The sequence below is a fragment of the Anthonomus grandis genome, chromosome 14 (genome assembly GCF_022605725.1).
Source record: "Anthonomus grandis grandis chromosome 14, icAntGran1.3, whole genome shotgun sequence".
In the NCBI taxonomy this organism is placed as follows: Eukaryota; Metazoa; Arthropoda; class Insecta; order Coleoptera; family Curculionidae; genus Anthonomus; species Anthonomus grandis.
In genome coordinates, this window is record NC_065559.1 from 14,693,073 (window position 1) to 14,837,251 (window position 144,179).

Below are 144,179 nucleotides of genomic sequence, written 5' to 3' on the forward strand. Positions count from 1 at the left end.
TGTTTTTAAGGTTTGAACACAACCAGAGTTAAGAAAATGTAATAACTAATAGCGTTGGCGATTGTTTCGATTTAATTTTAATTCCATTTTTAGATATAATTTGATTAACCCTAAATGATTTTTAAAAATAGTTTTATGTATTGTGTTTTAAAAAAATAGTCATATCTCACTCAATTACGGTTATCTATTATTCAAATTTATTTTAAAATTAATATTTAGGTTATACAAGATGACCTAAATGATCTTTTTTAAGTTTTGGACATAACCAGGGTTAAGAAAATAGAATAATTTATCATTACAGCATTGTCCGATTTGATTCCAATTTAATTTTTGAAGTTCATTTAATGTACTGTAAATTATTTTTAAAATTATTCTTATAAATTGTTTTTAAAAAAAATAATTATATTTCACTATATTACTGTTATCTATTATTTGAATATAATTTAAATTTACTATTTTGCATATACAAGATAGTTAAATGATGTTTTTTACGGTTTGAACACAACCATAATTAAGAAAATATAATAACTAATAGCACCGTCTATAGATTACAACAAGCCAGACCACTTCCTATACCGCCCGTGTTAAAGCAAAATTGACCTTGAATCCCGCTGTTTGCTGCGTACGAGCGTTTACCAGGGTTTATCGTAAATATCGATGAAAGCAAATTCTGAGGCGCGCTGATTATTTTTATAGGAGGAGTATTCATAAGAAGTATTTTAAGTCATAAAATAAGAACTTTTTTTATAGGACTGGAATAGAATGTGTTTATATGACAGTGTTTCTTAATTATTAACGTTTTTACACATTTTTTATATTAGCTTCACTTCTTTGCCTTTATGTAGCAATGTTTGTATGTATGTATATAACAAATCTAAGAATTCTATTTAAACTATAACTTCTACTTGTCAGATTGTTTTCAAACTTTGTAGGTCCTTGACTTTCGATAACAAGGACAGTTTTTAAAATGTTTTTGAGTTTCCCTTTTCTAAAATTGGTGTATCTAGAAGTTTTGATCAGTTCAATGAATTTGAACTTTTAAATAAATTGGAAGCGTTTAATATGGCGGATTCAAAATGGCTGCCTTTTAAGTCAAATATAATATATAAAAAGTGAATTTGAAAAAAACCTTACTTGTTGAATTGTTTAAATTTGCTACATTTTTAGGAGTCTTATCAAAAAATACAAGTTTTTACTTAATATTTGTTGAAATTTTAGAGATGAATATTCAAGAAATAAATCTAAAGTTAAAATAAATAAACAATTAAAAAACACATTTAAACGCACTAAAAAATATAAAATAATTTTAATACGGTATGGGTTATTTTAATGTTTGAAATAGGTCGTTTTAAAAATTCAAAAGCGCAGAAGAATAGCAAACAATTATCATAATAAGCGCTAAATAAGTAGTTTTGTACATTATATACTTTGTATTCATTTGTGGATATAGTAAATATATATAAAATATGTTAAAATATCAAAATTTACCGGGTCTTAAACGCCGATATTGGTGGCCGACAAAAAAAAGTGGGGTGTGTTTTTTTGGGATAATAGGTTGTATAATCGGCTAAATTTATTCCAGTGACATTAGGGGGAGAAAATAAATAATAAACTATTTTTTAAGATTGTAATGCTTTTATGTAAAACACAAAATACAGAACAAAATATTTAACATATAGGGATGAAATACATACTACTTTATTATTGGGTAATTATATTTATACAAGTAGTATGTAACCAAATTATTGTCTAAAACGCTACAAGCAAAAACTCTCTCGCGAAACGGATGCACACAAATTAACGTACTTGCGAAAACTAAACCTGGGTTCTACCCAGCCGATGCATGGCGAGGTGAGGAACGGGGGGTGGAGCAATCGATTTCAGGGCCGCTCGAGTGGTCTGACTTTTTGTAATCTATAGACGATGCTAATAGCGTGAACAATTGTTCCGATTTAATTTTTAGATATAATTTGATTAACCCTAAATGATTTTTAAAAATATTTTGATGTATTGTGTTTTAAAAGAAATAGTCATAGCTTACTCAATTACGGTTATCTATTATTTAAATTTATTTTAAAATGAATATTTAGGTTATACAAGATGACCCAAATGATCCTTTTTAAGTTGTGGACATTACTAGGGTTAAGAAAATAGAACGGTAAATCATTATAGCATTGTCCGATTTGATTCCAATTTAATTTTTGAAAGTCATTTGATTTATTGTAAATTATTTTAAAAATTTTTCTTTGAATTGTTTTTTAAAAAAATTGTTATATCTCACTCTATTACTGTTATTTACTATTCGAATGTGATTTAAATTCACCATTTCACATGTACAAGATAGCCAAATGATGTTCTTTACGGTTTGAACACAACCAGAATTAGGAAAATATAATAACTAATAGCGCTAACGATGGTTCAGATTTAATTTTAATTTAATTTTTAGATATAATTTGATTAACCCTAAATGATTTTTAAAAATATTTTGATGAATTATATTCAAAAAAAATAGTCATATCTCACTCAATTACCGTTACCTATTATTCAAATTTATTTTTAAATTCATATTTATGTTATACAAGATGACCCAAATGATCCTTTTTAAGTTTTGGACATAACCAGGGTTAAGAAAATGGAATAATTAATCATTATAGCATTGTCCGATTTCATTCCAATTTAATTTTTGAAGTTCATTTGGTGTACTGTAAATTATTTTTAAAATTTTTCTGATTAATTGTTTTTAAGAAAAATAATCATATTTCACACTATTAATGTTATCTATTATTCAAAAATAATTTAAATTTACTATTTCGCATATACGAGATAGCCAAATGATGTTTTTTACGGTTTGAACATAACCAGAGTTAAGAAAATATAATAACTAATAGCGTTGGCGATTGTTCCGATTTAATTTTAATTCAATTTTTAGATATAATTTGATTAACCCTAAATGATTTTTAAAAATAGTTTTATGTATTGTGTTTTAAAAAAATAGTCATATCTCACTTAATTACGGTTATCTATTATTCAAATTTATTTTAAAATTAATATTTAGGTTATACAAGATGACCCAAATGATCCTTTTTAAGTTTTGGACATAACCTGGGTTAAGAAAATAGAACAATTAATCATTATAGCATTGTCCGATTTGATTCCAATTTAATTTTTGAAGTTCATTTGATGTACTGTAAATTATTTTTAAAATTTTTCTTATGAATTGTTTTTTAAAAAAATAATTATATCTCACTCTAATACTGTTATCTATTATTCAAATATAACTTAAATTTACTATTTTGCATATACAAGATAGACAAATGATGTTTTTTATGGTTTGAGCACAACCAGAGTTAAGAAAATGTAATAAATAATAGCGTTAACGATTGTTCCGATTTAATTTTTAGATATAATTTGATTAACCCTAAAAGATTTTAAAAAAAATTTAATGTATTGTGTTTAAAAAAAATAGTCATATCTCACTCAATTTCGGTTATCTATTATTCAAATTTATTTAAAAATTTATATTTGGGTTATACAAGATGACCCAAACGATCCTTTTTAAGTTTTGGACATAACAAGGGTTAAGAAAATAAAACAATTAATCATTATAGCATTGTCCGATTTCATTCCAATTTAAATTTTGAAGTTCATTTGATGTACTGTAAATTATTTTAAATTTCTTTGGTGTATTGTTTTTAAAAAAAATAATCATATTTCACACTAATACTGTTATCTATTATTCGAATGTAATTTAAATTTACTATTTCGCATATACAAGATAGCCAAATCATGTTTTTTACTGTTTGAACACAACCAGAACTAAGAAAATATAATAACTAATAGCGTTAGCGATTGTTCCGATTTAATTTTTAGATATAATTTGATTAAACCTAAATAATTTTTTAAAATGTTTTAATGTATTGTGTTGAAAAAAAATAGTCATATCTCACTCAATTACGGTTATCTATTATCCAAATTTATTTTAAAATTAATATTTAGGTTAAACAAGATTACCCAAATGATCTTTTTTAAGTTTTGGACATAACCAGGGTTAAGAAAATAGAACAATTAATCATTACAGCATTGTCCGATTTGACTCCAATTTCATTTTTGAAGTTCATTTGATGTACTGTAAATTATTTTTAAAATTTTTCTTATGAATTGTTTTTAAAAAAAATAATCATATTTTACACTAATACTGTTATCTATTATTCGAATGTAATTTAAATTTACTATTTCGCATATACAAGATAGCCAAATGATGTTTTTTACTGCTTGAACACAACCAGAGTTAAGAAAATATAATAACTAATAGCGTTGGCGATTATTCCGATTTAATTTTTAGATATAATTTGTTTAAACCTAAATAATTTTTTAAAATGTTTTAATGTATTGTGTTGAAAAAAAATAGTCATATCTCACTCAATTACGGTTATCTATTATTCAAATTTATTTTAAAATTAATATTTAGGTTAAACAAGATGACCCAAATGATCTTTTTTAAGTTTTGGACATAACCAGGGTTAAGAAAATAGAACAATTAATCATTACAGCATTGTCCGTTTTGACTCCAATTTAATTTTTAAAGTTCATTTAATGTACTGTAAATTATTTTTAAAATTTTTCCTATGAATTGTTTTTTAAAAAAATAATTATATCTTACTCTATTACTGTTATCTATTATTCGAATATAATTTAAATTTACTATTTTGCATATACAAGATAGCCAAATGATGTTTTTTACGGTTTGAACACAACCAGAATTAAGAAAATATATTAACTAATAGCGTTAACGATTGTTCCGATTTAATTTTTAGATATAATTTGATTAACCCTAAATGATTTTTAAAAATATTTTAATTTATTCTGTTAAAAAAAATAGTCATATCTTACTTAATTACGGTTATCTATTATTCAAATTTATTTTAAAATGAATATTTAGGTTATACAAGATGACCCAAATGATCCTTTTTGAGTTTTGGACATAACCTGAGTTAAGAAAATAGAACAATTAATCATTATAACTTTGTCCGATTTGATTCCAATTTAATTTTTGAAGTTCATTTAATGTACTGTAAATTATTTTTTAAATGTTTCTCAAGGATTGTTTTTTTAAAAAATAATTATATCTCACTCTATTACTGTTATCTATTATTCAAATATAATTTAAATTTACTATTTCGCATATACAAGATAGCAAAATGTTTTTTTTTTACGGTTTGAACACAACTAAAATTAAGAAAATATAATAAGTAATAGCGTTAACGTTGTTCCGATTTAATTTTAATTTAATTTTTAGATATAATTTGATTAACCCTACATGATTTTTAAAAATATTTTAATGTATTGTGTTTAAAAAAAATAATCATATCTCACTCAATTACGGTTACCTATTCTTCAAATTTATTTTAAAATTCATATTTAGGTTATACAAGATGACCCAAATGATCCTTTATAAGTTTTGGACATAACAAGGGTTAAGAAAAAAAAATTATTCATTATAGCATTGTCCGATTTCATTCCAATTTAAATTTTGAAGTTCATTTGATGTACTGTAAATTATTTTTAAAATTTTTCTTATGAATTGTTTTTTAAAAATATAATCATATCTCACTCTATTACTGTTATCTATTATTCGAATATAATTTAAATTTACTATTTCGCATATACGAGATAGCCAAATGATGTTTTTTACGGTTTGAAGCAACCAGAGTTAAGAAAATATAATAACTAATAGCGTTGGCGATTGTTTCGATTTAATTTTTAGATATAGTTTGATTAACCCTAAATGATTTTTAAAAATAGTTTTATGTATTGTGTTTTAAAAAAATAGTCATATCTCACTCAATTACGGTTATCTATTATTCAAATTTATTTTAAAATTAATATATCGGTTATACAAGATGACCCAAATGATCCTTTTTAAGTTTTGGACATAACCAGGGTTAAGAAAATAGAACAATTAATCATTATAGCATTGTCCGGTTTCATTCCAATTTAATTTTTAAACTTCATTTGATGTACTGTAAATTATTTTTAAAATTTTTCTGATGTATTGTTTTTAAAACAATTATCATATTTCACACTAATAATGTTATCTATTATTCGAAAATAAATTAAATATTCTATTTCGCATATACAAGATAGCCAAATGATGTTTTTTACGGTTTAAACACATACAGAGTTAAGAAAATATAATAACTAATAGCGTTGGCGATTGTTTCGATTTAATTTTTAGATATAATTTGATTAACCCTAAATGATTTTTAAAAATAGTTTTATGTATTGTGTTTTATAAAAATAGTCATATCTCACTGAATTACGGTTATCTTTTAGTCAAATTTATTTTAAAATTAATATATAGGTAATACAAGATGACCCCAAGATTTGAAGTTCATTTGATGTACAGTAAATTATTTTAAAAATTTTTCTGATATATTGTTTTAAAAAAAAATAATCATATTTCACACTATTAATGTTATCTATTATTCGAATATAATTTAAATTTACTATTTCGCATATACGAGATAGCCAAATGATGCTTTTTACGGTTTGAACACAACCAGAGTTAAGAAAATGTAATAACTAATAGCGCTAACGATTGTTCCGGTTTAATTTTTAGATATAATCAAAAACCCTAAATGATTTTTAAAAATATTTTGATGTATTGTGTTTAAAAAAAATAGTCATATCTCACTCAACTACGGTTATCTATTATTCAAATTTATTTTAAAATTAATATTTAGGTTATACAAGATGACCCAAATGACCTTTTTTAAGTTTTGAACATAACTAGGGTTAAGAAAATAGAACAATTAATCATTACAGCATTGTCCGGTTTGATTCCAATTTAATTTTTGAAGTTCATTTAATGTACTGTAAATTATTTTTAAAATTTTTCTTATAAATTGTTTTTTAAGAACATAACTATATCTCACTCTATTACTGTTATCTATTATTTGAATATAATTTATATTTACTATTTCGCATATACAAGATAGCCAAATGATGTTTTTTACGGTTTGAACTCAACCAGAATTAAGAAAATATAATAACTAATAGCGTTAACGATTGTTCCGATTTAATTTTTAGATATAATTTGATTAACCCTAAATGATTTTTAAAAATATTTTGATGTATTGTGTTTTAAAAAAATAGTCATATCTCACTCAATTATGGTTATCTATTATTCAAATTTATTTAAAATTAATATTTAGGTTATACAAGATGACCCAAATAATCCTTTTTAAGTTTTGGACATAACCAGGGTTAAGAAAATAGAACAATTAATCATCATACCATTGTCTGATTTGACTCCAATTTAATTTTTGAGGTTCAATTAATGTACTGTAAATTACTTTTAAAATCTTCCTTATGAATTTAAAAAAAAAAATAATTATATTTCACTCTATTACTGTTATCTATTATTCGAATATAATTTAAATTTACTATTTTGCATTTACAAGATAGCCAATTGATGTTTTTTACGGTTTAAACACATACAGAGTTAAGAAAATATAATAACTAATAGCGTTGGCGATTGTTTCGATATAATTTTTAGATATAATTTGATTAACCCTAAATGATTTTTAAAAATAGTTTTATGTATTGTGTTTTATAAAAATAGTCATATCTTACTCAATTACGGTTATCTTTTAGTCAAATTTATTTTAAAATTAATATATAGGTAATACAAGATGACCCCAAGATTTGAAGTTCATTTGATGTACAGTAAATTATTTTAAAAATTTTTCTGATATATTGTTTTAAAAAAAAAATAATCATATTTCACACTATTAATGTTATCTATTATTCGAATATAATTTAAATTTACTATTTCGCATATACGAGATAGCCAAATGATGCTTTTTACGGTTTGAACACAACCAGAGTTAAGAAAATGTAATAACTAATAGCGCTAACGATTGTTCCGGTTTAATTTTTAGATATAATCAAAAACCCTAAATGATTTTTAAAAATATTTTGATGTATTGTGTTTAAAAAAAATAGTCATATCTCACTCAACTACGGTTATCTATTATTTAAATTTATTTTAAAATTAATATTTAGGTTATACAAGATGACCCAAATGACCTTTTTTAAGTTTTGAACATAACCAGGGTTAAGAAAATAGAACAATTAATCATTACAGCATTGTCCGGTTTGATTCCAATTTAATTTTTGAAGTTCATTTGATGTACTGTAAATTATTTTTAAAATTTTTCTTATAAATTGTTTTTTAAGAACATAACTATATCTCACTCTATTACTGTTATCTATTATTTGAATATAATTTATATTTACTATTTCGCATATACAAGATAGCCAAATGATGTTTTTTACGGTTTGAACTCAACCAGAATTAAGAAAATATAATAACTAATAGCGTTAACGATTGTTCCGATTTAATTTTTAGATATAATTTGATTAACCCTAAATGATTTTTAAAAATATTTTGATGTATTGTGTTTTAAAAAAATAGTCATATCTCACTCAATTATGGTTATCTATTATTCAAATTTATTTAAAATTAATATTTAGGTTATACAAGATGACCCAAATAATCCTTTTTAAGTTTTGGACATAACCAGGGTTAAGAAAATAGAACAATTAATCATCATACCATTGTCTGATTTGACTCCAATTTAATTTTTGAGGTTCAATTAATGTACTGTAAATTATTTTTAAAATCTTCCTTATGAATTTAAAAAAAAAAAAATAATTATATTTCACTCTATTACTGTTATCTATTATTCGAATATAATTTAAATTTACTATTTTGCATTTACAAGATAGCCAAATGATGTTTTTTACGGTTTGAACACAACCATAATTAGGAAAATATAATAACTAATAGCGTTACCAATTGTTCCGATTTAATTTTTAGATATAATTTGATTAACCCTAAATGATTTTTAAAAATATTTTAATTTATTGTGTCAAAAAAAAATTTCTCACTCAATTACGGTTATCTATTAATCAAATTTATTTTAAAATTAATATTTAGGTTATACAAGATGACCCAATTGATCTTTTTTAAGTTTTGGACATAACCAGGGTTAAGAAAATAGAACAATTAATCATTACAGCATTGTCCGATTTGATTCCAATTTAATTTTTGAAGTTCATTTAATGTACTGTTAATTATTTTTAAAATTTTTCTTATAAATTGTTTTTTAAAAAAATAATTATATCTCACTCTATTACTGTTATCTTTTATTCGAATATAATTTAAATTTACTATTTCGCATATACAAGATAGCCAAATGATGTTTTTTACGGTTTGAACACAACCAGAATTAAGCAAATATAATAACTAATAGCGTTAACGATTGTTCCGATTTAATTTTAATTTAATTTTTAGATATAATTTGATTAACCCTAAATGATTATTAAAAAATTTTTAATGTATTGTGTTTAAAAAAAATAGTCATATCTGACTCAATTACGGTTACCTATTATTCAAATTTATTTTAAAATTCATATTTAGGTTATTCAAGATGACTCAAATGATCCTTTTTAAGTTTTGGACATAACCAGGGTTAAAAAAATAGAACAATTAATCATTATAGAATTTTCCGATTTGACTTCAGTTTCATTTTTGAAGTTCATTTGATGTACTGTAAATTATTTTTAAAATTTTTCTTTTGAATTGTTTTTTTTAATAATAATTATATTTCACTCTATTACTGTTATCTTTTATTCGAATATAATTTAAATTTACTATTTCGCATATACGAGATAGCCAAATGATGTTTTTTACGGTTTGAACACAACCAGAGTTAAGAAAATATAATAACTAATAGCGTTGGCGATTGTTTCGATTTAATTTTAATTCCATTTTTAGATATAATTTGATTAACCCTAAATGATTTTTAAAAATAGTTTTATGTATTGTGTTTTAAAAAAATAGTCATATCTCACTCAATTACGGTTATATATTATTCGAATTTATTTTAAAATTAATATTTAGGTTATACAAGATGACCCAAATGATCATTTTTAAGTTTTGGACATAACCAGGGTTAAGAAAATAGAAAAATTAATCATTATAGAATTCTCCGATTTGATTCCAATTTCATTTTTGAAGTTCATTTGATGTACTGTAAATTATTTTTAAATTTTTTTTTATGAATTGTTTTAAAAAAAAATAATTATATCTCACTATATTACTGTTATCTATTATTCGAATATAATTTAAATTTACTATTTTGCATATACAAGATAGTCAAATCATGTTTTTTACGGTTTGAACACAACCATAATTAAGAAAAAATAATAACTAATAGGGTTAACAATTGTTCCGATTTAATTTTTAGATATAATTTGATTAACCCTAAATGATTTTTAAAAATATTTTGATGTATTGTGTTTTAAAAAAATAGTCATATCTCACTCAATTACGGTTATATATTATTCGAATTTATTTTAAAATTAATAATTAGGTTATACAAGATGACCCAAATGATCCTTTTTAAGTTTTGGACATAACCAGAGTTAAGAAAATAGAACAATTAATCATTATAGCATTGTCCGATTTGACTCCAATTTGATTTTTGAAGTTCATAATGTAATGTATATTATTTTTGAAATTTTCCTGATGTATTGTTTAAAAAAAAAATAATTATATTTCACTCTATTACTGTTATCAATTATCCGAATATAATTTAAATTTACTATTTTACATATACAAGATAGCCAAATGATGTTTTTTACGGTTTGAATACAACCAGAGTTAAGAAAATGTAATAACTAATAGCGGTAACGATTGTTCCGATTTAATTTTTAGACATAATTTGATTAACCCTAAATGATTTTTAAAAATATTTTGATGTATTGTGTTTAAAAAAAAATAGTCATATCTCACTCAATTACGGTTACCTATTATTCAAATTTGTTTTAAAATGCATATTATTCATAATCATATGGTTATACAAGATGACCCAAAAGATCCTATTTAAGTTTTGGACATAACCAGGGTTAAGAAAATAGAACAATTAATCATCATACCATTGTCCGATTTGATTCCAATTTCAATTTTGAAGTTCATTTGATGTACTATAAATAATTTTTAACATTTTTCTTATGAATTGTTTTTTAAAAAAATAATTATATATCTCACTCTATTACTGTTATCTATTATTCGAATATAATTTAAATTTACTATTTCGCATATACAAGATAGCCAAATGATGTTTTTTACGGTTTGAACACAACCAGAGTTAAGAAAATGTAATAACTAATAGCGGTAACGATTGTTCCGATTTAATTTTTAGATATAATTTGATTAACCTTAAATGATTTTTAAAAATATTTTAATTTATTGTGTTAAAAAAAATATATCTCACTCAATTACGGTTATCTATTATTCAAATTTATTTTAAAATTAATATTTAGGTTATACAAGATGACCCAAATGATCCTTTATAAGTTTTGGACATAACAAGGGTTAAGAAAATAGAACAATTAATCATCATACCATTGTCCGATTTGACTCCAATTTAATTTTTGAAGTTCAATTAATGTACTGTACATTATTTTTAAAATTTTTCTTATGAATTGTTTTTTTTTTTAAATAATTTTATCTCACTCTATTACTGTTATCTATTATTTTAATATAATTTAAATTTACTATTTCGCATATACGATATAGCCAAATGATGTTTTTTACGGTTTGAACACAACCAGAGTTAAGAAAATATAATAACTAATAGCGTTGGCGATTGTTTCGATTTAATTTTAATTCTATTTTTAGATATAATTTGATTAACCCTAAATAATTTTTAAGAATAGTTTTATGTATTGTGTTTTAAAAAAATAGTCATATCTCACTCAATTACGGTTATCTATTATTCGAATTTATTTTAAAATTAATATTTAGATTATACAAGATGACCCAAATGATCTTTTTTAAGTTTTGGACATAACCCTAGTTCAGAAAATAGAACAATTGATCATTACACCATTGTCCGATTTGATTCCAATTTAATTTTTGAAGTTCATTTAATGTACTGTAAATTATTTTTAAAATTTTTCTTATGAATTGTTTTTTAAAAAAATAATTATATCTCACTCTATTACCGTTATCTATTATTCGAATATAATTTAAATTTACTATTTCGCATATAAAAGATAGACAAATGATGTTTTTTATGGTTTGAACACAACCAGAGTTAAGAAAATATAATAACTAATAGCGTTAACGTTTGTTCCGATTTAATTTTTAGATATAATTTGATTAACTCTAAATGATTTTAAAAAATATTTTGATGTATTGTTTAAAAAAAAAATTGTCATATCTCACTCAATTACGGTTATCTATTATTCAAATTTATTTTAAAATTAATATATAGGTTATACAAGATGACCCAAATGATCCTTTTTAAGTTTTGGACATAACAAGGCTGAAGATAATAGAACAATTAATCATTATAGAATTCTCCGATTTGATTCCAATTTTCTTTTGATGTACTGTATAATAACTAATAGCGTTAACAATTGTTTCGATTTAATTTTTAGATAAAATTTGATTAACCCTAAATGATTTTTAAAAATATTTTGATGTATTGTGTTTAAAAAAAATAGTCATCTCTCTCAATTACGGTTATCTATTATTCAAATTTATTTTAAAATTAATATTTAGGTTATACAAGATGACCCAAATGATCCTTTATAAGTTTTGGACAAAACAAGGGTTAAGAAAATAGAAAAATTTAATCATTATAGCATTGTCCGATTTGACTTCAGTTTCATTTTTGAAGTTCATTTGATGTACTGTAAATTATTTTTAAAATTTTTCTTGTGAATTGTTTTTTTAAAAAATAATTATATCTTACTCTATTACTGTTATCTATTATTTGAATATAATTTAAATTTACTATTTCGCATATACGAGATAGCCAAATGATGTTTTTTACGGTTTGAACACAACCAGAGTTAAGAAAATATAATAACTAATAGCGTTGGCGATTGTTTCGATTTAATTTTAATTCTATTTTTAGATATAATTTGATTAACCCTAAATGATTTTTAAGAATAGTTTTATGTATTGTGTTTTAAAAAAATAGTCATATCTCACTCAATTACGGTTATCTATTATTCGAATTTACTTTAAAATTAATATTTAGGTTATACAAGATGACCCAAATGATCTTTTTTAAGTTTTGGACATAACCCTAGTTAAGAAAATAGAAAAATTTAACATTACAGCATTGTCCGATTTGATTCCAATTTAATTTTTGAAGTTCATTTAATGTACTGTAAATTATTTTTAAAATTTTTCTTATGAATTGTTTTTAAAAAAAATAATTATATCTCACTCTATTACCGTTATCTATTATTCGAACATAATTTAAATTTACTATTTTACATATACAAGATAGCTAAATGATATTTTTTACGGTTTGAACACAACCAGAATTAAGAAAATATAATAACTAATAGCGTTAACGATTGTTCGGATTTAATTTTAATTTAATTTTTAGATATAATTTAATTAACCCTAAATGATTTTTAAAAATATTTTAATGTATTGTGTTTAAAAAAAAGTCATATCTGACTTAATTACGGTTACCTATTTTTCAAATTTATTTTAAAATTCATATTTAGGTTATACAAGATGACCTAAATGATCCTTTTTAAGTTTTAAACAAAACCAGGGTTAAGAAAATAGAAAAATTAATCATTATAGAATTCTCCGATTTGATTCCAATTTCATTTTTGAAGTTCATTTGATGTACTGTAAATTATTTTTAAAATTTTTCTTATGAATTGTTTTTTAAAAAAATAATTATATCTCACTCTATTACTGTTATCTATTATTCGAATATAATTTAAATTTACTATTTCGCATATACAAGATAGCCAAATGATGTTTTTTACGGTTTGAACACAACCAGAGTTAAGAAAATGTAATAACTAATAGCGGTAACGATTGTTCCGATTTAATTTTTAGATATAATTTGATTAACCCTAAATGATTTTTAAAAATATTTTGATGTATTGTGTTTAAAAAAAAAATAGTCATATCTCACTCAATTACGGTTATCTATTATTCAAATTTGTTTTAAAATGCATATTATTCATAATCATATGGTTATACAAGATGACCCAAAAGATCCTATTTAAGTTTTGGACATAACCAGGGTTAAGAAAATAGAACAATTAATCATCATACCATTGTCCGATTTGATTCCAATTTCATTTTTGAAGTTCATTTGATGTACTGTAAATTATTTTTAAAATTTTTCTTATAAATTGTTTTTTAAAAAAATAATTATATCTCACTCTATTACTGTTATCTATTATTCGAATATAATTTAAATTTACTATTTCGCATATACGATATAGCCAAATGATGTTTTTTACGGTTTGAACACAACCAGAGTTAAGAAAATATAATAACTAATAGCGTTGGCGATTGTTTCGATTTAATTTTAATTCTATTTATAGATATAATTTGATTAACCCTAAATGATTTTTAAGAATAGTTTTATGTATTATGTTTTAAAAAAATAGTCATATCTCACTCAATTACGGTTATCTATTATTCGAATTTATTTTAAAATTAATATTTAGATTATACAAGATGACCCAAATGATCTTTTTTAAGTTTTGGACAAAACCCTAGTTCAGAAAATAGAACAATTGATCATTACAGCATTGTCCGATTTGATTCCAATTTAATTTTTGAAGTTCATTTAATGTACTGTAAATTATTTTTAAAATTTTTCTTATGAATTGTTTTTTTAAAAAAATAATTTTATCTCACTCTATTACCGTTATATATTATTCGAATATAATTTAAATTTACTATTTCGCATATACAAGATAGACAAATGATGTTTTTTATGGTTTGAACACAACCAGAGTTAAGAAAATATAATAACTAATAGCGTTAACGTTTGTTCCGATTTAATTTTTAGATATAATTTGATTAACTCTAAATGATTTTTAAAAATATTTTGATGTATTGTGTAAAAAAAAAATTGTCATATCTCACTCAATTACGTTTATCTATTATTCAAATTTATTTTAAAATTAATATATAGGTTATACAAGATGAGCCAAATGATCCTTTTTAAGTTTTGGACATAGCAAGGCTGAAGATAATAGAACAATTAATCATTATAGAATTCTCCGATTTGATTCCAATTTTCTTTTGATGTACTGTATAATAACTAATAGCGTTAACAATTGTTTCGATTTAATTTTTAGATAAAATTTGATTAACCCTAAATAATTTTTAAAAATATTTTGATGTATTGTGTTTAAAAAAAAGTCATATCTGACTTAATTACGGTTACCTATTTTTCAAATTTATTTTAAAATTCATATTTAGGTTATACAAGATGACCCAAATGATCCTTTTTAAGTTTTAAACAAAACCAGGGTTAAGAAAATAGAAAAATTAATCATTATAGAATTCTCCGATTTGATTCCAATTTCATTTTTGAAGTTCATTTGATGTACTGTAAATAATTTTTAAAATTTTTCTTATGAATTGTTTTTAAAAAAAATAATTATATCTCACTCTATTACTGTTATCTATTATTCGAATATAATTTAAATTTACTATTTCGCATATACAAGATAGCCAAATGATGTTTTTTACGGTTTGAACACAACCAGAGTTAAGAAAATGTAATAACTAATAGCGGTAACGATTGTTCCGATTTAATTTTTAGATATAATTTGCTTAACCTTAAATGATTTTTAAAAATATTTTAATTTATTGTGTTAAAAAAAAATATATCTCACTCAATTACGGTTATCTATTATTCAAATTTATTTTAAAATTAATATTTAGGTTATACAAGATGACCCAAATGATCCTTTATAAGTTTTGGACATAACAAGGGTTAAGAAAATAGAACAATTAATCATCATACCATTGTCCGATTTGACTCCAATTTAATTTTTGAAGTTCAATTAATGTACTGTACATTATTTTTAAAATTTTTCTTATGAATTGTTTTTTTAAAAAATAATTATATCTCACTCTATTACTGTTATCTATTATTTTAATATAATTTAAATTTACTATTTCGCATATACGATATAGCCAAATGACGTTTTTTACGGTTTGAACACAACCAGAGTTAAGAAAATATAATAACTAATAGCGTTGGCGATTGTTTCGATTTAATTTTAATTCTATTTATAGATATAATTTGATTAACCCTAAATGATTTTTAAGAATAGTTTTATGTATTGTGTTTTAAAAAAATAGTCATATCTCACTCAATTACGGTTATCTATTATTCGAATTTATTTTAAAATTAATATTTAGATTATACAAGATGACCCAAATGATCTTTTTTAAGTTTTGGACATAACCCTAGTTCAGAAAATAGAACAATTGATCATTACAGCATTGTCCGATTTGATTCCAATTTAATTTTTGAAGTTCATTTAATGTACTGTAAATTATTTTTAAAATTTTTCTTATGAATTGTTTTTTTAAAAAAATAATTATATCTCACTCTATTACCGTTATATATTATTCGAATATAATTTAAATTTACTATTTCGCATATACAAGATAGACAAATGATGTTTTTTATGGTTTGAACACAACCAGAGTTAAGAAAATATAATAACTAATAGCGTTAACGTTTGTTCCGATTTAATTTTTAGATATAATTTGATTAACTCTAAATGATTTTTAAAAATATTTTGATGTATTGTGTAAAAAAAAAATTGTCATATCTCACTCAATTACGTTTATCTATTATTTAAATTTATTTTAAAATTAATATATAGGTTATACAAGATGACCCAAATGATCCTTTTTAAGTTTTGGACATAACAAGGCTGAAGATAATAGAACAATTAATCATTATAGAATTCTCCGATTTGATTCCAATTTTCTTTTGATGTACTGTATAATAACTAATAGCGTTAACAATTGTTTTGATTTAATTTTTAGATAAAATTTGATTAACCCTAAATAATTTTTAAAAATATTTTGATGTATTGTGTTTAAAAAAGGGTCATATCTGACTTAATTACGGTTACCTATTTTTCAAATTTATTTTAAAATTCATATTTAGGTTATAAAAGATGACCCAAATGATCCTTTTTAAGTTTTAAACAAAACCAGGGTTAAGAAAATAGAAAAATTAATCATTATAGAATTCTCCGATTTGATTCCAATTTCATTTTTGAAGTTCATTTGATGTACTGTAAATTATTTTTAAAATTTTTCTTATGAATTGTTTTTTAAAAAAATAATTATATCTCACTCTATTACTGTTATCTATTATTCGAATATAATTTTAATTTACTATTTCGCATATACAAGATAGCCAAATGATGTTTTTTACGGTTTGAACACAACCAGAGTTAAGAAAATGTAATAACTAATAGCGGTAACGATTATTCCGATTTAATTTTTAGATATAATTTGATTAACCTTAAATGATTTTTAAAAATATTTTGATGTATTGTGTTTAAAAAAAAAATAGTCATATCTCACTCAATTACGGTTATCTATTATTCAAATTTGTTTTAAAATGCATATTATTCATAATCATATGGTTATACAAGATGACCCAAAAGATCCTATTTAAGTTTTGGACATAACCAGGGTTAAGAAAATAGAACAATTAATCATCATACCATTGTCCGATTTGATTCCAATTTCATTTTTGAAGTTCATTTGATGTACTGTAAATTATTTTTAAAATTTTTCTTATAAATTGTTTTTTAAAAAAATAATTATATCTCACTCTATTACTGTTATCTATTATTCGAATATAATTTAAATTTACTATTTCGCATATACGATATAGCCAAATGATGTTTTTTACGGTTTGAACACAACCAGAGTTAAGAAAATATAATAACTAATAGCGTTGGCGATTGTTTCGATTTAATTTTAATTCTATTTATAGATATAATTTGATTAACCCTAAATGAATTTTAAGAATAGTTTTATGTATTGTGTTTTAAAAAAATAGTCATATCTCACTCAATTACGGTTATCTATTATTCGAATTTATTTTAAAATTAATATTTAGATTATACAAGATGACCCAAATGATCTTTTTTAAGTTTTGGACAAAACCCTAGTTCAGAAAATAGAACAATTGATCATTACAGCATTGTCCGATTTGATTCCAATTTAATTTTTGAAGTTCATTTAATGTACTGTAAATTATTTTTAAAATTTTTCTTATGAATTGTTTTTTTAAAAAAATAATTATATCTCACTCTATTACCGTTATATATTATTCGAATATAATTTAAATTTACTATTTCGCATATACAAGATAGACAAATGATGTTTTTTATGGTTTGAACACAACCAGAGTTAAGAAAATATAATAACTAATAGCGTTAACGTTTGTTCCGATTTAATTTTTAGATATAATTTGATTAACTCTAAATGATTTTTAAAAATATTTTGATGTATTGTGTAAAAAAAAAATTGTCATATCTCACTCAATTACGTTTATCTATTATTCAAATTTATTTTAAAATTAATATATAGGTTATACAAGATGAGCCAAATGATCCTTTTTAAGTTTTGGACATAGCAAGGCTGAAGATAATAGAACAATTAATCATTATAGAATTCTCCGATTTGATTCCAATTTTCTTTTGATGTACTGTATAATAACTAATAGCGTTAACAATTGTTTCGATTTAATTTTTAGATAAAATTTGATTAACCCTAAATAATTTTTAAAAATATTTTGATGTATTGTGTTTAAAAAAAAGTCATATCTGACTTAATTACGGTTACCTATTTTTCAAATTTATTTTAAAATTCATATTTAGGTTATACAAGATGACCCAAATGATCCTTTTTAAGTTTTAAACAAAACCAGGGTTAAGAAAATAGAAAAATTAATCATTATAGAATTCTCCGATTTGATTCCAATTTCATTTTTGAAGTTCATTTGATGTACTGTAAATTATTTTTAAAATTTTTCTTATGAATTGTTTTTTAAAAAAATAATTATATCTCACTCTATTACTGTTATCTATTATTCGAATATAATTTAAATTTACTATTTCGCATATACAAGATAGCCAAATGATGTTTTTTACGGTTTGAACACAACCAGAGTTAAGAAAATGTAATAACTAATAGCGGTAACGATTGTTCCGATTTAATATTTAGATATAATTTGATTAACCCTAAATGATTTTTAAAAATATTTTGATGTATTGTGTTAAAAAAAAAAATAGTCATATCTCACTCAATTACGGTTATCTATTATTCAAATTTGTTTTAAAATGCATATTATTCATAATCATATGGTTATACAAGATGACCCAAAAGATCCTATTTAAGTTTTGGAAATAACCAGGGTTAAGAAAATAGAACAATTAATCATCATACCATTGTCCGATTTGATTCCAATTTCATTTTTGAAGTTCATTTGATGTACTGTAAATAATTTTTAAAATTTTTCTTATGAATTGTTTTTAAAAAAAATAATTATATCTCACTCTATTACTGTTATCTATTATTCGAATATAATTTAAATTTACTATTTCGCATATACAAGATAGCCAAATGATGTTTTTTACGGTTTGAACACAACCAGAGTTAAGAAAATGTAATAACTAATAGCGGTAACGATTGTTCCGATTTAATTTTTAGATATAATTTGCTTAACCTTAAATGATTTTTAAAAATATTTTAATTTATTGTGTTAAAAAAAAAATATATCTCACTCAATTACGGTTATCTATTATTCAAATTTATTTTAAAATTAATATTTAGGTTATACAAGATGACCCAAATGATCCTTTATAAGTTTTGGACATAACAAGGGTTAAGAAAATAGAACAATTAATCATCATACCATTGTCCGATTTGACTCCAATTTAATTTTTGAAGTTCAATTAATGTACTGTACATTATTTTTAAAATTTTTCTTATGAATTGTTTTTTTAAAAAATAATTATATCTCACTCTATTACTGTTATCTATTATTTTAATATAATTTAAATTTACTATTTCGCATATACGATATAGCCAAATGACGTTTTTTACGGTTTGAACACAACCAGAGTTAAGAAAATATAATAACTAATAGCGTTGGCGATTGTTTCGATTTAATTTTAATTCTATTTATAGATATAATTTGATTAACCCTAAATGATTTTTAAGAATAGTTTTATGTATTGTGTTTTAAAAAAATAGTCATATCTCACTCAATTACGGTTATCTATTATTCGAATTTATTTTAAAATTAGTATTTAGATTATACAAGATGACCCAAATGATCTTTTTTAAGTTTTGGACATAACCCTAGTTCAGAAAATAGAACAATTGATCATTACAGCATTGTCCGATTTGATTCCAATTTAATTTTTGAAGTTCATTTAATGTACTGTAAATTATTTTTAAAATTTTTCTTATGAATTGTTTTTTTAAAAAAATAATTATATCTCACTCTATTACCGTTATATATTATTCGAATATAATTTAAATTTACTATTTCGCATATACAAGATAGACAAATGATGTTTTTTATGGTTTGAACACAACCAGAGTTAAGAAAATATAATAACTAATAGCGTTAACGTTTGTTCCGATTTAATTTTTAAATATAATTTGATTAACTCTAAATGATTTTTAAAAATATTTTGATGTATTGTGTAAAAAAAAAATTGTCATATCTCACTCAATTACGTTTATCTATTATTCAAATTCATTTTAAAATTAATATATAGGTTATACAAGATGACCCAAATGATCCTTTTTAAGTTTTGGACATAACAAGGCTGAAGATAATAGAACAATTAATCATTATAGAATTCTCCGATTTGATTCCAATTTTCTTTTGATGTACTGTATAATAACTAATAGCGTTAACAATTGTTTTGATTTAATTTTTAGATAAAATTTGATTAACCCTAAATAATTTTTAAAAATATTTTGATGTATTGTGTTTAAAAAAAAGTCATATCTGACTTAATTACGGTTACCTATTTTTCAAATTTATTTTAAAATTCATATTTAGGTTATAAAAGATGACCCAAATGATCCTTTTTAAGTTTTAAACAAAACCAGGGTTAAGAAAATAGAAAAATTAATCATTATAGAATTCTCCGATTTGATTCCAATTTCATTTTTGAAGTTCATTTGATGTACTGTAAATTATTTTTAAAATTTTTCTTATAAATTGTTTTTTAAGAACATAACTATATCTCACTCTATTACTGTTATCTATTATTTGAATATAATTTATATTTACTATTTCGCATATACAAGATAGCCAAATGATGTTTTTTACGGTTTGAACTCAATCAGAATTAAGAAAATATAATAACTAATAGCGTTAACGATTGTTCCGATTTAATTTTTAGATATAATTTGATTAACCCTAAATGATTTTTAAAAATATTTTGATGTATTGTGTTTTAAAAAAATAGTCATATCTCACTCAATTATGGTTATCTATTATTCAAATTTATTTAAAATTAATATTTAGGTTATACAAGATGACCCAAATAATCCTTTTTAAGTTTTGGACATAACCAGGGTTAAGAAAATAGAACAATTAATCATCATACCATTGTCTGATTTGACTCCAATTTAATTTTTGAGGTTCAATTAATGTACTGTAAATTATTTTTAAAATCTTCCTTATGAATTTAAAAAAAAAAAAATAATTATATTTCACTCTATTACTGTTATCTATTATTCGAATATAATTTAAATTTACTATTTTGCATTTACAAGATAGCCAAATGATGTTTTTTACGGTTTGAACACAACCATAATTAGGAAAATATAATAACTAATAGCGTTACCAATTGTTCCGATTTAATTTTTAGATATAATTTGATTAACCCTAAATGATTTTTAAAAATATTTTAATTTATTGTGTCAAAAAAAAATTTCTCACTCAATTACGGTTATCTATTAATCAAATTTATTTTAAAATTAATATTTAGGTTATACAAGATGACCCAATTGATCTTTTTTAAGTTTTGGACATAACCAGGGTTAAGAAAATAGAACAATTAATCATTACAGCATTGTCCGATTAGATTCCAATTTAATTTTTGAAGTTCATTTAATGTACTGTTAATTATTTTTAAAATTTTTCTTATAAATTGTTTTTTAAAAAAATAATTATATCTCACTCTATTACTGTTATCTTTTATTCGAATATAATTTAAATTTACTATTTCGCATATACAAGATAGCCAAATGATGTTTTTTACGGTTTGAACACAACCAGAATTAAGCAAATATAATAACTAATAGCGTTAACGATTGTTCCGATTTAATTTTAATTTAATTTTTAGATATAATTTGATTAACCCTAAATGATTATTAAAAAATTTTTAATGTATTGTGTTTAAAAAAAATAGTCATATCTGACTCAATTACGGTTACCTATTATTCAAATTTATTTTAAAATTCATATTTAGGTTATTCAAGATGACTCAAATGATCCTTTTTAAGTTTTGGACATAACCAGGGTTAAAAAAATAGAACAATTAATCATTATAGAATTTTCCGATTTGACTTCAGTTTCATTTTTGAAGTTCATTTGATGTACTGTAAATTATTTTTAAAATTTTTCTTTTGAATTGTTTTTTTAATAATAATTATATTTCACTCTATTACTGTTATCTTTTATTCGAATATAATTTAAATTTACTATTTCGCATATACGAGATAGCCAAATGATGTTTTTTACGGTTTGAACACAACCAGAGTTAAGAAAATATAATAACTAATAGCGTTGGCGATGGTTTCGATTTAATTTTAATTCCATTTTTAGATATAATTTGATTAACCCTAAATGATTTTTAAAAATAGTTTTATGTATTGTGTTTTAAAAAAATAGTCATATCTCACTCAATTACGGTTATATATTATTCGAATTTATTTTAAAATTAATATTTAGGTTATACAAGATGACCCAAATGATCATTTTTAAGTTTTGGACATAACCAGGGTTAAGAAAATAGAAAAATTAATCATTATAGAATTCTCCGATTTGATTCCAATTTCATTTTTGAAGTTCATTTGATGTACTGTAAATTATTTTTAAAATTTTTTTTATGAATTGTTTTAAAAAAAAATAATTATATCTCACTATATTACTGTTATCTATTATTCGAATATAATTTAAATTTACTATTTTGCATATACAAGATAGTCAAATCATGTTTTTTACGGTTTGAACACAACCATAATTAAGAAAAAATAATAACTAATAGGGTTAACAATTGTTCCGATTTAATTTTTAGATATAATTTGATTAACCCTAAATGATTTTTAAAAATATTTTGATGTATTGTGTTTTAAAAAAATAGTCATATCTCACTCAATTACGGTTATATATTATTCGAATTTATTTTAAAATTAATATTTAGGTTATACAAGATGACCCAAATGATCCTTTTTAAGTTTTGGACATAACCAGAGTTAAGAAAATAGAACAATTAATCATTATAGCATTGTCCGATTTGACTCCAATTTGATTTTTGAAGTTCATAATGTAATGTATATTATTTTTGAAATTTTCCTGATGTATTGTTTAAAAAAAAAAATAATTATATTTCACTCTATTACTGTTATCAATTATCCGAATATAATTTAAATTCACTATTTTACATATACAAGATAGCCAAATGATGTTTTTTACGGTTTGAACACAACCAGAGTTAAGAAAATGTAATAACTAATAGCGGTAACGATTGTTCCGATTTAATTTTTAGACATAATTTGATTAACCCTAAATGATTTTTAAAAATATTTTGATGTATTGTGTTTAAAAAAAAATAGTCATATCTCACTCAATTACGGTTACCTATTATTCAAATTTGTTTTAAAATGCATATTATTCATAATCATATGGTTATACAAGATGACCCAAAAGATCCTATTTAAGTTTTGGACATAACCAGGGTTAAGAAAATAGAACAATTAATCATCATACCATTGTCCGATTTGATTCCAATTTCAATTTTGAAGTTCATTTGATGTACTATAAATAATTTTTAACATTTTTCTTATGAATTGTTTTTTAAAAAAATAATTATATCTCACTCTATTACTGTTATCTATTATTCGAATATAATTTAAATTTACTATTTCGCATATACAAGATAGCCAAATGATGTTTTTTACGGTTTGAACACAACCAGAGTTAAGAAAATGTAATAATTAATAGCGGTAACGATTGTTCCGATTTAATTTTTAGATATAATTTGATTAACCTTAAATGATTTTTAAAAATATTTTAATTTATTGTGTTAAAAAAAATATATCTCACTCAATTACGGTTATCTATTATTCAAATTTATTTTAAAATTAATATTTAGGTTATACAAGATGACCCAAATGATCCTTTATAAGTTTTGGACATAACAAGGGTTAAGAAAATAGAACAATTAATCATCATACCATTGTCCGATTTGACTCCAATTTAATTTTTGAAGTTCAATTAATGTACTGTACATTATTTTTAAAATTTTTCTTATGAATTGTTTTTTTTTTTAAATAATTTTATCTCACTCTATTACTGTTATCTATTATTTTAATATAATTTAAATTTACTATTTCGCATATACGATATAGCCAAATGATGTTTTTTACGGTTTGAACACAACCAGAGTTAAGAAAATATAATAACTAATAGCGTTGGCGATTGTTTCGATTTAATTTTAATTCTATTTTTAGATATAATTTGATTAACCCTAAATAATTTTTAAGAATAGTTTTATGTATTGTGTTTTAAAAAAATAGTCATATCTCACTCAATTACGGTTATCTATTATTCGAATTTATTTTAAAATTAATATTTAGATTATACAAGATGACCCAAATGATCTTTTTTAAGTTTTGGACATAACCCTAGTTCAGAAAATAGAACAATTGATCATTACACCATTGTCCGATTTGATTCCAATTTAATTTTTGAAGTTCATTTAATGTACTGTAAATTATTTTTAAAATTTTTCTTATGAATTGTTTTTTAAAAAAATAATTATATCTCACTCTATTACCGTTATCTATTATTCGAATATAATTTAAATTTACTATTTCGCATATAAAAGATAGACAAATGATGTTTTTTATGGTTTGAACACAACCAGAGTTAAGAAAATATAATAACTAATAGCGTTAACGTTTGTTCCGATTTAATTTTTAGATATAATTTGATTAACTCTAAATGATTTTAAAAAATATTTTGATGTATTGTTTAAAAAAAAAAATTGTCATATCTCACTCAATTACGGTTATCTATTATTCAAATTTATTTTAAAATTAATATATAGGTTATACAAGATGACCCAAATGATCCTTTTTAAGTTTTGGACATAACAAGGCTGGGTGTTTAAAAAAAATAGTCATCTCTCTCAATTACGGTTATCTATTATTCAAATTTATTTTAAAATTAATATTTAGGTTATACAAGATGACCCAAATGATCCTTTATAAGTTTTGGACAAAACAAGGGTTAAGAAAATAGAAAAATTTAATCATTATAGCATTGTCCGATTTGACTTCAGTTTCATTTTTGAAGTTCATTTGATGTACTGTAAATTATTTTTTAAATTTTTCTTGTGAATTGTTTTTTTAAAAAATAATTATATCTTACTCTATTACTGTTATCTATTATTTGAATATAATTTAAATTTACTATTTCGCATATACGAGATAGCCAAATGATGTTTTTTACGGTTTGAACACAACCAGAGTTAAGAAAATATAATAACTAATAGCGTTGGCGATTGTTTCGATTTAATTTTAATTCTATTTTTAGATATAATTTGATTAACCCTAAATGATTTTTAAGAATAGTTTTATGTATTGTGTTTTAAAAAAATAGTCATATCTCACTCAATTACGGTTATCTATTATTCGAATTTACTTTAAAATTAATATTTAGGTTATACAAGATGACCCAAATGATCTTTTTTAAGTTTTGGACATAACCCTAGTTAAGAAAATAGAAAAATTTAACATTACAGCATTGTCCGATTTGATTCCAATTTAATTTTTGAAGTTCATTTAATGTACTGTAAATTATTTTTAAAATTTTTCTTATGAATTGTTTTTAAAAAAAATAATTATTTCTCACTCTATTACCGTTATCTATTATTCGAACATAATTTAAATTTACTATTTTACATATACAAGATAGCTAAATGATATTTTTTACGGTTTGAACACAACCAGAATTAAGAAAATATAATAACTAATAGCGTTAACGATTGTTCGGATTTAATTTTAATTTAATTTTTAGATATAATTTAATTAACCCTAAATGATTTTTAAAAATATTTTAATGTATTGTGTTTAAAAAAAAGTCATATCTGACTTAATTACGGTTACCTATTTTTCAAATTTATTTTAAAATTCATATTTAGGTTATACAAGATGACCTAAATGATCCTTTTTAAGTTTTAAACAAAACCAGGGTTAAGAAAATAGAAAAATTAATCATTATAGAATTCTCCGATTTGATTCCAATTTCATTTTTGAAGTTCATTTGATGTACTGTAAATTATTTTTAAAATTTTTCTTATGAATTGTTTTTTAAAAAAATAATTATATCTCACTCTATTACTGTTATCTATTATTCGAATATAATTTAAATTTACTATTTCGCATATACAAGATAGCCAAATGATGTTTTTTACGGTTTGAACACAACCAGAGTTAAGAAAATGTAATAACTAATAGCGGTAACGATTGTTCCGATTTAATTTTTAGATATAATTTGATTAACCCTAAATGATTTTTAAAAATATTTTGATGTATTGTGTTTAAAAAAAAATAGTCATATCTCACTCAATTACGGTTATCTATTATTCAAATTTGTTTTAAAATGCATATTATTCATAATCATATGGTTATACAAGATGACCCAAAAGATCCTATTTAAGTTTTGGACATAACCAGGGTTAAGAAAATAGAACAATTAATCATCATACCATTGTCCGATTTGATTCCAATTTCATTTTTGAAGTTCATTTGATGTACTGTAAATTATTTTTAAAATTTTTCTTATAAATTGTTTTTTAAAAAAATAATTATATCTCACTCTATTACTGTTATCTATTATTCGAATATAATTTAAATTTACTATTTCGCATATACGATATAGCCAAATGATGTTTTTTACGGTTTGAACACAACCAGAGTTAAGAAAATATAATAACTAATAGCGTTGGCGATTGTTTCGATTTAATTTTAATTCTATTTATAGATATAATTTGATTAACCCTAAATGATTTTTAAGAATAGTTTTATGTATTGTGTTTTAAAAAAATAGTCATATCTCACTCAATTACGGTTATCTATTATTCGAATTTATTTTAAAATTAATATTTAGATTATACAAGATGACCCAAATGATCTTTTTTAAGTTTTGGACAAAACCCTAGTTCAGAAAATAGAACAATTGATCATTACAGCATTGTCCGATTTGATTCCAATTTAATTTTTGAAGTTCATTTAATGTACTGTAAATTATTTTTAAAATTTTTCTTATGAATTGTTTTTTTAAAAAAATAATTATATCTCACTCTATTACCGTTATATATTATTCGAATATAATTTAAATTTACTATTTCGCATATACAAGATAGACAAATGATGTTTTTTATGGTTTGAACACAACCAGAGTTAAGAAAATATAATAACTAATAGCGTTAACGTTTGTTCCGATTTAATTTTTAGATATAATTTGATTAACTCTAAATGATTTTTAAAAATATTTTGATGTATTGTGTAAAAAAAAAATTGTCATATCTCACTCAATTACGTTTATCTATTATTCAAATTTATTTTAAAATTAATATATAGGTTATACAAGATGACCCAAATGATCCTTTTTAAGTTTTGGACATAACAAGGCTGAAGATAATAGAACAATTAATCATTATAGAATTCTCCGATTTGATTCCAATTTTCTTTTGATGTACTGTATAATAACTAATAGCGTTAACAATTGTTTTGATTTAATTTTTAGATAAAATTTGATTAACCCTAAATAATTTTTAAAAATATTTTGATGTATTGTGTTTAAAAAAAAGTCATATCTGACTTAATTACGGTTACCTATTTTTCAAATTTATTTCAAAATTCATATTTAGGTTATAAAAGATGACCCAAATGATCCTTTTTAAGTTTTAAACAAAACCAGGGTTAAGAAAATAGAAAAATTAATCATTATAGAATTCTCCGATTTGATTCCAATTTCATTTTTGAAGTTCATTTGATGTACTGTAAATTATTTTTAAAATTTTTCTTATGAATTGTTTTTTAAAAAAATAATTATATCTCACTCTATTACTGTTATCTATTATTCGAATATAATTTAAATTTACTATTTCGCATATACAAGATAGCCAAATGATGTTTTTTACGGTTTGAACACAACCAGAGTTAAGAAAATGTAATAACTAATAGCGGTAACGATTATTCCGATTTAATTTTTAGATATAATTTGATTAACCTTAAATGATTTTTAAAAATATTTTGATGTATTGTGTTTAAAAAAAAATAGTCATATCTCACTCAATTACGGTTATCTATTATTCAAATTTGTTTTAAAATGCATATTATTCATAATCATATGGTTATACAAGATGACCCAAAAGATCCTATTTAAGTTTTGGACATAACCAGGGTTAAGAAAATAGAACAATTAATCATCATACCATTGTCCGATTTGATTCCAATTTCATTTTTGAAGTTCATTTGATGTACTGTAAATTATTTTTAAAATTTTTCTTATAAATTGTTTTTTAAAAAAATAATTATATCTCACTCTATTACTGTTATCTATTATTCGAATATAATTTAAATTTACTATTTCGCATATACGATATAGCCAAATGATGTTTTTTACGGTTTGAACACAACCAGAGTTAAGAAAATATAATAACTAATAGCGTTGGCGATTGTTTCGATTTAATTTTAATTCTATTTATAGATATAATTTGATTAACCCTAAATGATTTTTAAGAATAGTTTTATGTATTGTGTTTTAAAAAAATAGTCATATCTCACTCAATTACGGTTATCTATTATTCGAATTTATTTTAAAATTAATATTTAGATTATACAAGATGACCCAAATGATCTTTTTTAAGTTTTGGACAAAACCCTAGTTCAGAAAATAGAACAATTGATCATTACAGCATTGTCCGATTTGATTCCAATTTAATTTTTGAAGTTCATTTAATGTACTGTAAATTATTTTTAAAATTTTTCTTATGAATTGTTTTTTTAAAAAAATAATTATATCTCACTCTATTACCGTTATATATTATTCGAATATAATTTAAATTTACTATTTCGCATATACAAGATAGACAAATGATGTTTTTTATGGTTTGAACACAACCAGAGTTAAGAAAATATAATAACTAATAGCGTTAACGTTTGTTCCGATTTAATTTTTAGATATAATTTGATTAACTCTAAATGATTTTTAAAAATATTTTGATGTATTGTGTAAAAAAAAAATTGTCATATCTCACTCAATTACGTTTATCTATTATTCAAATTTATTTTAAAATTAATATATAGGTTATACAAGATGACCCAAATGATCCTTTTTAAGTTTTGGACATAACAAGGCTGAAGATAATAGAACAATTAATCATTATAGAATTCTCCGATTTGATTCCAATTTTCTTTTGATGTACTGTATAATAACTAATAGCGTTAACAATTGTTTTGATTTAATTTTTAGATAAAATTTGATTAACCCTAAATAATTTTTAAAAATATTTTGATGTATTGTGTTTAAAAAAAAGTCATATCTGACTTAATTACGGTTACCTATTTTTCAAATTTATTTTAAAATTCATATTTAGGTTATAAAAGATGACCCAAATGATCCTTTTTAAGTTTTAAACAAAACCAGGGTTAAGAAAATAGAAAAATTAATCATTATAGAATTCTCCGATTTGATTCCAATTTCATTTTTGAAGTTCATTTGATGTACTGTAAATTATTTTTAAAATTTTTCTTATGAATTGTTTTTTAAAAAAATAATTATATCTCACTCTATTACTGTTATCTAATATTCGAATATAATTTAAATTTACTATTTCGCATATACAAGATAGCCAAATGATGTTTTTTACGGTTTGAACACAACCAGAGTTAAGAAAATGTAATAACTAATAGCGGTAACGATTATTCCGATTTAATTTTTAGATATAATTTGATTAACCTTAAATGATTTTTAAAAATATTTTGATGTATTGTGTTTAAAAAAAAAATAGTCATATCTCACTCAATTACGGTTATCTATTATTCAAATTTGTTTTAAAATGCATATTATTCATAATCATATGGTTATACAAGATGACCCAAAAGATCCTATTTAAGTTTTGGACATAACCAGGGTTAAGAAAATAGAACAATTAATCATCATACCATTGTCCGATTTGATTCCAATTTCATTTTTGAAGTTCATTTGATGTACTGTAAATTATTTTTAAAATTTTTCTTATAAATTGTTTTTAAAAAAAATAATTATATCTCACTCTATTACTGTTATCTATTATTCGAATATAATTTAAATTTACTATTTCGCATATACGATATAGCCAAATGATGTTTTTTACGGTTTGAACACAACCAGAGTTAAGAAAATATAATAACTAATAGCGTTGGCGATTGTTTCGATTTAATTTTAATTCTATTTATAGATATAATTTGATTAACCCTAAATGATTTTTAAGAATAGTTTTATGTATTGTGTTTTAAAAAAATAGTCATATCTCACTCAATTACGGTTATCTATTATTCGAATTTATTTTAAAATTAATATTTAGATTATACAAGATGACCCAAATGATCTTTTTTAAGTTTTGGACAAAACCCTAGTTCAGAAAATAGAACAATTGATCATTACAGCATTGTCCGATTTGATTCCAATTTAATTTTTGAAGTTCATTTAATGTACTGTAAATTATTTTTAAAATTTTTCTTATGAATTGTTTTTTTAAAAAAATAATTATATCTCACTCTATTACCGTTATATATTATTCGAATATAATTTAAATTTACTATTTCGCATATACAAGATAGACAAATGATGTTTTTTATGGTTTGAACACAACCAGAGTTAAGAAAATATAATAACTAATAGCGTTGGCGATTGTTTCGATTTAATTTTAATTCTATTTATAGATATAATTTGATTAACCCTAAATGATTTTTAAGAATAGTTTTATGTATTGTGTTTTAAAAAAATAGTCATATCTCACTCAATTACGGTTATCTATTATTCGAATTTATTTTAAAATTAGTATTTAGATTATACAAGATGACCCAAATGATCTTTTTTAAGTTTTGGACATAACCCTAGTTCAGAAAATAGAACAATTGATCATTACAGCATTGTCCGATTTGATTCCAATTTAATTTTTGAAGTTCATTTAATGTACTGTAAATTATTTTTAAAATTTTTCTTATGAATTGTTTTTTTAAAAAAATAATTATATCTCACTCTATTACCGTTATATATTATTCGAATATAATTTAAATTTACTATTTCGCATATACAAGATAGACAAATGATGTTTTTTATGGTTTGAACACAACCAGAGTTAAGAAAATATAATAACTAATAGCGTTAACGTTTGTTCCGATTTAATTTTTAGATATAATTTGATTAACTCTAAATGATTTTTAAAAATATTTTGATGTATTGTGTAAAAAAAAAATTGTCATATCTCACTCAATTACGTTTATCTATTATTCAAATTTATTTTAAAATTAATATATAGGTTATACAAGATGACCCAAATGATCCTTTTTAAGTTTTGGACATAACAAGGCTGAAGATAATAGAACAATTAATCATTATAGAATTCTCCGATTTGATTCCAATTTTCTTTTGATGTACTGTATAATAACTAATAGCGTTAACAATTGTTTTGATTTAATTTTTAGATAAAATTTGATTAACCCTAAATAATTTTTAAAAATATTTTGATGTATTGTGTTTAAAAAAAAGTCATATCTGACTTAATTACGGTTACCTATTTTTCAAATTTATTTTAAAATTCATATTTAGGTTATAAAAGATGACCCAAATGATCCTTTTTAAGTTTTAAACAAAACCAGGGTTAAGAAAATAGAAAAATTAATCATTATAGAATTCTCCGATTTGATTCCAATTTCATTTTTGAAGTTCATTTGATGTACTGTAAATTATTTTTAAAATTTTTCTTATGAATTGTTTTTTAAAAAAATAATTATATCTCACTCTATTACTGTTATCTATTATTCGAATATAATTTAAATTTACTATTTCGCATATACAAGATAGCCAAATGATGTTTTTTACGGTTTGAACACAACCAGAGTTAAGAAAATGTAATAACTAATAGCGGTAACGATTATTCCGATTTAATTTTTAGATATAATTTGATTAACCTTAAATGATTTTTAAAAATATTTTAATTTATTGTGTTAAAAAAAAATATCTCACTCAATTACGGTTATCTATTATTCAAATTTATTTTAAAATTAATATTTAGGTTATACAAGATGACCCAAATGATCCTTTATAAGTTTTGGACATAACAAGGGTTAAGATAATAGAACAATTAATCATTATAGAGTTCTCCGATTTGATTCCAATTTCACTTGATGTACTGTAAATTATTTTTAAAATTTTTCTTCTGAATTGTTTTTTAAAAAAATAATTATATCTCACTCTATTACTGTTATCTATTATTCAAATATAATTTAAATTTACTCTTTTGCATATACAAGATAGTTAAATGATGTTTATTACGGTTTGAACACAACCATAATTAAGAAAATATAATAACTAATAGCGTTAACATTTGTTTCGATTTAATTTTTAGATATAATTTGATTAACCCTAAATGATTTTTAAAAATATTTTGATGTACTGTGTTTAAAAAAAAAATAGTCATATCTCACTCAATTACGGTTATCTATTATTCAAATTTATTTTAAAATGCATATTATTCATAATCATATGGTTATACAAGATGACCCAAATGATCCTTTTTAAGTTTTGGACTTAAGCAGGGTTAAGAAAATAGAACAATTAATCATCATACCATTGTCCGATTTGACTCCACTTTCATTTTTGAAGTTCAATTAATGTACTGTAAATTATTTTTTTAATTTTTCTTATGAATTGTTTTTTAAAAAAATAATTATATTTCACTCTATTACTGCTATCTATTATTCGAATATAATTTAAATTTACTATTTTGCATATACAAGATAGCCAAATGATGTTTTTATCGGTTTGAACTTTACCAGAATTAAGAAAATATAATAACTAATAGCATTAACGATTGTTCCGATTTAATTTTTAGATATAATTTGATTAACCCTAAATGATTTTTAAAAATAGTTTTATGTATTGTGTTTTAAAATAATAGTCATATCTCACTCAATTACTGTTATCTATTATTCAAATTTATTATAAAATTAATATTTGGTTATACAAGATGACCCAAATGATCCTTTTTAAGTTTTGGACATAACCAGAGTTAAGAAAATAGAACAATTAATCATTATAGCATTGTCTGATTTGACTCTAATTTAATTTTTGAAGTTCATTTAATGTACTGTAAATTATTTTTGAAATTTTCCTGATGTATTGTTTTTAAAAAAAATAATCATATTTCACTCTATTACTGTTATCTATTATTCGAATATAATTTATTATTACTATTTCGCATATACAAGATAGCAAAATGATGTTGTTTACGGTTTAAACACAACCAGAATTAAGAAAATATAATAACTAATAGCGTTAACGTTGTTCCGATTTAATTTTAATTTAATTTTTAGATATAATTTGATTAACCCTAAATGATTTTTAAAAATATTTTAATGTATTGTGTTTAAAAAAATAATCATATCTCACTCAATTACCGTTACCTATTATTCAAATTTATTTTAATATTAATATTTAAGTTATACAAGATGACCCAAATGATCTTTTTTAAGTTTTGGACATAACCAGGGTTAAGAAAATAGAACAATTAATCATTATAGCATTGTCCGATTTCATTCCAATTTAATTTTTGAAGTTCATTTGATGTACTGTAAATTATTTTTAAAATTTTTTTGATGTACTGTTTTTAAAAAAAATAATTATATTTCACACTATTAATGTTATCTATTATTCGAAAATAATTTAAATTTACTATTTCGCATATACGAGATAGCCAAATGATGTTTTTTACATTTTGAACACAACCAGAGTTAAGAAAATATAATAACTAATAGCGTTGGCGATTGTTCCGATTTAATTTTAATTCAATTTTTAGATATAATTTGATAAGCCCAAAATGATTTTTAAAAATATTTTGATGTATTGTGTTTAAAAAAATAATCATATCTCACTCAATTACCGTTACCTATTATTCAAATTTATTTTAATATTAATATTTAGGTTATACAAGATGACCCAAATGATCTTTTTTAAGCTTTGGACATAACCAGGGTTAAGAAAATAGAATAATTTATCATTACAGCATTGTCCGATTTGATTCCAATTTAATTTTTGAAGTTCATTTAAGGTACTGTAAATTATTTTAAAAATTTTTTTTATGAAATGTTTTTAAAAAAAATAATTATATCTCACTATATTACTGTTATCTATTATTCGAATATAATTTAAATTTACTATTTTGCATATACAAGATAGTCAAATCATGTTTTTTACGGTTTGAACACAACCATAATTAAGAAAATATAATAACCAATAGCGTTAACAATTGTTCCGATTTAATTTTTACATATAATTTGATTAACCCTAAATGATTTTAAAAATATTTTGATGTATTGTGTTTTTAAAAAAAAGTAGTCATATCTCACTTAATTACGGTTATCTATTATTCAAATTTATTTTAAAATGAATATTTAGGTTATACAAGATGACCCAAATGATCTTTTTTAAGCTTTGGTCATAACCAGGGTTAAGAAAATAGAATAATTTATCATTACAGCATTGTCCGATTTGACTCCAATTTAATTTTTGAAGTTCATTTAATGTACTGTAAATTATTTTTAAAATTTTCCTGATGTATTGTTTTAAAAAAAAAATATATTTCACTCTATTACTGTTATCTATTATTCGAATATAATTCAATATTACTATTTTGCATATACAAGATAGCAAAATGATGTTTTTTACGGTTTAAACACAACCAGAATTAAGAAAATATAATAACTAATAGCGTTAACGTTGTTCCGATTTAATTTTAATTTAATTTTTAGATATAATTTGATTAACCCTAAATGATTTTTAAAAATATTTTAATGTATTGTGTTTAAAAAAATAATCATATCTCACTCAATTACCGTTACCTATTATTCAAATTTATTTTAATATTAATATTTAGGTTAAACAAGATGACCCAAATGATCTTTTTTAAGTTTTGGACATAACCAGGGTTAAGAAAATAGAACAATTAATCATCATTCCATTGTCCCATTTGACCCCAATTTAATTTTTGAAGTTCAATTAATGTACTGTAAATTATTTTTAAAATTTTTCTTATGAATTGTTTAAAAAAAAAATATATATATCTCACTCTATTAATGTTATCTAATATTGGAATACAATTTAAATTTACTATTTTGCATATACAAGATAGTCAAATCATGTTTTTGACGGTTTGAACACAACCATAATTAAGAAAATATAATAACCAATAGCGTTAACAATTGTTCCGATTTAATTTTTAGATATAATTTGATTAACCCTAAATGACTTTTAAAAATATTTTAATTTATTCTGTTAAAAAAAAATATATCTCACTCAATTACGGTTATCTATTATTCAAATTTATTTTAAAATTAATATTTAGGTTATACAAGATGACCCAAATGATCTTTTTTAAGTTTTGGACATAACCAGGGTTAAGAAAATAGAACAATTAATCATCATACCATTGTCCCATTTGACCCCAATTTAATTTTTGAAGTTCAATTAATGTACTGTAAACTATTTTTAAAATTTTTCTTATGAATTGTTTTTTAAAAAAATATATATATCTCACTCTATTAATGTTATCTATTATTCGAATACAATTTAAATTTACTATTTTGCATATACAAGATAGTCAAATCATGTTTTTTACGGTTTGAACACAACCATAATTAAGAAAATTTAATAACTAATAGCGTTAACAATTGTTTCAATTTAATTTTTAGATATAATTTGATTAAGCCTAAATGATTTTTAAAAATATTTTGATGTATTGTATTTAAAAAAAAATGTCATATTTCACTCAATTACGGTTATCTATTATTCAAATTTATTTTAAAATTAATATATAGGTTATACAAGATGACCCAAATGATCCTTTTTAAGTTTTGGATATAACAAGGGTTAAGATAATAGAACAATTAATCATTATAGAATTCTCCGATTTGATTTCAATTTCACTTGATGTACTGTAAATTATTTTTTAAATATTTCTTATGAATTGTTTTTTAAAAAAATAATTATATTTCACTCTATTACTGTTATCTATTATTCGAATATAATTTAAATTTACTATTTCGCATATACAAGATAGCCAAATGATGTTTTTTACGGTTTGAACACAACCAGAGTTAAGAAAATGTAATAACTAATAGCGGTAACGATTGTTCCGATTTAATTTTTAGATATAATTTGATTAACCTTGAATGATTTTTAAAAATATTTTAATTTATTGTGTTAAAAAAAATATATATCTCACTCAATTACGGTTATCTATTATTCAAATTTATTTTAAAATTAATATTTAGGTTATACAAGATGACCCAAATGATCCTTTATAAGTTTTGGACATAACAAGGGTTAAGATAATAGAACAATTAATCATTATAGAATTCTCCGATCTGATTCCAATTTCACTTGATGTACTGTAAATTATTTTTTAAATTTTTCTTATGAATTGTTTTTTAAAAAAATAATTATATCTCACTCTATTACTGTTATCTATTATTTGAATATAATTTAAATTTACTATTTCGCATATACAAGATAGCCAAATGAAGTTTTTTACGGTTTGAACACAACCAGAGTTAAGAAAATGTAATAACTAATATCGTTAACGATTGTTCCGATTTAATTTTTAGATATAATTTGATTAACCCTAATTGATTTTTAAAAATATTTTGATGTATTGTATTTAAAAAAAAATGTCATATCTCACTCAATTACGGTTATCTATTATTCAAATTTATTTTAAAATTAATATTTAGGTAATACAAGATGACCCAAATGATCCTTTATAAGTTTTGGACATAACAAGGGTTAAGAAAATAGAAAAATTTAATCATTATAGCATTGTCCGATTTTACTTCAGTTCATTTTTGAAGTTCATTTGATGTACTGTAAATTATTTTTAAAATTTTTCTTGTGAATTGTTTTTAAAAAAAATAATTATATTTCACTCTATTACTGTTATCTATTATTCAAATATAATTTAAATTTACTATTTCGCATATACAAGTAAGCCAAATGATGTTTTTTATGGTTTGAACACAACGAGGGTTAAGAAAATGTAATAACTAATAGCGTTAACGATGGTTCCGATTTAATTTTTGGATATAATTTGATTAACCCTAAATGATTTTTAAAAATATTTTGTTGTATTGTGTTTAAAAAAAATAGTCAATTTCATTTTTGATCTTTATTTGATGTACTGTAAATTATTTTTAAAATTTTTCTTATAAATTGTTTTTTAAAAAAATAATTATATCTCACTCTATTACTGTTATCTATTATTCGAATATAATTTAAATTTACTATTCCGCATATACAAGATAGCCAAATGATGTTTTTTACGGTTTGAACACAACCAGAGTTAAGAAAATGTAATAACTAATAGCGTTAACAATTGTTCCGATTCAATTTTTAGATATAATTTTATTAAACCTAAATGATTTATAAAAATATTTTGATGTATTGTGTTTTAAAAAAAATAGTCATATCTCGCTCAATTACGGTTATCTTTTATTCAAATTTATTTTAAAATTAATATTTAGGTTATACAAGATGACCCAAATGATCTTTTTAAATTTTGGACATAACCAGGGTTAAGAAAATAGAACAATTAATCCTTACAGCATTGTCCGATTTGATTCCAATTTAATTTTTGAAGTTCATTTGATGTACTGTAAATTATTTTTAAAATTTTTCTTATGAATTGTTTTTTAAAAAAATAATTATATCTCACTCTATTACTGTTATTTATTATTTGAATATAATTTAAATTTACTATTTCGCATATACAAGATAGCCAAATGAAGTTTTTTACGGTTTGAACACAACCAGAGTTAAGAAAATGTAATAACTAATATCGTTAACGATTGTTCCGATTTAATTTTTAGATATAATTTGATTAACCCTAATTGATTTTTAAAAATATTTTGATGTATTGTATTTAAAAAAAATTGTCATATCTCACTCAATTACGGTTATCTATTATTCAAATTTATTTTAAAATTAATATTTAGGTTATACAAGATGACCCAAATGATCCTTTATAAGTTTTGGACATAACAAGGGTTAAGAAAATAGAAAAATTTAATCATTATAGCATTGTCCGATTTGACTTCAGTTTCATTTTTGAGGTTCATTTGATGTACTGTAAATTATTTTTAAATTTTTTCTTGTGAATTGTTTTTTTAAAAAATAATTATATATCACTCTATTACTGTTATCTATTATTTGAATATAATTTAAATTTACTATTTCGCATATACGAGATAGCCAAATGATGTTTTTTACGGTTTGAACACAACCAGAGTTAAGAAAATATAATAACTAATAGCGTTGGCGATTGTTTTGAATTAATTTTAATTCTATTTTTAGATATAATTTAATTACCCCTAAATGATTTTTAAGAATAGTTTTATGTATTGTGTTTTAAAAAAATAGTCATATCTCACTCAATTACGGTTATCTATTATTCGAATTTATTTTAAAATTAATATTTAGGTTATACAAGGTGACCCAAATGATCTTTTTTAAGTTTTGGACATAACCCTAGTTAAGAAAATAGAACAATTTATCTTTACAGCATTGTCCGATTTGATTCCAATTTAATTTTTGAAGTTCATTTAATGTACTGTAAATTATTTTTAAAACTTTTCTTATTAATTGTTTTTTAAAAAAATAATTATATCTCACTCTATTACTGTTATCTATTATTCGAATATAATTTAAATTTACTATTTCGCATATACAAGATAGACAAATGATGTTTTTTATGGTTTGAGCATAACCAGAGTTAAGAAAATGTAATAACTAATAGAGTTAACGTTTGTTCCGATTTAATTTTTAGATATAATTTGATTAACCCTAATTGATTTTTAAAAATATTTTGATGTATTGTATTTAAAAAAAAATGTCATATCTCACTCAATTACGGTTATCTATTATTCAAATTTATTTTAAAATTAATATATAGGTTATACAAGATGACCCAAATGATCCTTTTTAAGTTTTGGATATAACAAGGGTTAAGGTAATAGAACAATTAATCATTATAGAATTCTCCGATTTGATTTCAATTTCACTTGATGTACTGTAAATTATTTTTAAAATTTTTCTTATGAATTGTTTTTTAAAAAAATAATTATATCTCACTATTTTACTGTTATCTATTATTCGAATATAATTTAAATTTACTATTTTGCATATACAAGATAGTCAAATGATGTTTTTTACGGTTTGAACACAACCATAATTAAGAAAATTTAATAACTAATAGCGTTAACAATTGTTTCGATTTAATTTTTAGATATAATTTGATTAACCCTAAATGATTTTTAAAAATATTTTGATGTATTGTGTTTAAAAAAAATAGTTATCTCTCTCAATTACGGTTATCTATTATTCAAATTTATTTTAAAATTAATATTTAGGTTATACAAGATGACCCAAATGATCCGTTATAAGTTTTGGACATAACAAGGGTTAAGAAAATAGAAAAATTTAATCATTATAGCATTGTCCGATTTGACTTCAGTTTCATTTTTGAAGTTCATTTGATGTACTGTAAATTATTTTTAAAATTTTTCTTGTGAATTGTTTTTTTAAAAAATAATTATATCTCACTCTATTACTGTTATCTATTATTTGAATATAATTTAAATTTACTATTTCGCATATACGAGATAGCCAAATGATGTTTTTTACGGTTTGAACACAACCAGAGTTAAGAAAATATAATAACTAATAGCGTTGGCGATTGTTTCGAATTAATTTTAATTCTATTTTTAGATATAATTTAATTACCCCTAAATGATTTTTAAGAATAGTTTTATGTATTGTGTTTTAAAAAAATAGTCATATCTCACTCAATTACGGTTATCTATTATTCGAATTTATTTTAAAATTAATATTTAGGTTATACAAGATGACCCAAATGATCTTTTTTAAGTTTTGGACATAACCCTAGTTAAGAAAATAGAACAATTTATCTTTACAGCATTGTCCGATTTGATTCCAATTTAATTTTTGAAGTTCATTTAATGTACTGTAAATTATTTTTAAAATTTTTCTTATGAATTGTTTTTTAAAAAAATAATTATATCTCACTCTATTACTGTTATCTATTATTCGAATATAATTTAAATTTACTATTTCGCATATACAAGATAGTCAAATGATGTTTTTTACGGTTTGAACACAACCAGAGTTAAGAAAATGTAATAACTAATAGCGTTTACAATTGTTCCGATTCAATTTTTAGATATAATTTGATTAAACCTAAATGATTTTTAAAAATATTTTGATGTATTGTATTTAAAAAAAAATGTCATATCTCACTCAATTACGGTTATCTATTATTCAAATTTATTTTAAAATTATATATAGGTTATACAAGATGACCTAAATGATCCTTTTTAAGTTTTGGATATAACAAGGGTTATGATAATAGAACAATTAATCATTATAGAATTCTCCAATTTGATTTCAATTTCACTTGATGTACTGTAAATTATTTTTAAAATTTTTCTTCTGAATTGTTTTTTAAAAAAATAATTATATCTCACTCTATTACTGTTATCTATTATTCGAATATAATTTAAATTTACTATTTCGCATATACAAGTAAGCCAAATGATGTTTTTTATGGTTTGAACACAACCAGGGTTAAGAAAATGTAATAACTAATAGCCTTAACGATTGTTCCGATTTAATTTTTTGGATATAATTTGATTAACCCTAAATGATTTTTAAAAATATTTTGTTGTATTGTGTTTAAAAAAAAATAGTCAATTTCATTTTTGATCTGCATTTGATGTACTGTAAATTATTTTTAAAATTTTTCTAAAAGTTTTGGATATAACAAGAGTTAAGATAATAGAACAATTAATCATTATAGAATTCTCCAATTTGATTTCAATTTCACTTGATGTACTGTAAATTATTTTTAAAATTTTTCTTCTGAATTGTTTTTTAAAAAAATAAATATATCTCACTCTATTACTGTTATCTATTATTTGAATATAATTTAAATTTACTATTTCGCATATACAAGATAGCCAAATGATGTTTTTTACGGTTTGAACACAACCAGAGTTAAGAAAATGTAATAACTAATATCGTTCGTAGTAGTTCAAGCAGTTAACACGTATGATAGGCGATCCATAGTTTTTCGCGTGTTTCAAAGGGTTAAAGTACAGTTTTTGATTAATAATTTATATCAAAATAAGTCTTTTAAAATTTTGCATCTTTCAAGCTAAGTATTGACTTATTTTAGAATCACGGTTGCCATAAATCAGTAAAATTCAATTTTTATTTCTCTAATTTGTGTAATAAGTATAATATAAATATAGTGCACGTACGTGATAATTACAGTGTTTACATTAACGGGTGTTCTATTGTAAACAGTATTTGTCTAAATTAACTTATATTTAATTCATATACGGGGTGATTTTGAAATTGTGATTAACTAATGAAATAATGGCTGGAGGAAGTACTACGGATGACGGTGATCCAGAAAGTAATTGTGCTAAATGTAATTTAGTATTTGATGACATTAAGTCGATAATACAATGTACCAGGTGTGCTAAGTATTTTCATGGAAAGTGTGTTAATGTTGACATGCGCGGTTTTCATTTGAGAAAATCAACATGGAAATGAGAATCGTGTGATCCCTCTGCATCTAGTGATAGTGCATACAAAACAGAGCGCGCTAGGAAAAGAAGCCGCACAGATGATATTGTTATTGATTTAGATAATGTAGGAGATATTATGGCCACCTTGCAGCTCTTAGTCAGTAGAACTAACGAGTTAAATCGAAAAGTCGATCTCCTGTTAAACGAAAACCAGAATTTGAAACGTGAAATTGCCAGCCTGAAGGAATGTAAGCCGTCAACAGCCCCATCAAGTGTGAACTCCAAGTTGTCATATGCTGCAGCAATAGGCACCAAAAATGATAGCAAAGTTCTGGTTGTAAAGCAAAAGTGTCCGGAGAAAGATGTAAAGCAAGTGAAGGAGGATTTGATAAAGAAAGTCAATCCTTCTGTTATTGGAGCCGGTTTATCTCTAGGAAAAGCAACCAAAAGTGGCGACGTTATCATTAAGTGTGGCAATGAGAAGGAGCTAACTTCGATACAGTCGCAGATCCAGAACAACATGGGTGACAACTACAGTGTTGAGGTACCAAAACTTTTAGAGCACAGGATTAAGGTGGTGGGCATTAACGAGTCTGAGTACAACCTATCAGATAATGAAATTTTGGCCAAAATAAAGAGTCAAAATAATGTTCCAGAATTTCCAAACCGGAAAATTCAAATTGTGAGAAAAACTAAAATCGTAAACAAAAAGTTCAATCTTGGAAGTTGATGCTACCACGTATGCAGTGTTTATTGAAAAGGAGAAGATGAACATTGGTTGGAACCGTTGTCCTGTCTTCAACGAATATGGTATCCGAAGGTGTTTCAAGTGCTGTCGGTATGGTCATTTACTGAAAGAGTGTAAAGAAAATAAAGTGTGTGCAAAGTGTAGTGGATCCCATGATGTTAAAGAATGTAATGTAAGTAGCGTTAAGTGTATTAATTGTGTAGTATCTAATGAAAAGTATGGTCTTAGGCTAAATGTCAATCACGTTTCTTGGGATATAACTAGTTGTGATTCCTATAAGCGAATTGAAGAGTTACAAAGGAATAAATATATTAAGTAGCAATTAGACCTAAATATTGCACTTAACACCAACATTGTTTATTTTAATTGCCAAGGTTATCTAAACAACAAAGATAACATTATTTTACTAGTAAATGACTGGAGGCCTAAGATCTTGCTTTTGAGTGAGACTCACGTAACCCCGGTTATTGAGCCATGTGAGTTGATTATTGATGGGTACAATTTGGAGCAATGCACTAGTAAGAACAGTAGAACAGGTGGAGTCTTATTAGAAACGATATTAGATATAAGGTGGGGTCTGTATTGTCTATTGATGATTATGTCTGGCTGTTGTCTTTTGAGCTATCTATGGGTGGAGGTAAATATTTGTGCTCTGTTCTGTACCATTCGCCTCAGAAACAAGATGCCAAATTTATAGAGTTTTTTGGGGGATATTTAGAGCAAGTTAGTGGATTTAATGGCACCAACATTATCCTTGGGGATTTTAATTTTGATTTATTAAAAAACAATTTTTATAGTAACAAATTATTAAGTATCATTTATACCAATGGGTTTAGTCAAATAATTAAGACTCCAACTAGAATAGTCCAAAGAAGTCAGACTCTGATCGATTATTTAATTTCAAATGACAAATCTCTCTCGCATAAAGTCCATCAAACTCCTAAAATTAGTGACCATTCTATTATATCAATTTCTATGGATCAATCGAAGGAACAGCCAATGGATGTAGTAAGTTATACTAGGTCTTTTAAGACCTACAAATGCCATAAACTTCAGGAAGAACTGCTTACATGCAATTGGAATAGAAATAGTTCAGATGTTGACTTACTAGCTAATACTTTTGTCAGAGATATTAGAACAATTCTTGACAGTATGTGCCCAAGGATTAAAATTGTGCAAAAACAGAAATATGCCGATAAAAAATGGATAACTCAAGATATAAGGGAGCAAATGCAGGAAAGGGATCGATTATATAAAAGGGCTGCCATAGAAAACAACGACAACGTTTGGAATGAATATAAAGCTATAAGAAATAACATAGTAAGCAAGATAAGAGTAGAAAAGGATAGATTTTTTGCGAATACCATAGATCTAAATAAAAATAATCAAAGAGAACTCTGGAAAAATCTGAAGACGCTTTTGCCAGGAAAAAACCAAAACATGCCTAATGAAATAAAGTTTGAAAATGAAATCATTACACAGGAGGATGATATTGCACATAGATTTAATAATTATTTCGTGAATAGTATTGATCTTATTCTTGCAGATATTCCACCAGCAGCAAATGGCCAAACATATTTCATTGAACCACCTTCAGTCCAGAAAACCTTGACACAATTTAATAAAGTTTCGATGACTAAATTGAAGGAAATACTTAAAAATCTAAAAAACGTTAGTGGTGGGGAGAGAAGGCATCTCCATGCAGGTTCTTTGCGATGTTGCTTATGTTGTGGGTGATCGTCTTCTGGATATTATCAATACATCCTTAAGTACTGGGATTTTTCCAAAAGCCTGGAAACTTTCTACTGTTGTTCCTGTTCCAAAAGTGCAAAACACTAAATTGTGTAATGAATTTCGGCCAATTAACACCGTAGCTATTTATGAGAAGCTCCTTGAAGTATGTGTTAAGGAACAGCTACTCGAACATTGTAATATAAATAAAATAGTTGTGCCTAACCAATCGGGGTTCCGTGAGAATCATTCATGTGAGTCTGTCATTATTAATATAGTTGATAATTTTCTCAAGGCCCTTGACTCTGATAATCTAGTACTTGCTGTATTTTTGGATTTTAAGAGAGCGTTTGAAACCGTGAGTAGAGAAATGTTAATTAGGAAATTAGAACGGTTAGGCCTTAAAAATAATGTATTTAAGTGGTTTCAATCTTATCTAAGTGGTAGAGTTCAGCGAGTCATGTACAAAAATAGTTCATCTGAAAGTGTTAATGTAAAGCATGGTGTACCGCAGGGAACGGTCTTGGGCCCCTTGCTATTTTTATTGTATGTTAACGATATGGTGGAGGTAGTGCGGGGGTGTAATGTGGTGTTGTTTGCGGACGATACAATGTTATATGTGGTGGGTAAAGACATTCATCAACTGCAACAGGTCATGAACGTTGAACTCAATAACTTATTCATCTGGCTCTGTAGAAATAAACTAAGTTTAAATGCAAGTAAATCCAAGTTTTGTATATTTGGCAAGAGATCTAGATTAAGTTCTATAGACATGGGCAATGTACAGATTTCTGTGAATGGGGAAAGTATTTTGTACGACAAAGAAATTAAATATTTTGGAACAATTTTCGATGCCAATCTGAATTTCCATGCTCATGCAGATTATGTAATGAGAAAATTTTCAAAAAAAGTTGGATTTATCACAAGAATTAGAAAAAAATTGTCAATGTACATCAAATTAAAACTTTACAACGCCATTGCTCTTCCTCATTTACAGTTCTGTTCAACATTATTGTTTAACTTGCCACAGTATAGAATTGACCAACTGGAAAGAATTCAAAATAGAGCTATGAGACTGATTCTAAATTGTAACCGTTACACGCCTGTTATCTCTATGTTGGGTGTCCTAGATATGTTGTCTGTACATCAAAGAATTTTGTATAACGTTTATTTGTTTATTTTTAAATTAAAACATCAGATGCTCCCCGATTATATTTGTAATAAATTAAGAGTTTTTGGAGATATACATAACTATAATACGAGAAATCGTATAGACTTCATACTAGTCGACAGATGTAACACAACCCAAATGCATAATTCAGTTCTATACAAAGGTTTAATACTATTTAACAACTTGCCTGCTAACATCAAAAATTGTATTACTTTAAATCAATTCAGAGGGCTCTTGAGAAAATTTAATATGAATAAGTAAAATTGTGTTTGTTATTTTATTATTTTATTTTAATTATGTAGTTTATTAAGTTTTACTATAGTATGCATTGTTTCCGCTCCAATCATCATCTTGATTGTTGGTTTATCTGTTGACTGGGTATTTTTGGGCCAACCGGGATACTGGTTACAGCTTCTTGGAACTACCGAAGCCTTTCTAAGTATTACACGGGGAGACCAATGTGTCTAGTCGGCAAGGTCCAGCAAGTTCCAAATGTGTGTCATCGGCTGATTGCAACCGAACCGACTCGATCAACCTGAGTCGACATTATTATTTTTATTACTATAAGGCAAACAATAATTAACTGTGCTTTTAATAAGTAGGGCAAGGAAATAATGTTAAGGTTAAGTCTAGTTTTAATTTATGGTCTATCTCTGACAGGATATTTCTGAAACCGGGATGCTGTTTCTGGATTACCGAGACCATCCATGGACAAACCGGAGTGTCCTGATACAGTTATAGCCAATTTACACTTTTAGTTTATTTTTCACCTATGTTTTTATTGAATGTAGCTTTTTGCTAAATAAAGATATTATATCGTTAACGATTGTTCCGATTTAATTTTTAGATATAATTTGATTAACCCTAATTAATTTTTAAAAATATTTTGATGTATTGTATTTAAAAAAAATTGTCATATCTCACTCAATTACGGTTATCTATTATTTAATTTTATTTTAAAATTAATATTTAGGTTATACAAGATGACCCAAATGATCTTTTTTAAGTTTTGGACATAACCAGGGTTAAGAAAATAAAACAATTAATCATTATAGAATTCTCCGAATTGATTCCAATTTTATTTTTGAAGTTTATTTGATGTACTGTAAATTATTTTTAAAATTTTTCTTATGAATTGTTTTTAAAAAAAATAATTATATCTCACTCTATACTACTGTTATCTATTATTCGAATATAATTTAATATTACTATTTCGCATATACAAGATAGCAAAATGATGTTTTTTACGGTATAAACACAACCAGAATTAAGAAAATATAATAACTAATAACGTTAACGTTGTTCCGATTTAATTTTAATTTAATTTTTAGATATAATTTGATTAACCCTAAATGATTTTTAAAAATATTTTAATGTATTGTGTTTAAAAAAACAATCATATCTCACTCAATTACCGTTACCTATTATTCTAATTTATTTTAATATTAATATTTAGGTTATACAAGATGAACCAAATGATCTTTTTTAAGTTTTGGACATAACCAGGGTTAAGGAAATAGAACAATTAATCATTATAGCATTGTCTGATTTGACTCCAATTTAATTTTTGAAGTTTATTTGATGTACTGTAAATTATTTTTAAAATTTTTCTTATGAATTGTTTTTAAAAAAAATAATTATATCTCACTCTATACTACTGTTATCTATTATTCGAATATAATTTAATATTACTATTTCGCATATACAAGATAGCAAAATGATGTTTTTTACGGTATAAACACAACCAGAATTAAGAAAATATAATAACTAATAACGTTAACAATTGTTTCGATTTAATTTTTAGGTAGAATTTGATTAACCCTAAATGATTTTTAAAAATATTTTGATGTATTGTGTTTAAAAAAAATAGTTATCTCTCTCAATTACGGTTATCTATTATTCAAATTTATTTTAAAATTAATATTTAGGTTATACAAGATGACCCAAATGATCCTTTATAAGTTTAGGACATAACAAGGGTTAAGAAAATAGAAAAATTTAATCATTATAGCATTGTCCGATTTGACTTCAGTTTCATTTTTGAAGTTCATTTGATGTACTGTAAATTATTTTTAAAATTTTTCTTGTGAATTGTTTTTTTAAAAAATAATTCTATCTCACTCTATTACTGTTATCTATTATTTGAATATAATTTAAATTTACTATTTCGCATATACGAGATAGCCAAATGATGTTTTTTACGGTTTGAACACAACCAGAGTTAAGAAAATATAATAACTAATAGCGTTGGCGATTGTTTCGAATTAATTTTAATTCTATTTTTAGATATAATTTAATTACCCCTAAATGATTTTTAAGAATAGTTTTATGTATTGTGTTTTAAAAAAATAGTCATATCTCACTCAATTACGGTTATCTATTATTCGAATTTATTTTAAAATTAATATTTAGGTTATACAAGATGACCCAAATGATCTTTTTTAAGTTTTGGACATAACCCTAGTTAAGAAAATAGAACAATTTATCTTTACAGCATTGTCCGATTTGATTCCAATTTAATTTTTGAAGTTCATTTAATGTAATGTAAATTATTTTTAAAATTTTTCTTATAAATTGTTTTTTAAAAAAATAATTATATCTCACTCTATTACTGTTATCTATTATTCGAATATAATTTAAATTTACTATTTCGCATATACAAGATAGACAAATGATGTTTTTTATGGTTTGAGCATAACCAGAGTTAAGAAAATGTAATAACTAATAGCGTTAACGTTTGTTCCTATTTAATTTTTAGATATAATTTGATTAACCCTAATTGATTTTTAAAAATATTTTGATGTTAGTATTTAAAAAAAAATGTCATATCTCACTCTATTACTGTTATCTATTATTCGAATATAATTTAAATTTAATATTTCGCATATACAAGTAAGCCAAATGATGTTTTTTATGGTTTGAACACAACCAGGGTTAAGAAAATCTAATAACTAATAGTGTTAACGATTGTTCCGATTTAATTTTTGGATATAATTTGATTAACCCTAAATGATTTTTAAAAATATTTTGTTGTATTGTGTTTAAAAACAATAGTCAATTTCATTTTTGATGTTCATTTCATGTACTGTAAATTATTTTTAAAATTTTTCTTATAAATTGTTTTTTAAAAAAATAATTATATCTCACTCTATTACTGTTATCTATTATTCGAATATAATTTAAATTTACTATTTCGCATATACAAGATAGCCAAATGATGTTTTTTACGGTTTGAACACAACCAGAGTTAAGAAAATGTAATAACTAATAGCGTTAACAATTGTTCCGATTCAATTTTTAGATATAATTTGATTAAACCTAAATGATTTATAAAAATATTTTGATGTATTGTGTTTAAAAAAAAAATAGTCATATCTCACTCAATTACGGTTATCTTTTATTCAAATTTATTTTAAAATTAATAATTAGGTTATACAAGATGACCCAAATGATCTTTTTAAATTTTGGACATAACCAGGGTTAAGAAAATAGAACAATTAATCCTTACAGCATTGTCCGATTTGATTCCAATTTAATTTTTGAAGTTCATTTAATATACTGTAAATTATTTTTAAAATTTTTCTTATGAATTGTTTTTTAAAAAAATAATTATATCTCACTCTATTACTGTTATCTATTATTTGAATATAATTTAAATTTACTATTTCGCATATACAAGATAGCCAAATGATGTTTTTTACGGTTTGAACACAACCAGAGTTGAGAAAATGTAATAACTAATATCGTTAACGATTGTGCCGATTTAATTTTTAGATATAATTTGATTAACCCTAATTGATTTTTAAAAATATTTTGATGTATTGTATTTAAAAAAACTTGTCATATCTCACTCAATTACGGTTATCTATTATTCAATTTTATTTTAAAATTAATATTTAGGTTATACAAGATGACCCAAATGATCTTTTTTAAGTTTTGGACATAACCAGGGTTAAGAAAATAGAACAATTAATCATTATAGAATTCTCCGATTTGATTCCAATTTTATTTTTGAAGTTCATTTGATGTACTGTAAATTATTTTTAAAATTTTTCTTATGAATTGTTTTTAAAAAAAATAATTATATCTCACTCTATACTACTGTTAGCTATTATTCGAATATAATTTAAATTTACTATTTCGCATATGCAAGATAGCAAAATGATGTTTTTTACGATTTAAACACAACCAGAATTAAGAAAATATAATAACTAATAGCGTTAACGTTGTTCCGAATTAATTTTAATTTAATTTTTAGATATAATTTGATTAACCCTAAATGATTTTTAAAAATATTTTAATGTATTGTGTTTAAAATAAATAATCATATCTCACTCAATTACCGTTACCTATTATTCAAATTTATTTTAATATTAATATTTAGGTTATACAAGATGACCCAAATGACCTTTTTAAGTTTTGGACATAACCAGGGTTAAGAAAATAGAACAATTAATCATTATAGCATTGTCTGATTTGACTCCAATTTAATTTTTGAAGTTCATTTAATGTACTGTAAATTATTTTTTAAATTTTCCTGATGTATTGTTTTTAAAAAATATAATCATATTTCACTCTATTACTGTTATCTATTATTCGAATATAATTTAATATTACTATTTCACATATACAAGATAGCAAAATGATGTTTTTTACGGTTTGAACACAACCAGAATTAGGAAAATATAATAACTAATAGCGTTAACGTTGTTCCGATTTAATTTTAATTTAATTTTTAGATATAATTTGATTAACTCTAAATGATTTTTAAAAATATTTTAGTGTATTGTGTTTAAAAAAATAATCATATCTCACTCAATTACCGTTACCTATTATTCAAATTTATTTTAATATTAATATTTAGGTTATACAAGATGACCCAAATGATCTTTTTTAAGTTTTGGACATAACCAGGGTTAAGAACATAGAACAATTAATCCTTACAGCATTGTCCGATTTCATTCCAATTTAATTTTTGAAGTTCATTTGATGTACTGTAAATTATTTTTAAAATTTTTCTGATGTATTGTTTTTAAGAAAAATAATCATATTTCACACTATTAATGTTATCTATTATTCGAAAATAATTTAAATTTACTATTTCGCATATACAAGATAGCCAAATGATGTTTTTTACGGTTTGAACAGAACCAGAGTTAAGAAAATGTAATAACTAATAGCGTTAACGATTGTTCCAATTTAATTTTTAGATATAATTTGATTAACCCTAAATGATTTTTAAAAATATTTTGATGTATTGTGTTTAAAAAAAATAGTCATCTCTCTCAATTACGGTTATCTAATATTCAAATTTATTTTAAAATTAATATTTAGGTTATACAAGATCACCCAAATGATGCTTTATAAGTTTTGGACATAACAAGGGTTAAGAAAATAGAACAATTAATTATTACAGCATTGTCCGATTTGATTCCAATTTAATTTTTGAAGTTCAATTAATGTACTGTAAATTATTTTTAAAATTTTTCTTATGAATTGTTTTTTAAAAAAATAATTATATCTCACTCTATTACTGTTATCTATTATTCGAATATAATTTAAATTTACTATTTTGCATATACAAAATAGCCAAATGATGTTTTTATCGGTTTGAACACAACCAGAATTAAGAAAATATAACTAATAGCATTAACGATTGTTCCGATTTAATTTTAATTTAATTTTTAGATATAATTTGATTAACCCTAAATGATTTTAAAAAATAGTTTTATGTATTGTGTTTTAAAATAATAGTCATATCTCACTCAATTACGGTTATCTATAATTCAAATTTATTTTAAAATTAATATTTGGTTATACAAGATGACCCAAATGATCCTTTTTAAGTTTTGGACATAACCAGAGTTAAGAAAATAGAACAATTACTCATTATAGCATTGTCCGATTTGATTCCAATTTAATTTTTGAAGTTCATTTAATGTACTGTAAATTATTTTTGAAATTTTCCTGATGTATTGTTTTTAAAAAAAATAATCATATTTCACTCTATTACTGTTATCTATTATTGGAATATAATTTAATATTACTATTTCGCATATACAAGATAGCAAAATGATGTTTGTTACGGTTTAAACACAACCAGAATTAAGAAAATATAATAACTAATAGCGTTAACGTTGTTCCGATTTCATTTTAATTTAATTTTTAGATATAATTTGATTAACCCTAAATGATTTTTAAAAATATTTTAATGTATTGTGTTTAAAAAAATTATCATATCTCACTCAATAACCGTTACCTATTATTCAAATTTATCTTAATATTAATATTTAGGTTATACAAGATGACCCAAATTACCTTTTTTAAGTTTTGGACATAACCAGGGTTAAGAAAATAGAAGAATTAATCATTATAGCATTGTCTGATTTGACACCAATTTAATTTTTGAAGTTCATTTAATGTACTGTAAATTTTTTTTGTAATTTTCCTGATGTATTGTATTTAAAAAAAATAATCATATTTCACTCTATTACTGTTATCTATTATTCGAATATAATTTAATATTACTATTTCGCATATACAAGATAGCAAAATGATGTTTTTTACGGTTTAAACACAACCAGAATTAAGAAAATATAATAACTAATAGCGTTAACGTTGTTCCGATTTAATTTTAATTTAATTTTTAGATATAATTTGATTAACCCTAAATGATTTTTAAAAATATTTTAATGTATTGTGTTCAAAAAAATAAGCATATCTCACTCAATTACCGTTATCTATTATTCAAATTTATTTTAAAATTCATATTTATGTTATACAAGATGACCCAAACGATCCTTTTTAAGTTTTGGACATAACCAGGGTTAAGAAAATAGAACAATTAATCATTATAGCATTGTCTGATTTGACTCCAATTTAATTTTTGAAGTTCATTTGATGTACTGTAAATTATTTTTAAAATTATTCTGCTCTATTGTTTTTAAGAAAAATAATCATATTTCACACTATTAATGTTATCTATTATTCGAAAATAATTTAAATTTACTATTTCGCATATACGAGATAGACAAATGATGTCTTTTACATTTTGAACACAACCAGAGTTAAGAAAATATAATAACTAATTGCGGTTGCGATTGTTCCGATTTAATTTTAATTCAATTTTTAGATATAATTTGATAAACCCTAAATGATTTTCAAAAATAGTTTTATGTATTGTGTTTTAAAAAAATAGTCGTATCTCACTCAGTTACGGTTATCTATTATTCAAATTTATTTTAAAATGCATATTATTCATAATCATTTGGTTATACAAGATGACCCAAATGATCTTTTTTAAGTTTTGGACATAACCAGGGTTAAGAAAATAGAACAATTAATCATTATAGCATTGTCTGATTTGACTCCAATTTAATTTTTGAAGTTCATTTGATGTACTGTAAATAATTTTTAAAATTTTTCTTATGAATTGTTTTTTAAAAAAATAATTATATCTTACTCTATTACTGTTATCTATTATTCGAATATAATTTAAATTTACTATTTCGCATATACAAGATAGCTAAATGATGTATTGTAAATTATTTTTAAAATTATTCTGCTCTATTGTTTTTAAGAAAAATAATCATATTTCACACTATTAATGTTATCTATTATTTGAAAATAATTTAAATTAACTATTTCGCATATACGAGATAGCCAATTGATGTTTTTTACGGTTTGAACACAACCAGAGTTAAGAAAATGTAATAACTAATAGTGTTAACGATTGTTCCGATTTAATTTTTAGATATAATTTGATTAACCCTAAATGATTTTTAAAAATAGTTTTATGTATTGTGTTTTAAAATAATAGTCATATCTCACTCAATTACTGTTATCTATTATTCAAATTTATTATAAAATTAATATTTGGTTATACAAGATGACCCAAATGATCCTTTTTAAGTTTTGGACATAACCAGAGTTAAGAAAATAGAACAATTAATCATTATAGCATTGTCTGATTTGACTCTAATTTAATTTTTGAAGTTCATTTAATGTACTGTAAATTATTTTTGAAATTTTCCTGATGTATTGTTTTTAAAAAAAATAATCATATTTCACTCTATTACTGTTATCTATTATTGGAATATAATTTAATATTACTATTTCGCATATACAAGATAGCCAAATGATGTTTTTTACGGTTTGAACACAACCAGAGTTAAAAAAATGTAATAACTAATAGCGGTAACGATTGTTCCGATTTAATATTTAGATATAATTTGATTAACCCTAAATGATTTTTAAAAATATTTTGATGTATTGTGTTAAAAAAAAAAATAGTCATATCTCACTCAATTACGGTTATCTATTATTCAAATTTGTTTTAAAATGCATATTATTCATAATCATATGGTTATACAAGATGACCCAAAAGATCCTATTTAAGTTTTGGAAATAACCAGGGTTAAGAAAATAGAACAATTAATCATCATACCATTGTCCGATTTGATTCCAATTTAATTTTTGAAGTTCATTTGATGTACTGTAAATTATTTTTAAAATTTTTCTTATGAATTGTTTTTTAAAAAAAATATTATATCTCACTCTATTACTGTTATCTATTATTCGAATATAATTTAAATTTACTATTTCGCATATACAAGATAGCCAAATGATGTTTTTTACGGTTTGAACACAACCAGAGTTAAGAAAATGTAATAACTAATAGCGTTAACGATTGTTCCGATTTAATTTTTAGATATAATTTGATTAACCCTAAATGATTTTTAAAAATATTTTGATGTATTGTGTTTAAAAAAAATAGTCATCTCTCTCAATTACGGTTATCTTATATTTAAATTTATTTTAAAATTAATATTTAGGTTATACACGATGACCCAAATGATGCTTTATAAGTTTTGGACATAACAAGGGTTAAGAAAATAGAACAATTAATCATTACAGCATTGTCCGATTTCATTCCAATTTAATTTTTGAAGTTCATTTGATGTACTGTAAATTATTTTCAAAATTTTTCTTATGAATTGTTTTTAAAAAAAATAATTATATCTCACTATATTACTGTTATCTATTATTTGAATATAATTTAAATTTACTATTTCGCATATACAAGATAGCCAAATGATGTTTTTTACGGTTTGAACACAACCAGAGTTAAGAAAATGTAATAACTAATAGCGTTAACGATTTTTCCGATTTAATTTTTAGATATAATTTGATTAACCCTAAATGATTTTTAAAAATAATTTTATGTATTGTGTTTTAAAAAAAGTAGTCATATCTCACTCAATTACGGTTATCTATTATTCAAATTTATTTTAAAATGCTTATTGTTCATAATCATATGGTTATACAAGATGACCCAAATGATCCTTTTTAAGTTTTGGACATAACCAGGGTTAAGAAAATAGAACAATTAATCATCATACCATTGTCCGATTTGACTCCAATTTAATTTTTGAAGTTCAATTAATGTACTGTAAATTATTTTCAAAATTTTTCTTATGAATTGTTTTTAAAAAAAATAATTATATCTCACTATATTACTGTTATCTATTATTTGAATATAATTTAAATTTACTATTTCGCATATACAAGATAGCCAAATGATGTTTTTTACGGTTTGAACACAACCAGAGTTAAGAAAATATAATAACTAATAGCGTTAACGATTGTTCCGATTTAATTTTTAGATATAATTTGATTAACCCTAATTGATTTTTAAAAATATTTTGATGTATTGTATTTAAAAAAAATTGTCATATCTCACTCAATTACGGTTATCTATTATTCAAATTTATTTTAAATTAATATTTGGGTTATACAAGATGACCCAAATGATCCTTTTTAAGTTTTGGACATAACCAGGGTTAAGAAAATAGAACAATTAATCGTTACAGCATTGTCCGATTTGATTCCAATTTAATTTTTGAAGTTCATTTGATGTACTGTAAATTATTTTTAAAATTTTTCTGATGTATTGTTTTTAAGAAAAATAATCATATTTCGCACTATTAATGTTATCTATTATTCGAAAATAATTTAAATTTACCCTTTCGCATATACGAGATAGCCAAATGATGTTTTTTACGGTTTGAACACAACCAGAGTTAAGAAAATGTAATAACTAATAGTGTTAACGATTGTTCCGATTTAATTTTTAGATATAATTTGATAAACCCTAAATGATTTTTAAAAATAGTTTTATGTATTGTGTTTAAAAAAAATAGTCATATCTCACTCAATTACGATTATCTATTATTTAAATTTATTTTAAAATTAATATTTAGGTTATACAAGATGTGTATGTGTCACATGTAATATCTAATACTGTTATTTATTATTCGAATATAATTTAAATTTACTATTTCGCATATACAAGATAGCCAAATGATGTTTTTTACGGTTTGAACACACCCAGAGCTAACAAAATGTAATAACTAATATCGTTAACGATTGTTCCGATTTGGTTTTTAGATATAATTTGATTAACCCTAAATGATTTTTTATAATATTTTAATGTATTGTGTTAAAAAAAAGACATATCTGACTCAATTACGGTTACCTATTATTCAAATTTATTTTAAAATTCATATTTAGGTTATACAAGATGACCCAAATGATCCTTTTTAAGTTTTGGACATAACCATTGTTAAGAAATTAGAACAATTAATCATTATAGAATTCTCCGATTTGATTACAATTTCATTTTTGAAGTTCATTTGATGTAGTGTAAATTATTTTTGAAATTTTTCTTATAAATTATTTAAAAAAAAAAAAAAATTATATCTTACTTTATTACTGTTATCTATTATTCGAATATAATTTAAATTTACTATTTCGCATATACAAGATAGCCAAATGATATTTTTTACGGTTTGAACACAACCAGAGTTAAGAAAATGTAATAACTAATAGTGTTAACGATTGTTCCGATTTAATTTTTAGATAATAGATTTAGTTTTAATTCAATTTTTAGATATAATTTGATAAACCCTAAATGATTTTTAAAAATAGTTTTATATATTGTGTTTAAAAAAAATAGTCATATCTCACTCAATTACGATTATCTATTATTCAAATTTATTTTAAAATGAATATTTAGGTATACAAGATGACCCAAATGATCCTTTTTAAGTTTTGGACATAACCAGGGTTAAGAAAATAGAACAATTAATCCTTACAGCATTGTCCGATTTGACTCTAATTTAATTTTTGAAGTTCATTTAATATACTGTAAATTATTTTTAAAATTTTTCTTATGAATTGTTTTTAAAAAAAATACATATATCTTACTCTATTACTGTTATCTATTATTCGAATATAATTTAAATTTACTATTTCGCATATACAAGATAGCCAAATTATGTTTTTTACGGTTTGAACACAACCAGAGTTAACAAAATGTAATAACTAATAGCGTTAACGATTGTTCCGATTTAATTTTAATTTAGTTTTTAGATATAATTTGATTAACCCTAAATGATTTTTAAAAATATTTTGATGTATTGTATTTAAAAAAAATTGTCATATCTCACTCAATTACGGTTATCTATTATTCAAATTTATTTTAAATTAATATTTGGGTTATACAAGATGACCCAAATGATCCTTTTTAAGTTTTGGACATAACCAGGGTTAAGAAAATAGAACAATTAATCGTTACAGCATTGTCCGATTTGATTCCAATTTAATTTTTAAAGTTCATTTAATGTACTGTAAATTATTTTTAAAATTTTTCTTATAAATTGTTTTTTAAAAAAATAATTAAATCTCACTCTATTACTGTTATCTATTATTCGAATATAATTTAAATTTACTATTTCGCATATACAAGATAGCCAAATGATGTTTTTTACGGTTTGAACACAACCAGAGTTAACAAAATGTAATAACTAATATCGTTAACGATTGTTCCGATTTAGTTTTTAGATATAATTTGATTAACCCTAAATGATTTTTAATAATATTTTAATGTATTGTGTTTAAAAAAATAATCATATCTCACTCAATTACCGTTACCTATTATTCAAATTTATTTTTATATTAATATTTAGGTTATACAAGATGACCCAAATGATCTTTTTTAAGTTTTGGGCATAACCAGGGTTAAGAAAATAGAACAATTAATCATTATAGCATTGTCTGATTTGACTCCAATTTAATTTTTGAAGTTCATTTAATCTACTGTAAATTATTTTTTAAATTTTTTTTATGAATTGTTTTTTTAAAAAAATAATTATATCTCACTCTATTACTGTTATCTATTTTTCGAATATAATTTAAATTTACTATTTTACATATACAAGATAGCCAAATGATGTTTTTTACGGTTTGAACACAACCACAATTAAGAAAATTATAATACTAATAGCGTTAACGATTGTTCCGATTTAATTTTAATTTAGTTTTTAGATATAATTTGAGTAACCCTAAATGATTTTTAAAAACATTTTAATGTGTTGTGTTTAAAAAAAAAGACAAATCTGACTTAATTACGGTTACCTATTATTCAAATTTATTTTAAAATCCATATTTAGGTTATACAAGATGACCCAAATGATCCTTTTTAAGTTTTGGACATAACCAGGGTTAAGAAAATAGAACAATTAATCATTATAGAATACTCCGATTTGATTCCAATTTCATTTTTGAAGTTCATTTGATGTAGTGTAAATTATTTTTGAAATTTTTCTTATGAATTGTTTTTTAAAAAAATAATTATATCTCACTCTATTACTGTTATCTATTATTCGAATATAATTTAAATTTACTATTTCGCATATACAAGATAGCCAAATGATGTTTTTTACGGTTTGAACACACCCAGAGTTAACAAAATGTAATAACTAATATCGTTAACGATTGTTCCGATTTGGTTTTTAGATATAATTTGATTAACCCTAAATGATTTTTAATAATATTTTAATGTAATGTGTTTAAAAAAATAATCATATCTCACTCAATTACCGTTACCTATTATTCAAATTTATTTTAATATTAATATTTAGGTTACACAAGAAGACCCAAATGATCTTTTTTAAGTTTTGGACATAACCAGGGTTAAGAAAATAGAACAATTAATCATTATAGAATTCTCCGATTTGATTCCAATTTCATTTTTGAAGTTCATTTGATGTAGTGTAAATTATTTTTGAAATTTTTCTTATGAATTGTTTTTTAAAAAAATAATTATATCTCACTCTATTACTGTTATCTATTATTCGAATATAATTTAAATTTACTATTTCGCATATACAAGATAGCCAAATGATGTTTTTTACGGTTTGAACACAACCAGAGTTAAGAAAATGTAATAACTAATAGTGTTAACGATTGTCCCGATTTAATTTTTAGATATAATTTGATAAACCCTAAATGATTTTTTAAAATATTTTAATGTATTGTGTTTAAAAAAATTATCATATCTTACTCAATTACCGTTACCTATTATTCAAATTTATTTTAATATTAATATTTAGGTTATACAAGATGACCTAAATGATCTTTTTTAAGTTTTGGACATAACCAGGGTTAAGAAAATAGAACAATTAATCATTATAGCATTGTCTGATTTGACTCCAATTTAATTTTTAAAGTTCATTTGATGTAGTGTAAATTATTTTTGAAATTTTTCTTATGAATTGTTTTTTAAAAAAATAATTATATCTCACTCTATTACTGTTATCTATTATTCGAATATAATTTAAATTTACTATTTCGCATATACAAGATAGCCAAATGATGTTTTTTACGGTTTGAACACAACCAGAGTTAAGAAAATGTAATAACTAATAGTGTTAACGATTGTTCCGATTTAATTTTTAGATATAATTTGATTAACCCTAAATGATTTTTTAAAATATTTTAATGTATTGTGTTTAAAAAAATAATCATATCTCACTCAATTACCGTTACCTATTATTCAAATTTATTTTAAAATCCATATTTAGGTTATACAAGATGACCCAAATGATCTTTTTTAAGTTTTGGACATAACCAGGGTTAAGAAAATAGAACAATTAATCATTATAGCATTGTCCGATTTCATTCCAATTTAATTTTTGAAGTTCATTTGATGTACTGTAAATTATTTTTAAAAATTTCTGATGTAATGTTTTTAAGAAAAATAATCATATTACTATTAATGTTATCTATTATTCGAAAATAATTTAAATTTACCCTTTCGCATATACGAGATAGCCAAATGATGTTTTTTACGGTTTGAACACAACCAGAGTTAAGAAAATATAATAACTAATAGCGTTGGCGATTGTTCCGATTTAATTTTAATTCAATTTTTAGATATAATTTGATAAACCCTAAATGATTTTAAAAAATAGTTTTATGTATTGTGTTTTAAAAAAATAGTCATATCTCACTCAATTACGGTTATGTATTATTCAAATTTATGTTAAAATAAATATTTAGGTTATACAAGATGACCCAAATGATCCTTTTTAAGTTTTGGACATAACCAGGGTTAAGAAAGTAGAACAATTAATCATTATAGCATTGTCCGATTTCATTCCAATTTAATTTTTGAAGTTCATTTGATGTAATGTAAATTATTTTTAAAATTTTTCTTATGAGTTGTTTTTTTAAAAAAATAATTATATCTCACTCTATTACTGTTATCTATTATTCGAATATAATTTAAATTTACTATTTTACATATACAAGATAGCCAAATGATGTTTTTTACGGTTTGAACACAACCACAATTAAGAAAATATAATAACTAATAGCGTTAACGATTGTTCCGATTTAATTTTAATTTAGTTTTTAGATATAATTTGAGTAACCCTAAATGATTTTTAAAAACATTTTAATGTGTTGTGTTTAAAAAAAAGACAAATCTGACTCAATTACAGTTACCTATTATTCAAATTTATTTTAAAATCCATATTTAGGTTATACAAGATGACCCAAATGATCCTTTTTAAGTTTTGGACATAACCAGGGTTAAGAAAATAGAACAATTAATCATTATAGCATTGTCCGATTTCATTCCAATTTAATTTTTGAAGTTCATTTGATGTACTGTAAATTATTTTTAAAAATTTCTGATGTAATGTTTTTAAGAAAAATAATCATATTACTATTAATGTTATCTATTATTCGAAAATAATTTAAATTTACCCTTTCGCATATACGAGATAGCCAAATGATGTTTTTTACGGTTTGAACACAACCAGAGTTAAGAAAATATAATAACTAATAGCGTTGGCGATTGTTCCGATTTAATTTTAATTCAATTTTTAGATATAATTTGATAAACCCTAAATGATTTTAAAAAATAGTTTTATGTATTGTGTTTTAAAAAAATAGTCATATCTCACTCAATTACGGTTATGTATTATTCAAATTTATGTTAAAATTAATATTTAGGTTATACAAGATGACCCAAATGATCCTTTTTAAGTTTTGGACATAACCAGGGTTAAGAAAGTAGAACAATTAATCATTATAGCATTGTCCGATTTCATTCCAATTTAATTTTTGAAGTTCATTTGATGTAATGTAAATTATTTTTAAAATTTTTCTTATGAATTGTTTTTTAAAAAAATAATTATATCTCACTCTATTACTGTTATCTATTATTCGAATATAATTTAAAATTACTATTTTACATATACAAGAGAGCCAAATGATGTTTTTTACGGTTTGAACACAACCAGAATTAAGAAAATATAATAACTAATAGCGTTAACGATTGTTCCGATTTAATTTTAATTTAGTTTTTAGATATAATTTGAGTAACCCTAAATGATTTTTAAAAATATTTTAATAAATGGTGTTTAAAAAAAAGACAAATCTGACTCAATTACGGTTACCTATTATTTAAATTTATTTTAAAATCCATATTTAGGTTATACAAGACGACCCAAATGATCCTTTTTAAGTTTTGGACATAACCAGGATTAAGAAAATAGAACAATTAATCATTATAGAATTCTCCGATTTGATTCCAATTTCATTTTTGAAGTTCATTTGATGTAGTGTAAATTATTTTTGAAATTTTTCTTATGAATTGTTTTTTAAAAAAATAATTATATCTCACTCTATTACTGTTATCTATTATTCGAATATAATTTAAATTTACTATTTCGCATATACAAGATAGCCAAATGATGTTCACACTCAATTACGGTTATCTATTATTCAAATTTATTTTAAAATTAATATTTAGTTTATACAAGATTATCCAAATGATCCTTATTAAGTTTTGCACATAACCAGGGTTAAGAAAATAGAACAATTAATCCTTACAGCATTGTCCGATTTGATTCCAATTTAATTTTTGAAGTTCATTTAATGTACTGTAAATTAATTTTAAATTTTTCTTATAAATTGTTTTTTAAAAAAATAATTATATCTCACTCTATTACTGTTATCTATTATTCGAATATAGTTTAAATTTACTATTTAGCATATACAAGATAGCCAAATGATGTTTTTTACGGTTTGAACACAACCAGAGTTAAGAAAATGTAATAACTAATATCGTTAACGATTGTTCCGATTTAATTTTTAGATATATTTTGATTAACCTTTGATGATTTTTTAAAATATTTTGATGTATTGTATTTAAAAAAAATTGTCATATCTCACTCAATTACGGTTATCTATTATTCAAATTTATTTTAAAATTAATATTTAGTTTATACAAGATGACCCAAATGATCCTTTTTAAGTTTTGGACATAACCAGGGTTAGGAAAATAGAACAATTAATCATTATAGAATTCTCTGATTTGATTCCAATTTAATTATTGAAGTTCATTTAATGTACTGTAAATTATTTTTAAAATTTTTCTTATGAATTGTTTTTTAAAAAAATAATTATTTCTCACTCTATACTACTGTTATCTATTATTCGAATATAATTTAAATTTACTATTTTGCATATACAAGATAGCCAAATGATGTTTTTTTACGGTTTAAACTTATCCAAAATTAAGAAAATATAATAACAGCGTTAACGATTGTTTCGATTTAATTTTTAGATATAATTTGATTAACACTAAATGATTTTTAAAAATATTTTGATGTATTGTGATTAAAAAAAATAGTCATCTCTCTCAATTACGGTTACCTATTGTTCAAATTTATTTTAAAATTCATATTTAGGTTATACAAGATGACCCAAATGATCCTATTTAAGTTTTGGAGATAACCAGGGTTAAGAAAATAGAACACTTAAACATTATAGAATTCTCCGATTTGATTCCAATTTCATTTTTGAAGTTCATTTGATGTACTGTAAATTAGTTTTTAAAATTTTTCTTATGAATTGTTTTTTAAAAAAATAATTATATCTCACTCTATTACTGTTATCTATTATTCAAATATAATTTAAATTTACTATTTTGCATATACAAGATAGCCAATTGATGTTTTTTACGGTTTGAACACAACCAGAGTTAAGAAAATGTAATAAATAATAGTGTTAACGATTGTTCCGATTTAATTTTTAGATATAATTTGATTAACTGTTGATGATTTTTTTAAATATTTTGATGTATTGTATTTAAAAAAAATTGTCATATCTCACTCAATTACGGTTATCTATTATTCAAATTTATTTTAAAATTAATATTTAGTTTATACAAGATGACCCAAATGATCCATTTTAAGTTTTGGACATAACCAGGGTTAAGAAAATAGAACACTTAAACATTATAGAATTCTCCGATTTGATTCCAATTTCATTTTTGAAGTTCATTTGATGTACTGTAAATTAGTTTTTAAAATTTTTCTTATGAATTGTTTTTTAAAAAATAATTATATCTCACTCTATTACTGTTATCTATTATTCAAATATAATTTAAATTTACTATTTTGCATATACAAGATAGCCAATTGATGTTTTTTACGGTTTGAACACAACCAGAGTTAAGAAAATGTAATAACTAATAGTGTTAACGATTGTTCCGATTTAATTTTTAGATATAATTTGATTAACACTAAATGATTTTTAAAAATATTTTGATGTATTGTGTTTAAAAAAAATAGTCATCTCTCTCAATTACGGTTACCTATTATTCAAATTTATTTTAAAATTCATATTTAGGTTATACAAGATGATCAATGATCCTATTTAAGTTTTGGACATAACCAGGGTTAAGAAAATAGAACACTTAAACATTATAGAATTCTCCGATTTGATTCCAATTTCATTTTTGAAGTTCATTTGATGTACTGTAAATTAGTTTTTAAAATTTTTCTTATGAATTGTTTTTTAACAAAATAATTATATCTCACTCTATTACTGTTATCTATTATTCGAATATAATTTAAATTTACTATTTCGCATATACAAGATAGCCAAATGATGTTTTTTATGGTTTGAACACAACCAGAGTTAAGAAAATGTAATAACTAATAGCGTTAACGATTGTTCCGATTCAATTTTTAGATAACATTTGATTAACCCTAAATGATTTATAAAAATATTTTGATGTATTGTTTTTAAAAAAAATAGTCATATCTCACTTAATTACGGTTATCTATTATTCAAATTTATTTTAAAATTAATATTTAGGTTATACAAGATGACCCAAATAAAATTCATATTTATGTTATACAAGATGACCCAAATGATCCTTTTTAAGTTTTGGACATAACCAGGGTTAAGAAAATAGAACAACTAATCATTATAGCATTGTCCGATTTGACTCCAATTTAATTTTTGAAGTTCATTTAATGTACTGTAAATTATTTTTTAAATTTTTCTTATGAATTGTTTTTTAAAAAAATAATTATATCTCACTCTATTTCTGTTATCTATTATTCGAATATAATTTAAATTTACTATTTTACATATACAAGATAGCCAAATGATGTTTTTTACGGTTTGAACACAACCAGCATTAAGAAAATATAATAACTAATAGCGTTGGCGATTGTTCCGATTTTATTTTTAATTCAATTTTTAGATATATTTTGATAAACCCTAAATGATTTTTAAAAATAGTTTTATGTATTGTGTTTTAAAAAAATAGTCATATCTCACTCAATTACGGTTATCTATTATTCAAATTTATTTTAAAATTAATATTTAGGTTATACAAGATGACCCAAATGATCCTTTTTAAGTTTTGGACATAACCAGGATTAAGAAAATAGTACAATTAATCCTTACAGAATTGTCCGATTTGATTCCAATTTAATTTTTTAAGTTCATTTAATGTACTGTAAATTAATTTTAAAATTTTTCTTATAAATTGTTTTTTAAAAAAATAATTATATCTCACTCTATTACTGTTATCTATTATTCGAATATAGTTTAAATTTACTATTTAGCATATACAAGATAGCCAAATGATGTTTTTTACGGTTTAAACACAACCAGAGTTAAGAAAATGTAATAACTAATATCGTTAACGATTGTTCCGATTTAATTTTTAGATATATTTTGATTAACCGTTGATGATTTTTTTAAATATTTTGATGTATTGTATTTAAAAAAAATTGTCATATCTCACTCAATTACGGTTATCTATTATTCAAATTTATTTTAAAATTAATATTTAGTTTATACAAGATGACCCAAATGATCCTTTTTAAGTTTTGGACATAACCAGGGTTAAGAAAATAGAATAATAGATTATAGAATTCTCCGATCTGATTCCAATTTAATTATTGAAGTTCATTTAATGTACTGTAAATTATTTTTAAAATTTTTCTTATGAATTGTTTTTTAAAAAAATAATTATATCTCACTCTATTTCTGTTATCTATTATTCGAATATAATTTAAATTTACTATTTTACATATACAAGATAGCCAAATGATGTTTTTTACGGTTTGAACACAACCAGCATTAAGAAAATATAATAACTAATAGCGTTGGCGATTGTTCCGATTTTATTTTTAATTCAATTTTTAGATATAATTTGATAAACCCTAAATGATTTTTAAAAATAGTTTTATGTATTGTGTTTTAAAAAAATAGTCATATCTCACTGAATTACGGTTACCTATTGTTCAAATTTATTTTAAAATTCATATTTAGGTTATACAAGATGACCCAAATGATCCTATTTAAGTTTTGGACATAACCAGGGTTAAGAAAATAGAACACTTAAACATTATAGAATTCTCCGATTTGATTCCAATTTCATTTTTGAAGTTCATTTGATGTACTGTAAATTAGTTTTTAAAATTTTTCTTATGAATTGTTTTTTAAAAAAATAATTATATCTCACTCTATTACTGTTATCTATTATTCAAATATAATTTAAATTTACTATTTTGCATATACAAGATAGCCAATTGATGTTTTTTACGGTTTGAACACAACCAGAGTTAAGAAAATGCAATAACTAATAGTGTTAACGATTGTTCCGATTTAATTTTTAGATATAATTTGATTAACCGTTGATGATTTTTTAAAATATTTTGATGTATTGTATTTAAAAAAAATTGTCATATCTCACTCAATTACGGTTATCTATTATTCAAATTTATTTTAAAATTAATATTTAGTTTATACAAGATGACCCAAATGATCCTTTTTAAGTTTTGGACATAACCAGGGTTAAGAAAATAGAACACTTAAACATTATAGAATTCTCCGATTTGATTCCAATTTCATTTTTGAAGTTCATTTGATGTACTGTAAATTAGTTTTTAAAATTTTTCTTATGAATTGTTTTTTAAAAAAATAATTATATCTCACTCTATTACTGTTATCTATTATTCAAATATAATTTTAATTTACTATTTTGCATATACAAGATAGCCAATTGATGTTTTTTACGGTTTGAACACAACCAGAGTTAAGAAAATGTAATAACTAATAGTGAAAACGATTGTTCCGATTTATTTTTTAGATATAATTTGATTAACACTAAATGATTTTTAAAAATATTTTGATGTATTGTGTTTAAAAAAAATAGTCATCTCTCTCAATTACGGTTACCTATTATTCAAATTTATTTTAAAATTCATATTTAGGTTATACAAGATGACCCAAATGATCCTATTTAAGTTTTGGACATAACCAGGGTTAAGAAAATAGAACACTTAAACATTATAGAATTCTCCAATTTGATTCCAATTTCATTTTTGAAGTTCATTTGATGTACTGTAAATTTGTTTTTAAAATTTTTCTTATGAATTGTGTTTTAAAAAAATAATTATATCTCACTCTATTACAGTTATCTATTATTCAAATATAATTTAAATTTACTATTTTGCATATACAAGATAGCCAATTGATGTTTTTTTACGGTTTAAACACAACCAGAATTAAGAAAATGTAATAACTAATAGCGTTAACGATTGTTCCGATTCAATTTTTAGATAAAATTTGATTAACCCTAAATGATTTATAAAAATATTTTGATGTATTGTTTTTAAAAAAAATAGTCATATCTCACTATTGAGTTTACAACTTATTTCTTACTACTCAAAACCTACTCTACTAAAAACCTACTCTATTCAAATTTATTTTAAAATTAATATATGGTTATAGAAGATGACCCAAATGATCCTTTTTAAGTTTTGGACATAACCAGGGTTAAGAAAATAGAACAATTAATCATTATAGCATTGTCTGATTTGACTCCAATTTAATTTTTGAAGTTCATTTGATGTACTGTAAATTATTTTTAAAATTTTTCTGATGTATTGTTTTTAGGAAAAATAATCATATTTCACACTATTAATGTTATCTATTATTCGAAAATAATTTAAATTTACTATTTCGCATATACGAGATAGCCAAATGATGTTTTTTACATTTTGAACACAACCAGAGTTAAGAAAATATAATAACTAATAGCGTTGGCTATTGTTCCGATTTAATTTTAATTCAATTTTTAGATATAATTTGATAAACCCTAAATGATTTTTAAAAATAGTTTTATATATTGTGTTTTAAAAAAATAGTCATATCTCACTGAATTACGGTTATCTATTATTCAAATTTATTTTAAAATTAATATTTAGGTTATACAAGATGACCCAAATGATCCTTTTTAAGTTTTGGACATAACCAGGGTTAAGAAAATAGAACAATTAATCCTTACAGAATTGTCCGATTTGATTCCAATTTAATTTTTGAAGTTCATTTAATGTACTGTAAATTAATTTTAAAATTTTTCTTATAAATTGTTTTTTAAAAAAATAATTATATCTCACTCTATTACTGTTATCTATTATTCAAATATAGTTTAAATTTACTATTTAGCATATACAAGATAGCCAAATGATGTTTTTTACGGTTTGAACACAACCAGAGTTAAGAAAATGTAATAACTAATATCGTTAACGATTGTTCCGATTTAATTTTTAGATATATTTTGATTAACCGTTGATGATTTTTTAAAATATTTTGATGTATTGTATTTTAAAAAAATTGTCATATCTCACTCAATTACGGTTATCTATTATTCAAATTTATTTTAAAACTAATATTTAGTTTATAGAAGATGACCCAAATGATCCTTTTTAAGTTTTGGACATAACCAGGGTTAAGAAAATAGAACAATTAATCATTATAGAATTCTCCGATTTGATTCCAATTTAATTATTGAAGTTCATTTAATGTACTGTAAATTATTTTTAAAATTTTTCTTATGTATTGTTTTTTAAAAAAATAATTATATCTCACTCTATACTACTGTTATCTATTATTCGAATATAATTTAAATTTTCTATTTTGCATATACAAGATAGCCAAATGATGTTTTTTTACGGTTTAAACTCATCCAGAATTAAGAAAATATAATAACTAATAGCGTTAACGATTGTTCCGATTTAATTTTAATTTAGTTTTTAGATATATATTGAGTAACCCTAAATGATTTTTAAAAATATTTTAATGTATGGTGTTTAAAAAAATAAGCATATCTCACTCAATTACCGTTACCTATTATTCAAATTTATTTTAAAATTCATATTTATGTTATACAAGATGACCCAAATGATCATAACCAGAGTTAAGAAAATGTAATAAATAACTAATATCGTTAACGATTGTTCCGATTTAATTTTAATTTAATTTTTAGATATAATTTGAGTAACCCTAAATGATTTTTAAAAATATTTTAATGTATTGTGTTTAAAAAAAATCGACATATCTGACTCAATTACGGTTACCTATTATTCAAATTTATTTTAAAATTCATATTTAGGTTATACAAGATGACCCAAATGATCCTATTTAAGTTTTGGACATAACCAGGGTTAAGAAAATAGATTTAAAATCATTAAAGAATTAATCATTAAAGAATTCTCCCATTTGATTCCAATTTAATTATTGAAGTTCATTTAATGTACTGTAAATTATTTTTTAAATTTTTCTTATGAATTGTTTCTTAAAAAAATAATTATATCTCACTCTATTACTGTTATCTATTATTCGAATATAATTTAAATTTACTATTTCGCATATACAAGATAGCGAAATGATGTTTTTTACGGTTTGAACACAACCAGAGTTAACAAAATGTAATAACTAATATCGTTAACGATTGTTCCGATTTAGTTTTTAGATATAATTTGAATAACCCTAAATGATTTTCAAAAATATTTTAATGTATTGTGTTAAAAAAAAGACATATCTGACTCAATTACGGTTACCTATTATTCAAATTTATTTTAAAATTCATATTTAGTTTATACAAGATGACCCAAATGATCCTTTTTAAGTTTTGGACATAACCAGAGTTAAGAAAATGTAATAAATAACTAATATCGTTAACGATTGTTCCGATTTAATTTTAATTTAATTTTTAGATATAATTTGAGTAACCCATAAATGATTTTTAAAAATATTTTAATGTATTGTGTTTAAAAAAAATCGACATATCTGACTCAATTACGGTTACCTATTATTCAAATTTATTTTAAAATTCATATTTAGGTTATACAAGACCCAAATGATCCTATTTAAGTTTTGGACATAACCAGGGTTAAGAAAATAGAACACTTAAACATTATAGAATTCTCCGATTTGATTCCAATTTCATTTTTGAAGTTCATTTGATGTACTGTAAATTAGTTTTTAAAATTTTTCTTATGAATTGTTTTTTAAAAAAATAATTATATCTCACTCTATTACTGTTATCTATTATTCAAATATAATTTAAATTTACTATTTTGCATATACAAGATAGCCAATTGATGTTTTTTACGGTTTGAACACAACCAGAGTTAAGAAAATGTAATAACTAATAGTGTTAACGATTGTTCCGATTTAATTTTTAGATATAATTTGATTAACACTAAATGATTTTTAAAAATATTTTGATGTATTGTGTTTAAAAAAAATAGTCATCTCTCTCAATTACGGTTACCTATTATTCAAATTTATTTTAAAATTCATATTTAGGTTATACAAGATGACCCAAATGATCCTATTTAAGTTTTGGACATAACCAGGGTTAAGAAAATAGAACAATTAATCACTATAGCATTGTCCGATTTGATTCCAATTTAATTTTTGAAGTTCATTTGATGTAATGTAAATTATTTTTAAAATTTTTCTTATGAATTGTTTTTTAACAAAATAATTATATCTCACTCTATTACTGTTATCTATTATTCGAATATAATTTTAATTTACTATTTCGCATATACAAGATAGCCAATTGATGTTTTTTACGGTTTAAACACAACCAGAATTAAGAAAATATAATAACAGCGTTAACGATTGTTCCGATTTAATTTTTAGATATAATTTGATTAACACTAAATGATTTTTAAAAATATTTTGATGTATTGTGATTAAAAAAAATAGTCATCTCTCTCAATTACGGTTACCTATTATTCAAATTTATTTTAAAATTCATATTTAGGTTATACAAGATGACCCAAATGATCCTATTTAAGTTTTGGACATAACCAGGGTTAAGAAAATAGAACACTTAAACATTATAGAATTCTCCGATTTGATTCCAATTTCATTTTTGAAGTTCATTTGATGTAATGTAAATTATTTTTAAAATTTTTCTTATGAATTGTTTTTTAACAAAATAATTATATCTCACTCTATTACAGTTATCTATTATTCAAATATAATTTAAATTTACTATTTTGCATATACAAGATAGCCAATTGATGTTTTTTTACGGTTTAAACACAACCAGAATTAAGAAAATGTAATAACTAATAGCGTTACCGATTGTTCCGATTCAATTTTTAGATAAAATTTGATTAACCCTAAATGATTTATAAAAATATTTTGATGTATTGTTTTTAAAAAAAATAGTCATATCTCACTCAATTACGGTTATCTATTATTCAAATTTATTTTAAAATTAATATTTAGGTTATACAAGATGACCCAAATGATCCTTTTTAAGTTTTGGACATAATCAGGGTTAAGAAAATAGAACAATTAATCATTATAGCATTGTCCGATTTGACTCCAATTTAATTTTTGAAGTTCATTTGATGTAATGTAAATTATTTTTAAAATTTTTCTTATGAATTGTTTTTTAACAAAATAATTATATCTTACTCTATTACTGTTATCTATTATTCAAATATAATTTAAATTTACTATTTCGCATATACAAGATAGCCAATTGATGTTTTTTTACGGTTTAAACACAACCAGAATTAAGAAAATATAATAACAAATAGCGTTAACGTTGTTCCGAATTAATTTAATTTTTAGATATAATTTGATTAACCCTAAATGATATTTAAATATAATTTTATGTATTGTATTTTAAAATAATAGTCATATCTCACTCAATTACTGTTATCTATTATTCAAATTTATTTTAAAATTAATATATGGTTATAGAAGATGACCCAAATGATCCTTTTTAAGTTTTGGACATAACCAGGGTTAAGAAAATAGAACAATTAATCATTATAGCATTGTCTGATTTAACTCCAATTTAATTTTTGAAGTTCATTTGATGTACTGTAAATTATTTTTAAAATTTTTCTGATGTATTGTTTTTAAGAAAAATAATCATATTTCACACTATTAATGTTATCTATTATTCGAAAATAATTTAAATTTACTATTTCGCATATACGAGATAGCCAAATGATGTTTTTTACATTTTGAACACAACCAGAGTTAAGAAAATATAATAACTAATAGCGTTGGCGATTGTTCCGATTTAATTTTAATTCAATTTTTAGATATAATTTGATAAACCCTAAATGATTTTTAAAAATAGTTTTATATATTGTGTTTTAAAAAAATAGTCATATCTCACTGAATTACGGTTATCTATTATTCAAATTTATTTTAAAATTAATATTTAGGTTATACAAGATGACCCAAATGATCCTTTTTAAGTTTTGGACATAACCAGGGTTAAGAAAATAGAACAATTAATCCTTACAGAATTGTCCGATTTGATTCCAATTTAATTTTTAAAGTTCATTTAATGTACTGTAAATTAATTTTAAAATTTTTCTTATAAATTGTTTTTTAAAAAAATAATTATATCTCACTCTATTACTGTTATCTATTATTCGAATATAGTTTAAATTTACTATTTAGCATATACAAGATAGCCAAATGATGTTTTTTATGGTTTGAACACAACCAGAGTTAAGAAAATGTAATAACTAATATCGTTAACGATTGTTCCGATTTAATTTTTAGATATATTTTGATTAACCGTTGATGATTTTTTAAAATATTTTGATGTATTGTATTTAAAAAAAATTGTCATATCTCACTCAATTACGGTTATCTATTATTCAAATTTATTTTAAAATTAATATTAAGTTTATAGAAGATGACCCAAATGATCCTTTTTAAGTTTTGGACATAACCAGGGTTAAGAAAATAGAACAATTAATCATTATAGAATTCTCCGATTTGATTCCAATTTTATTATTGAAGTTCATTTAATGTACTGTAAATTATTTTTAAAATTTTTCTTATGAATTGTTTTTTAAAAAAATAATTATATCTCACTCTATACTACTGTTATCTATTATTCGAATATAATTTAAATTTACTATTTTGCATATACAAGATAGCCAAATGATGTTTTTTTACGGTTTAAACTTATCCAGAATTAAGAAAATTTAATAACTAATAGCGTTAACGTTGTTCCGATTTAATTTTAATTTAATTTTTAGATATAATTTGATTAACCCTAAATGATTTTTAAAAATATTTTAATGTATTGTGTTTAAAAAAAATCGTCATATCTGACTCAATTACGGTTACCTATTATTCAAATTTATTTTAAAATTCATATTTAAGTTATACAAGATGACTCAAATGATCCTTTTTAAGTTTTGGACAAATTCAGGGTTAAGAAAATAGAACAATTAATCATTATAGCATTGTCTGATTTGACTCCAATTTAATTTTTGAAGTTCATTTAATGTACTGTAAATTACTTTTTAAATTTTTCTTATGAATTGTTTTTTTAAAAAAATAATGATATCTCACTCTATTACTGTTATCTATTATTCGAATATAATTTAAATTTACTATTTTACATATACAGATAGCCAAATGATGTTTTTTACGGTTTGAACACAACCAGAATTAAGAAAATATAATAACTAATAGCGTTGGTGATTGTTCCGATTTAATTTTAATTCAATTTTTAGATATAAGTTGATAAACCCTAAATGATTTTTAAAAATAATTTTATGTATTGTGTTTTAAAAAAATAGTCATATCTCACTCAATTACGGTTATCTATTATTCAAATTTATTTTAAAATTAATATTTAGGTTATACAATATGACCCAAATGATCCTTAAGTTTTGGACATAACCAGGGTTAAGAAAATAGAACAATTAATCATTATAGAATTCTCCGATTTGATTCCAATTTAATTATTGAAGTTCATTTAATGTACTGTAAATTATTTTTAAAATTTTTCTTATGAATTGTTTTTAAAAAAATAATTATATCTCACTCTATACTACTGTTATCTATTATTCGAATATAATTTAAATTTACTATTTTGCATATATAAGATAGCCAAATGATGTTTTTTTACGGTTTAAACTCATCCAGAATTAAGAAAATATAATAACTAATAGCGTTAACGATATTCCGATTTAATTTTAATTTAATTTTTAGATATAATTTGAATAACCCTAAAAGATTTTTAAAAATAATTTTATGTATTGTGTTTTAAAATAATTGTCATATCTCACTCAATTACCGTTACCTATTATTCAAATTTATTTTAATATTAATATTTAGGTTATACAAGATGACCCAAATGATCTTTTTTACGTTTTGGACATAACCAGGGTTAAGAAAATAGAACAATTAATCATTATAGCATTGTCCGATTTGACTCCAATTTAATTTTTGAAGTTCATTTAATGTACTGTAAATTATTTTTTAAATTTTTCTTATGAATTGTTTTTTAAAAAAATAATTATATCTCACTCTATTTCTGTTATCTATTATTCGAATATAATTTAAATTTACTATTTTACATATACAAGATAGCCAAATGATGTTTTTTACGGTTTAAACTCATCCAGAATTAAGAAAATATAATAACTAATAGCGTTAACGTTATTTCGATTTAATTTTAATTTAATTTTTAGATATAATTTGAATAACCCTAAAAGATTTTTAAAAATAATTTTATGTATTGTGTTTTAAAATAATTGTCATATCTCACTCAATTACCGTTACCTATTATTCAAATTTATTTTAATATTAATATTTAGGTTATACAAGATGACCCAAATGATCATTTTTAAGTTTTGGACATAACCAGGGTTTAGAAAATAGGACAATTAATCATTGCAGAATTCTCCGATTTGATTTCAATTTCATTTTTGAAGTTCATTTGATGTAGTGTAAATTATATTAAAATTTTTTTTTATGAATTGTTTTTTAAAAAAATAATTATATCTCACTCTATTACTGTTATCTATTATTTGAATATAATTTAAATTTACTATTTCGCATATAAAAGATAGCCAAATGATGTTTTTTACGGTTTGAACACAACCAGAGTTAAGAAAATGTAATAACTAATAGTGTTAACGATTGTTTTGATTTAATTTTTAGATCTAATTTGATTAACACTAAATGATTTTTAAAAATATTTTGATGTATTGTGTTTAAAAAAAATAGTCATCTCTCTCAATTACGGTTATCTATTATTCAAATTTATTTTAAAATTCATATTTAGGTTATACAAGATAACCCAAATGATCCTTTTTAAGTTTTGGACATAACCAGAGTTAAGAAAATGTAATAAATAACTAATATCGTTAACGATTGTTCCGATTTAATTTTAATTTAATTTTTAGATATAATTTGAGTAACCCTAAATGATTTTTAAAAATATTTTAATGTATTGTGTTTAAAAAAAATCGACATATCTGACTCAATTACGGTTACCTATTATTCAAATTTATTTTAAAATTCATATTTAGGTTATACAAGATGACCCAAATGATCCTATTTAAGTTTTGGACATAACCAGGGTTAAGAAAATAGAACAATTAATCATTAAAGAATTCTCCCATTTGATTCCAATTTAATTATTGAAGTTCATTTAATGTACTGTAAATTATTTTTAAAGTTTTTCTTATGAATTGTTTTTTAAAAAAATAATCATATTTCACTCTATTACTGTTATCTATTATTCGAATATAATTTAATATTACTATTTCGCATATACAAGATAGCAAAATGATGTTTTTTACGGTTTAAACACAACCAGAATTAAGAAAATATAATAACTAAGAGCGTTAACGTTGTTCCGATTTAATTTTTAAATATAATTTGATTAACCCTAAATGATTTTTAAAAATATTTTATTGTATTGTGTTTAAAAAAATAAGCATATCTCACTCAATTACCGTTACCTATTATTCAAATTTATTTTAAAATTCATATTTATGTTATACAAGATGACCCAAATGATCCTTTTTAAGTTTTGGACATAACCAGGGTTAAGAAAATAGAACAATTAATCATTATAGCATTGTCTGATTTGACTCCAATTTAATTTTTGAAGTTCATTTGATGTACTGTAAATTATTTTAAAAAATTTTCTGATGTATTGTTTTTAAGAAAAATAATCATATTTCACACTATTAATGTTATCTATTATTCGAAAATAATTTAAATTTACTATTTCGCATATACGAGATAGCCAAATGATGTTTTTTACATTTTGAACACAACCAGAGTTAAGAAAATAAAATAACTAATAGCGTTGGCGATTGTTCCGATTTAATTTTAATTCAATTTTTAGATATAATTTGATAAACCCTAAATGACTTTTAAAAATAGTTTTATGTATTGTGTTTTAAAAAAAATAGTCATATCTCACTCAATTACGGTTATCTACTATTCAAATTTATTTTAAAATTAATATTTACGTTATACAAGATGACCCAAATGATCCTTTTTAAGTTTTGGACATAACCAGAGTTAAGAAAATGTAATAAATAACTAATATCGTTAACGATTGTTCCGATTTAATTTTTAGATATAATTTGAGTAACCCTAAATGATTTTTAAAAATATTTTAATGTATTGTGTTTAAAAAAAATCGTCATATCTGACTCAATTACGGTTACCTATTATTCAAATTTATTTTAAAATTAATATTTAGGTTATACAAGATGACCCAAATGATCCTTTTTAAGTTTTGGACATAACCAGAGTTAAGAAGATAGAACAATTAATCATTATAGAATTCTCCGATTTGATTCCAATTTCATTTTTGAAGTTCATTTGATGTGGTGTAAATTATTTTTGAAATTTTTCTTATGAATTGTTTTTTAAAAAAATAATTATATCTCACTCTATTACTGTTTTCTATTATTCGAATATAATTTAAATTTACTATTTCGCATATACAAGATAGCCAAATGATGTTTTTTACGGTTTGAACACAACCAGAATTAAGAAAATATAATAACTAATAGCGTTAACGATTGTTCCGATTTAATTTTAATTTAGTTTTTAGATATAATTTGAGTAACCCTAAAAGATTTTTAAAAATATTTTATTGTATTGTGTTTTAAAAAAATAGTCATATCTCACTCAATTACGGTTATCTATTATTCAAATTTATTTTAAAATCCATATTTAGGTTATACAAGATGACCCAAATGATCCTATTTAAGTTTTGGACATAACCAGGGTTAAGAAAATAGAACAATTAATCATTATAGCATTGCCTGATTTGACTCCAATTTTATTTTTAAAGTTCATTTGATGTACTGTAAATTATTTTTAAAATTTTTCTGATGTATTGTTTTTAAGAAAAATAATCATATTTCACACTATTAATGTTATCTATTATTCGAAAATAATTTAAATTTACTATTTCGCATATACGAGATAGCCAAATGATGTTTTTTATGGTTTGAACACAACCAGAGTTAAGAAAATATAATAACTAATAGCGTTGGCGATTGTTCCGATTTAATTTTAATTCAATTTTTAGATATAATTTAATAAACCCTAAATGATTTTTAAAAATAGTTTTATGTATTGTGTTTTAAAAAAATAGTCATATCTCACTCAATTACGATTATCTATTATTCAAATTTATTTTAAAATTAATATTTAGGTTATACAAGATGACCCAAATGATCCTATTTAAGTTTTGGACATAACCAGGGTTAAGAAAATGTAATAACTAATAGTGTTAACGATTGTTCCGATTTAATTTTTAGATATTTGTTTAACACTAAATGATTTTTAAAAATATTTTTATGTATTGTGATTAAAAAAAATAGTCATCTCTCTCAATTACGGTTACCTATTATTCAAATTTATTTTAAAATTCATATTTGGGTTATACAAGATGACCCAAATGATCCTATTTATGTTTTGGACATAACCAGGGTTAAGAAAATAGAACACTTAAACATTATAGAATTCTCCGATTTGATTCCAATTTCATTTTTGAAGTTCATTTGATGTACTGTAAATTAGTTTTTAAAATTTTTCTTATGAATTGTTTTTTAAAAAAATAATTATATCTCACTCTATTACTGTTATCTATTATTCAAATATAATTTAAATTTACTATTTTGCATATACAAGATAGCCAATTGATGTTTTTTTACGGTTTAAACACAACCAGAATTAAGAAAATATAATAACTAATGGCGTTAACGTTGTTCCGATTTAATTTAATTTTTAGATATAATTTGATTAACCCTAAATGATATTTAAATATAATTTTATGTATTGTGTTTTAAAATAATAGTCATATCTCACTCAATTACTGTTATCTATTATTCAAATTTATTTTAAAATTAATATTTGGTTATACAAGATGACCCAAATGATCCTTTTTAAGTTTTGGACATAACCAGGGTTAAGAAAATAGAACAATTAATCATTATAGCATTGCCTGATTTGACTCCAATTTTATTTTTAAAGTTCATTTGATGTACTGTAAATTATTTTTAAAATTTTTCTTATGAATTGTTTTTCAAAAAAATAATTATATCTCACTCTATTACTGTTGTTTTTTATTCGAATATAATTTACATTTGCTATTTCGCATATACAAGATAGCCAAATGATGTTTTTTACGGTTTGAACACAACCAGAGTTAAGAAAATGTAATAACTAATAGTGTTAACGATTGTTCCGATTTAATTTTTAGATATAATTTGATTAACACTAAATGATTTTTAAAAATATTTTGATGTATTGTGTTAAAAAAAAATAGTGATCTCTCTCAATTACGGTTACCTATTATTCAAATTTATTTTAAAATTCATATTTAGGTTATACAAGATGACCCAAATGATCCTTATTAAGTTTTGGACATAACCAGGGTTAAGAAAATAGAACAATTAATCATTATGGCATTGTCCGATTTGATTCCAATTTAATTTTTGAAGTTTATTTAATGTAATGTAAATTATTTTTAAAATTTTTCTTATGAATTGTTTTTTAACAAAATAATTATATTTCACTCTATTACTGTTATCTATTATTCGAATATAATTTAAATTTACTATTTCGCATATACAAGATAGCCAATTGATGTTTTTTTACGGTTTAAACACAACCAGAATTAGGAAAATATAATAACTAATAGCGTTAACGATTGTTCCGATTTAATTTTTAGATATAATTTGATTAACACTAAATGATTTTTAAAAATATTTTGATGTATTGTGATTAAAAAAAATAGTCATCTCTCTCAATTACGGTTACCTATTATTCAAATTTATTTTAAAATTCATATTTAGGTTATACAAGATGACCCAAATGATCCTTATTAAGTTTTGGACATAACCAGGGTTAAGAAAATAGAACAATTAATCATTATAGCATTGTCTGATTTGACTCCAATTTAATTTTTGAAGTTCATTTGATGTACTGTAAATTATTTTAAAAAATTTTCTGATGTATTGTTTTTAAGAAAAATAATCATATTTCACACTATTAATGTTATCTATTATTCGAAAATAATTTAAATTTACTATTTCGCATATACGAGATAGCCAAATGATGTTTTTTACATTTTGAACACAACCAGAGTTAAGAAAATAAAATAACTAATAGCGTTGGCGATTGTTCCGATTTAATTTTAATTCAATTTTTAGATATAATTTGATAAACCCTAAATGACTTTTAAAAATAGTTTTATGTATTGTGTTTTAAAAAAAATAGTCATATCTCACTCAATTACGGTTATCTACTATTCAAATTTATTTTAAAATTAATATTTACGTTATACAAGATGACCCAAATGATCCTTTTTAAGTTTTGGACATAACCAGAGTTAAGAAAATGTAATAAATAACTAATATCGTTAACGATTGTTCCGATTTAATTTTTAGATATAATTTGAGTAACCCTAAATGATTTTTAAAAATATTTTAATGTATTGTGTTTAAAAAAAATCGTCATATCTGACTCAATTACGGTTACCTATTATTCAAATTTATTTTAAAATTAATATTTAGGTTATACAAGATGACCCAAATGATCCTTTTTAAGTTTTGGACATAACCAGAGTTAAGAAGATAGAACAATTAATCATTATAGAATTCTCCGATTTGATTCCAATTTCATTTTTGAAGTTCATTTGATGTGGTGTAAATTATTTTTGAAATTTTTCTTATGAATTGTTTTTTAAAAAAATAATTATATCTCACTCTATTACTGTTTTCTATTATTCGAATATAATTTAAATTTACTATTTCGCATATACAAGATAGCCAAATGATGTTTTTTACGGTTTGAACACAACCAGAATTAAGAAAATATAATAACTAATAGCGTTAACGATTGTTCCGATTTAATTTTAATTTAGTTTTTAGATATAATTTGAGTAACCCTAAAAGATTTTAAAAAATATTTTAATGTATTGTGTTTTAAAAAAATAGTCATATCTCACTTAATTACGGTTATCTATTATTCAAATTTATTTTAAAATCCATATTTAGGTTATACAAGATGACCCAAATGATCCTATTTAAGTTTTGGACATAACCAGGGTTAAGAAAATAGAACAATTAATCATTATAGCATTGCCTGATTTGACTCCAATTTTATTTTTAAAGTTCATTTGATGTACTGTAAATTATTTTTAAAATTTTTCTGATGTATTGTTTTTAAGAAAAATAATCATATTTCACACTATTAATGTTATCTATTATTCGAAAATAATTTAAATTTACTATTTCGCATATACGAGATAGCCAAATGATGTTTTTTATGGTTTGAACACAACCAGAGTTAAGAAAATATAATAACTAATAGCGTTGGCGATTGTTCCGATTTAATTTTAATTCAATTTTTAGATATAATTTAATAAACCCTAAATGATTTTTAAAAATAGTTTTATGTATTGTGTTTTAAAAAAATAGTCATATCTCACTCAATTACGATTATCTATTATTCAAATTTATTTTAAAATTAATATTTAGGTTATACAAGATGACCCAAATGATCCTATTTAAGTTTTGGACATAACCAGGGTTAAGAAAATGTAATAACTAATAGTGTTAACGATTGTTCCGATTTAATTTTTAGATATTTGTTTAACACTAAATGATTTTTAAAAATATTTTTATGTATTGTGATTAAAAAAAATAGTCATCTCTCTCAATTACGGTTACCTATTATTCAAATTTATTTTAAAATTCATATTTGGGTTATACAAGATGACCCAAATGATCCTATTTATGTTTTGGACATAACCAGGGTTAAGAAAATAGAACACTTAAACATTATAGAATTCTCCGATTTGATTCCAATTTCATTTTTGAAGTTCATTTGATGTACTGTAAATTAGTTTTTAAAATTTTTCTTATGAATTGTTTTTTAAAAAAATAATTATATCTCACTCTATTACTGTTATCTATTATTCAAATATAATTTAAATTTACTATTTTGCATATACAAGATAGCCAATTGATGTTTTTTTACGGTTTAAACACAACCAGAATTAAGAAAATATAATAACTAATGGCGTTAACGTTGTTCCGATTTAATTTAATTTTTAGATATAATTTGATTAACCCTAAATGATATTTAAATATAATTTTATGTATTGTGTTTTAAAATAATAGTCATATCTCACTCAATTACTGTTATCTATTATTCAAATTTATTTTAAAATTAATATTTGGTTATACAAGATGACCCAAATGATCCTTTTTAAGTTTTGGACATAACCAGGATTAAGAAAATAGAACAATTAATCATTATAGCATTGCCTGATTTGACTCCAATTTTATTTTTAAAGTTCATTTGATGTACTGTAAATTATTTTTAAAATTTTTCTTATGAATTGTTTTTCAAAAAAATAATTATATCTCACTCTATTACTGTTATTTTTTATTCGAATATAATTTACATTTGCTATTTCGCATATACAAGATAGCCAAATGATGTTTTTTACGGTTTGAACACAACCAGAGTTAAGAAAATGTAATAACTAATAGTGTTAACGATTGTTCCGATTTAATTTTTAGATATAATTTGATTAACACTAAATGATTTTTAAAAATATTTTGATGTATTGTGTTAAAAAAAAATAGTCATCTCTCTCAATTACGGTTACCTATTATTCAAATTTATTTTAAAATTCATATTTAGGTTATACAAGATGACCCAAATGATCCTTATTAAGTTTTGGACATAACCAGGGTTAAGAAAATAGAACAATTAATCATTATGGCATTGTCCGATTTGATTCCAATTTAATTTTTGAAGTTTATTTGATGTAATGTAAATTATTTTTAAAATTTTTCTTATGAATTGTTTTTTAACAAAATAATTATATTTCACTCTATTACTGTTATCTATTATTCGAATATAATTTAAATTTACTATTTCGCATATACAAGATAGCCAATTGATGTTTTTTTACGGTTTAAACACAACCAGAATTAGGAAAATATAATAACTAATAGCGTTAACGATTGTTCCGATTTAATTTTTAGATATAATTTGATTAACACTAAATGATTTTTAAAAATATTTTGATGTATTGTGATTAAAAAAAATAGTCATCTCTCTCAATTACGGTTACCTATTATTCAAATTTATTTTAAAATGCATATTTAGGTTATACAAGATGACCCAAATGATCCTATTTAAGTTTTGGACATAACCAGGGTTAAGAAAATAGAACACTTAAACATTATAGAATTCTCCGATTTGATTCCAATTTCATTTTTGAAGTTCATTTGATGTACTGCAAATTAGTTTATAAAATTTTTCATATGAATTGTTTTTTAAAAAAATAATTATATCTCACTCTATTACTGTCATCTATTGTTCGAATATAATTTAAATTTACTATTTCGTATATACAAGATAGCCAAATGATGTTTTTTACGGTTTGAACACAACCAGAGTTAAGAAAATGTAAAACTAATAGTGTTAACGATTGTTCCGATTTAATTTTTAGATATAATTTGATTAACACTAAATGATTTTTAAAAATATTTTGATGTATTGTGATTAAAAAAAATAGTCATCTCTCTCAATTACGGTTACCTATTATTCAAATTTATTTTAAAATTCATATTTAGGTTATACAAGATGACCCAAATGATCCTATTTAAGTTTTGGACATAACCAGGGTTAAGAAAATAGAACACTTAAACATTATAGAATTCTCCGATTTGATTCCAATTTCATTTTTGAAGTTCATTTGATGTACTGTAAATTAGTTTTTAAAATTTTTCTTATGAATTGTTTTTTAAAAAAATAATTATATCTCACTCTATTACTGTTATCTATTATTCAAATATAATTTAAATTTACTATTTTGCATATACAAGATAGCCAATTGATGTTTTTTACGGTTTGAACACAACCAGAGTTAAGAAAATGTAATAACTAATAGTGTTAACGATTGTTCCGATTTAATTTTTAGATATATTTTGATTAACCGTTGATGATTTTTTAAAATATTTTGATGTATTGTATTTAAAAAAAATTGTCATATCTCACTCAATTACGGTTATCTATTATTCAAATTTATTTTAAAATTAATATTTAGTTTATACAAGATGACCCAAATGATCCTTTTTAAGTTTTGGACATAACCAGGGTTAAGAAAATAGAACAATTAATCATTATAGAATTCTCCGATTTGATTTCAATTTAATTATTGAAGTTCATTTAATGTACTGTAAATTATTTTTAAAATTTTTCTTATGAATTGTTTTTAAAAAAAATAATTATATCTCACTCTATACTACTGTTATCTATTATTCGAATATAATTTAAATTTACTATTTTGCATATACAAGATAGCCAAATGACGTTTTTTTACGGTTTAAACTCATCCAGAATTAAGAAAATATAATAACTAATAGCGTTAACGTTGTTCCGATTTAATTTTAATTTAATTTTTAGATATAATTTGATTAACCCTAAATGATTTTTAAAAATATTTTAATGTATTGTGTTTAAAAAAAATCGTCATATCTGACTCAATTACGGTTACCCATTATTCAAATTTATTTTAAAATTCGTATTTAGGTTATACAAGATGACCTAAATGATCCTATTTAAGTTTTGGACATAACCAGGGTTAAGAAAATAGAACAATTAATCATTATAGAATTCTCCGATTTGATTCTAATTTAATTATTGAAGTTCATTTAACGTACTGTAAATTATTCTTGAAATTTTCCTGATGTATTGTTTTTAAAAAAAATAATCATATTTCACTCTATTACTGTTATCTATTATTCGAATATAATTTAATATTACTATTTCGCATATACAAGATAGCAAAATGATGTTTTTTACGCTTTAAATACAACCAGAATCAAGAAAATATAATAACTAATAGCGTTAACGTTGTTCCGATTAATTTTAATTTAATTTTTAGATATAATTTGATTAACCCTAAATGATTTTTAAAAATATTTTATTGTATTGTGTTTAAAAAAATAAGCATATCTCACTCAATTACCGTTACCTATTATTCAAATTTATTTTAAAATTCATATTTATGTTATACAAGATGACCCAAATGATCCTTTTTAAGTTTTGGACATAACCAGGGTTAAGAAAATAGAACAATTAATCATTATAGGATTGTCCGATTTGATTCCAATTTAATTTTTGAAGTTCATTTGATGTAATGTAAATTATTTTTAAAATTTTTCTTATGAATTGTTTTTTAACAAAATAATTATATCTCACTCTATTACTGTTATCTATTATTCGAATATAATTTAAATTTACTATTTCGCATATACAAGATAGCCAATTGATGTTTTTTTTACGGTTTAAACACAACCAGAATTAAGAAAATATAATAACTAATAGCGTTAACGATTGTTCCGATTTAATTTTTAGATATAATTTGATTAACACTAAATGATTTTTAAAAATATTTTGATGTATTGTGATTAAAAAAAATAGTCATCTCTCTCAATTACGGTTACCTATTATTCAAATTTATTTTAAAATTCATATTTAGGTTATACAAGATGACCCAAATGATCCTATTTAAGTTTTGGACATAACCAGGGTTAAGAAAATAGAACACTTAAACATTATAGAATTCTCCGATTTGATTCCAATTTCATTTTTGAAGTTCATTTGATGTACTGCAAATTAGTTTATAAAATTTTTCTTATGAATTGTTTTTCAAAAAAATAATTATATCTCACTCTATTACTGTTATTTATTATTCGAATATAATTTACATTTGCTATTTCGCATATACAAGATAGCCAAATGATGTTTTTTACGGTTTGAACACAACCAGAGTTAAGAAAATGTAATAACTAATAGTGTTAACGATTGTTCCGATTTAATTTTTAGATATAATTTGATTAACACTAAATGATTTTTAAAAATATTTTGATGTATTGTGTTTAAAAAAAATAGTCATCTCTCTCAATTACGGTTACCTATTATTCAAATTTATTTTAAAATTCATATTTAGGTTATACAACATGACCCAAATGATCCTATTTAAGTTTTGGACATAACCAGGGTTAAGAAAATAGAACAATTAATCATTATAGCATTGTCCGATTTGATTCCAATTTAATTTTTGAAGTTCATTTGATGTACTGTAAATTAGTTTTTAAAATTTTTCTTATGAATTGTTTTTTAAAAAAATAATTATATCCCACTCTATTACTGTTATCTATTATTCAAATATAATTTAAATTTACTATTTTGCATATACAAGATAGCCAATTGATGTTTTTTTACGGTTTAAAAACAACCAGAATTAAGAAAATATAATAACTAATACCGTTAACGTTGTTCCGATTTAATTTAATTTTTAGATATAATTTGATTAACCCTAAATGATATTTAAATATAATTTTATGTATTGTGTTTTAAAATAATAGTCATATCTCACTCAATTACTGTTATCTATTATTCAAATTTATTTTAAAATTAATATTTGGTTATACAAGATGACCCAAATGATCCTTTTTAAGTTTTGGACATAACCAGGGTTAAGAAAATAGAACAATTAATCATTATAGCATTGTCCGATTTGATTCCAATTTAATTTTTGAAGTTCATTTGATGTAATGTAAATTATTTTTAAAATTTTTCTTATGAATTGTTTTTTAACAAAATAATTATATCTCACTCTATTACTGTTATCTATTATTCGAATATAATTTAAATTTACTATTTCGCATATACAAGATAGCCAATTGATGTTTTTTTGCGGTTTAAACACAACCAGAATTAAGAAAATATAATAACTAATAGCGTTAACGATTGTTCCGATTTAATTTCTAGATATAATTTGATTAACACTAAATGATTTTTAAAAATATTTTGATGTATTGTGATTTAAAAAAATAGTCATCTCTCTCAATTACGGTTACCTATTATTCAAATTTATTTTAAAATTCATATTTAGGTTATACAAGATGACCCAAATGATCCTATTTAAGTTTTGGACATAACCAGGGTTAAGAAAATAGAACACTTAAACATTATAGAATTCTCCGATTTGATTCCAATTTCATTTTTGAAGTTCATTTGATGTACTGCAAATTAGTTTATAAAATTTTTCTTATGAATTGTTTTTTAAAAAAATAATTATATCTCACTCTATTACTGTTATCTATTGTTCGAATATAATTTAAATTTACTATTTCGTATACACAAGATAGCCAAATGATGTTTTTTACGGTTTGAACACAACCAGAGTTAACAAAATGTAATAACTAATATCGTTAACGATTGTTCCGATTTAGTTTTTAGATATAATTTGATTAACCCTAAATGATTTTTAAAAATATTTTAATGTATTGTGTTAAAAAAAAGACATATCTGACTCAATTACGGTTACCTATTATTCAAATTTATTTTAAAATTCATATTTAGATTATACAAGATGACCCAAATGATCCTTCTTAAGTTTTGGACATAACCAGGGTTAAGAAAATAGAACAATTAATCATTATAGAATTCTCCGATTTGATTACAATTTCATTTTTGAAGTTCATTTGATGTAGTGTAAATTATTTTTGAAATTTTTCTTATGAATTGTTTTTTAAAAAAATAATTATATCTCACTCTATTACTGTTATCTATTATTCGAATATAATTTAAACTTACTATTTCGCATATACAAGATAGCCAAATGATGTTTTTTACGGTTTAAACACAACCAGTGTTAAGAAAATGTAATATCTAATAGTGTTAACGATTGTTCCGATTTAATTTTTAGATAATAGATTTAATTTTAATTCAATTTTTAGATATAATTTGATAAACCCTAAATGATTTTTAAAAATCGTTTTATGTATTGTGTTTAAAAAAAATAGTCATATCTTACTCAATTACGATTATCTATTATTCAAATTTATTTTAAAATTAATATTTAGATTATACAAGATGACCCAAATGATCCTTTTTAAGTTTTGGAAATAACCAGGGTTAAGAAAATAGAACAATTAATTATTATAGCATTGTCCGATTTGATTCCAATTTAATTTTTGAAGTTCATTTGATGTAATGTAAGTTATTTTTAAAATGTTTATATTCAATATAATTTATATAATTCGAATATAATTTAAATTTACTATTTTACATATACAAGATAGCCAAATGATGTTTTTTACGGTTTGAACACAACCAGAGTTAAGAAAATGTAATAACTAATAGTGTTAACGATTGTTCCGATTTAATTTTAATTTAGTTTTTAGATATAATTTGAGTAACCCTAAATGATTTTTAAAAATATTTTAATGTATGGTGTTTAAAAAAAAGACAAATCTGACTCAATTACGGTTACCTATTATTCAAATTTATTTTAAAATCCATATTTAGGTTATACAAGATGACCCAAATGATCCTTTTTAAGTTTTGGACATAACCAGGGTTAAGAAAATAGAACGATTAATCATTATAGAATTCTCCGATTTGATTCCAATTTCATTTTTGAAGTTCATTTGATGTGGTGTAAATTATTTTTGAAATTTTTCTTATAAATTGTTTTTTAAAAAAATAATTATATCTCACTCTATTACTGTTTTCTATTATTCGAATATAATTTAAATTTACTATTTCGCATATACAAGATAGCCAAATGATGTTTTTTACGGTTTGAACACAACCAGAATTAAGAACATATAATAACTAATAGCGTTAACGATTGTTCCGATTTAATTTTAATTTAGTTTTTAGATATAATTTGAGTAACCCTAAATGATTTTTAAAAATATTTTAATGTATTGTGTTTTAAAAAAATAGTCATATCTCACTCAATTACGGTTATCTATTATTCAAATTTATTTTAAAATTAATATTTAGTTTATACAAGATGACCCAAATGATCCTTTTTAAGTTTTGGACATAACCAGGGTTAAGAAAATAGAACAATTAATCATTATAGCATTGTCCAATTTCATTCCAATTTAATTTTTGAAGTTCATTTGATGTACTGTAAATTATTTTTAAAATTTTTCTGATGTATTGTTTTTAAGAAAAATAATCATATTTCACACTATTAATGTTATCTATTATTCGAAAATAATTTAAATTTACTATTTCGCATATACGAGATAGCCAAATGATGTTTTTTATGGTTTGAACACAACCAGAGTTAAGAAAATGTAATAACTAATAGCGTTAACGATTGCTTCGATTCAATTTTTAGATAAAATTTGATTAACCCTAAATGATTTATAAAAATATTTTGATGTATTGTTTTTAAAAAAAATAGTCATATCTCACTTAATTACGGTTATCTATTATTCAAATTTATTTTAAAATTAATATTTAGGTTATACAAGATGACCCAAATAAAATTCATATTTATGTTATACAAGATGACCCAAATGATCCTTTTTAAGTTTTGTACATAACCAGGGTTAAGAAAATAGAACAACTAATCATTATAGCATTGTCCGATTTGACTCCAATTTAATTTTTGAAGTTCATTTAATGTACTGTAAATTATTTTTTAAATTTTTCTTATGAATTGTTTTTTAAAAAAATAATTATATCTCACTCTATTTCTGTTATCTATTATTCGAATATAATTTAAATTTACTATTTTACATATACAAGATAGCCAAATGATGTTTTTTACGGTTTGAACACAACCAGAATTAAGAAAATATAATAACTAATAGCATTGGCGATTGTTCCGATTTTATTTTTAATTTAATTTTTAGATATAATTTGATAAACCCTAAATGATTTTTAAAAATAGTTTTATGTATTGTGTTTTAAAAAAATAGTCATATCTCACTGAATTACGGTTATCTATTATTCAAATTTATTTTAAAATTAATATTTAGGTTATACAAGATGACCCAAATGATCCTTTTTAAGTTTTGGACATAACCAAAGTTAAGAAAATAGAACAATTAATCCTTACAGAATTGTCCGATTTGATTCCAATTTAATTTTTGAAGTTCATTTAATGTACTGTAAATTAATTTTAAAATTTTTCTTATAAATTGTTTTTTAAAAAAATAATTATATCTCACTCTATTACTGTTATCTATTATCCGAATATAATTTAAATTTACTATTTAGCATATACAAGATAGCCAAATGATGTTTTTTACGGTTTGAACACAACCAGAGTTAAGAAAATGTAATAACTAATATCGTTAACGATTGTTCCGATTTAATTTTTAGATATATTTTGATTAACCGTTGATGATTTTTTAAAATATTTTGATGTATTGTATTTAAAAAAAATTGTCATATCTCACTCAATTACGGTTATCTATTATTCAAATTTATTTTAAAATTAATATTTAGTTTATACAAGATGACCCAAATGATCCTTTTTAAGTTTTGGACATAACCAGGGTTAAGAAAATAGAACAATTAATCATTATAGAATTCTCCGATTTGATTCCAATTTAATTATTGAAGTTCATTTAATGTACTGTAAATCATTTTTAAAATTTTTCCTATGAATTGTTTTTAAAAAAAATAATTATATCTCACTCTATACTACTGTTATCTATTATTCGAATATAATTTAAATTTACTATTTTGCATATACAAGATAGCCAAATGACGTTTTTTTACGGTTTTAACTCATCCAGAATTAAGAAAATATAATAACTAATAGCGTTAACGTTGTTCCGATTTAATTTTAATTTAATTTTTAGATATAATTTGATTAACCCTAAATGATTTTTAAAAATATTTTAATGTATTGTGTTTAAAAAAAATCGTCATATCTGACTCAATTACGGTTACCTATTATTCAAATTTATTTTAAAATTCGTATTTAGGTTATACAAGATGACCTAAATGATCCTATTTAAGTTTTGGACGTAACCACGGTTAAGAAAATAGAACAATTAATCATTATAGAATTCTCCGATTTGATTCCAATTTAATTATTGAAGTTCATTTAATGTACTGTAAATTATTCTTCAAATTTTCCTGATGTATTGTTTTAAAAAAAAATAATCATATTTCACGCTATTACTGTTATCTATTATTCGAATATAATTTAATATTACTATTTCGCATATACAAGATAGCAAAATGATGTTTTTTACGCTTTAAATACAACCAGAATCAAGAAAATATAATAACTAATAGCGTTAACGTTGTTCCGATTTAATTTTAATTTAATTTTTAGATATAATTTGATTAACCCTAAATGATTTTTAAAAATATTTTATTGTATTGTGTTTAAAAAAATAAGCATATCTCACTCAATTACCGTTACCTATTATTCAAATTTATTTTAAAATTCATATTTATGTTATACAAGATGACCCAAATGATCCTTTTTAAGTTTTGGACATAACCAGGCTTAAGAAAATAGAACAATTAATCATTATAGCATTGTCCGATTTGATTCCAATTTAATTTTTGAAGTTCATTTGATGTAATGTAAATTATTTTTAAAATTTTTCTTATGAATTGTTTTTTAACAAAATAATTATATCTCACTCTATTACTGTTATCTATTATTCGAATATAATTTAAATTTACTATTTCGCATATACAAGATAGCCAATTGATGTTTTTTTACGGTTTAAACACAACCAGAATTAAGAAAATATAATAACTAATAGCGTTAACGATTGTTCCGATTTAATTTTTAGATATAATTTGATTAACACTAAATGATTTTTAAAAATATTTTGATGTATTGTGATTAAAAAAAATAGTCATCTCTCTCAATTACGGTTACCTATTATTCAAATTTACTTTAAAATTCATATTTAGGTTATACAAGATGACCCAAATGATCATATTTAAGTTTTGGACGTAACCAGGGTTAAGAAAATAGAACACTTAAACATTATAGAATTCTCCGATTTGATTCCAATTTCATTTTTGAAGTTCATTTGATGTACTGCAAATTAGTTTATAAAATTTTTCTTATGAATTGTTTTTTAAAAAAATAATTATATCTCACTCTATTACTGTTATCTATTGTTCGAATATAATTTAAATTTACTATTTCGTATATACAAGATAGCCAAATGATGTTTTTTACGGTTTGAACACAACCAGAGTTAAGAAAATGTAAAACTAATAGTGTTAACGATTGTTCCGATTTAATTTTTAGATATAATTTGATTAACACTAAATGATTTTTAAAAATATTTTGATGTATTGTGATTAAAAAAAATAGTCATCTCTCTCAATTACGGTTACCTATTATTCAAATTTATTTTAAAATTCATATTTAGGTTATACAAGATGACCCAAATGATCCTATTTAAGTTTTGGACATAACCAGGGTTAAGAAAATAGAACACTTAAACATTATAGAATTCTCCGATTTGATTCCAATTTCATTTTTGAAGTTCATTTGATGTACTGTAAATTAGTTTTTAAAATTTTTCTTATGAATTGTTTTTTAAAAAAATAATTATATCTCACTCTATTACTGTTATCTATTATTCAAATATAATTTAAATTTACTATTTTGCATATACAAGATAGCCAATTGATGTTTTTTTACGGTTTAAACACAACCAGAATTAAGAAAATATAATAACTAATAGCGTTAACGTTGTTCCGATTTAATTTAATTTTTAGATATAATTTGATTAACCCTAAATGATATTTAAATATAATTTTATGTATTGTGTTTTAAAATAATAGTCATATCTCACTCAATTACTGTTATCTATTATTCAAATTTATTTTAAAATTAATATTTGGTTATACAAGATGACCCAAATGATCCTTTTTAAGTTTTGGACATAACCAGGGTTAAGAAAATAGAACAATTAATCATTATAGCATTGCCTGATTTGACTCCAATTTTATTTTTAAAGTTCATTTGATGTACTGTAAATTATTTTTAAAATTTTTCTTATGAATTGTTTTTCAAAAAAATAATTATATCTCACTCTATTACTGTTATTTATTATTCGAATATAATTTACATTTGCTATTTCGCATATACAAGATAGCCAAATGATGTTTTTTACGGTTTGAACACAACCAGAGTTAAGAAAATGTAATAACTAATAGTGTTAACGATTGTTCCGATTTAATTTTTAGATATAATTTGATTAACACTAAATGAATTTTAAAAATATTTTGATGTATTGTGTTTAAAAAAAATAGTCATCTCTCTCAATTACGGTTACCTATTATTCAAATTTATTTTAAAATTCATATTTAGGTTATACAAGATGACCCAAATGATCCTATTTAAGTTTTGGACATAACCAGGGTTAAGAAAATAGAACAATGTCCGATTTGATTCCAATTTAATTTTTGAAGTTCATTTGATGTACTGTAAATTAGTTTTTAAAATTTTTCTTATGAATTGTTTTTTAAAAAAATAATTAAATCTCACTCTATTACTGTTATCTATTATTCAAATATAATTTAAATTTACTATTTTGCATATACAAGATAGCCAATTGATGTTTTTTTACGGTTTAAAAACAACCAGAATTAAGAAAATATAATAACTAATACCGTTAACGTTGTTCCGATTTAATTTAATTTTTAGATATAATTTGATTAACCCTAAATGATATTTAAATATAATTTTATGTATTGTGTTTGTTGCGTATTCTACAAACCATCACAGCCAAAGTTCCCGACGACGACGTGTTCACCTGACACCAGAGGGACGGCTCGCTCTCATTTTCTTGACCGCCGCAGCAACGATAACAGTCGCTCCTTTAATTTGTATTTTTTACGTACAATATACGCTTTTTTAAAACAAATAACTAGTGCATCATTTTCTACAGTTCATTTATACACGTTTCATGGTCCTTCAAAGTCGGATCCAGTTTATCTGTGGCAGAAAACAGTGTGAATGTGCGGGTAAGAATCCTAACCTTAAACCCATTTTCATTAGCATTATTTTCCCGTCTCTCCAAGTCAACGTTCAAACTACGCCGGCTCGCAGCGGCAGCACTCATTTGTATGTCGTTCGACTATTGGAGTGGATAGAGGAGGAATTGATATTTTTATTTTAAATTTGATTTTTTAGATTTTAATGCTTGAATTATTTTAGTTTGTTTTATAACAGTATTTACGTCAAATTTGATTTTTAAGTCAATATTTTTGTGTTTAAAATTTTAAACTTTTTTCCGTTAAAATAAAATACATATAAACGTCATGACAGGGGTATTACAGGTCTTAAAAAAGAAACGCTCTTCTATAAAGGCGAAATTAACAATATTTGAAAAATTTGTTAGGTCGATTGAAGGCTTGCAAAATGATACAGAATTACTTGAGCGGTCAAAAATTATGGAACTTGAGCAACGTTTGCAGGATGCCCAACAGTTAATTAATCAGTTTGACGATGTGCAAACTGAAATCGAATGTCTTGTAGATGATATTAATTCAGAATTAAATGAACGCGAGCAGTTTAGTAATAAGTTTTATGATATTTTAACAAAATCTAAAACAATAATACAAAATAATACGAGATCTAGCGATGAAAACAGCGATGTTGCTAGTCACATTTCAGGTCAGGGCTCTTTATCGGATTTATCTGATGCGGTAAAACTTCCCGAAATTAAGTTACCTAAATTTGACGGCTTGTTTCAAAACTGGTTAGAGTTTAGGGACATTTTTCAGTCACTGATACATGAAAATTGTAGAATTAATAACATACAAAAATTCCATTATCTTCGTGCCTCACTGGTTGGTACAGCAATGCAAGTAATTCAGTCAATTGAGTTTTGTGCTACTAATTATGAGGTGGCATGGAAAAACCTTTGTGAACGTTTCAATAACACGAATTTACTCATTCAAAATCACATTAATGCAATTTTTAATTCTGAAACGATTGATAAAGAATCAGCTTTTAAAATTAGAACTTTAAGTGATAATTTGTTCAAACATCTCACAAGCTTGAAACAACTAGGCGAACCAATCGAATATTGGGATACGTTAATAATATACATAGTTTCAGCCAAGTTAGACCCTAGCACAGCGCGAGAATGGGAAAGGCTTAAGGCAAAACAGCGAACTTCTTGTAGAATTTTTTAAAAATTTTTTAAAAGAGAGAGCAGATATTCTTGAAAACTTAGAAAGTAACTTAAAAATAAAACAAACAGATTCAAGGCAAACAAAGCAGTCTAATTACGAAAATAAACGTACATATAATTCACGGGGTTTTCATGCAAATACAAATACAGATACGAATGAAAATACTTATAAACCGAATTTAAATCAAGAACAGTTAAAATATACATGTTTTTTGTGTAAAGGAAATCACAGTCTTTTTTATTGCGCAGAATATTTAAAGCTTTCAGTAGACGACAGATGGTCAAAGGCTAGAGAGTTAAAATTATGCATTAACTGCTTAAAACGTAATCATAATACTAAAGAATGCAAGTGGTCAGGGTGCAAAGTGTGTAGTTTAAAACATAATACGTTATTACACGGTATAAAATCGCATACTAACACCAACCTGACAATTAATCAAGAAAGTGAAGAGCAGGTACTTAATAGCTCATATGAACCGAAAATTAATAATACAACTTGCACGATTGCATCAGCACAGAATGCACTTCTTTCAACGGCTCAAGTATACTGTCGCGATATATACGGAGAATTCATAACAGCACGTGCTTTGTTAGATTGTGGTTCACAATCCAGTTTTATAACTAATGATTTATGTAAAACATTAAAATTACAAACCATTAACACTGATTTGACAATATCAGGTATAAGTGATAAAATTGCATATTCTTTTCAAAGGTGTCACGTGAAAATTAAATCAAAAATCAATAAGTTTTCTTTTGATGTAAATTGCTTTGTGTTAGACAAAATAACAAGTAACTTACCAGAAATAACCATAGATCGTAAGGCGCTTAAAATACCACAGCATTTTAAACTTGCAGATCCCTATTTCGAAATATCAGATAAAATAGACTTATTGTTAGGAGCCGATGTTTTTTGGAATCTCTTAACTTCAGGAAAAGAGGAACTGGGAAGCAATGGTCCTATCTTGCAAAATACTAGAATAGGATGGATAGTATCTGGTCCTCTAACTTATTTAAATGTTAACAGTTCAACAGTTTGTAATCTTAGTCAAAACATTTTACTACAAAATCAGCTTACCAAATTTTGGGAAGTTGAAGAAATTTCAAACAAAAAACCTCTTTCAAATGAGGAGGCCTTATGCGAAAAACATTTTACCGACACTCTAGAATATTCAACAGAAGGAAGATTTATAGTTTCTCTGCCTCTTAAAGAATCACCAGAAAAGCTTGGAGATAGTCGTGAATTAGCACTCAAACGTTTCGTAAATTTAGAACGAAAGCTTTTATCTAATGATAGGTTAAGAACATTATATGTAGATTTTTTACAAGAATATGAACAATTAGGTCACATGACAGAAATACAGGATGACACAGAGCATAATGAACCAGAATACTATTTGCCCCATCATGGGGTATTAAAGGAAACAAGTACCACGACCAAACTACGGGTCGTATTCGATGCGTCAGCACCGTCTTCAACGGGGTTGTCACTAAATAATTTACAAATGGTCGGTCCAATAATTCAGTCGGACCTGTTATCAATCCTGTTGCGTTTCAGAACACGCGCTATTGTACTTTCAGGTGACATCAAAATGATGTATAGGCAGGTGCTAATAAATGCTAAACATCGACCTTTACAGAAAATAGTCTGGAGACCAAATCCAAACAAAGCAATTAAGACTTACCAACTGAATACCGTGACTTACGGTACTACAGCAGGATCATTTTTGGCAATACGTTCTTTACACCAGGTTACCATAGAGAGCGAAAGTGAGCATCCAAAAACTGCTAGAATTATTCAGGAAGACATGTATGTCGATGATTTGCTCACATCAGTAGATTCAATTGAGGAAGCAGAATATGTTGTTAAAACTATATACAAGGCCCTACTAAAACGAGGATTTGAATTGCACAAATGGCGATCAAATCGTTTCAATTGTAATACTAGTGACAACGTTTCAGATGTAGTGGAATTTACTGCTAATAAAGATCAGGATACAAAAGTATTAGGGCTACAATGGGCATGTGAAAAGGATATACTTACTTTTAAAATTAATCCATTAAATAAAGTTGATCCAAAGAAAATTACTAAAAGAGTTGTGTTATCCAGAATAGCTACCATATTTGATCCTCTAGGTTTGACGAGCCCATGCATAATATTAGCTAAGGTTTTGCTTCAAAAATTATGGAGTGAAAACCTAACTTGGGATCAGCCTTTACCATCACATATTTTGACATCATGGATCCATTTTTCTTCCGAACTGGAAACTCTAAACGAAATTATGATCAATCGAAAGGTCACTTGCGAAAATCCAAGTTATATTGCTCTACATGGGTTCTCGGATGCATCCGAGACAAGCTATGGAGCCTGTATATACGTGCTGCCAAAAAATATAAACGGTGACGCAGAATGCAATTTACTATGCGCTAAGTCTAAAGTAGCACCTCTTAAGACATTAACCATGCCAAGATTAGAGTTATGCGCAGCTTTAATTTTATCTCAACTTCTTACCAAGGTCTTGGCCTCTGTTAATATTAACATTAATAAGGTCTATTGCTGGTCAGACTCTACAATTGTATTGGGGTGGTTACGGACATCTCCAAATTTGCTTAAACAGTTTGTCGATAATCGCGTCGCGGAAATTCAGAAGCTGACTAGTACATTTACTTGGAATCACATAGTCTCACAAGAAAACCCAGCAGACCTAGTATCACGTGGTTTAAAGCCTAAACAGTTAATAATTTCTGATCTCTGGTGGCACGGCCCCAAGTGGTTATTTTTAAATGAACATGAATGGCCAATTAGCAATAACGTTATTTCAAATGATTTACCTGAAATGCGTAATTGCATATTTCTAACCAAAACGAATACAAAATCATTATTCCCATTTGAACGATTCTCAAATCTATTAAAAATTAAACGCGTCATGGCATATGTCCTCAGATTCGTGAATAATGCCAGAACACCTAAAAATAATCGTCAAAATTCATTTCTTACTTGTAACGAAATCAATGATGCTTTTAACAAACTGATAAAGGCTTCTCAGGTCGAGTCATTCGTTGACGAATTATCGATTTTATCCTCTAAGCGTCAGCTTCCAAAACCCAGTAATATTCTAAGCCTGAATCCATTTATAGACGACCAAGGAATTATGAGAGTTGGAGGCCGATTATCTAACTCAGAATATTCATTTTCCAAGAAATATCCCATATTATTGTCTCCAAATCATATCTTAACGCAATTAATTATGCGGTACGAGCACGAACGTCTCTTACATGCAGGTCCACAGCTACTGCTGTCACATATACGAGATAACTTTTGGCCCATTGCGGGACGTAACCTTGCTCGAAAGATAGTTCATAATTGCGTAAAATGCTGCAGGTATAATCCACAGTCTGTCCAACCAATAATGGGCGATTTACCTGCAGCAAGAGTACAGCAGGCATTACCCTTTATAAAGGTGGGGGTTGACTATGCAGGTCCCTTCCAAACGAAGGACCGGCGTGGACGCGGATGCAAAATTATTAAGTGTTGGGTGGCTGTATTCGTTTGCATGAGTACTCGCGCTATACACTTAGAATTAGTTTTATCTCTTACTTCTGAGGATTTTTTGCAAGCATTCACTCGATTCATTAGCAAACGCGGAAGACCGTTGGAGGTTTTTTCTGACAACGGAGCAAACTTTGTTAGGGCTAACAAGGATCTCCAAGTCATGGCAGAATTTTTAAAAACAAATAGTACTCTTATTTCTGAATCAATCCAAAATCAAGGTATAAAATGGCATTTCATACCACCCAATTCCCCTCATTTTGGAGGTATTTGGGAAGCGGGGGTAAAGAGTTTTAAATACCACTTTAAAAGAATAGTAGGTTCATATACTCTATTCCTCTTCGATCTACAAACTCTTGTTGCGCGCATAGAAGCAGTATTAAACTCCCGTCCTCTTTGCCCTTTAAGCTCCGATCCCAACGACTTATCCCCTCTAACCCCCGCACATTTCCTCATCGGAAGATCAGCAATGGCGTTAGCAGAACCATCCGTGATGCACTTACCAGAAAATCGACTCTCGCAATACCAGTTGGTGCAGAAGGTTCAGGAGCAGTTCTGGAATCGCTGGCATCGTGAATATATGCACGAGTTGCAGCAACGAAAAAAATGGAAAGTTACCAGCGGCAGCCTTCACTTGGGACAATTAGTACTGGTCAAGGACAACAATCTACCACCCATGAAGTGGCGCCTAGGACGTGTTTTGAACCTCGTCGGCGGTAAGGACAATGTAAACAGAGTGGCCAGTCAAGACCATGGATGGAATCATCAGTAGGGCCGTCGTTAGACTCTGCCCACTTCCATGTTGAAAGACATCCTTTCAAGGCGGGGGGGATGTTGCGTATTCTACAAACCATCACAGCCAAAGTTCCCGACGACGACGTGTTCACCTGACACCAGAGGGACGGCTCGCTCTCATTTTCTTGACCGCCGCAGCAACGATAACAGTCGCTCCTTTAATTTGTATTTTTTACGTACAATATACGCTTTTTTAAAACAAATAACTAGTGCATCATTTTCTACAGTTCATTTATACACGTTTCAGTGTTTTAAAATAATAGTCATATCTCACTCAATTACTGTTATCTATTATTCAAATTTATTTTAAAATTAATATTTGGTTATACAAGATGACCCAAATGATCCTTTTTAAGTTTTGGACATAACCAGGGTTAAGAAAATAGAACAATTAATCATTATAGCATTGTCCGATTTGATTCCAATTTAATTTTTGAAGTTCATTTGATGTAATGTAAATTATTTTTAAAATTTTTCTTATGAATTGTTTTTTAACAAAATAATTATATCTCACTCTATTACTGTTATCTATTATTCGAATATAATTTAAATTTACTATTTCGCATATACAAGATAGCCAATTGATGTTTTTTTACGGTTTAAACACAACCAGAATTAAGAAAATATAATAACTAATAGCGTTAACGATTGTTCCGATTTAATTTTTAGATATAATTTGATTAACACTAAATGATTTTTAAAAATATTTTGATGTATTGTGATTTAAAAAAATAGTCATCTCTCTCAATTACGGTTACCTATTATTCAAATTTATTTTAAAATTCATATTTAGGTTATACAAGATGACCCAAATGATCCTATTTAAGTTTTGGACATAACCAGGGTTAAGAAAATAGAACACTTAAACATTATAGAATTCTCCGATTTGATTCCAATTTCATTTTTGAAGTTCATTTGATGTACTGCAAATTAGTTTATAAAATTTTTCTTATGAATTGTTTTTTAAAAAAATAATTATATCTCACTCTATTACTGTTATCTATTGTTCGAATATAATTTAAATTTACTATTTCGTATACACAAGATAGCCAAATGATGTTTTTTACGGTTTGAACACAACCAGAGTTAACAAAATGTAATAACTAATATCGTTAACGATTGTTCCGATTTAGTTTTTAGATATAATTTGATTAACCCTAAATGATTTTTAAAAATATTTTAATGTATTGTGTTAAAAAAAAGACATATCTGACTCAATTACGGTTACCTATTATTCAAATTTATTTTAAAATTCATATTTAGATTATACAAGATGACCCAAATGATCCTTCTTAAGTTTTGGACATAACCAGGGTTAAGAAAATAGAACAATTAATCATTATAGAATTCTCCGATTTGATTACAATTTCATTTTTGAAGTTCATTTGATGTAGTGTAAATTATTTTTGAAATTTTTCTTATGAATTGTTTTTAAAAAAAATAATTATATCTCACTCTATTACTGTTATCTATTATTCGAATATAATTTAAACTTACTATTTCGCATATACAAGATAGCCAAATGATGTTTTTTACGGTTTAAACACAACCAGTGTTAAGAAAATGTAATATCTAATAGTGTTAACGATTGTTCCGATTTAATTTTTAGATAATAGATTTAATTTTAATTCAATTTTTAGATATAATTTGATAAACCCTAAATGATTTTTAAAAATAGTTTTATGTATTGTGTTTGAAAAAAATAGTCATATCTTACTCAATTACGATTATCTATTATTCAAATTTATTTTAAAATTAATATTTAGATTATACAAGATGACCCAAATGATCCTTTTTTAATTTTTGGAAATAACCAGGGTTAAGAAAATAGAACAATTAATTATTATAGCATTGTCCGATTTGATTCCAATTTAATTTTTGAAGTTCATTTGATGTAATGTAAGTTATTTTTAAAATGTTTATATTCAATATAATTTATATAATTCGAATATAATTTAAATTTACTATTTTACATATACAAGATAGCCAAATGATGTTTTTTACGGTTTGAACACAACCAGAGTTAAGAAAATGTAATAACTAATAGTGTTAACGATTGTTCCGATTTAATTTTAATTTAGTTTTTAGATATAATTTGAGTAACCCTAAATGATTTTTAAAAATATTTCAATGTATGGTGTTTAAAAAAAAGACAAATCTGACTCAATTACGGTTACCTATTATTCAAATTTATTTTAAAATCCATATTTAGGTTATACAAGATGACCCAAATGATCCTTTTTAAGTTTTGGACATAACCAGGGTTAAGAAAATAGAACAATTAATCATTATAGAATTCTCCGATTTGATTCCAATTTCATTTTTGAAGTTCATTTGATGTGGTGTAAATTATTTTTGAAATTTTTCTTATGAATTGTTTTTAAAAAAAATAATTATATCTCACTCTATTACTGTTTTCTATTATTCGAATATAATTTAAATTTACTATTTCGCATATACAAGATAGCCAAATGATGTTTTTTACGGTTTGAACACAACCAGAATTAAGAAAATATAATAACTAATAGCGTTAACGATTGTTCCGATTTAATTTTAATTTAGTTTTTAGATATAATTTGAGTAACCCTAAATGATTTTTAAAAATATTTTAATGTATTGTGTTTTAAAAAAATAGTCATATCTCACTCAATTACGGTTATCTATTATTCAAATTTATTTTAAAATTAATATTTAATTTATACAAGATGACCCAAATGATCCTTTTTAAGTTTTGGACATAACCAGGGTTAAGAAAATAGAACAATTAATCATTATAGCATTGTCCGATTTCATTCCAATTTAATTTTTGAAGTTCATTTGATGTACTGTAAATTATTTTTAAAATTTTTCTGATGTATTGTTTTTAAGAAAAATAATCATATTTCACACTATTAATGTTATCTATTATTCGAAAATAATTTAAATTTACTATTTCGCATATACGAGATAGCCAAATGATGTTTTTTATGGTTTGAACACAACCAGAGTTACGAAAATGTAATAACTAATAGCGTTAACGATTGCTTCGATTCAATTTTTAGATAAAATTTGATTAACCCTAAATGATTTATAAAAATATTTTGATGTATTGTTTTTAAAAAAAATAGTCATATCTCACTTAATTACGGTTATCTATTATTCAAATTTATTTTAAAATTAATATTTAGGTTATACAAGATGACCCAAATAAAATTCATATTTATGTTATACAAGATGACCCAAATGATCCTTTTTAAGTTTTGTACATAACCAGGGTTAAGAAAATAGAACAACTAATCATTATAGCATTGTCCGATTTGACTCCAATTTAATTTTTGAAGTTCATTTAATGTACTGTAAATTATTTTTTAAATTTTTCTTATGAATTGTTTTTTAAAAAAATAATTATATCTCACTCTATTTTTGTTATCTATTATTCGAATATAATTTAAATTTACTATTTTACATATACAAGATAGCCAAATGATGTTTTTTACGGTTTGAACACAACCAGAATTAAGAAAATATAATAACTAATAGCGTTGGCGATTGTTCCGATTTTATTTTTAATTTAATTTTTAGATATAATTTGATAAACCCTAAATGATTTTTAAAAATAGTTTTATGTATTGTGTTTTAAAAAAATAGTCATATCTCACTGAATTACGGTTATCTATTATTCAAATTTATTTTAAAATTAATATTTAGGTTATACAAGATGACCCAAATGATCCTTTTTAAGTTTTGGACATAACCAGGGTTAAGAAAATAGAACAATTAATCCTTACAGAATTGTCCGATTTGATTCCAATTTAATTTTTGAAGTTCATTTAATGTACTGTAAATTAATTTTAAAATTTTTCTTATAAATTGTTTTTTAAAAAAATAATTATATCTCACTCTATTACTGTTATCTATTATCCGAATATAGTTTAAATTTACTATTTAGCATATACAAGATAGCCAAATGATGTTTTTTACGGTTTGAACACAACCAGAGTTAAGAAAATGTAATAACTAATATCGTTAACGATTGTTCCGATTTAATTTTTAGATATATTTTGATTAACCGTTGATTATTTCTTAAAATATTTTGATGTATTGTATTTAAAAAAAATTGTCATATCTCACTCAATTACGGTTATCTATTATTCAAATTTATTTTAAAATTAATATTTAGTTTATACAAGATGACCCAAATGATCCTTTTTAAGTTTTGGACATAACCAGGGTTAAGAAAATAGAACAATTAATCATTATAGAATTCTCCGATTTGATTCCAATTTAATTATTGAAGTTCATTTAATGTACTGTAAATCATTTTTAAAATTTTTCTTATGAATTGTTTTTAAAAAAAATAATTATATCCCACTCTATACTACTGTTATCTATTATTCGAATATAATTTAAATTTACTATTTCGCATATACAAGATAGCCAAATGATGTTTTTTAAGGTTTGAACACAACCAGAGTTAAGAAAATGTAATAACAAATAGTGTTAACGATTGTTCCGATTTAATTTTTAGATATAATTTGTTTAACACTAAATGATTTTTAAAAATATTTTGATGTATTGTGATTAAAAAAAATAGTCATCTCTCTCAATTACGGTTACCTATTATTCAAATTTATTTTAAAATTCATATTTAGGTTATACAAGATGACCCAAATGATCCTATTTAAGTTTTGGACATAACCAGGGTTAAGAAAATAGAACACTTAAACATTATAGAATTCTCCGATTTGATTCCAATTTCATTTTTGAAGTTCATTTGATGTACTGTAAATTATTTTTTAAATTTTTCTTATGAATTGTTTTTTAAAAAAATAATTATATCTCACTCTATTACTGTTATCTATTATTCAAATATAATTTAAATTTACTATTTTGCATATACAAGATAGCCAATTGATGTTTTTTTACGGTTTAAACACAACCAGAATTAAGAAAATATAATAACTAATAGCGTTAACGTTGTTCCGATTTAATTTAATTTTTAGATATAATTTGATTAACCCTAAATGATATTTAAATATAATTTTATGTATTGTGTTTTAAAATAATAGTCATATCTCACTCAATTACTGTTATCTATTATTCAAATTTATTTTAAAATTAATATTTGGTTATACAAGATGACCCAAATGATCCTTTTTAAGTTTTGGACATAACCAGGGTTAAGAAAATAGAACAATTAATCATTATAGCATTGCCTGATTTGACTCCAATTTTATTTTTAAAGTTCATTTGATGTACTGTAAATTATTTTTAAAATTTTCCTTATGAATTGTTTATAAAAAAAATAATTATATCTCACTCTATTACTGTTATCTATTATTCAAATATAATTTAAATTTACTATTTTGCATATACAAGATAGCCAATTGATGTTTTTTTACGGTTTAAACACAACCAGAATTAAGAAAATATAATAACTAATAGCGTTAACGTTGTTCCGATATAATTTAATTTTTAGATATAATTTGATTAACCCTAAATGATATTTAAATATAATTTTATGTATTGTGTTTTAAAATAAGTCATATTTCACTCAATTACTGTTATCTATTATTCAAATTTATTTTAAAATTAATATTTGGTTATACAAGATGACCCAAATGATCCTTAAGTTTTGGACATAACCAGGGTTAAGAAAATAGAACAATTAATCATTATAGAATTCTCCGATTTGATTCCAATTTCATTTTTGAAGTTCATTTGATGTACTGTAAATTAGTTTTTAACATTTTTCTTATGAATTGTTTTTTAAAAAAATAATTATATCTCACTCTATTACTGTTATCTATTATTCAAATATAATTTAAATTTACTATTTTGCATATACAAGATAGCCAATTGATGTTTTTTTACGGTTTAAACACAACCAGAATTAAGAAAATATAATAACTAATAGCGTTAACGTTGTTCCGATTTAATTTAATTTTTAGATATAATTTGATTAACCCTAAATAATATTTAAATTTAATTTTATGTATTGTGTTTTAAAATAATAGTCATATCTCACTCAATTACTGTTATCTATTATTCAAATTTATTTTAAAATTAATATTTGGTTATACAAGATGACCCAAATGATCCTTTTTAAGTTTTGGACATAACCAGGGTTAAGAAAATAGAACAATTAATCATTATAGCATTGCCTGATTTGACTCCAATTTTATTTTAAAAGTTCATTTGATGTACTGTAAATTATTTTTAAAATTTTCCTTATGAATTGTTTATAAAAAAAAATAATTATATCTTACTCTATTACTGTTATCTATTGTTCGAATATAATTTAAATTTACTATTTCGCATATACAAGATAGCCAAATGATGTTTTTTAAGGTTTGAACACAACCAGAGTTAAGAAAATGTAATAACTAATAGTGTTAACGATTGTTCCGATTTAATTTTTAGATATAATTTGTTTAACACTAAATGATTTTTAAAAATATTTTGATGTATTGTGATTAAAAAAAATAGTCATCTCTCTCAATTACGGTTACCTATTATTCAAATTTATTTTAAAATTCATATTTAGGTTATACAAGATGACCCAAATGATCCTATTTAAGTTTTGGACATAACCAGGGTTAAGAAAATAGAACACTTAAACATTATAGAATTCTCCGATTTGATTCCAATTTCATTTTTGAAGTTCATTTGATGAACTGTAAATTATTTTTAAAATTTTTCTTATGAATTGTTTTTTAAAAAAAAAATAATAACTCACTCTATTACTGTTATCTATTATTCAAATATAATTTAAATTTACTATTTTGCATATACAAGATAGCCAATTGATGTTTTTTTACGGTTTAAACACAACCAGAATTAAGAAAATATAATAACTAATAGCGTTAACGTTGTTTCGATTTAATTTAATTTTTAGATATAATTTGATTAACCCTAAATGATATTTAAATATAATTTTATGTATTGTATTTTAAAATAATAGTCATATCTCACTCAATTACTGTTATCTATTATTCAAATTTATTTTAAAATTAATATTTGGTTATACAAGATGACCCAAATGATCCTTTTTAAGTTTTGGACATAACCAGGGTTAAGAAAATAGAACAATTATTCATTATAGCATTGTCCGATTTCATTCCAATTTAATTTTTGAAGTTCATTTGATGTACTGTAAATTATTTTTAAAATTTTTCTGATGTATTGTTTTTAAGAAAAATAATCATATTTCACACTATTAATGTTATCTATTATTCGAAAATTATTTAAATGTACTATTTTGCATATACGAGATAGCCAAATGATGTTTTTTACATTTTGAACACAACCAGAGTTAAGAAAATGTAATAACTAATAGCGTTAACGATTGTTCCGATTTAATTTTTAGATATAATTTGATTAACCCTAAATGATTTTTAAAAATATTTTTATGTATTGTGTTTAAAAAAAATAGTCATCTTTCTCAATTACGGTTATCTAATATTCAAATTTAATTAAAATTGATATCTAGGTTATACAAGATGACCCAAATGATGCTTTATAAGTTTTGGACATAACAAGGGTTAAGAAAATAGAACAATTAATCATTACAGCATTGTCCGATTTGATTTCAATTTAATTTTTAAAGTTCATTTGATGTACTGTAAATTATTTTTAAAATTTTTCTGATGTATTGTTTTTAAGAAAAATAATCATATTTCAGACTATTAATGTTATCTATTATTCGAAAATAATTTAAATTTACTTTTTCGCATATACGAGATAGCCAAATGATGTTTTTTACATTTTGAACACAACCAGAGTTAAGAAAATATAATAACTAATAGCGTTGGCCATTGTTCCGATTTAATTTTAATTCAATTTTTAGATATAATTTGATAAACCCTAAATGATTTTTAAAAATAGTTTTATGTATTGTGTTTTAAAAAAATAGTCATATCTCACTCAATTACGGTTATCTATTATTCAAATTTATTTTAATATTAATATTTAGGTTATACAAGATGACCCAAATGATCCTTAAGTTTTGGACATAACCAGGGTTAAGAAAATAGAACAATTAATCATTACAGAATTCTCCGATTTGATTTCAATTTCATTTTTGAAGTTCATTTGATGTAGTGTAAATTATTTTTAAAATTTTTTTTATGAATTGTTTTTTAAAAAAATAATTATATCTCACTCTATCACTGTTATCTATTATTTGAATATAATTTAAATTTACTATTTCGCATATAAAAGATAGCCAAATGATGTTTTTTACGGTTTGAACACAACCAGAGTTAAGAAAATGTAATAACTAATAGTGTTAACGATTGTTCCGATTTAATTTTTAAATCTAATTTGATTAACACTAAATGATTTTTAAAAATATTTTGATGTATTGTGTTTAAAAAAAATAGTCATCTCTCTCAATTACGGTTATCTATTATTCAAATTTATTTTAAAATTCATATTTAGGCTATACAAGATAACCCAAATGATCCTTTTTAAGTTTTGGACATAACCAGGGTTAAGAAAATAGAACAATTAATCATTAAAGAATTCTCCCATTTGATTCCAATTTAATTATTGAAGTTCATTTAATGTACTGTAAATTATTTTTAAAGTTTTTCTTATGAATTGTTTTTTAAAAAAATAATCATATTTCACTCTATTACTGTTATCTATTAATCGAATATAATTTAATATTACTATTTCGCATATACAAGAGAGTAAAATGATGTTTTTTACGGTTTAAACACAACCAGAATTAAGAAAATGTAATAACTAAGAGCGTTAACGTTGTTCCGATTTAATTTTTAGATATAATTTGATTAACCCTAAATGATTTTTAAAAATATTTTATTGTATTGTGTTTAAAAAAATAAGCATATCTCACTCAATTACCGTTACCTATTATTCAAATTTATTTTAAAATTCATATTTATGTTATACAAGATGACCCAAATGATCCTTTTTAAGTTTTGGATATAACCAGGGTTAAGAAAATAGAACAATTAATCATTAAAGAATTCTCCCATTTGATTCCAATTTAATTATTGAAGTTTATTTAATGTACTGTAAATTATTTTTTTAATTTTTCTTATGAATTGTTTTTTAAAAAAATAATTATATCTCACTCTATTACTGTTATCTATTATTCGAATATTATTTAAATTTACTATTTCGCATATACAAGATAGCGAAACGATGTTTTTTACGGTTTGAACACAACCAGAGTTAACAAAATGTAATAACTAATATCGTTAACGATTGTTCCGATTTAGTTTTTAGATATAATTTGATTAACCCTAAATGATTTTTAAAAATATTTTAATGTATTGTGTTAAAAAAAAGACATATCTGACTCAATTACGGTTACCTATTATTCAAATTTATTTTAAAATTCATATTTAGTTTATACAAGATGACCCAAATGATCCTTTTTAAGTTTTGGACATAACCAGAGTTAAGAAAATGTAATAAATAACTAATATCGTTAACGACTGTTCCGATTTAATTTTAATTTAATTTTTAGATATAATTTGAGTAACCCTAAATGATTTTTAAAAATATTTTAATGTATTGTGTTTAAAAAAAATCGACATATCGGACTCAATTACGGTTACCTATTATTCAAATTTATTTTAAAATTCATATTTAGGTTATACAAGATGACCCAAATGACCCTATTTAAGTTTTGGACATAACCAGGGTTAAGAAAATAGAACAATTAATCATTATAGCATTGTCTGATTTGACTCCAATTTAATTTTTGAAGTTCATTTGATGTACTGTAAATTATTTTTAAAATTTTTCTGATGTATTGTTTTTAAGAAAAATAATCATATTTTACACTATTTATGTTATCTATTATTCGAAAATAATTTAAATTTACTATTTCGCATATACGAGATAGCCAAATGATGTTTTTTACATTTTGAACACAACCAGAGTTAAGAAAATATAATAACTAATAGCGTTGGCGATTGTTCCTATTTAATTTTAATTCAATTTTTAGATATAATTTGGTAAACCCTAAATGATTTTTAAAAATAGTTTTATGTATTGTGTTTTAAAAAAATAGTCATATCTCACTCAATTACCGTTATCTACTATATTTAGTTTATACAAGATGACCCAAATGATCCTTTTTAAGTTTTGGACATAACCAGAGTTAAGAAAATGTCATAAATAACTAATATCGTTAACAATTGTTCCGATTTAATTTTAATTTAATTTTTAGATATAATTTGAGTAACCCTAAATGATTTTTAAAAATATTTTAATGTAATGTGTTTAAAAAAAGACCTATCTGACTCAATTACGGTTACCTATTATTCAAATTTATTTTAAAATTCATATTTAGGTTATACAAGATGACCCAAATGATCCTTTTTAAGTTTTGGACATAACCAGGGTTAAGAAAATAGAACAATTAATCATTATAGAATTTTCCAAATTGATTCCAATTTCATTTTTGAAGTTCATTTGATGTAGTGTAAATTATTTTTAAAATTTTTTTTATGAATTGTTTTTTAAAAAAATAATTATATCTCACTCTATTACTGTTATCTATTGTTCGAATATAATTTAAATTTACTATTTCGCATATACAAGATAGCCAAATGATGTTTTTTACGGTTTGAACACAACCAGAGTTAAGAAAATGTAATAACTAATAGTGTTAACGATTGTTCCGATTTAATTTTTGGATATAATTTGTTTAATACTAAATGATTTTTAAAAATATTTTGATGTATTGTGATTAAAAAAAATAGTCATCTCTCTCAATTACGGTTACCTATGATTCAAATTTATTTTAAAATTCATATTTAGGTTATACAAGATGACCCAAATGATCCTATTTAAGTTTTGGACATAACCAGGGTTAAGAAAATAGAACACTTAAACATTATAGAATTCTCCGATTTGATTCCAATTTCATTTTTGAAGTTCATTTGATGTACTGTAAATTATTTTTAAAATTTTTCTTATGAATTGTTTTTTAAAAAAATAATTATATCTCACTCTATTACTGTTATCTATTATTCAAATATAATTTAAATTTACTATTTTGCATATACAAGATAGCCAATTGATGTTTTTTTACGGTTTAAACACAACCAGAATTAAGAAAATATAATAACTAATAGCGTTAACGTTGTTCCGATTTAATTTAATTTTTAGATATAATTTGATTAACCCTAAATGATATTTAAATATAATTTTATGTATTGTGTTTTAAAATAATAGTCATATCTCACTCAATTACTGTTACCTATTATTCAAATTTATTTTAAAATTAATATTTGGTTATACAAGATGACCCAAATGATCCTTTTTAAGTTTTGGATATAACCAGGGTTAAGAAAATAGAACAATTAATCATTATAGCATTGCCTGATTTGACTCCAATTTTATTTTTAAAGTTCATTTGATGTACTGTAAATTATTTTTAAAATTTTTCTTATGAATTGTTTTTCAAAAAAATAATTATATCTCACTCTATTACTGTTATTTATTATTCGAATATAATTTACATTTGCTATTTCGCATATACAAGATAGCCAAATCATGTTTTTTACGGTTTGAACACAACCAGAGTTAAGAAAATGTAATAACTAATAGTGTTAACGATTGTTCCGATTTAATTTTTAGATATAATTTGATTAACACTAAATGATTTTTAAAAATATTTTGATGTATTGTGTTTAAAAAAAATAGTCATCTCTCTCAATTACGGTTACCTATTATTCAAATTTATTTTAAAATTCATACTTAGGTTATACAAGATGACCCAAATGATCCTATTTAAGTTTTGGACATAACCAGGGTTAAGAAAATAGAACAATTAATCATTATAGCATTGTCCGATTTGATTCCAATTTAATTTTTGAAGTTCATTTGATGTACTGCAAATTATTTTTAAAATTTTTCTTATGAATTGTTTTTTAAAAAAATAATTATATCTCACTCTATTACTGTTATCTATTATTCAAATATAATTTAAATTTACTATTTTGCATATACAAGATAGCCAATTGATGTTTTTTTACGGTTTAAACACAACCAGAATTAAGAAAATATAATAACTAATAGCGTTAACGTTGTTCCGATTTAATTTAATTTTTAGATATAATTTGATTAACCCTAAATGATATTTAAATATAATTTTATGTATTGTGTTTTAAAATAATAGTCATATCTCACTCAATTACTGTTATCTATTATTCAAATTTATTTTAAAATTAATATTTGGTTATACAAGATGACCCAAATGATCCTTTTTAAGTTTTGGACATAACCAGGGTTAAGAAAATAGAACAATTATTCATTATAGCATTGTCCGATTTCATTCCAATTTAATTTTTGAAGTTCATTTGATGTACTGTAAATTATTTTTAAAATTTTTCTGATGTATTGTTTTTAAGAAAAATAATCATATTTCACACTATTAATGTTATCTATTATTCGAAAATTATTTAAATGTACTATTTTGCATATACGAGATAGCCAAATGATGTTTTTTACATTTTGAACACAACCAGAGTTAAGAAAATGTAATAACTAATAGCGTTAACGATTGTTCCGATTTAATTTTTAGATATAATTTGATTAACCCTAAATGATTTTTAAAAATATTTTTATGTATTGTGTTTAAAAAAAATAGTCATCTTTCTCAATTACGGTTATCTAATATTCAAATTTAATTAAAATTGATATCTAGGTTATACAAGCTGACCCAAATGATGCTTTATAAGTTTTGGACATAACAAGGGTTAAGAAAATAGAACAATTAATCATTACAGCATTGTCCGATTTGATTTCAATTTAATTTTTAAAGTTCATTTAATGTACTGTAAATTATTTTTAAAATTTTTCTGATGTATTGTTTTTAAGAAAAATAATCATATTTCAGACTATTAATGTTATCTATTATTCGAAAATAATTTAAATTTACTTTTTCGCATATACGAGATAGCCAAATGATGTTTTTTAAATTTTGAACACAACCAGAGTTAAGAAAATATAATAACTAATAGCGTTGGCCATTGTTCCGATTTAATTTTAATTCAATTTTTAGATATAATTTGATAAACCCTAAATGATTTTTAAAAATAGTTTTATGTATTGTGTTTTAAAAAAATAGTCATATCTCACTCAATTACGGTTATCTATTATTCAAATTTATTTTAATATTAATATTTAGGTTATACAAGATGACCCAAATGATCCTTAAGTTTTGGACATAACCAGGGTTAAGAAAATAGAACAATTAATCATTACAGAATTCTCCGATTTGATTTCAATTTCATTTTTGAAGTTCATTTGATGTAGTGTAAATTATTTTTAAATTTTTTTTTATGAATTGTTTTTTAAAAAAATAATTATATCTCACTCTATTACTGTTATCTATTATTTGAATATAATTTAAATTTACTATTTCGCATATAAAAGATAGCCAAATGATGTTTTTTACGGTTTGAACACAACCAGAGTTAAGAAAATGTAATAACTAATAGTGTTAACGATTGTTCCGATTTAATTTTTAGATCTAATTTGATTAACACTAAATGATTTTTAAAAATATTTTGATGTATTGTGTTTAAAAAAAATAGTCATCTCTCTCAATTACGGTTATCTATTATTCAAATTTATTTTAAAATTCATATTTAGGCTATACAAGATAACCCAAATGATCCTTTTTAAGTTTTGTACATAACCAGGGTTAAGAAAATAGAACAATTAATCATTAAAGAATTCTCCCATTTGATTCCAATTTAATTATTGAAGTTCATTTAATGTACTGTAAATTATTTTTAAAGTTTTTCTTATGAATTGTTTTTTAAAAAAATAATCATATTTCACTCTATTACTGTTATCTATTAATCGAATATAATTTAATATTACTATTTCGCATATACAAGAGAGTAAAATGATGTTTTTTACGGTTTAAACACAACCAGAATTAAGAAAATATAATAACTAAGAGCGTTAACGTTGTTCCGATTTAATTTTTAGATATAATTTGATTAACCCTAAATGATTTTTAAAAATATTTTATTGTATTGTGTTTAAAAAAATAAGCATATCTCACTCAATTACCGTTACCTATTATTCAAATTTATTTTAAAATTCATATTTATGTTATACAAGATGACCCAAATGATCCTTTTTAAGTTTTGGATATAACCAGGGTTAAGAAAATAGAACAATTAATCATTAAAGAATTCTCCCATTTGATTCCAATTTAATTATTGAAGTTCATTTAATGTACTGTAAATTATTTTTTTAATTTTTCTTATGAATTGTTTTTTAAAAAAATAATAAAAAAAATAATTATATCTCACTCTATTACTGTTATCTATTATTCGAATATTATTTAAATTTACTATTTCGCATATACAAGATAGCGAAACGATGTTTTTTACGGTTTGAACACAACCAGAGTTAACAAAATGTAATAACTAATATCGTTAACGATTGTTCCGATTTAGTTTTTAGATATAATTTGATTAACCCTAAATGATTTTTAAAAATATTTTAATGTATTGTGTTAAAAAAAAGACATATCTGACTCAATTACGGTTACCTATTATTCAAATTTATTTTAAAATTCATATTTAGTTTATACAAGATGACCCAAATGATCCTTTTTAAGTTTTGGATATAACCAGAGTTAAGAAAATGTAATAAATAACTAATATCGTTAACGATTGTTCCGATTTAATTTTAATTTAATTTTTAGATATAATTTGAGTAACCCTAAATGATTTTTAAAAATATTTTAATGTATTGTGTTTAAAAAAAATGGACATATCGGACTCAATTACGGTTACCTATTATTCAAATTTATTTTAAAATTCATATTTAGGTTATACAAGATGACCCAAATGACCCTATTTAAGTTTTGGACATAACCAGGGTTAAGAAAATAGAACAATTAATCATTATAGCATTGTCTGATTTGACTCCAATTTAATTTTTGAAGTTCATTTGATGTACTGTAAATTATTTTTAAAATTTTTCTGATGTATTGTTTTTAAGAAAAATAATCATATTTTACACTATTTATGTTATCTATTATTCGAAAATAATTTAAATTTACTATTTCGCATATACGAGATAGCCAAATGATGTTTTTTACATTTTGAACACAACCAGAGTTAAGAAAATATAATAACTAATAGCGTTGGCGATTGTTCCTATTTAATTTTAATTCAATTTTTAGATATAATTTGATAAACCCTAAATGATTTTTAAAAATAGTTTTATGTATTGTGTTTTAAAAAAATAGTCATATCTCACTCAATTACCGTTATCTACTATATTTAGTTTATACAAGATGACCCAAATGATCCTTTTTAAGTTTTGGACATAACCAGAGTTAAGAAAATGTCATAAATAACTAATATCGTTAACAATTGTTCCGATTTAATTTTAATTTAATTTTTAGATATAATTTGAGTAACCCTAAATGATTTTTAAAAATATTTTAATGTAATGTGTTTAAAAAAAAGACCTATCTGACTCAATTACGGTTACCTATTATTCAAATTTATTTTAAAATTCATATTTAGGTTATACAAGATGACCCAAATGATCCTTTTTAAGTTTTGGACATAACCAGGGTTAAGAAAATAGAACAATTAATCATTATAGAATTTTCCAAATTGATTCCAATTTCATTTTTGAAGTTCACTTGATGTAGTGTAAATTATTTTTAAAATTTTTTTTATGAATTGTTTTTTAAAAAAATAATTATATCTCACTCTATTACTGTTATCTATTGTTCGAATATAATTTAAATTTACTATTTCGCATATACAAGATAGCCAAATGATGTTTTTTACGGTTTGAACACAACCAGAGTTAAGAAAATGTAATAACTAATAGTGTTAACGATTGTTCCGATTTAATTTTTGGATATAATTTGTTTAATACTAAATGATTTTTAAAAATATTTTGATGTATTGTGATTAAAAAAAATAGTCATCTCTCTCAATTACGGTTACCTATTATTCAAATTTATTTTAAAATTCATATTTAGGTTATACAAGATGACCCAAATGATCCTATTTAAGTTTTGGACATAACCAGGGTTAAGAAAATAGAACACTTAAACATTATAGAATTCTCCGATTTGATTCCAATTTCATTTTTGAAGTTCATTTGATGTACTGTAAATTATTTTTAAAATTTTTCTTATGAATTGTTTTTTAAAAAAATAATTATATCTCACTCTATTACTGTTATCTATTATTCAAATATAATTTAAATTTACTATTTTGCATATACAAGATAGCCAATTGATGTTTTTTTACGGTTTAAACACAACCAGAATTAAGAAAATATAATAACTAATAGCGTTAACGTTGTTCCGATTTAATTTAATTTTTAGATATAATTTGATTAACCCTAAATGATATTTAAATATAATTTTATGTATTGTGTTTTAAAATAATAGTCATATCTCACTCAATTACTGTTATCTATTATTCAAATTTATTTTAAAATTAATATTTGGTTATACAAGTTGACCCAAATGATCCTTTTTAAGTTTTGGATATAACCAGGGTTAAGAAAATAGAACAATTAATCATTATAGCATTGCCTGATTTGACTCCAATTTTATTTTTAAAGTTCATTTGATGTACTGTAAATTATTTTTAAAATTTTTCTTATGAATTGTTTTTCAAAAAAATAATTATATCTCACTCTATTACTGTTATTTATTATTCGAATATAATTTACATTTGCTATTTCGCATATACAAGATAGCCAAATCATGTTTTTTACGGTTTGAACATAACCAGAGTTAAGAAAATGTAATAACTAATAGTGTTAACGATTGTTCCGATTTAATGTTTAGATATAATTTGATTAACACTAAATGATTTTTAAAAATATTTTGATGTATTGTGTTTAAAAAAAATAGTCATCTCTCTCAATTACGGTTACCTATTATTCAAATTTATTTTAAAATTCATACTTAGGTTATACAAGATGACCCAAATGATCCTATTTAAGTTTTGGACATAACCAGGGTTAAGAAAATAGAACAATTAATCATTATAGCATTGTCCAATTTGATTCCAATTTAATTTTTGAAGTTCATTTGATGTACTGCAAATTATTTTTAAAATTTTTCTTATGAATTGTTTTTTAAAAAAATAATCATATTTCACACTATTAATGTTATCTATTATTCGAAAATAATTTAAATTTACTATTTCGCATATACGAGATAGCCAAATTATGTTTTTTACATTTTGAACACAACCAGAGTTAAGAAAATATAATAACTAATAGCGTTGGCGATTGTTCCGATTTAATTTTAATTCAATTTTTAGATATAATTTGATAAACCCTAAATGATTTTTAAAAATAGTTTTATGTATTGTGTTTTAAAAAAATAGTCATATCTCACTCAATTACGGTTATCTACTATTCAAATTTATTTTAAAATTAATATTTAGGTTATACAAGATGACCCAAATGATCCTTAAGTTTTGGACATAACCAGGGTTAAGAAAATAGAACAATTAATCATTATAGCATTCTCCGATTTGATTCCAATTTCATTTTTGAAGTTCATTTGATGTAGTGTAAATTATTTTTAAAATTTTTTTTATGAATTGTTTTTTAACAAAATAATTATATCTCACTCTATTACTGTTATCTATTATTCGAATGTAATTCAAATTTACTATTTCGCATATACAAGATAGCCAATTGATGTTTTTTTACGGTTTAAACACAACCAGAATTAAGAAAATATAATAACTAATTGCGTTAACGTTGTTCCGATTTAATTTAATTTTTAGATATAATTTGATTAACCCTAAATGATATTTAAATATAATTTTATGTATTGTGTTTTAAAATAAGTCATATTTCACTCAATTACTGTTATCTATTATTCAAATTTATTTTAAAATTAATATTTGGTTATACAAGATGACCCAAATGATCCTTAAGTTTTGGACATAACCAGGGTTAAGAAAATAGAACAATTAATCATTATAGAATTCTCCGATTTGATTCCAATTTCATTTTTGAAGTTCATTTGATGTACTGTAAATTAGTTTTTAACATTTTTCTTATGAATTGTTTTTTAAAAAAATAATTATATCTCACTCTATTACTGTTATCTATTATTCAAATATAATTTAAATTTACTATTTTGCATATACAAGATAGCCAATTGATGTTTTTTTACGGTTTAAACACAACCAGAATTAAGAAAATATAATAACTAATAGCGTTAACGTTGTTCCGATTTAATTTAATTTTTAGATATAATTTGATTAACCCTAAATGATATTTAAATATAATTTTATGTATTGTGTTTTAAAATAATAGTCATATCTCACTCAATTACTGTTATCTATTATTCAAATTTATTTAAAAATTAATATTTGGTTATACAAGATGACCCAAATGATCCTTTTTAAGTTTTGGACATAACCAGGGTTAAGAAAATAGAACAATTAATCATTATAGCATTGCCTGATTTGACTCCAATTTTATTTTTAAAGTTCATTTGATGTACTGTAAATTATTTTTAAAATTTTCCTTATGAATTGTTTATAAAAAAAATAATTATATCTCACTCTATTACTGTTATCTATTATTCAAATATAATTTAAATTTACTATTTTGCATATACAAGATAGCCAATTGATGTTTTTTTACGGTTTAAACACAACCAGAATTAAGAAAATATAATAACTAATAGCGTTAACGTTATTCCGATATAATTTAATTTTTAGATATAATTTGATTAACCCTAAATGATATTTAAATATAATTTTATGTATTGTGTTTTAAAATAAGTCATATTTCACTCAATTACTGTTATCTATTATTCAAATTTATTTTAAAATTAATATTTGGTTATACAAGATGACCCAAATGATCCTTAAGTTTTGGACATAACCAGGGTTAAGAAAATAGAACAATTAATCATTATAGCATTGCCTGATTTGACTCCAATTTCATTTTTGAAGTTCATTTGATGTACTGTAAATTAGTTTTTAACATTTTTCTTATGAATTGTTTTTTAAAAAAATAATCATATCTCACTCTATTACTGTTATCTATTATTCAAATATAATTTAAATTTACTATTTTGCATATACAAGATAGCCAATTGATGTTTTTTTACGGTTTAAACACAACCAGAATTAAGAAAATATAATAACTAATAGCGTTAACGTTGTTCCGATTTAATTTAATTTTTAGATATAATTTGATTAACCCTAAATAATATTTAAATATAATTTTATGTATTGTGTTTTAAAATAATAGTCATATCTCACTCAATTACTGTTATCTATTATTCAAATTTATTTTAAAATTAATATTTGGTTATACAAGATGACCCAAATGATCCTTTTTAAGTTTTGGACATAACCAGGGTTAAGAAAATAGAACAATTAATCATTATAGCATTGCCTGATTTGACTCCAATTTTATTTTAAAAGTTCATTTGATGTACTGTAAATTATTTTTAAAATTTTCCTTATGAATTGTTTATAAAAAAAATAATTATATCTCACTCTATTACTGTTATCTATTGTTCGAATATAATTTAAATTTACTATTTCGCATATACAAGATAGCCAAATGATGTTTTTTAAGGTTTGAACACAACCAGAGTTAAGAAAATGTAATAACTAATAGTGTTAACGATTGTTCCGATTTAATTTTTAGATATAATTTGTTTAACACTAAATGATTTTTAAAAATATTTTGATGTATTGTGATTAAAAAAAATAGTCATCTCTCTCAATTACGGTTACCTATTATTCAAATTTATTTTAAAATTCATGATTAGGTTATACAAGATGACCCAAATGATCCTATTTAAGTTTTGGACATAACCAGGGTTAAGAAAATAGAACACTTAAACATTATAGAATTCTCCGATTTGATTCCAATTTCATTTTTGAAGTTCATTTGATGTACTGTAAATTATTTTTAAAATTTTTCTTATGAATTGTTTTTTAAAAAAATAATTATATCTCACTCTATTACTGTTATCTATTATTCAAATATAATTTAAATTTACTATTTTGCATATACAAGATAGCCAATTGATGTTTTTTTACGGTTTAAACACAACCAGAATTAAGAAAATATAATAACTAATAGCGTTAACGTTGTTCCGATTTAATTTAATTTTTAGATATAATTTGATTAACCCTAAATGATATTTAAATATAATTTTATGTATTGTGTTTTAAAATAATAGTCATATCTCACTCAATTACTGTTATCTATTATTCAAATTTATTTTAAAATTAATATTTGGTTATACAAGATGACCCAAATGATCCTTTTTAAGTTTTGGACATAACCAGGGTTAAGAAAATAGAACAATTAATCATTATAGCATTGCCTGATTTGACTCCAATTTTATTTTTAAAGTTCATTTGATGTACTGTAAATTATTTTTAAAATTTTTCTTATGAATTGTTTTTCAAAAAAATAATTATATCTCACTCTATTACTGTTATTTATTATTCGAATATAATTTACATTTGCTATTTCGCATATATATACAAGATAGCCAAATGATGTTTTTTACGGTTTGAACACAACCAGAGTTAAGAAAATGTAATAACTAATAGTGTTAACGATTGTTCCGATTTAATTTTTAGATATAATTTGATTAACACTAAATGATTTTTAAAAATATTTTGATGTATTGTGTTTAAAAAAAAATAGTCATCTCTCTCAATTACGGTTACCTATTATTCAAATTTATTTTAAAATTAATATTTGGTTATACAAGATGACCCAAATGATCCTTTTTAAGTTTTGGACATAACCAGGGTTAAGAAAATAGAACAATTAATCATTATAGCATTGTCTGATTTGACTCCAATTTAATTTTTGAAGTTCATTTGATGTACTGTAAATTATTTTTAAAATTTTTCTGATGTATTGTTTTTAAGAAAAATAATCATATTTCACACTATTAATGTTATCTATTATTCGAAAATAATTTAAATTTACTATTTCGCATATACGAGATGGCCAAATGATGTTTTTTACATTTTGAACACAACCAGAGTTAAGAAAATATAATAACTAATAGCGTTGGCGATTGTTCCGATTTAATTTTAATTCAATTTTTAGATATAATTTGATAAACCCTAAATAATTTTTAAAAATAGTTTTATGTATTGTGTTTTAAAAAAATAGTCATATCTCACTCAATTACGGTTATCTACTATTCAAATTTATTTTAAAATTAATATTTAGGTTATACAAGATGACCCAAATGATCCTTAAGTTTTGGACATAACCAGGGTTAAGAAAATAGAACAATTAATCATTATAGCATTGTCCGATTTGATTTCAATTTAATTTTTGAAGTTCATTTGATGTAATGTAAATTATTTTTAAAATTTTTCTTATGAATTGTTTTTTAACAAAATAATTATATCTCACTCTATTACTGTTATCTATTATTCGAATATAATTCAAATTTACTATTTCGCATATACAAGATAGCCAATTGATGTTTTTTTACGGTTTAAACACAACCAGAATTAAGAAAATATAATAACTAATTGCGTTAACGTTGTTCCGATTTAATTTAATTTTTAGATATAATTTGATTAACCCTAAATGATATTTAAATATAATTTTATGTATTGTGTTTTAAAATAATAGTCATATCTCACTCAATTACTGTTATCTATTATTCAAATTTATTTTAAAATTTATATTTAGTTTATACAAGATGACCCAAATGATCCTTTTTAAGTTTTGGACATAACCAGAGTTAAGAAAATGTCATAAATAACTAATATCGTTAACGATTGTTCCGATTTAATTTTTAGATATAATTTGAGTAACCCTAAATGATTTTTAAAAATATTTTAATGTATTGTGTTTAAAAAAAAGACATATCTGACTCAATTACGGTTACCTATTATTCAAATTTATTTTAAAATTCATATTTAGGTTATACAAGATGACCCAAATGATCCTTTTTAAGTTTTGGACATAACCAGGGTTAAGAAAATAGAACAATTAATCATTATAAAATTCTCCGATTTGATTCCAATTTCATTTTTGAAGTTCATTTGATGTAGTGTAAATTATTTTTAAAATTTTTTTATGAATTGTTTTTTAAAAAAATAATTATATCTCACTCTATTACTGTTATCTATTGTTCGAATATAATTTAAATTTACTATTTCGCATATACAAGATAGCCAAATGATGTTTTTTACGGTTTGAACACAACCAGAGTTAAGAAAATGTAATAACTAATAGTGTTAACGATTGTTCCGATTTAATTTTTAGATATAATTTGTTTAACACTAAATGATTTTTAAAAATATTTTGATGTATTGTGATTAAAAAAAATAGTCATCTCTCTCAATTACGGTTACCTATTATTCAAATTTATTTTAAAATTCATATTTAGGTTATACAAGATGACCCAAATGATCCTATTTAAGTTTTGGACATAACCAGGGTTAAGAAAATAGAACACTTAAACATTATAGAATTCTCCGATTTGATTCCAATTTCATTTTTGAAGTTCATTTGATGTACTGTAAATTAGTTTTTAACATTTTTCTTATGAATTGTTTTTTAAAAAAATAATTATATCTCACTCTATTACTGTTATCTATTATTCAAATTTAATTTAAATTTACTATTTTGCATATACAAGATAGCCAATTGATGTTTTTTTACGGTTTAAACACAACCAGAATTAAGAAAATATAATAACTAATAGCGTTAACGTTGTTCCGATTTAATTTAATTTTTAGATATAATTTGATTAACCCTAAATGATATTTAAATATAATTTTATGTATTGTGTTTTAAAATAATAGTCATATCTCACTCAATTACTGTTATCTATTATTCAAATTTATTTTAAAATTAATATTTGGTTATACAAGATGACCCAAATGATCCTTTTTAAGTTTTGGACATAACCAGGGTTAAGAAAATAGAACAATTAATCATTATAGCATTGCCTGATTTGACTCCAATTTTATTTTTAAAGTTCATTTGATGTACTGTAAATTATTTTTAAAATTTTTCTTATGAATTGTTTTTTAAAAAAATAATTATATCTCACTCTATTGCTGTTATCTATTGTTCGAATATAATTTAAATTTACTATTTCGCATATACAAGATAGCCAAATGATGTTTTTTACGGTTTGAACACAACCAGAGTTAAGAAAATGTAATAACTAATAGTGTTAACGATTGTTCCGATTTAATTTTTAGATATAATTTGTTTAACACTAAATGATTTTTAAAAATATTTTGATGTATTGTGATTAAAAAAAATAGTCATCTCTCTCAATTACCGTTACCTATTATTCAAATTTATTTTAAAATTCATATTTAGGTTATACAAGATGACCCAAATGATCCTATTTAAGTTTTGGACATAACCAGGATTAAGAAAATAGAACACTTAAACATTATAGAAGTCTCCGATTTGATTCCAATTTCATTTTTGAAGTTCATTTGATGTACTGTAAATTACTTTTCAAATTTTTCTTATGAATTGTTTTTTAAAAAAATAATTATATCTCACTCTATTACTGTTATCTATTATTCAAATATAATTTAAATTTACTATTTTACATATACAAGATAGCCAAATGATGTTTTTTACGGTTTAAACACAACCAGAATTAAGAAAATATAATAACTAATAGCGTTAACGTTGTTCCGATTTAATTTTAATTTAATTTTTAGGTATAATTTGATTAACCTTAAATGATTTTTAAAAATATTTTAATGTTATGTGTTTAAAAAAATAAGCATATCTCACTCAATTACCGTTACCTATTATTCAAATTTATTTTAACATTCATATTTATGTTATACAAGATAACCCAAATGATCCTTTTTAAGTTTTGGACATAACCAGGGTTAAGAAAATAGAACAATTATTCATTATAGCATTGTCCGATTTCATTCCAATTTAATTTTTGAAGTTCATTTGATGTACTGTAAATTATTTTTAAAATTTTTCTGATGTATTGTTTATAAGAAAAATAATCATATTTCACACTATTAATGTTATCTATTATTCAAAAATTATTTAAATGTACTATTTTGCATATACGAGATAGCCAAATGATGTTTTTTACATTTTGAACACAACCAGAGTTAAGAAAATGTAATAACTAATAGCGTTAACGATTGTTCCGATTTAATTTTTAGATATAATTTGATTAACCCTAAATGATTTTTAAAAATATTTTTATGTATTGTGTTTAAAAAAAATAGTCATCTTTCTCAATTACGGTTATCTAATATTCAAATTTAATTAAAATTGATATCTAGGTTATACAAGATGACCCAAATGATGCTTTATAAGTTTTGGACATAACAAGGGTTAAGAAAATAGAACAATTAATCATTACAGCATTGTCCGATTTGATTTCAATTTAATTTTTGAAGTTCATTTGATGTACAGTAAATTATTTTTAAAATTTTTCTGATGTATTGTTTTTAAGAAAAATAATCATATTTCAGACTATTAATGTTATCTATTATTCGAAAATAATTTAAATTTACTTTTTCGCATATACGAGATAGCCAAATGATGTTTTTTACATTTTGAACACAACCAGAGTTAAGAAAATATAATAACTAATAGCGTTGGCGATTGTTCCGATTTAATTTTAATTCAATTTTTAGATATAATTTGATAAACCCTAAATGATTTCTAAAAATAGTTTTATGTATTGTGTTTTAAAAAAATAGTCATATCTCACTCAATTACGGTTATCTATTATTCAAATTTATTTTAATATTAATATTTAGGTTATACAAGATGACCCAAATGATCCTTAAGTTTTGGACATAACCAGGGTTAAGAAAATAGAACAATTAATCATTACAGAATTCTCCGATTTGATTTCAATTTCATTTTTGAAGTTCATTTGATGTAGTGTAAATTATTTTTAAAATTTTTTTTATGAATTGTTTTTTAAAAAAATAATTATATCTCACTCTATTACTGTTATCTATTATTTGAATATAATTTAAATTTACTATTTCGCATATAAAAGATAGCCAAATGATGTTTTTTACGGTTTGAACACAACCAGAGTTAAGAAAATGTAATAACTAATAGTGTTAACGATTGTTCCGATTTAATTTAATTTTTAGATATAATTTGATTAACCCTAAATGATATTTAAATATAATTTTATGTATTGTGTTTTAAAATAATAGTCATATCTCACTCAATTACTGTTATCTATTATTCAAATTTATTTTAAAATTAATATTTGGTTATACAAGATGACCCAAATGATCCTTTTTAAGTTTTGGACATAACCAGGGTTAAGAAAATAGAACAATTAATCATTATAGCTTTGCCTGATTTGACTCCAATTTTATTTTAAAAGTTCATTTGATGTACTGTAAATTATTTTTAAAATTTTCCTTATGAATTGATTATAAAAAAAATAATTATATCTCACTCTATTACTGTTATCTATTGTTCGAATATAATTTAAATTTACTATTTCGCATATACAAGATAGCCAAATGATGTTTTTTAAGGTTTGAACACAACCAGAGTTAAGAAAATGTAATAACTAATAGTGTTAACGATTGTTCCGATTTAATTTTTAGATATAATTTGTTTAACACTAAATGATTTTTAAAAATATTTTGATGTATTGTGATTAAAAAAAATAGTCATCTCTCTCAATTACGGTTACCTATTATTCAAATTTATTTTAAAATTCATATTTAGGTTATACAAGATGACCCAAATGATCCTATTTAAGTTTTGGACATAACCAGGGTTAAGAAAATAGAACACTTAAACATTATAGAATTATCCGATTTGATTCCAATTTCATTTTTGAAGTTCATTTGATGTACTGTAAATTATTTTTAAAATTTTTCTTATGAATTGTTTATAAAAAAAATAATTATATCTCACTCTATTACTGTTATCTATTGTTCGAATATAATTTAAATTTACTATTTCGCATATACAAGATAGCCAAATGATGTTTTTTACGGTTTGAACACAACCAGAGTTAAGAAAATGTAATAACTAATAGTTGTGTAATAACTAATGTTAACGATTGTTCCGATTTAATTTTTAGATATAATTTGTTTAACACTAAATGATTTTTAAAAATATTTTGATGTATTGTGATTAAAAAAAATAGTCATCTCTCTCAATTACGGTTACCTATTATTCAAATTTATTTTAAAATTCATATTTAGGTTATACAAGATGACCCAAATGATCCTTAAGTTTTGGACATAACCAGGGTTAAGAAAATAGAACAATTAATCATTACAGAATTCTCCGATTTGATTCCAATTTCATTTTTGAAGTTCATTTGATGTACGGTAAATTATTTTTAAAATTTTTCTTATGAATTGTTTATAAAAAAAATAATTATATCTCACTCTATTACTGTTATCTATTGTTCGAATATAATTTAAATTTACTATTTCGCATATACAAGATAGCCAAATGATGTTTTTTACGGTTTGAACACAACCAGAGTTAAGAAAATGTAATAACTAATAGTTGTGTAATAACTAATGTTAACGATTGTTCCGATTTAATTTTTAGATATAATTTGTTTAACACTAAATGATTTTTAAAAATATTTTGATGTATTGTGATTAAAAAAAATAGTCATCTCTCTCAATTACGGTTACCTATTATTCAAATTTATTTTAAAATTCATATTTAGGTTATACAAGATGACCCAAATGATCCTATTTAAGTTTTGGACATAACCAGGGTTAAGAAAATAGAACACTTAAACATTATAGAATTCTCCGATTTGATTCCAATTTCATTTTTGAAGTTCATTTGATGTACTGTAAATTAGTTTTTAACATTTTTCTTATGAATTGTTTTTTAAAAAAATAATTATATCTCACTCTATTACTGTTATCTATTATTCAAATATAATTTAAATTTACTATTTTGCATATACAAGATAGCCAATTGATGTTTTTTTACGGTTTAAACACAACCAGAATTAAGAAAATATAATAACTAATAGCGTTAACGTTGTTCCGATTTAATTTAATTTTTAGATATAATTTGATTAACCCTAAATGATATTTAAATATAATTTTATGTATTGTGTTTTAAAATAATAGTCATATCTCACTCAATTACTGTTATCTATTATTCAAATTTATTTTAAAATTAATATTTGGTTATACAAGATGACCCAAATGATCCTTTTTAAGTTTTGGACATAACCAGGGTTAAGAAAATAGAACAATTAATCATTATAGCATTGCCTGATTTGACTCCAATTTTATTTTAAAAGTTCATTTGATGTACTGTAAATTATTTTTAAAATTTTCCTTATGAATTGTTTATAAAAAAAATAATTATATCTCACTCTATTACTGTTATCTATTGTTCGAATATAATTTAAATTTACTATTTCGCATATACAAGATAGCCAAATGATGTTTTTTAAGGTTTGAACACAACCAGAGTTAAGAAAATGTAATAACTAATAGTGTTAACGATTGTTCCGATTTAATTTTTAGATATAATTTGTTTAACCCTAAATGATTTTTAAAAATAGTTTTATGTATTGTGTTTTAAAAAAATAGTCATATCTCACTCAATTACGGTTATCTACTATTTAAATTTATTTTAAAATTAACATTTAGGTTATACAAGATGACCCAAATGATCCTTAAGTTTTGGACATAACCAGGGTTAAGAAAATAGAACAATTAATCATCATAGCATTGTCCGATTTGATTCCAATTTAATTTTTGAAGTTCATTTGATGTAATGTAAATTATTTTTAAAATTTTTCTTATGAATTGTTTTTTAACAAAATAATTATATCTCACTCTATTACTGTTATCTTTTATTCGAATATAATTTAAATTTACTATTTCGCATATACAAGATAGCCAATTGATGTTTTTTTACGGTTTAAACACAACCAGAATTAAGAAAATATAATAACTAATTGCGTTAACGTTGTTCCGATTTAATTTAATTTTTAGATATAATTTGATTAACCCTAAATGATATTTAAATATAATTTTATGTATTGTGTTTTAAAATAATAGTCATATCTCACTCAATTACTGTTATCTATTATTCAAATTTATTTTAAAATTTATATTTAGTTTATACAAGATGACCCAAATGATCCTTTTTAAGTTTTGGACTGGTTATCCAGAGTTAAGAAAATGTCATAAATAACTAATATCGTTAACGATTGTTCCGATTTAATTTTAATTTAATTTTTAGATATAATTTGAGTAACCCTAAATGATTTTTAAAAATATTTTAATGTATTGTGTTTAAAAAAAGACCTATCTGACTCAATTACGGTTACCTATTATTCAAATTTATTTTAAAATTCATATTTAGGTTATACAAGATGACCCAAATAATCCTATTTAAGTTTTGGACATAACCAGGGTTAAGAAAATAGAACACTTAAACATTATAGAATTCTCCGATTTGATTCCAATTTAATTTTTGAAGTTCATTTGATGTACTGTAAATTAGTTTTTAAAATTTTTCTTATGAATTGTTTTTTAAAAAAATAATTATATCTCACTCTATTACTGTTATCTATTGTTCGAATATAATTTAAATTTACTATTTCGCATATACAAGATAGCCAAATGATGTTTTTTACGGTTTGAACACAACCAGAGTTAAGAAAATGTAATAACTTATAGTGTTAACGATTGTTCCGATTTAATTTTTAGATATAATTTGATTAACACTAAATGATTTTTAAAAATATTTTGATGTATTGTGTTTAAAAAAAATAGTCATCTCTCTCAATTACGGTTACCTATTATTCAAATTTATTTTAAAATTAATATTTGGTTATACAAGATGACCCAAATGATCCTTTTTAAGTTTTGGACATAACCAGGGTTAAGAAAATAGAACAATTAATCATTATAGCATTGTCTGATTTGACTCCAATTTAATTTTTGAAGTTCATTTGATGTACTGTAAATTATTTTTAAAATTTTTCTGATGTATTGTTTTTAAGAAAAATAATCATATTTCACACTATTAATGTTATCTATTATTCGAAAATAATTTAAATTTACTATTTCGCATATACGAGATGGCCAAATAATGTTTTTTACATTTTGAACACAACCAGAGTTAAGAAAATATAATAACTAATAGCGTTGGCGATTGTTCCGATTAAATTTTAATTCAATTTTTAGATATAATTTGATAAACCCTAAATGATTTTTAAAAATAGTTTTATGTATTGTGTTTTAAAAAAATAGTCATATCTCACTCAATTACGGTTATCTACTATTCAAATTTATTTTAAAATTAATATTTAGGTTATACAAGATGACCCAAATGATCCTTAAGTTTTGGACATAACCAGGGTTAAGAAAATAGAACAATTAATCATTATAGCATTGTCCGATTTGATTTCAATTTAATTTTTGAAGTTCATTTGATGTAATGTAAATTATTTTTAAAATTTTTCTTATGAATTGTTTTTTAACAAAATAATTATATCTCACTCTATTACTGTTATCTATTATTCGAATATAATTCAAATTTACTATTTCGCATATACAAGATAGCCAATTGATGTTTTTTTACGGTTTAAACACAACCAGAATTAAGAAAATATAATAACTAATTGCGTTAACGTTGTTCCGATTTAATTTAATTTTTAGATATAATTTGATTAACCCTAAATGATATTTAAATATAATTTTATGTATTGTGTTTTAAAATAATAGTCATATCTCACTCAATTACTGTTATGTATTATTCAAATTTATTTTAAAATTTATATTTAGTTTATACAAGATGACCCAAATGATCCTTTTTAAGTTTTGGACATAACCAGAGTTAAGAAAATGTCATAAATAACTAATATCGTTAACGATTGTTCCGATTTAATTTTAATTTAATTTTTAGATATAATTTGAGTAACCCTAAATGATTTTTAAAAATATTTTAATGTATTGTGTTTAAAAAAAAGACATATCTGACTCAATTACGGTTACCTATTATTCAAATTTATTTTAAAATTCATATTTAGGTTATACAAGATGACCCAAATGATCCTTTTTAAGTTTTGGACATAACCAGGGTTAAGAAAATAGAACAATTAATCATTATAGCATTGCCTGATTTGACTCCAATTTTATTTTTAAAGTTCATTTGATGTACTGTAAATTATTTTTAAAATTTTTCTTATGAATTGTTTTTCAAAAAAATAATTATATCTCACTCTATTACTGTTATTTATTATTCGAATATAATTTACATTTGCTATTTCGCATATACAAGATAGCCAAATGATGTTTTTTACGGTTTGAACACAACCAGAGTTAAGAAAATGTAATAACTAATAGTGTTAACGATTGTTCCGATTTAATTTTTAGATATAATTTGATTAACACTAAATGATTTTTAAAAATATTTTGATGTATTGTGTTTAAAAAAAATAGTCATCTCTCTCAATTACGGTTACCTATTATTCACATTTATTTTAAAATTCATACTTAGGTTATACAAGATGACCCAAATGATCCTATTTAAGTTTTGGACATAACCAGGGTTAAGAAAATAGAACAATTAATCATTATAGCATTGTCCGATTTGATTCCAATTTAATTTTTGAAGTTCATTTGATGTACTGCAAAATATTTTTAAAATTTTTCTTATGAATTGTTTTTTAAAAAAATAATCATATTTCACACTATTAATGTTATCTATTATTCGAAAATAATTTAAATTTACTATTTCGCATATACGAGATAGCCAAATTATGTTTTTTACATTTTGAACACAACCAGAGTTAAGAAAATATAATAACTAATAGCGTTGGCGATTGTTCCGATTTAATTTTAATTCAATTTTTAGATATAATTTGATAAACCTTAAATGATTTTTAAAAATAGTTTTATGTATTGTGTTTTAAAAAAATAATCATATCTCACTCAATTACGGTTATCTACTATTCAAATTTATTTTAAAATTAATATTTAGGTTATACAAGATGACCCAAATGATCCTTAAGTTTTGGACATAACCAGGGTTAAGAAAATAGAACAATTAATCATTATAGCATTGTCCGATTTGATTCCAATTTAATTTTTGAAGTTCATTTGATGTAATGTAAATTATTTTTAAAATTTTTCTTATGAATTGTTTTTTAACAAAATAATTATATCTCACTCTATTACTGTTATCTATTATTCGAATATAATTCAAATTTACTATTTCGCATATACAAGATAGCCAATTGATGTTTTTTTACGGTTTAAACACAACCAGAATTAAGAAAATATAATAACTAATTGCGTTAACGTTGTTCCGATTTAATTTAATTTTTAGATATAATTTGATTAACCCTAAATGATATTTAAATATAATTTTATGTATTGTGTTTTAAAATAATAGTCATATCTCACTCAATTACTGTTATCTATTATTCAAATTTATTTTAAAATTTATATTTAGTTTATACAAGATGACCCAAATGATCCTTTTTAAGTTTTGGACATAACCAGAGTTAAGAAAATGTCATAAATAACTAATATCGTTAACGATTGTTCCGATTTAATTTTAATTTAATTTGAGTAACCCTAAATGATTTTTAAAAATATTTTAATGTATTGTGTTTAAAAAAAAGACCTATCTGACTCAATTACGGTTACCTATTATTCAAATTTATTTTAAAATTCATATTTAGGTTATACAAGATGACCCAAATGATCCTATTTAAGTTTTGGACATAACCAGGGTTAAGAAAATAGAACACTTAAACATTATAGAATTCTCCGATTTGATTCCAATTTAATTTTTGAAGTTCATTTGATGTACTGTAAATTTGTTTTTAAAATTTTTCTTATGAATTGTTTTTTAAAAAAATAATTATATCTCACTCTATTACTGTTATCTATTGTTCGAATATAATTTAAATTTACTATTTCGCATATACAAGATAGCCAAATGATGTTTTTTACGGTTTGAACACAACCAGAGTTAAGAAAATGTAATAACTAATTACAAGATTAAACGAACTTACCTAAGTGAAGTTTGATCTTGATTATAGGAAGGTCTCGTCGAAGTAAATAAATGTCTTGTAGTACCTATGCGTAGCCCGGTTTCATCACTATATTCAAAGCAAAAACCACCCCCCCCTGCCGTCCCCTACATGTCACATGCATCCGAATACACCCATTAGTCCTGTTCAAAGCTAAAGGTTCTTTTGTTGCAAATCCAAGGGAATAAATTACTGAGGGGTTGGGTTGGGTTTATTTACTTCGACGAGACCTTCCTATAATCAAGATCAAACTTCACTTAGGTAAGTTCGTTTAATCTTGTAATTATAGACGGTCTCGTCTCGTAAATAAATGTCTTGTAGATTTTTAAAGCAATTTGCAACAAGATGGGACTTCAAACAAGATTATATTGTAAACCGTCATTAACAAAATAATAAAGAAACATAGGAAAACTCAAAACAAACGAAAAATAAATATTTTGCACATAAAAATATAACTAAAATCAAATAGTTAACCTTAACTAAAAATATAAATACACAAACATAAATCAAATCTAAATAGTTATCCTTAACTAAGTATATACGCAAAAATTAACAAACAAATCCTAAGAACTAAATACAACTTTAGCAAAATTGTTTTCCGGAGCCAACGGTCTATTATAAAACACCGCAAACGTTTTAGACCGTTCAGACCAGCCAGCTGTTAACCTAATGGTATCAAAACTAACACCTTTCCTAGCCGCCGCAGAAGTAGCTGCATGTCTTGTACTATGAGCGGAGAAAGTGTTAGTATCTATACCAGAAGATTTTAGTATACGTTTTAACCATCTACTTATTGTTTGTTTTGTAGCTCTGACGTGGGGTTTCTTAAAGGTTATAAACAAATTTTGTACAGAACCTCTTAAATCACGGGTTTTCTCCAAATATGAAATTATTGTTCTAGACACACAAATTCTATGATCCTCATCGAAATATGGTATGGACAGTAAGGGCTGAGGTTTATTAAGAGCAGACGTCTTTAAACGATTAGGAATCTTAATCTCAATAGACTTATCTTTTAATTCTATATTTGAAACCTCAATGTTGTATAATGTCTGTATACGTTGGCCCGTAGCTAACGCTAACAAAATACCACATTTCTGTGAAAGCAACTCTAATGAGATAGAATCATTGTCCAAATTACGGACATATCCCAATACCTTTGATGGATCCCAAGAATTTTCGTATCTAGGCAATGGAGGTCTAAGTCCATAAACCCCTTTAAAAAACCGTTTCAAGCGAAAATCTTGAGCTAAATCAGGATCAGCAATCTGAGCTATGGCTGATCTATAGGTATTTAATAAACTATAGGATGACCCTTTCTTAAACAACTCCGATAAAAAGTCTAAGACGTTCACTACGTTAACTGAAAAGGGGTCCAAACCCTTTATACCGCAAAACTCCCACCAAGATTTTAAGCCGGATGAATATTGTTTTAGAGTCTCGCCCGTAATTGAAGAAATACAAATTTCTAGTGAATCGTCTGGAACACCTCTTAAACGGAGCGCTTCCAAGACAACTTCCCTACCACCAGGGAAAGGTCTTTGGCTAACGGGTGAGGGCATCTGTTAAAAGAAATTAAATCTTTAGCCGGTTTAAAAACTATTGGTTTATCAACTAACAATGACAAAAATAATGGGTACCAGGGTTGCGAAATCCAAAGAGGCGCAACGACAATGCCTTCAGCCTTGTCGCTAATGATTTTTTGTAAGACTTTTGGCAGTAAAGAAAAAGGCGGGAAAGCATAAAATTTTAATCCGTGCCAACTAATGGTAAAGGCATCGACAGAAAAAGCCTCCGGATCTCTCAACCAGGATACAAAAATAGTACATTTTTTATTGACTCTACTTGCAAAAAGATCAATAGATGGAAAACCAAATATCTGGCCTATTCTCTGAAATGCTTGATCAGAAATCGACCATTCTGTCCCTATTTTGAGATGACGCGATCCGCTATCCGCTTCAATATTTTCCTTTGAAGGAATGTATGTCGCACGAATAACTATATTTCTTTGTTCGCACCATTGCCAAATCTGCCTTGATAGCGCGTTTAACTTAAGGTGTTGAATACTACCCATACGATTAACGTATGACAAGGCAGTAGTGTTGTCCACTCTGCATAAAATGTTGCAATTATTAAGGTGACTTTGGTTCTTTTAAGAGCTAAAAATTTTTCCCTTTCTAAAATCTTGGTATAAAGAAAACCGTATTTAACTCCTGGGCAAACCGCAACTAGTTTTCCTATCAATTGAGAAAATTCTCTTATTTTACAAGACTCTCTACGAAAAAATGATTGGACACAGTCTATTAAATACTGACGTTTCTTGTCTGTAGGGCATATCGTCATAGTGCAAGAATTATAAGAGAAGCCTAGATAAGAGCAACATTGCGAAGGGGTTAAAATACTTTTTTTATAATTAATTAAGAAACCAAGGTGATCCAGCAAGCTAACCGTAGCTCTAACATTCTCTAAACATTCTTTAAATGTATTTCCCAATAAACAAAAATCATCTAAATAAATTACAGACATAAAACCTTGTTCCCGTAATGCCGACACAACTGGCTTCATTAATTTAGTAAAAACAAATGGGGCGTCATTAAGACCAAAAGGCAAGGCATTGTACTCATATAGTACACCCTCAAAGACAAATCTCAAGTATTTTCTATGACGCTTATTCACAGGTACAAGCAAATAGGCGTCTTTAAGGTCAACTGTTGCCATAAAGCAATTAGGTTTAATTAAACTAGCAACAGCCTTTCTATCTTCAATCTTAAAATGTTTAGTATGAACATAGCTATTAAAATTCTTTAAATTTACCACCAGTCTATACGATCCATCCGATTTAGGAACAAGAAATATTTTAGATATGAATTGGTTCGAACATTCAGATGCGCGACTTATAGCGCCTGATAATAAGAGATCATTTATTGATTTCCTTATTAACAGTTTCTCAGTATTAGACCAACGGGTCTCCCCACATACAGCGATTTGTTTTGGGGTACTAATAAGAGGGATCGTATATCCCGACAACCAAGATAAAATGAATGTATCATTGGTAAATCTTTTCCATCTATTAACAAAAAATCTTAAACGACCAGCATGTTTACTCGCCTCTAACGGTATCTGTCCCTGCTTTGCCACTGATTCTGTTTCCTCTTGAACAGTTGGGTCTTGTCTAGCTGCCCTGAGCGAGGAGCTTGACGCGAATGCTGTCCACTCTGGAATGCTCCTCGGTTTGACTTGAATGGACGGTAGTAGTTTAAAGGTTTGGTAACTACAGATTGAGGTGGCTTCTTAATAACCTTCTTCGCCTTAAGCAGTTGACTTGAAAGGTCAATGGTCTTCTTAGCCTTTATAACGTCCTCCAGATTCGATCCAAAAAGCAACTCGTCTGGGGAAGAGTTAGCGAGGGTGTCCCTCAAGTCCTTGTTAATATTTAACAAAACCAGTTCTCTGCGAGATATAGTCTCCTGGTAATGTACATCGGACAAAAGGCGACCAGCATCACTAAGCACCTGTATATTCTCTTTATCCCTCTCCTCGCCTTTTTGATAAAGGCACGAGAGAACTTTACCTATAGCAGATATCCCTACCCCAACCTGCTTCTGTAAATTGGCTAGACGAGCATCCCTTTTTTCATTAGATTCAGACAACGCTCCCTTGACATGAAGATTAAGAATAGGAGGCATAACATTTTTGCAGTTCTCGGGAGGGGAATATTTGAGCATTACTTTTGCTCGCTTATCCGGGTCCAAACCTTTTCTCAATATACAATCCCAACGAGTTGCGATATCATTGTGAAGCGGAGCTGCAAAAGGGGTCGGCGTGACACACTCGTCACCCAAAAGAAACTGTAAGTCTCTATTTTCAGGAACCTGAACAGGATCGTGCCCCATATCCAAAACAATCGGGGATTCTGTGATATCGTTCTCGCCTAAAACAAGTAACATAACGATAGAGGCAAAAGGCAGTTAAAATACACCCCAATAAATTAAATGATCAACGTAAAATATCATTATATTCTTCTACTGTTATTTAGGCAGCATAAAAACGATTAAGAATTCACTATCCTTATCGCTACCCCATCCCTGGGGCTTAAATCTGCCGCATCCCATTCCTATGATGAGGTGATAAAGAACTCACTGTCGATATCACCGCCCCGTCACTGAGGCATAAGCAAAATGGGTCCCGATAAGGGAAATACAGAAATCAAGATCTCAAAAAAAATATATAAAAAATCTTACCATCAACATGCGGTACTTCTACCTCCACACTGAGGGGTGATGTACCCCCCCGCCGGTCTCTCCTCTCCTGATAACGATTAGAAGGGGACCGAGAATTGTCTGAGCCTGAGCTAGAAGAAGACGATAAAATACGGCGACGTCTCGAGTAGACACGGGATTTTGGCCTAGAGTGTCGCCGATAAAAACTCTCGGGCGAAGACGAGACATGCCGTGAATTGGAACGATTCCGCTGACTAATTATTGTTCTAGATCGGCTTCTATACCTCTTTTTATCTTAAATTTTCCGCAATCTTTTATCAAAAGATTTTACCGATTTAAGAATCTCCGACAAAACACCGCGATCTCCAGAAGAATGACGAGGTTTTGGAGAAGCCATTATCACTATTCAAACGTAAAACAAAATTCGGACGGGGAAACGCGGAGACGTGATCTCACCGGCACTAAGCAATAGACTAATGGGTGTATTCGGATGCATGTGACATGTCGGGGACGGCAGGGGGGTTGGTTTTTGCTTTGAATATAGTGATGAAACCGGGCTACGCATAGGTACTACAAGACATTTATTTACGAGACGAGACCGTCTATAATAGTGTTAACGATTGTTCCGATTTAATTTTTAGATATAATTTGATTAACACTAAATGATTTTTAAAAATATTTTGATGTATTGTGTTTAAAAAAAATAGTCATCTCTCTCAATTACGGTTACCTATTATTCAAATTTATTTTAAAATTAATATTTGGTTATACAAGATGACCCAAATGATCCTTTTTAAGTTTTGGACATAACCAGGGTTAAGAAAATAGAACAATTAATCATTATAGCATTGTCTGATTTGACTCCAATTTAATTTTTGAAGTTTATTTGATGTACTGTAAATTATTTTTAAAATTTTTCTCATGTATTGTTTTTAAGAAAAATAATCATATTTCACACTATTAATGTTATCTATTATTCGAAAATAATTTAAATTTACTATTTCGCATATACGAGATGGCCAAATGATGTTTTTTACATTTTGAACACAACCAGAGTTAAGAAAATATAATAACTAATAGCGTTGGCGATTGTTCCGATTTAATTTTAATTCAATTTTTAGATATAATTTGATAAACCCTAAATGATTTTTAAAAATAGTTTTATGTATTGTGTTTTAAAAAAATAGTCATATCTCACTCAATTACGGTTATCTACTATTCAAATTTATTTTAAAATTAATATTTAGGTTATACAAGATGACCCAAATGATCCTTAAGTTTTGGACATAACCAGGGTTAAGAAAATAGAACAATTAATCATTATAGCATTGTCCGATTTGATTTCAATTTAATTTTTGAAGTTCATTTGATGTAATGTAAATTATTTTTAAAATTTTTCTTATGAATTGTTTTTTAACAAAATAATTATATCTCACTCTATTACTGTTATCTATTATTCGAATATAATTCAAATTTACTATTTCGCATATACAAGATAGCCAATTGATGTTTTTTTACGGTTTAAACACAACCAGAATTAAGAAAATATAATAACTAATTGCGTTAACGTTGTTCCGATTTAATTTAATTTTTAGATATAATTTGATTAACCCTAAATGATATTTAAATATAATTTTATGTATTGTGTTTTAAAATAATAGTCATATCTCACTCAATTACTGTTATCTATTATTCAAATTTATTTTAAAATTTATATTTAGTCTATACAAGATGACCCAAATGATCCTTTTTAAGTTTTGGACATAACCAGAGTTAAGAAAATGTCATAAATAACTAATATCGTTAACGATTGTTCCGATTTAATTTTAATTTAATTTTTAGATATAATTTGAGTAACCCTAAATGATTTTTAAAAATATTTTAATGTATTGTGTTTAAAAAAAAGACATATCTGACTCAATTACGGTTACCTATTATTCAAATTTATTTTAAAATTCATATTTAGGTTATACAAGATGACCCAAATAATCCTTTTTAAGTTTTGGACATAACCAGGGTTAAGAAAATAGAACAATTAATCATTATAGAATTCTCCGATTTGATTCCAATTTCATTTTTGAAGTTCATTTGATGTAGTGTAAATTATTTTTAAATTTTTTTTTATGAATTGTTTTTTAAAAAAATAATTATATCTCACTCTATTACTGTTATCTATTGTTCGAATATAATTTAAATTTACTATTTCGCATATACAAGATAGCCAAATGATGTTTTTTACGGTTTGAACACAACCAGAGTTAAGAAAATGAAATAACTAATAGTGTTAACGATTGTTCCGATTTAATTTTTATATATAATTTGATTAACACTAAATGATTTTTAAAAATATTTTGATGTATTGTGTTTAAAAAAAATAGTCATCTCTCTCAATTACGGTTACCTATTATTCAAATTTATTTTAAAATTCATATTTGGTTATACAAGATGACCCAAATGATCCTTTTTAAGTTTTGGACATAACCAGGGTTAAGAAAATAGAACAATTAATCATTATAGCATTGCCTGATTTGACTCCAATTTTATTTTTGAAGTTCATTTTATGTACTGTAAATTATTTTTAAAATTTTTCTTATGAATTGTTTTTTAAAAAAATAATCATATCTTACTCTATTACTGTTATCTATTGTTCGAATATAATTTAAATTTACTATTTCGCATATACAAGATAGCCAAATGATGTTTTTTACGGTTTGAACACAACCAGAGTTAAGAAAATGTAATAACTAATAGTGATAACGATTGTTCCGATTTAATTTTTAGATGTAATTTGTTTAACACTAAATGATTTTTAAAAATATTTTGATGTATTGTGATTAAAAAAAAAAGTCATCTCTCTCAATTACGGTTACCTATTATTTAAATTTATTTTAAAATTCATATTTAGGTTATACAAGATGACCCAAATGATTCTATTTAAGTTTTGGACATAACCAGGGTTAAGAAAATAGAACACTTAAACATTATAGAATTCTCCGATTTGATTCCAATTTCATTTTTGAAGTTCATTTGATGTACTGTAAATTAGTTTTTAAAATTTTTCTTATGAATTGTTTTTTAAAAAAATAATTATATCTCACTCTATTACTGTTATCTATTATTTAAATATAATTTAAATTTACTATTTTGCATATACAAGATAGCCAATTGATGTTTTTTTACAGTTTAAACACAACCAGAATTAAGAAAATATAATAACTAATAGCGTTAACGTTGTTCCGATATAATTTAATTTTTAGATATAATTTGATTAACCCTAAATGATTTTTAAAAATATTTTAATGTATTGTGTTAAAAAAAAGACATATCTGACTCAATTACGGTTACCTATTATTCAAATTTATTTTAAAATTCATATTTAGGTTATACAAGATGACCCAAATGACCCTATTTAAGTTTTGAACATAACCAGGGTTAAGAAAATAGGACAATTAATCATTATAGCATTGTCTGATTTGACTCCAATTTAATTTTTGAAGTTCATTTGATGTACTGTAAATTATTTTTAAAATTTTTCTGATGTATTGTTTTTAAGAAAAATAATCATATTTTACACTATTAATGTTATCTATTATTCGAAAATAATTTAAATTTACTATTTCGCATATACGAGATAGCCAAATGATGTTTTTTACATTTTGAACACAACCAGAGTTAAGAAAATATAATAACTAATAGCGTTGGCGATTGTTCCTATTTAATTTTAATTCAATTTTTAGATAGAATTTGATAAACCCTAAATGATTTTTAAAAATAGTTTTATGTATTGTGTTTTAAAAAAATAGTCATATCTCACTCAATTACCATTATCTACTATATTTAGTTTATACAAGTTGACCCAAATGATCCTTTTTAAGTTTTGGACATAACCAGAGTTAAGAAAATGTCATAAATAACTAATATCGTTAACGATTGTTCCGATTTAATTTTAATTTAATTTTTAGATATAATTTGAGTAACCCTAAATGATTTTTAAAAATATTTTAATGCATTGTGTTTAAAAAAAAGACATATCTGACTCAATTACGGTTACCTATTATTCAAATTTATTTTAAAATTCATATTTAGGTTATACAAGATGACCCAAATGATCCTTTTTAAGTTTTGGACATAACCAGGGTTAAGAAAATAGAACAATTAATCATTATAGAATTCTCCGATTTGATTCCAATTTCATTTTTGAAGTTCATTTGATGTAGTGTAAATTATTTTTAAAATTTTTTTTATGAATTGTTTTTTAAAAAAATAATTATATCTCACTCTATTACTGTTATCTATTGTTCGAATATAATTTAAATTTACTATGTCGCATATACAAGATAGCCAAATGATGTTTTTTACGGTTTGAACACAACCAGAGTTAAGAAAATGTAATAACTAATAGTGTTAACGATTGCTCCGATTTAATTTTTAGATATAATTTGTTTAACACTAAATGATTTTTAAAAATATTTTGATGTATTGTGATTAAAAAAAATAGTCATCTCTCTCAATTACGGTTACCTATTATTCAAATTTATTTTAAAATTCATATTTAGGTTATACAAGATGACCCAAATGATCCTATTTAAGTTTTGGACATAACCAGGGTTAAGAAAATAGAACAATTAATCATTATAGAATGCTCCGATTTGATTCCAATTTCATTTTTGAAGTTCATTTGATGTACTGTAAATTATTTTTAAAATTTTTCTGATGTATTGTTTTTAAGAAAAATAATCATATTTCACACTATTAATGTTATCAATTATTCGAAAATAATTTAAATTTATATTTCGCATATACGAGATGGCCAAATGATGTTTTTTACATTTTGAACACAACCAGAGTTAAGAAAATATAATAACTAATAGCGTTGGCGATTGTTCCGATTTAATTTTAATTCAATTTTTAGATATAATTTGATAAACCCTAAATGATTTTTAAAAATAGTTTTATGTATTGTGTTTTAAAAAAATAGTCATATCTCACTCAATTACGGTTATCTACTATTCAAATTTATTTTAAAATTAATATTTAGGTTATACAAGATGACCCAAATGATCCTTAAGTTTTGGACATAACCAGGGTTAAGAAAATAGAACAATTAATCATTATAGCATTGTCCGATTTGATTTCAATTTAATTTTTGAAGTTCATTTGATGTAATGTAAATTATTTTTAAAATTTTTCTTATGAATTGTTTTTTAACAAAATAATTATATCTCACTCTATTACTGTTATCTATTATTCGAATATAATTCAAATTTACTATTTCGCATATACAAGATAGCCAATTGATGTTTTTTTACGGTTTAAACACAACCAGAATTAAGAAAATATAATAACTAATTGCGTTAACGTTGTTCCGATTTAATTTAATTTTTAGATATAATTTGATTAACCCTAAATGATATTTATTTTATTAACACAATACATAAAATTATATTTATAATTTTATGTATTGTGTTTTAAAATAATAGTCATATCTCACTCAATTACTGTTATCTATTATTCAAATTTATTTTAAAATTAATATTTGGTTATACAAGATGACCCAAATGATCCTTTTTAAGTTTTGAACACAACCAGAGTTAAGAAAATATAATAACTAATAGCGTTGGCGATTGTTCCGATTTAATTTTAATTCAATTTTTAGATATAATTTGATAAACCCTAAATGATTTTTAAAAATAGTTTTATGTATTGTGTTTTAAAAAAATAGTCATATCTCACTCAATTACGGTTACCTATTTTTCAAATTTATTTTAAAATTCATATTTAGGTTATACAAGATGACCCAAATGATCCTATTTAAGTTTTGGACATAACCAGGGTTAAGAAAATAGAACACTTAAACATTATAGAATTCTCCGATTTGATTCCAATTTCATTTTTGAAGTTCATTTGATGTACTGTAAATTAGTTTTTAACATTTTTCTTATGAATTGTTTTTTAAAAAAATAATTATATCTCACTCTATTACTGTTATCTATTATTCAAATATAATTTAAATTTACTATTTTGCATATACAAGATAGCCAATTGATGTTTTTTTACGGTTTAAACACAACCAGAATTAAGAAAATATAATAACTAATAGCGTTAACGTTGTTCCGATTTAATTTAATTTTTAGATATAATTTGATTAACCCTAAATGATATTTATTTTATTAACACAATACATAAAATTATATTTATAATTTTATGTATTGTGTTTAAAAATAATAGTCATATCTCACTCAATTACTGTTATCTATTATTCAAATTTATTTTAAAATTAATATTTGGTTATACAAGATGACCCAAATGATCCTTTTTAAGTTTTGGACATAACCAGGGTTAAGAAAATAGAACAATTAATCATTATAGCATTGCCTGATTTGACTCCAATTTTATTTAAAAAGTTCATTTGATGTACTGTAAATTATTTTTAAAATTTTTCTTATGAATTGTTTATAAAAAAAATAATTATATCTCACTCTATTACTGTTATCTATTGTTCGAATATAATTTAAATTTACTATTTCGCATATACAAGATAGCCAAATGATGTTTTTTAAGGTTTGAACACAACCAGAGTTAAGAAAATGTAATAACTAATAGTGTTAACGATTGTTCCGATTTAATTTTTAGATATAATTTGTTTAACACTAAATGATTTTTAAAAATATTTTGATGTATTGTGATTAAAAAAAATAGTCATCTCTCTCAATTACGGTTACCTATTATTCAAATTTATTTTAAAATTCATATTTAGGTTATACAAGATGACCCAAATGATCCTATTTAAGTTTTGGACATAACCAGGGTTAAGAAAATAGAACACTTAAACATTATATAATTCTCCGATTTGATTCCAATTTCATTTTTGAAGTTCATTTGATGTACTGTAAATTATTTTTAAAATTTTTCTTATGAATTGTTTTTTAAAAAAATAATTATATCTCACTCTATTACTGTTATCTATTATTCAAATATAATTTAAATTTACTATTTTGCATATACAAGATAGCCAATTGATGTTTTTTTACGGTTTAAACACAACCAGAATTAAGAAAATATAATAACTAATAGCGTTAACGTTGTTCCGATTTAATTTAATTTTTAGATATAATTTGATTAACCCTAAATGATATTTAAATATAATTTTATGTATTGTGTTTTAAAATAATAGTCATATCTCACTCAATTACTGTTATCTATTATTCAAATTTATTTTAAAATTATTATTTGGTTATACAAGATGACCCAAATGATCCTTTTTAAGTTTTGGACATAACCAGGGTTAAGAAAATAGAACAATTAATCATTATAGCATTGCCTGATTTGACTCCAATTTTATTTTTAAAGTTCATTTGATGTAAATTATTTTTAAAATTTTTCTTATGAATTGTTTTTCAAAAAAATAATTATATCTCACTCTATTACTGTTATTTATTATTCGAATATAATTTACATTTGCTATTTCGCATATACAAGATAGCAAAATGATGTTTTTTACGGTTTGAACACAACCAGAGTTAAGAAAATGTAATAACTAATAGTGTTAACGATTGTTCCGATTTAATTTTTAGATATAATTTGATTAACACTAAATGATTTTTAAAAATATTTTGATGTATTGTGTTTAAAAAAAATAGTCATCTCTCTCAATTACGGTTACCTATTATTCAAATTTATTTTAAAATTCATACTTAGGTTATACAAGATGACCCAAATGATCCTATTTAAGTTTTGGATATAACCAGGGTTAAGAAAATAGAACAAATAATCATTATAGCATTGTCCGATTTGATTCCAATTTAATTTTTGAAGTTCATTTGATGTACTGCAAATTATTTTTAAAATTTTTCTTATGAATTGTTTTTTAAAAAAATAATCATATTTCACACTATTAATGTTATCTATTATTCGAAAATAATTTAAATTTACTATTTCGCATATACGAGATAGCCAAATTATGTTTTTTACATTTTGAACACAACCAGAGTTAAGAAAATATAATAACTAATAGCGTTGGCGATTGTTCCGATTTAATTTTAATTCAATTTTTAGATATAATTTGAGTAACCCTAAATGATTTTTAAAAATATTTTAATGTATTGTGTTTAAAAAAAAGACCTATCTAAACTCAATTACGGTCACCTATTATTCAAATTTATTTTAAAATTCATATTTAGGTTATACAAGATGACCCAAATGATCCTATTTAAGTTTTGGACATAACCAGGGTTAAGAAAATAGAACACTTAAACATTATAGAATTCTCCGATTTGATTCCAATTTCATTTTTGAAGTCCATTTGATGTACTGTAAATTAGTTTCTAAATTTTTCTTATGAATTGTTTTTTAAAAAAATAATTATATCTCACTCTATTACTGTTATCTATTATTTAAATATAATTTAAATTTACTATTTTGCATATACAAGATAGCCAATTGATGTTTTTTTACAGTTTAAACACAACCAGAATTAAGAAAATATAATAACTAATAGCGTTAACGTTGTTCCGATATAATTTAATTTTTAGATATAATTTGATTAACCCTAAATGATATTTAAATATAATTTTATGTATTGTGTTTTAAAATAATAGTCATATCTCACTCAATTACTGTTATCTATTATTCAAATTTATTTTAAAATTAATATTTGGTTATACAAGATGACCCAAATGATCCTTTTTAAGTTTTGAACACAACCAGAGTTAAGAAAATATAATAACTAATAGCGTTGGCGATTGTTCCGATTTAATTTTAATTCAATTTTTAGATATAATTTGATAAACCCTAAATGATTTTTAAAAATAGTTTTATGTATTGTGTTTTAAAAAAATAGTCATATCTCACTCAATTACGGTTACCTATTTTTCAAATTTATTTTAAAATTCATATTTAGGTTATACAAGATGACCCAAATGATCCTATTTAAGTTTTGGACATAACCAGGGTTAAGAAAATAGAACACTTAAACATTATAGAATTCTCCGATTTGATTCCAATTTCATTTTTGAAGTTCATTTGATGTACTGTAAATTAGTTTTTAACATTTTTCTTATGAATTGTTTTTTAAAAAAATAATTATATCTCACTCTATTACTGTTATCTATTATTCAAATATAATTTAAATTTACTATTTTGCATATACAAGATAGCCAATTGATGTTTTTTTACGGTTTAAACACAACCAGAATTAAGAAAATATAATAACTAATAGCGTTAACGTTGTTCCGATTTAATTTAATTTTTAGATATAATTTGATTAACCCTAAATGATATTTAAATATAATTTTATGTATTGTGTTTTAAAATAATAGTCATATCTCACTCAATTACTGTTATCTATTATTCAAATTTATTTTAAAATTAATATTTGGTTATACAAGATGACCCAAATGATCCTTTTTAAGTTTTGGACATAACCAGGGTTAAGAAAATAGAACAATTAATCATTATAGCATTGCCTGATTTGACTCCAATTTTATTTAAAAAGTTCATTTGATGTACTGTAA

At 23.6% G+C, this 144,179-nt stretch overlaps 1 protein-coding gene across 1 annotated transcript; it reads left to right on the top strand.

The window, feature by feature from the left end:
• Positions 1-41,936: 41,936 nt before the first annotated feature.
• LOC126744768 (uncharacterized) lies at positions 41,937-98,380 on the top strand. The gene is made up of 4 exons (XM_050452320.1): positions 41,937-41,976; positions 42,211-42,773; positions 93,199-93,436; positions 94,839-98,380. Exons 1-4 carry the CDS (start codon positions 41,937-41,939, stop codon positions 98,378-98,380), a joined length of 4,383 nt encoding a protein of 1,460 aa, XP_050308277.1.
• Positions 98,381-144,179: the final 45,799 nt, after the last annotated feature.

Excerpts from the sequence above, each read along its gene's own strand:
- LOC126744768 (XM_050452320.1), top strand. The coding sequence starts at position 41,937 with ATGGCTGGAGGAAGTACTACGGATGACGGTGATCCAGAAA. Across the intron at positions 41,977-42,210 it reads GGATGACGGTGATCCAGAAA|ATAATGTAGGAGATATTATG; the intron begins GTAATTGTGCTA and ends TTATTGATTTAG. Across the intron at positions 93,437-94,838 it reads AAATGAACGCGAGCAGTTTA|ACAAAATAACAAGTAACTTA; the intron begins GTAATAAGTTTT and ends GCTTTGTGTTAG.